This window comes from Talpa europaea (genome assembly GCF_964194135.1).
Source record: "Talpa europaea genome assembly, chromosome: 3".
NCBI classification, from domain to species: Eukaryota; Metazoa; Chordata; class Mammalia; order Eulipotyphla; family Talpidae; genus Talpa; species Talpa europaea.
The window spans coordinates 103,114,038-103,256,151 of NC_140069.1; the positions used below are offsets into that span (position 1 = coordinate 103,114,038).

Sequence of the window (142,114 nt, forward strand, 5' to 3'; positions counted from 1 at the left end):
AATCAGAGAGAGTCTGGCAGAGAGTGACCCCACAGGCTGAGAGATGGCCCCAAGCCCGGGCTCTGGGCGGAATGTTGGAAGTTATGCTTCATTCCAACTTCCAGGCCACCCTCAACTATCTGCCCAACTCATCTCCCTCCCAGTTCTGGCTTCCTGTTCCTGCCCGCTCCTCTCCCCAGAGGGAGCCATTCTGGCGGGAGGGGGCCTGGATATCAGGGTGCTTCCCAGTCATCCTTGAACCTGCAGAGCATCACCCCAGGGTGACTTCTCTGAGCCCTACAGCCAGAATCTTCATCAGATCAGGGCCTGGGCTCCTGTTCTTGGCCTAGGAGGATGGTAGTTATGCTCTTGGCTGAAAGATACTGGGCTAATTATTTGGCCTTCCCAGACTCCGTTTTCTAATCATGAAATGGGAAATAAAGACAGTGGTCACCACACAGGGGGTTTCTGAGGCATATAACGGACACGAATGCCTAGACAACATTGAGCATGGTGCCTGGCATAACGGAAGCATCAGTCCAGGATCATGGTTGTGATTGGTCTTGCTTCCCCTGAGGGTAGGACCTGGATATTTGTCTCAGGCCTCAGTTCTCTCACTGGTTCCCTGAGAATCTCAGTGAGCTCTCTCCCTCCTTCAGGCGGCCTCCGTGGAGACACGCTGATCGACATCGGCTCAGGCCCTACCATCTACCAGTTGCTCGCCGCCTGTGAGGTGTTCAAAGACATCACTATGTCTGACTTCACTGACCGCAACCGGGAGGAGCTAAACAAGTGGCTGAAGAAAGATCCAGGGGCTTATGACTGGACCCCAGCTGTGAAATACGCCTGTGAGCTGGAAGGGAACAGGTAGGGCTCAGGGCCTGGGGACAGGGCTGGATGTCAACCTCCTTCTCAAAGGACTCTCTGTCTCTCATTGGCCTTGACATTTTTAGCATAATAGACCCCTCAAGGATGGGATAAGATGTTTTGGAACTATAGATGGGCCCCAAGTTTCATGATTACAGCAATTTGGGGGGAGAGTGTCTGATCACAGGTCTGCAATGAGACGTGAAATAGTCAGATAGCCCCACTAAGGTTCAGGTGGTAGGGCCTTCTCCCTCCTTCCCTCCTTCTGTCCTTCCATTTTCCCTTCCTCCCTCTATAATCAAAACCAGTCCTGGGCCTTCCCAGTGGCGCTGGGGAGGTTGAGCGCTGGGTTGTGAAGCTGTCCGCAGCCTCTGCAGCGCCGGTTCGATCCCCGGCCACTGGGTGAGGGTCCCACATGGCGCGCAGACCCCTCCTGCCGCCCGCTGCTCCCCTCAGCAGTGTACTTCGTCAGTCTGTCTGTTCTGTTCTCCGCTCTGACTCTGGTAAATTCTCTCAACCTCCCGTGCTTCTGACTGTACCCAGTGCTTGTATAAATAAATAAATAAATCTTTAAAAAAAAAAAAAACCAAAACAAATATTTAAAAAAAACAAAAAACCAGTCCTGCGCCTGCACAGCAGGCTGTGTGACAGCGTGAACCCACCCCCCAGCCAGAGTGCTCAGATAGGGTAGACTTACATATCTGAGTGTTTCTCCCCTGTTTATGCCACCTGTGCTCATTTACTTGAATTGTATACTTATTCTCTTGCTTTTAAAAATTATTTTACTCTATATTTATGATATCTTAACAGCCTATTGTTTAGTTTTAGTCACCTACCTCTATGTTATTTTCTAAGATTTGCTTTTCATCACTCAGCGTTATATTTTAAGACAGCTACATCTGTAGCTAATTTTCCAGTGCACCTGTGCTGATGGAATGTCTAACCCATGCTCCTTATTTCTCTGAGGGGTCAAGGGAAGGGGACTCACATGGAATCAGAGAGAGCATGTCAACCTGATCCACTTCCTCTATCCACCTTCCTGCTGGGGAGGGAAACTGAAGCCAGGACTGGAGCAGAGCCTGCCATTGGCCACACAGGGACTCCCGGACAGAGATCCTGTTCTGTGCTGAGAGATCACCACTCTCTGGTTGACTCGGGCTGAGCGGTGCCTTTGGGGCCTTCGAGCTCCTTCCATAATTCTTGCCTTTCTCTGCAGTGAGCGCTGGAAGGAGAAGGAGGAGAAGCTGCGTGCCGTGGTGAAGCGGGTGCTTAAGTGTGATGCCAACCTGGGCAACCCGCTGACCCCGGTGGAGCTGCCTCCCGCCGACTGCGTGCTCACGCTGCTGGCCATGGAGTGCGCCTGCTGCAGCCTGGATGCCTACCGAGCCGCGCTGCGCAACCTGGCCTCGCTGCTCAAGCCCGGCGGCCACCTGGTGACCACAATCACCCTGCGCCTGTCGTCCTACATGGTGGGGAAGCGCGAGTTCTCCTGCGTGTCCCTGGAGAAGGAGGAGGTGGAGCAGGCGGTCCTGGATGCCGGCTTTGACATCAAGCAGTTCCTGCATAGCCCCAAGAGCTACTCGGCCTCCAGCGCTCCCAACACAGGGGTCTGCTACATTGTGGCACGCAAGAAGCCTGGACCCTGAGATAGGAATCCCCCAAGGCCTGGCCGGGCTCGCCCATCTGTCTGCTAGGGAGGGCTTAGCAATGAGTAGTGCCTCGCTGCCCTGCTTTCAAACTAACAGTCCATCTTCAGAAATTCTGAGACTGTAATATCCTTGTTTTAGAATTCTAAGTTTCCAACATACTTAGAATATTCCATTTTCTATTTTACTAAGCCTGACAGCTACTCTCAGATGTAATTCCACCCCCAGGGACATGCTCTCAGAGTTTTTACCCATAGTGTTACAGACAAGGAAGCCTCTAGAGAGTGGGGTGCTGGTGTTTCAGAACCGGTTCTAAAAGAAAAACAAAACAAGAAAGTGGATGGGTGCATGGTTTGTGGCAATTCCCAATTTCCAAGGTGTAATTACTCCTACCGCCATTGATTTTGAGCTCCCACTGATTTAACAACTGGCTCACAGAATTCTTAAAAATTTAACAATTGGCTTTCAAGAGCTGACACGGGTCAGTCTGAGCACTCCCTCCAGTCAGTTGGCTGATTTCACAACTTCATATACAGGATGCCCAGTTCATTGAACTTCAGATAAACAAGAATAAGTATGTTCTCAAAATAGCACAAGACATACTTATCCTAAAGAAGTATTTATTACTTATTTGAAATTCCAATTTCACTGGGTGCATTTTTATGTGGCAACCTTGCTCCAGACCTGGTCATGCAGCCCGGAGGCAGATGAGGCACAGGCCAGGAGTCAGGACTGGTGCTAAGACATAAGGTGCCTCTGTGCAAATCAGGAAATGCTTACAGATGGACAAACTGCAGGAAGGTGCCCTCTGGGCTGATTAATTGAAAAAAGGTGTCCTCTCTCCCTCTGGAAGGACTATGAGGACAAGCTGCCCTTTTGGGGCAGACCAAATAGAGAAAGGTGCCCTTTCCTTAAGGATGACTTGGTTCCATTCCTTACCCCCCCAAATCTGCACCTTTGTGCACACCCTGCAGAGCTGGAAGTAGCAGCCCTGGTAAGAGTCAGGGGACGTCAAATCTAGTCTCAGCCCTGCTACTAAATGACTGGGTGATCTTGGGTGAGTCTTTTCCCTTCTTTGGGTCTCGTACTTCCTTTCTGTGAGGCAGGGGAAATAGGACCTAATCTAACAATCTATAAGAAATTTTCAGGAGCAGAAAATCATTGATATAAAATATTTTGAAAAGTAAAAGATTTTGCACAAGTTGAGTATTGATTTTATTTCCCTAAAGGGGAGCTGAAAAAGCTCTTGAAAGTTACTGAGTTCAGTCCCTTTGCTGTTTAGTCAGAGAAGCTGCGGTCCCTGAGGAGACTGTGAGAGATTTGCCAGAGACACACAGTAAACTGGTGTCAGAGCTGGAATGAGAACCATGTTGCCTGACCTGTGTCCCCTCCTGTGTACCTGCCTTTCTACTAGGCATCCCCACAGGCTTGGGAGGACCCAACAATCCCCCTTCCCTTGGGGTTCTCTTAGCAAAGACTTGGCCAGTAATAGCAATCCTGTCAGGACGCTTCATTTCTTGGGTCACACTTTACTACAGGGAACATAGAGCTCTCAGCTCTTCCCCAAATGGGTCTATGTGACTAGACTCCTCTTTGGACTTGTCTGGAGAGGCACCTAATGGGAATAGGTTGTAGAAATGCTCACGGTGGAATGTCAGCTGGAAGAGGGAGGTGGGTGACCCAGCAAACACAGAGACCCCGAGAATGTGTGCCTGGGAACAGGGACCAAAATGAGGTCTAGTAGAGGAAATGGACCTTAGGGATGAGGGTGTATTGAGCATTTGAAGTTTCTGAGGGATATGGTTTCTATAAAACAAAGATAATGTGTGTGAGGGAAGGAGAGGTTGAGGAGGGAGAGGTTGCTGAGGGAAAAAAGCTACAAATGTGTCCTTCCTGAAGTGTCAGGGCCTCTGCAGAGGACTCACTCCTGGGGCGGCTCAGCTGAAGAGCTCTAGCTGCTTGGGAAGAGGTTGGGCAAGGTGAGGGCAATTGGGGGGACTTGTGAGGCTGCCTTGCTTGTTGGGCTGGGACAAGCAGGGCTGAGTGACATGCTGTGTACCCGCCATATAGCTGCCTGAAAATAACATGTATTCACTATGTGCTTAATAAAACATTTCGTTTCACTCTAACCTGTGTGTCAAACTTATGATGTGATATTGATACTATGGGGAAAGAGGTCTTCGGAGAAAAAAGCCCAGGGTGACTGTAGAAAGGAAGCATCTGTGCGGGGCCTGGGATGTGGACTTGTGGGGCCACCCCTCATCTTGTGTGGTGAGTCACTGAATTGCTGCCTAGCTAGGGCAATGTGGTAGGTCTCCTATTATCTCCACTGGCAAACACTAAAAACCCAAGCACCATTTTAAAAACTTCCCACATAGCCTTGCACTATATTGTTCACTGACTCAATGGTAATAGAGATAGTCTGTGGAAAGTTCGTTGATTAACTTTGTTTTTCCTCATGATCTCAAATGGCTTTCAGAGTTCCAGGCATCAGTCCTAGGTTCCAAGCTGGGAAATGGAAGGAAAGTGGACTTCATCAGTGACCTCTGTCCTTCTTATAAGGAGAGCAAAAGCCGCAGCTGAAGCTCCTAACAGACTTCAGTTGTGTCGAGTGGCACATCCCAGCTGCCCGGTAGCCAGGGAAAAGAAGCATGTCACTTTCTTAGCCTCTATAGTGGAGGTGGCTAGCACAAAGTAGGTAGGCAGGAGGTGGGTGAGCTAGCAACCAGCCTCTGCCACATACTTTTTTTTTTTTAAATAGAGGCATGTTTTATTTATTTATTTGTTTGTTTGTTTGTTTGTTTGTTTTTGTTTATACAAGCACTGGGTACAGTCAGAAGCGTGGGAGGGTGAGAGAATTCACCAGAGCCAGAGCGGGGAGCAGAGCATGCCACATACTTTTTGAGTTGAGCATATCCAGGCCCAGCCTTTGTTCCTTTACTCTAAACCTGCAGAGGGGGCTTTTGCCTCTTCCATCCTGTTCTTGTGACAGCTTTAGGAGAGCTGTGGGCATGGCAGGAACAAGAGACACTGGGTTACACGTGGGCCATCTGGTGGGTAAGTGATGAGCTCCCCTGGTTTGGAGGCAGCGGTCTCATTTCTACACAGAGCACATACCCCAACTGAGTATGGCTTAATGGTGCCCCCCTCTGGGACGCAACTGGATATAAGAGGGATCCTGATGCCTCAGGCCTCCCTCATGGGTTCCTGGTGGGATCTGCTGGGAGCTGGGTGGGAGCCTGTTCTTAAAAGACTGTGATGTCTAAGTTTTCCCACCTTCATTTCCAGTGTGCTCTGTCCCCTGTGTCACAGCTGCTTCTCAGACGCCAGAATGGAAGACTGGGAGGGGGTGTGTGTGTCCAGCATTATGGTGCAGGAGTTCTCTCCCCATATCCTGAGGAGTAAGGGGCTCCCTCACCCTCCTTGAGTCCTCCCAGTGCTCTGAACCCTCTGACTGGTGCTATGCATCCTCACCAGGCTCACCTGGATGAGTTTTATCCCTTGCCAGCTCTCCTTGGGGGTAGTTCCAGCTTGGGATCTTTCCTGCCTGGTCCTCTCCCTCCTGCCCCATGACTCCATCTACCCTTGAGATGCAGGCCTTGGCTCTGCACACTTGGCCCAACCCCTTGGGGCGTGCTCCCTTGGGGTACTCACTGTACTGGGGCTGAATTCCATCAGTGCCTGCTCTGGAGGAGAGGGAGCGATAACACATACATAAACCACATGTCCACCTAACTCCTCATAGTGCTTATTAAGTGCCAGTCACTTTTAAAAACTACTGATTTTTCAAATTGTGGTAAAATACACGTAACATCAGATTTACCATCTTAGCTTAAGTTTTAAATGTGCAGTTTGGCGACAGTGAGTACATTCACATTGCTGTGTGACCGTCTTTACCCACCTCCAGAACGCTTTGCATCTCTCCCAGCTGAAATTCTGTCCCTGCTGCCCTGGCCTGTGCCACCTGCATTCTCCTTTCGTCTCTATGAGTTGGAGGGGCCGAGGTATCTCAGGCAGTATTTGCCTCTCAGTGACTAGTTTATTTCACTCAGTACAATGTTTGTAAGGTCCATCTAGCAGGTTCAGAATTTCCTTCCTTTTAAATCTGAATAAGAGTCCATTGTAGGGCCTCCCCGGTGGCGCAGCGGTTGAGCGCTGGGTTGCGAAGCTGCCCGCAGCCTCTGCAGTGCCGGTTCGATCCCTGGCTGCTCCCCGGCCACCAGAGGAGGGTCCCACATGGCGCGCAGACCTCTCCTGCCGCCCGCTGCTCCCCTCAGCAGTGTACTTCGGTCCTTCTGCCTGCTCTGCTCCCCGCTCTGGCTCTGGTGAATTCTCTCACCCTCCCGCACTTCTGACTGTACCCAGTGCTTGTATAAACAAAACAAACAAACAAATAAATAAATAAAACATGCCTCTATTAAAAAAAAAAGTTTAAAAAAAAAAAGAGTCCATTGTATGCATTTGCCACATTTATTTATCCACTCATTTGTCGGTGGACACTTGGCTCTCTTCCACATTTTAGCTATTGTGAAGAAAGCTGCTATGAGGTCAGCTGCTTTAAAGAACATGTAAAACTATTTAGTTCTCACTACAGCCCCATGTGGAAGATATTATTTTGAAACCTCATTTAAAAAATTATTATTATTATTATTTTATTTTTTACATCATTGTTCATTTTAAAGCAATATTTGCTTCCCCACCCCCTCAGGTGTAGTCTGCATAGAGTTTCCTTCACCAATGCACCCGTGCACCATCACCTCAGTCCCCTGTGCTTAAACCTCATTTTTTTAGGTAGGGAAACCAAGGCACAGAGATTAAAAGATTTGCTCAAAGTCACACAGCTACAAAGCTGCTGAACCAGGCTTCTGAACCAAGGAAAGTACCCTGTAGCTCACATCATCCTCTCACAGGGTACCAGGGGAAGACTGAACTGGGCTTAGGGAATTCCAGGAGGGCTTCATGGAGGGTACCTCTGAGCTGGGGTTTTAAGAGTGAGTAGTTCGATCATGTCTAATGGAGAGAAAAAGGGTTAGATTTCCTGGCAGAGGAAAATCCTTATAAGCTATAGCTAATTGTACAAGGACCCATCCCACATCACAGGCTCTGTGGTAAGAAAAAAGATACACACTGTCAGTTCCAGAATCTCAGATTTCATTATCCTCATTCATCCACCTCTACCACATGGGAATCAAGAAATATCATAAACTAAGCTGGGCTGGAGACAGGTTTCCCACAAAGAGTTTATAGTCTTCGAAATTATATTAAATTCCTAATCTCCTCATCCCAAGGTTGTAACACCCCCACATCCTGTGCCGGTGGAGCTGGAGGGGATGGGTGGGTGGGGGAGAGCAGGAAGCAGGAGAGCAGGGCGGTGCCATCTCGGTGTGTTCTTGGCTCTGGCAATCCTCAGGTCCACCTGAAACACTGAGAATTATCGCACATTTGCTACCGTGTGCTAATTTCCAAAACCCCAGTCTACTCTTTTCCCTAGAGTTCTGGAAAAGCCACAGTCAGGAGAAATGTTGTTTACTAGAGGCTTTTTAACTCACTTATCTAGAAAACAGAGGAAAAGAACAAAGATTGGCTGTTCTGGTCAGCTCAGCTTAAATCAGCTGAAATGTCAACACAGAGGCCAGGGGCAGTTCCTGTGGCAGCTGTCTCTCCTAATAGGACAGGATCCAAACCTTCAAGCTGTGTCCAGCCATGGCCATGGTGTCAGCCTGGAGGTGTTTGGGGATGGAGGTATGAGGGATATGTGCTCTGAGCTTTGTGCCCATCTGGGCCCACATGTGGGCTTGTGTTTGTAGCAAGTGTATGGGGTGGAGAGGGAGCCCTGAATTGAGTTCCTTATAAAAAGAGCTGGAGGTATATAAACAAGCTATTTTGAAACAGAAGAGATGGCTACTTGTCCTCCCATGTCCATTGTACCCATCAGATCCATCATGTAAGAGAATATTTTAGCTGGGCACATGGTTTCACTAAACAAAGGCTGTATTTCTAACCTCCTTTGCAGCTAGGTGTGACCACATTGGTGGTTCTGACCAAAGGGGTATAAGCAGAATGTCCTGGGCCAGGCTCTGGAAACCTTCTCTAAGATATGGTGCGTGGGGAATCTTTGCTTTTTTTCCTTATCCTTTTGCTCTTTATCCTTTTGTTCCTTCCTGCTGCCTGGAACATGGCTGCCAGCTGCCTTCTCCCCGCCCCCTCTCACCCTACCTCCGCCCAGGATACCCCAGCCTAGGAGGTCACGGCCATGCAAACAAGATAGAAGGAAATTGGAAATCTAAAAATGCCCAGCATTGCATGAACCCGGGTCTTTTGTGTGGAGACAAACTTCAATCTTGTTTACATCACTGTGTTCTTATTTTGGCATCAATACCACAGAAGTGGTGCTGTGTAGCTCTCAATGCACAGGGAGGAACTGGATGTTGATTTGTTTTATGCTGGTAACTCTAATCACTTAGTTAATGTTGGGCCAGCCCAAACATGGTCACCCTAAGTGACCATTTTTCCCTTTGTAATTCAGATATGTCTCAGAGAGAACTACTTTGGGACTATATGGATATCCTATTCCTCGTTAAACTTTTACCCACCGGTTTTAGCATCCTGAATGAGTTTTTATGCTGATTGCTAACTTGTTAATCCCATCATTTTTCTAAATTTGTTAGTTGACATTCAAAGGTGAGGAGAATCTTCTGTCTTTCCTTCCGTTCTTCCTTTCTTCTTCTTTTTCTCTCTTCATTTTTTTCATCCTTCTCTATATATGAGCTCATGGATTCTTACTTTACGAAGTGGGTTGTAAACTATATCACTGTCTTTAGGGAGGTGGAAGTGAAAAGGAAAATCCCTATGACTATCAACTCAGGGGCATGGGGTTGGAACAATCAGACAGCCAACCTGGAGAAAGGTGCCTACATCCAGCCTTCAGAGCAAATAGCCCAGGCGGTGGACTAAGAGTTCAGAGAACAAGGGGAGTAGAGAGTAAAAAGCTGAGGATGGAAAGTTGCGAACAGTGGGGGGCTGTCCAGAGCAGTTTTTAGGTTGGGACACATGTCGAAAATGATCACTTTGTGCTGCCTGTTGGGATAAGTGGAGAGGCTGCTTATGGCTATAACAAACTGTGGTCTCTACCCAGGCTTCATCTAGCTGCCCTGAGACCCAAGAAAGTTGGTTGGGGTCTCAGCACATGTAACCAATTTGCAACATATCAGCATGGATGCTTCCATGGGGAAGCTCTGGTCTAGCAAATCCTGCTGGGATGCACTACTACTCACATTTGGGCTTTGTTCATTCTTAGGGGGCTATATAAGAAATAAACAAAGCAAGCCCCAGATCAGATGGACAATTATTCTCTCACTTGTAACCATTTGAATTCCAGGTTATCTAGTGACTCTGTTCCATGTAGTCATTCATGGAACCAGGTTCCTTCCATCTATTTTCTGCCATCTCTTAGAGTATTCAAACTGGTGTGCGTCAGCATTCGAGGAAGGTCTGGTGAAGTGCAGGTGCAGATTTTTGATCCCACCCTCAGATTTCTGATTTAGTAGATCTGATACAGGATTTGAGAATTTGTATTTCTAGCAAGTTCTCAGGTGAATGCTAATGCTGATGTTTGGAGGAGGCCACACTTTGAGAATCACTGCCCTGGGGGATTATGGCCTCTGTATTTATGGTCAGGTTTTGCAGCACACAACCATAGATGCTGTTGTACTCTGGCTTACCAGAGAGCTGAGTATAGAAAAGGTGGGGACTGGCCTTAAGGTGCTAGCCCTCTCATTTCATTGGCGACAATGTAGTTCCAAAGCCATATCCAAATGCAAAAGAAGGTGGGAAACATAGGGTGGCTGGGAACCACTGCCCATCTCTAAATGTATTATTATAAATGATGGAAAGAATGATGGATCCTATTGGGCAATCAGTTGATTTCACCACAGAGCTTTGGGGCAATTTCCATTCATTTACTTGGATCAGAATTTTCATGTGGAATGCTTTCTTAGGGGATGTTATGTTATGATTTCCAAAGGGTGACATCATATTGTTTCAATCAGGAATAACTCAAAGGAGGCACTGACAGCTGTGTCTGAAGGTCTGGGGTCTGCATTCAATGAAGAAAACATAGGGTGCGGAGTAACTGCCAAAGGCTGCAATTTGTCCTAGAGAAGTTATTTTTTTCCCTAGATAGTATCTAAGGAGCTTTGCTCAAGAATTTCCTTGGCCATTCCAGGGTGAGCATACAGGAAGTAGGTTGAGTTGCATTTGTTATGGTTCTCCAGAAAAATAGAACCAATAGTCTCTCTATCTATCTATCTATCTATCTATCTATCTATCTATCTATCTATCTATCTATCTATCTATCTATCTATCTATCAATTAATCAAGAGAGGGAGGAAAGAGGAGAGAGGGAGGGAGAGAGAAAGAGGAAGAGATGGAGGTAGGGAGAGGTGTGAGGAAAGGCTGGCATTCTGGAGACTGCTTTAGGGAAGGGCTGATATTGCAGCTTAAATCCAAAGGCAGGCAGAATGGACACAGAATTGGGATCCTCCATCTTTTCTCTTTTAAGGTATTCAGCTGATTAAACGAGGCCCACCTATTCCATTATGTAGAATAATCTACTCAAAGTCCACTGATTTAAATGGCAAGCACACTTAAAAAATACCTCCACAGTGAAATCTGGATTGATGTTGAACAAACAGACCAAGACAAATGAACACTTAAAATTAACCATCACAGAGGTGGAGAATTATAGAGCTCTTGGTTAAAGTAGACACATTCTCAAAATCCTATCTGCCTGGCATAGGCCTGCCTGGACAACCCTGCTGCATGGACCTGCATGGACTCTGGACACCAATGCTCCTGAAAGTGAAGAGGTCTGGAATGTTTTGGGCTGAGTGAATGGTGGAGAGCCTGGCCAGGGTTCAGCTGTCTCACTTCATCCTGCTGGAGCAGGCCAGGCCTGGGTCTTTCCTTCATCTCCACTCTCATTTGGTGGCCATGTGGAGCGCAGATTGGGAGGTACCCAGGCCAGAGTCTTGTGGAGAATGTGTGGCTGAGCTGTTCCTTCAAGTTGCCAAAAACATTGGCCTTGGCGAGACCTCTTGTTCTGACCTCTGGGAGTGGAGACCAGACAGCTGGGAAGTCCGAGAGTCACTTCATTATAGGAACTTCCACAGTATCCATCCCAAATAGCTGGGCCAGACATGTGGCACCTGGTCAGATCCATGTTCCCGCTTGCTGACCCTGGGAAAACACACATACACATGTTTGTACTTCTGTTCTCTAGAATCCCCTGACCCAGGTAAATAGTAGATTTGCCCTGCCCTTAATAAGCCTTAGTTTGGAGGGGGATCCTCCCTGGAGTATCCTGGTGGGGCACCAGCTGAGCTGACACTCTCACAGTACAGCAACCTCATCTCCCTGTTCCAAGGCCCTTCCACCGGCTGCACTCTGTTACTGAGCCATAGACTCCTGTGTCTGGACACACTTATGCAGGTGCTCAGAAGCTCATAGGTAGATAGAGCCGCTGCTATATAGCAGTGTGTGGTTTTATACATATGCATGCGTGTACACAAACACACATGCATATACACAATTCCTTTCTCCACTGTGTGAAAGCTGTGTCGTGAGGCAAGGCTCCCTCGATTGTCACTTCAATGTAAAAGGCCATTCAGGGCCCTCCCCGGTGGCGCAGCGGTTGAGCACTGGGTTGTGAAGCTGCCCACAGCCTCTGCAGCACCAGTTCGATCCCCGGCTGCTCCCCGGCCACCGGAGGAGGATCCCACATGGCGCGCAGACCTCTCCTGCCGCCCGCTGCTCCCCTCAGCAGTGTACTTCGGTCCTTCTGCCTGCTCTGCTCCCCCCTCTGGCTCTGGCTCTGGTGAGTTCTCTCACCCTCCCGCACTTCTGACTGTACCCAGTGCTTGTATAAATAAATTAAATAATAAAAAAAAAAGGCCATTCAGATTCCTTCTTCATTCTTCCCTTACTTCCTCCTGAACCGAGCTGTGTTGGTTGATATATTCTCTCGTCATTGGTCCCTGCAAAGCCATTTTTCATAACTAATGAATCGCCAGGAATGACATAACAAATGCTTATGGAGGAAATGCCTACTGACCCCAGAACCTGCATAATTATATTTTTCCCTATGATCCTCCCCTGCATTGTCCTCCTGCCTCCTGCTCCTGAGGACTGTTCTCCTGAATCATGTAAACTTTAGTCCCTTGCTTTTATTTTTATAAAACTTTACTGAAGTTATATTTTCCCACAATTGGGCGTTACAGTTGTCTTTAAATTTATACAAGGATATTATACTGTATGTAATCTTTTGAGAGCGAGCTTTTCTGCTCACGCCATTGCTCGACTGGGAGAGTGGTCCACTGAATTCTTTTTTTTTTTTTAAAGATTTATTTTTATTTATTTTATACAAGAACTGGGGTACAGGCCAGATGTGCGGGAGGGTGAGAGGATTCACCAGAGACAGAGCAGGGAGCAAAGCAGGCAGACTGATGAACTACACTGCTGAGGGGAGCAGGGGGAGAGACAGGAGAGGTCTGCCGCACCATGTGGGACGCTCGCAGGCCAGCCAGGATCGAACCGGTGCTGCAGAAGCTGCGGACAGCTTCACAGCACTGCGCTCAACTGCTGCGCCACCAGGGGAGGCCCGAGTGGTCCCCACTGAATTCTGAGAAGGCAAATGAAATGACCATGAGGCGCTAGTGAGGCCCATGCTCATCGTGGCCAGCGCTGGCTTCTGTAGGCCAGTGTGTGGCACAGAGAATTTGCGTTTGCCAGGTACTGCACTATAGTTCTTATGTAGTTAGTGGCTCCATGGGTTTATCCTTGTTTGTGTTTTTTTTTTTTAGATTTATTTATTATTTATACAAGCACTGGGCACAGTCAGAAGCGCGGGAGGGTGAGAGAATTCATCAGAGCCAGAGCGGGGAGCAGAAGAGGCAGAAGGACCAAAGCACACTGCTGAGGGGAGCAGCAGGCGGCAGGAGAGGTCTGTCTCGCCGTGTGGGACCCTCGCCCGGTGGCCTGGGATTGAACCGGCGCTGCAGAGGCTGGGGGGCAGCTTTGCAGCCCAGCGCTCAACCGCTGGGCCACCAGGGGAGGCCCTATCCTTGTTTTATGGAACTCAGAAAAGCATCTTTTTCTTTTAAAATGATTATAGAGCTTTATAAAGATTGGGTCCTTATTTTGAGGACATTGTTGTCACGTCTTTGACATGTGTAGTACGAGGAGCCATTCATCAGGACCCCGGCCACCTTTCCCATTCCCCAGTGGGAGAGCGGGCTCCCGCGCAGCTCCGAGGGATGCTGCAGCACAGGGAACTCACCCCTGTGCTGGGAAGTCAGGGTGCTGGCAGGGAACTGTGGTAAAGAATGGACATGTGATGCAATCTAGTCTCTCCCCCAGATTGCTGGCAGGACATCCTTTTCCCTTCCCATCCTGACCAGCTTGTCCCCTTTTATTTGACATCTTAAGGTTATCGTAAGGTTGTTGAGTCCCCAGGAGCTGGCTATGTGTCTGGAAAAAGAACACATTCCTGTGCTTCCCATGCTTAACCATTTCATTCCAATGTGGTAAAAAAGTCTCAAATTTGGGAAAGTGTCACACATGTACACATATTCATACACACACACACACACACACACCCACACTGATATGTACAACTTAGATTTACCCAGATTACTGTTGTTGATTATTTAATCATCTCCTAGCCAGTATCCGTTTCTATATTTGCTTCTCTACAATCTATTTCAACACACAAGCTGGAGGGATTCTATCAAAACTTAGATCAGATCTTGTCTTTCTTCTGCTCAAAACCCAATTCAGAATAAAAACCTGAGCTCTTTTGATGGCCGTCTTTATAGTTGTAGTTGGGCTCATGAGGCCTTCTTTTTCTCTCTACTCCCCTCAGGCATCCTTGTTTCATAAGCACTCAGGCTCCACATTGCCTCAGGACATTTGCACTTGATTTTTTTCTCTGCCTGGATTGCTCTTCCTCTGTGACCCACCCTCTCTTCAGGTATTTCCTGACACATTACTATCCAAGCAACTGTTATGGTCTGAATATGTTGAAATACTCATGTGAGAGTTAACATTTCCCTCCCCCTTTTATATGTTGAAATCCTAACTCCCAGTGTGAAGGTATTAGAGATGGGGACTTTGGAGAGGATTAGAGCCTTTCAAAAACAGACACTTGTCCTTTCTGCTAGGAGGCTGCATTGTAAAGACAGCCTCTATGAACCAGGAAAGCAGGCCTTCACCACACACTGAGTCTGCTGGGACCTTATTTTTGGACTTCCAATCTCCAGAATTTTGTTGTTTTTAAGTCATCAGGCTATGGTATTCTGTTATAACAGTCTGGATGCACTTAAGACAGTGATCTCTGGGGCCTCCCCTGGTGGCGCAGCGGTTGAGCGCTGGGTTATGAGGCTGCCTGCAGCCTCTGCAGGGCCAGTTTGATCCCAAGCCACCGGTGAGGGTCCCACCAATAAAAAAATAAAAATGGCTTCATTACTTAGGAGATTCTTTAAAAAAAAAAAAAAAAAGACAGTGATCTCTGCTCCCATCAAAAGCCCTCCTCTAATTTCTTTCTATGATTTTTAACCATGTATTATGTATGCTTGGTATGTTTTCTCAGTATTTCTCAGTATCAATTCGCTTTTTATGTCTCTCTCTATTCCCTGCTCCTTTTACATCCTTTATCCAAGAGGGCACTATGCTAAATCTATAGTGTACTGTGCATTGGTACATGTTGCAAACTCAGTAACTATGTAATAATGAATAAATGGATTGATGAATGAACGAATTTTAACTCCTTGCCATTATTTTACCTGGATCTTCCTCCTGCAGGGGAATCTCTCTTTCTTGACTCTGTAATACCTACTACCTGTGATATACAATCTCTTACCCAAGTACAAATCTCTCATGTGCTCTTAATATTACACATCCATTACTGTGTCTTTGCAGGGGACCTGCAACATGCGGTCCCCTGGAGCAAGAATCATATGATTTCCAGCAGCTCATGTCACACAGCTTCTCAGTGAACTATTGCCTGTTCAAGGTGAAAAATGCTTTGAGACAATAACATGGCTTGAATAGGAAGTGTTGCAGGTGTGATACAATTCCTTCCTAAGTGAGATTGTGTGCCATCCTAGGGCACAAGATAATTTTAGATATCTACATAACTTTCTTGTTATACATTTGTTTGAATGTGCATGAGAGATTTAACAAGCACATCCAGCCCAGGATTTTGTGGATATTACTGCTTGGAAATGTTTTTAAAAATAAATTTATAAACATGTATGTTGGTTAAAGAAAATATAGAAGTAACAGTATAGGTATTATTGGCTGGATTGTCCACCCAAAATCTGTATGTTAATGTCCTAACCCCCAGTAAGCCACAATGTAACTGTATTCTGAGCAGGGCTATTCAAAGGTAATGAAGTTAAAAGTCATAGTGGGGGCAGTGGGTGGGGGTGGGCTAAGGCAATATGACCAATGCCCTTAGTGTCTTTATCAGAAGAGAAGGCACAAACATACATAGAGGGAAGACCATGTGAGGACAGAGAAGAAGGTAGCACCTGCAAGTTAAGAAAAGAGGCCTCATAAGGCCCGAACTGTTGACACCTAGATCCACTTTCAGTCTCTTATTTAAGCCACCCGGTCTTGGTACTTTGTATAGGCTCACTTTGCATAGGTAATGTGCAGAAGGGGGAACAATTGTGAAGGTGTGCCCGAGTGACTGAGTTTGGGGATGCTGGGCTAGCTGGAATCCGACATTTGCTGGTTCTATCTGTGTGATCTTTAGCAAAATCTTAATCTTTCCGAAGCTCAATGTCTTCTTTTAAAGAATGGGCCAATAGCAGCAACCTTGCCTGGAAGTTGTAGGAACAGAGATGTGATCCTATGTGAGAAGTTCTTGGTGCTAACAACCCGCAGTCTCATTATGGGAAAGCAGGTGCCGAAGGACTTCTTTAATTTCGGCGTCAAACTGGCCAGAATCCTGGGTCACCTTACCCCACACAGTTCAGGCCAGCGAAGGGCTGTCCAGGCCAGTCATGGGCAGTTAACCTGGGTGAACCCAGAAAGCTGTGGCGCTGCAGGTGACTTCTGGGAAAAGGTGTAAGGGATTCTTTCCATTTCACATCTCGGGAAATGGAGATCCAGATTGGAGCGGTGACTGGTGTTGGCCACCCAGATGGACAGGGCCAGAGCCGAGACCCAAGGCCGGAGCCCACGGGTGCCCTGGGCTTCCACCTCGAGGGTGCTGCTCAAGTTCTCAGCAGCGAGTTTAAAGCACGCTCCTCCCCTTTCCTCCCGCCTCCCCAGCTCGCAGGCTCCCCGGGAAGGGGAGGAGTCTCGCCGGCTCCGAGGACTCCGTCGCCACGGCAACGCGGCCATACTGGCCCCAACGGATCCAGGGGCCCGGGACTGCGGCTGGCCGCGGTCTCGTGGGCAGAGCCGGCAGCATGGACAGCCTTTTCGTGGAGGAGGTGGCCGCCTCCCTGGTCAGGGAGTTCCTCAGCAGAAAGGTACGTCTTGCCTCCTCCCCAGCTCTGGGCAGGTCTCTAGTTTGGAGAAGAGGGAGGTGCGATCTGGGGGTTCCTCGGCAACCTCTGCACCTTCGGGGAGGGAGACTTTCCCCCCTGTCGGCTGCCCGCCCAAGAGATGACCGACCAAAGCGCCACTTTCGCGGGATGGGAAACTACATCTCCCAGGAGCCATTTCTGTGAGGGAGCACTTCCCGCGAAGAGCCGCAGGACCTGGGCCGCAGCCCTCGGGGGCTTCTGGGCTCCCGCTGCAGCTGGGGGGCTGCGGCAGGGGAGGGGGCTGGGCGGGTATGGCCCCCTCCCCAAGTTTTCTAAAGCACAGCTGAGTTCTTCCCAGCTTAGCAGCAGGCCTCAGTCCCGGCCTGGCTGGCCCTCTCCGTGACTAACCCATCCCAGGACTTCTATTCCACTAGGAATGAATCGGGCCCCCACCCCCACCCCCCGGAGGGGACCCAAAAGGCCGGAAAGAAAGTGCTTCGCAGTCAGATGCTTCAGTCAGGTTCCTCGGCAGTGGAAGTTCAGCCACTGCATTTGTTTTATGCAAGTTCTCTTGTCTTATCTCAGCAGAGTTTTCAAAGTACCCAAAAGTTGACAAAACTTAACTCTCATCTGCCCTGACAGTGGGGGACCCCGAGGATAGAGTGACAGAGGGGGTCCTTATGCGTGAGCATGTTGAGGGCATCCTTTGTTCCTCTTCCAGAGTGACTGGGGCCGGCTGGCCAGGTGCTGTGTGTTTTGTTTCCTTATGGTGTCATGTTGAGCAGGAGCTGTGGATTAAAACACAGAGAGAAACAAAATAAACAATTTTTTGAATGGGTGAATGGAAAGGGCTTTGGAATCAAATGGAGAGATTCCAATAGCTGCTACTAGCTGGCATTGTGAGCTTGGTATGTTACTTACCTCCTCAGTTTCCTTATCTATAAAACAGAATAATAGGACCAGTGTATGGGTGGCTCCCAAGCATTGCATCTGGCACATAGTAGGTGGTGCACACTGTCTCCTTCCCCATCTCTGTCCTTGCTTCTAAAGTACATCTTTGTTTGCTTTTTAACAATGGTTTTGTTTAAAATTTTTTTTAAAAAATGCATGTGGCTTCATTGTATCTGCTCAGTTTTTATGAGTAGTTGACCTTCTGTCACCAAGTCCTGGCTGCTTGTTGGATACAATGACACACCCTGTGAGGCTGACCACTGCCATCATTTCTTTTTACAGTCTCACTACCAAGGAAAACTCTCAGAGTTTCCTCCGCCTTTTCTTCCTTGAGTACAAATGATATCCAAAGTCCTCATGTGATCCAGGGGCCTGGGACTGCAGCTGGCAGCTCCTACAAATGACCCCAATATACCATCTAATCTCATTCCCAACTTCTCCCACTCGCGTTCCCCTGTCCCACCCATGGCCCACCCTGTCCCACTTTCTTCTAGGGGTCTTTCAGGGAACCCCAGTTGAAATGACCGACTCATCTTGTCTGTGACTGGTTCACTGATGCTCATGTTGTAGTTTATGTACCTACTTGCCTCACCTACTAGACAGGTCCACAGAGCTGAGACCTGCACTGGACAGACCTTGGCAATTGTCTGGTTCACTCGTCTCTTCTTCCTGCTTTTTTGTGGGCACATTAATGCCCTGAGAAGAGAAAGGAGTCGCCCATGGTCACTCAGAAAGTCAAGGAGTGCTGGGGCAGAGACCACATGCTTCCCACAGGCCTTGGTGCCAGACAGTAACCAGCAATCACAGCCAAGAAAGTTCTCATTTACAATGGGGGCACCTTTTGGTTGCCTGTTCATTTTCTCAAATACTCATAATAGCTCTGAAAGGCAAATATAATTAGTCTTTTCACATAAGACTCTCATGAGACTAGGAGGTGAAGAAACTTGCCCAGGGTGAGCAGGCCAGATCTTGTCATTCCCCTCCTCACAACCCTCTATTACAATTAGAATAAAATGCAAGGGAAGGCCTCACCAGGACCTGCCAGGTCTGGCTCCTGGCTCCCTTCCTCATCTTCCATGGTCCCCTCCTCTCTCTCCCCTATATCAAGCCCAGTTACATTGGCCTTCTTGAACACACCCCACATTATCTCCTCTCACAGAGAGTAAAGGCAGCCTCCTGGTGATGTCAGGGTCCACTGAGGTGACCCTGTGGTGCCCCAAGCCTCTAGGTTCATGGCCTTCTCCTGCTTGACCAGCCCCATCCTAACTGCAACACCCTTGCCCATGGTCATGTTCTAGGCTGGTCGGTATTGATAATGGAATTGTCAGGCCTAGTCTGTCAGCCAGGAACAGATCCCAGGCTGCAGGGCAGCGCTGAGCCCCAGCCACTAGACCCCCACGGGTTGTGTCTCACAAAGCCACAGCAGGAACTTCGCAGACGCTCAGGCAAGCAAGCGAGAAGAGGCAGGTTTGTTTAGAGAAAGAAAATGTTTATTGAGGAGAAAAAGAACAGAAAGTGGGACTCCCAGGGGCCTGGGAGGGGCAAGGAAGCCAAAGTGGAGTCGTGTCTCAGGGAATATATACCTTCTTTCCCTCATTATTCTAAAGCTCCACCAGTCTCTCTGTGATTGGTTAGTTCTCGGTTGTCTCACTTAATTTGCTACTGAGTGGGGGATCTTCACATTCCTTATCTAACAGCTTTCTCTTTCCCCATTTGTTGCATCTTTATCTTTATGGCCCAGTCCTCTGGATGGGCATCCCTGCATTGAAGTTAAACAGCTGCCCTTCTAAGTTGTCCATAAATTAAACCACTCTCCATTTCTCCAATCTCTGCCTCCCTTTACCACCTGAAGGAAACCAGGACCAGCTTTAACAATGTTGTCCTTGGTCCTGAGATGTTTGTTTTTCCTAGTGGAATGGGTTACATTCCCTTGGTTGTCCTTATCTCTGAAGCCTCCCTAAATTCTTCAGAGGTCCCCTCCTGCACTGTCCCTAAAACTGCATAATTCCTAGCTTGCCCTGTGTCTCAGTATCAGTATTGCAGCCTTTCCCTGATCTCAGGTCCAAGCACCCCACCCGTCCTCACTTCCATCTCACCCCACACAGGAGCCGCATATACACTGATTTCAGACTCACCTCTCCAGCCACTGTTCTTGACACCTTATCACAGTCCTGCCACCTGGCTGTGCCCTCTCTTCACTTCTTACCTCATAGTAATCATACCCTCAACACCATGTTCTGCTCCCTCACCCTTCTCACCCTTCACCATATGCCCTTTATTTTTAAGTCAACTCAGCCCATTCCATGCCTGCCCTGGAGAGCTAAGTGGGACCAGGGAAAATGTTGACCGCTCCGCTCCAAATTCATGGCCACTCACCCCTGTGACTCCCAGGGATGCCTGCTCAGCTGGCTGTTCGTTCTCACTTCAAACCCAAAGATCCTTTCCCAGGCCTCCCTGGTTGTGCAGGGGTTAAAGACAGCGCTATCAAGCTATCACCAGCCACTACAGTGTGAATTGTGAGTTAGATCCCCAGCTGGCCACGGAGCAACCAACATGGTGCAGCAGACCTCTCCTGTCTCTCCTGCCACTCCCCTCAGCAGTGTATTTCAGTGGATCTGCCTGTTCTGCTCCCCACTCTTTCTGGTGAATCATCTCACTCCCCCACTCTGGCTTATACCCCAGTTCTTGTATGCATAAATAAATAAATCTAAAAAAAAGGAATTAAACGAACAACAAAAACCAAAAATCCTTTCCCATCTAGTTTTACTGAGCAAATAGAAGCAGCCATGAGAAATCTCCTACAGGCTTCCCCCACCACACCCCCTAGCCTTACTGGGCCTTAGTCATTTACCTGCCCTCCTTTCTTATGGTGATTTCTTAATGTGCTTGAGTAAGACCCACCCTTCCTCTGGATGTCCCCTTCTGTGTGCACTATTGCAGTTACCATCATCTCTCTTGCACATAGGTTTGCCTTCTCTACTGGGTTATCTTACCAACATATACACATGTTCCTACAGAGTGCCAAACCCTGGACCTCCAAGCCCCTCCAGCTACTGGTCCATTTTTCCTCTCCTTTTTATTGCAAAGCCCCATGAAAGTGCCATGTGCTTCTAATTCTTTTCCCTCCTTTGTCAAATTCATCCTCGTTAGGCTTTTGTCCTCACCAATTCTTGGGAACAACTTGTCACATTCATCAAGGACCTCTGATTTTCAGTTCTTATATTCTCTGTTCTAACAATTATGTTTGACACAGTTAATTATGTCTTTCTTCATGGAAATTTATTCCCCTTGGCTTCTGGAGACTACCTCCTCCTGGGTTTTCTCTTTTACTTCTGTCACTACTGAGGTTCTTTGCTGCTCTGTTTATTCCCCTGAGCATTGCATGCTGGGGAACTCAAAGACTCAGTCTCAGTCTCTGACCCTCTTCTCGTCTCCATTCATTTTCCAGGTGCCTCTGCCAGTTTTGTGGATTCCAATACCTTCGATATGCTGATAATTCTCAAATGTCTGTCTCTAGCCAAGCCCTCTCCCTGAACTTTTTACATTCTTTCCAACTGCCTATTTTACATTTCCACTTGGATATCTAATAAGCATCTTAACATAACACATCCCTACTCAATTCCTGATTTCCTCTATCTCCTTTCCTGCAATTTTCCCCATTTCAATAAGTAGCATCACCATCTTCCTGCTTGCTTGGGCCAAAACCTTTGGAATCAGTCCTTATTTTCTTCCTTTTTTGAGCCCTACACCCAGCCCATTAGTTAATCTGTTGGCTTTATCATCAGAGCACATAGAGAATGTAGCCACTTCTTTTTTATTTATTTATTTTATAGAGGCATGTTTTATTTATTTATTTGTTTTGTTTATACAAGCACTGGGTACAGTCAGAAGTGAAGCGCGGGAGGGTGAGAGAATTTACCAGAGCCAGAGCGAGGAGCAGAGCAGGCAGAAGGACTGAAGTACACTGCTGTAGTGTAGCAGCGGGCGGCAGGAGAGGTCTCCGCGCCATGTGGGACCCTCCTCCGGTGGCCGGGGAGCAGCCGGGGATCGAACCGGTGCCGCAGAGGCCGCGGGCAGCTTCGCAACCCAACGCTCAACTGCTGCGCCACCGGGGAGGCCCATAGCCACTTCTTTCCAGTCTGCTCTAACCACCTTGGTCCAAGCCACCTTTCTCTTTCATGTGTGTTGTTCAATAGCCTCCTAACTGGTTTCTGGTTAATGCCCTACCTCCTATAATCTGTTCTCAACCTAACAGCCAAGTCATCCTTCATAAATATGTCAGTCCGGTATGTTCCTCTTTTCAAATTCTCCAGTAGCTCCTTTCATTTATTTCATAAAAAGTGACATTCCTGTCTCTTTCCCCTGGTCACATGACTCTAGTTGCACTGGTCTCCTTGCAACTTTGTACTTGCTGTGCCTTGCCTAGAACATTCTTCCTCAAGCGCCTGCATGACCTGCTCCCTTACTTTCCTCATGTCTGTGCTCTAATGTCACCTAATCATGAAGCATTTCCCGACCATCTTTTATAAAGTAGCAGCTCTTCCCCACAACTCCTCCTTGCCCTCTCTGTTTCCTACTCTGCTATGTATTTTTTTCACACAGCACATGATCTTCTAGAACATAAACTTCATGTGTACCAGAACTTTAATGTGTTTACTCCTCTGCCTATAGCAGCTGAACTAATGAATGAGTGGTTCATGGCTTTCATTTCATAGATGTGAAAACCAGAAGACAGGATGGAGCACATGGATGATAAGAACTAACTATCTAAAATAGTGTCCTTCATCTTTGTCTCCATTCTTCCTGTTTATTTATCTCCACAGTAGTGGCTATTAGCAGCTGCCATGCTGTCCATTTACTGCTTTATGTGTTGCTTCCCCAACAGAATGGCAGCTCCATGAAGGTGGAGCCTGCCCTCATTCCTTTTGTATCTCTTCCATCCAGAACAGCCTGGCTTATAGTAGATGCACAATAAATTTTTGTTGAGTGAATGAAGACCAAGTGGGTCACATGGGACCAGTGACTGGCTGATTCCTCATCCAATTCTGTAGTAATGTTCAAATGCAAGTGTGAACCATAATCCCAGAGAGTTTGTTAACTGGTCTGAACTGTTGGCAGAAATAGTTATCCATTAGAGAGGAATTCTCATTATAGAAGTTCCCACATTACTTTGATTGAAGGGAAGGCCATGGTGAAGCCTAGATGAAACATAGGTGCTCGCTCTTGAACTCTCTTCCAATCAATTCTCTAATGCACCCAGGCATGTCCTGTCTTTTCCCCAAGATATACGCCCATTTCTTTCTGTTCCTTTTCCTTAGATTTCATTTGTATTGTCTTTGGTTCAAGGTTGTGTTCAAGGCTCTTTTTTCACAAATTCTTCTTGCTTAAATTCGTGGCAGACAGCAGGTATTGTCTTGTTTTCCCAGCATTGAGAACCTGTAAGATTCTGAAAACAAAGTGTAGGAGAGAGGTTGAGACTCGTACAGCACTGGGGTCTGGGATCCATCAGGAGCACGGCTCTCCATCAGCACAGGGCTGAGCTGTTTGTGAGGCATCGCCTCATCCTCCGGCCACGCGGTGATCACCATAGTCCTGAGAGGTGGGCAGAGAGCAGCTGCTGTGGTTGTTTTTCAAATGAAGAAGTCAAGCTCTTAGGGGAACAGGACTTCCCATTGCCAGAGTGTGTCTTAGCTGGGCCTTCTGGGACTTCAGGCTGGATGATGGAAAGCAGCTTCGCTGGGAACTCTCAAATGTTTACCAAGTGCTTCCTATGGGCCCATGTCCCGACCTGCTGACCTCACAGTCTGAGAGGGTTAGAAATCTCATTCTGTAATTCCACAGTTACCTTGGACAAATCAGCCCAGGCTCCCCATTTGAGAAAAGGAGGGAATTAATAATGGCCTTTTGTTTATGTTTTTCCTTTTGTTTTTAAACCTTCACATTCTGTGGCCCCAGATTGGACTACTCATACTTAACACGTTGTCTGATGATGTAGTAAATAATCAGTATGTACTTTGGGGTTATATAGTTGGCTGAAGAATGAATGAATATGTGAATGAATGAAGCTACCACTCTGGCTTAATTGCTCTTAATTGTTAGGAAGACAGAATATTCTAATTCAGTTTAAGAATGGGCTCTGAGGCAGATGTTGCTTTGTAGTCCACTTTCCCTATCTAATAAAGTGGACCTATGGCTCCAGCCTTAGCATACCCCTCCAGGTTGTTGTAAGACTTAGAATAAAAACGTGAAGATGACGTCAAGTATAAAGGTTACGTAAAAGCAAATTCCTAGTTCAGGTTTTGGTTCACAATCACCTTGTGAGGAAGGCAAGATAAGGCTGATCATAATGAGCATCAATAGTCTTTTGTGTATACTTTGCGTCAGGCAACAGAAGGTTTTAATTTAAAAGAGTAAATAATGATTCAGATTTCTCCCCTCAGGGTTTAAAGAAGACGTGTGTGACCATGGACCAGGAGCGCCCACGCTCTGACCTCAGCATAAACAGCAGAAACGATCTCCGTAAGGTTTTGCATCTTGAGTTTCTCTACAAGGAGAACAAGGTAGAGGCTTTGAAGGTGTGCTGTGAAGTTCTGGAACAGAGTTTGGCCATGTCAGAGCCCGCTAGGGGCCCTGTCGGGCCTTTAGCAACTGGTGGCGGGAGGCTTGCCCTACCTGTGGTCAGGGAGAAGCAGACCTAGCCAAGCTTGGACAAATCCCAAGCGTGAGTCTGGTTTCCACCCTCTGCTGGCGCGGCCACCCCAAGCGCAGTGTCTGTGAGGCTCGTTTTGAACCCCAACCTGTTAACGGTTATTCCCTGGGCTCCCTCCTCCTCCACGAGGTTATTTTTAGTCAGACTGTACTTAAGAATATAGTATTCAGTTATACTAAAATTTTCCATTCCCTACTGTGTAAGATTTTCCTTCTTCAGTTCTGAGTAATACCTTATTCTTAAGTCTCCTGTGACATATAATTCAGGCAGAAGCCAGGCTTGGTTTCAGCCTACCCAGGTGTGCTGGGATTGAGCTAGCAAATGGAACCCAACTTCCTCAGACTTGATCCTCCCCACCTGCTGTTACAAGCTTTCCTGGCTCCCTGTAGTTTCCTTTGTTGGCTTATCATGCTTATGATAGATTATTTGTGTATTTGTTGAATTAGTGTCTGCCTCCTCTACAACCTTGAACGTAGCAAGAGGCCAGAGATTGCTTCTCTTTTGTTCACTGTTGTATCCTCATACTTAACACGTTGTCTGATGATGTAGTAAATAATCAGTATGTACTTTGGGGTTATATAGTTGGCTGAAGAATGAATGAATATGTGAATGAATGAAGCTACCACTCTGGCTTAATTGCTCTTAATTGTTAGGAAGACAGAATATTCTAATTCAGTTTAAGAATGGGCTCTGAGGCAGATGTTGCTTTGTGGAAGGGCGTAATGTCAGAGTTTGGAAGGACCTAGTGTTCATGAAGTTCAGTATTTATCACATTTAAAAAAAGCAATAAAATAATTATCTCATGTGGAAGTCCAGTGTGCGAAAAAGAAGTAAAGCTGGACTGTTCGAAGTGACATGAGGAGGTCCTCCCTCTTGACTTCTGGGGCAGCCCCTCAGGGGCTAGCTAAGCAGCTTTTACACTGCTGGTAGAATGGGGTCCCCAGTACAGGGACAGTAGCCAGGGAAAAGTGGCTTGTTTAAGGTTCCACAGTTACCAAACAAGGATGAGGCTAGAACCAAATCTTCCCAATCCTCTCCTAGCAATGGTAGTCATGCATATTTAAATCATAACATTATTCTCAGGTGAAATCTTAGCAGACTGGTGTATGGGGTGAGACGCTACCTAGCCCTCCAGGGCTAGGATGTTTCTGCAACTCCAGGAGGAACCTCAAAACAGCTTGAAAACCGCTTTTGTGTACATTATAGCTTAGGGAGGAATTTAGGCCAGATTTCTCTTAATAAAGTAAATGAAAGATAGAATTTCAGATAAGCTTATAAATCTCAGCCAACTGCATCAACCTACAGGAACACTCAAGTTGCCAGAAGTTTTTGTACTCCTCTTTGAGGAGAAAAGGGTAATGGCAGCCGGGTGAAGTTCAGTCAGAAGCTCAGTGAGGACGTCAAGTAGATCCTGTTGTCATCCTTTGGTCCTCGAGACACTTGCACCCCTCCATGTCTGCATGCACTCCGCTGAAGTCCTGTGGAAAGAAGACCATTGTCCCAGGCAGTTGATAGTCAGCACCCCACAATTTGCTGCATTTTAACACGAGAATGGACTGCACATCAGAGAGACAGTTAACCAGAAAACTTTAGTTAACCATTCTCGTATGGTAGGATTTTTATGTAAATGCAGCTTTATAGAATTGCACAGAAATATCTTTGCCATTCAAGTTATTTTTATTTCTTTACCATAAGATAGTTTCCCAAAGGTAACTATTATCTTAAAATATTTAAGATATTTTCATTAGATCTTGATAAATGCCCTGATTATTTGATTTATGCTGTTATATAATGAATTGGAGATTATATTTTATAAAAAGCATATTTATTAATCTATCAACTATATAATAATTTTGATTATCACTCATCATAAACCTCACATGATTCTGGAAAAACCCTGCAATTTCATGTTAATTCCAGTGACTTGTTTTTCCTCATTAAGTATACGATAGACAGAAATGCATATGTGTAAAACTGAGGTCTTGAAAAATTGTGTGTAGATTCACATAAAGCCTGGTCTATTATGAGCAAAGTGATATGAAAAGCCACAAGGTAATTCAGGTAATCCAGCAATCTGAATCTTTCTTATATTGAAATAAACACAATAACTGATATAAATTATATAACATCTTTCCCCCACATGTAGTTCTTCTAAGTTTAGACTTAGGCAAAGTATATTTTTGGGGTCCTATGCTAAAAAAAAAACAAAACAAACAAAAAACAACTCCATTATTTTAATTGCTGGATAAATCTGTTGAATTTGGTGCTAACACGTTTGGCTCTGTGTCTTGGGCCAAGTTTTGCTGCTTATATTAAGGAATAGGAAGGGGAAGGACTGGCATGCCCAGGGGTTCGCTCTGTGCCATGTTCTCTGTGAGGTGCCTTCGCAATCTGTTTGCAATCTCACCAAATGCCCCTGGTCTGACCTGGGTGTTCCTGTGCAAGTGGGGTGGGAACTGCCTCAGGACATGGCCTGATCTCTGAGGTAAGCTTGCTGTTTAAATCACTGTGTCTGCCCAACACAATGACTTAGGGGAATTTTAAAAAGAAATAAGGACTCTAATCCTTGTGATTCTGACTTTGTAAGAGTCAGTTGGCCGGGTCTCCTGTGTTTAAAAAAAAAGTCTCCAAAAGTAATATTTGGTGCAGTAAGGATGAGAAATACTAGTATAATTTTCGTCCAGAGTCTACTAACGAAGAATTTCATTTTATCTCTATCTTCTCAAAAAGCTTAGGGTAAACTGAGTCAACCCTGACTGCCACTCTATGCTCTTTGCAATAACTTTCTGCTATGCTGTCTCTGTAATCCCTAGTGTTCAATGTTAAATGTGGAGTAACAATCTCTAAAGGTTGAATTTTTTTAATGAAAAGGTACATATTTTATAAAGTTATTCCTAGGACAATAAGTCAAGAGGAAATTTGCTTGGGTAATTCTCTATTGCTATCACACTTTATTACAATTGTTCATTGAACTGACCGATGTGCTAATTCTTTTAGGGTAGAGATTTTAACTTCCTCTCTTTGTTGCTACCTAACAGGATCTGATGTATAATAGGCAGTTAATGAACATTTCCTGAAAGAATGTATGAATGAATGAGAAATTGATAAACTTTATCAAAGTTTGGAATAGCCATCTTTCTCATTTCCTCAAGCTGTACACACAATTAATGATTTTTTTTCCTCCCAATGATAGGCAAAGGAAAATCCTCTGAAAACAAACCTTGAACTTATTACCAGATATTTTCTGGATCACTTTGAAAATACTGCTAATAATTTCACTCAAGAAACAACAATCCCTGCACTATCAATTCCAAAGAAAAATAACAAATTGCCATTGAGGTGCTCAGAGACCACACTGGTAAATATATATGACCTTGCAAATGAAGATGCAGGATGGAGAGCATCATTGTCAGAAACAAGCAAATCCAGGTATCTCTTCTTATTTACACTGTGGATTAATTTCCTATTGCTGCTGTAATTAATTACTATAAACTTAGTAGCTATAACAGTCAAAATTTTCCAGGAAAACAAAATCAATGGGGGCCAATAGAAAATTTTATATGTATATGTATGTGTGTGTGTGTGTATGTACATATGTAAGTGTATATAAGTATATGTATACATATAAATATTTGTAATTTTAAGGAATTGGCTCATGCAATTGTTGGGGCTGGCAAGTCTGAATTCTGTAGGGAAGACAAGCATCCTGGAAGCTCGGGTAGAATTTCTATGTTAGTCTTGAGGCAGAAACTTCTCTGGGAAACCTTAGGTTTTGCTCTTTAGGCCTTCATTTGTTTGCAGGAGGCCCACTCATATTAACTAGGGTAATCGCCTTTATTTTTTACGGTCAGCTGATTTTAGATGTTAATCACATCCAGAAAATAGCTTGTGGCAACATCTACTCTGATGTTTTATCTGACAACTGGGACCACAGCCTAACCTAGCTGACAGATAAAAATTAACCATCATGGTGTCCTAAACAACACAAATTTGTTGTCTTACAGTTCTAGAGATCAGAAGTCCAATAGCAGTTTCACTGGGCTAATGAAAGGTGTCAGTAGAGCTGGTTCCTTTTAGAGACTTTGAGGGGAGAATCTGTTTTCTTTCTTTTTTTTACTTCTAGAATCTGCCTATATTACTTGGCTTGTGGCTGCTTTATCCATCTTCAGAGCATATCACTACAACATCTACTTCTGTGTCATATCTACTACTACCGACTCTGGTCTTCCTTCCTCTCTCACAAGGACCCTGTGATTCTGCTTCCCCCTCCCCACCCAGATAATAATCCAGGATAATCTCTTCATCTCAAAATCTTTAACTTAATCATATCTGTAAAAGTCCTATTTGCCATGTAAGTGTTTATAGGTTCAGGGATCAGGACTGGACATCTCTGGGGGCCATGATTCAACCTCCCAACTGTGCTTTCAAAACCTCTGGTGTGAGGCCCTGTGTTTTCCCCTAGAGGCCATGAGATGGAGGATAAATATGATTAAAAATGTTTATTTTATTTATTTTATTATTTATTTTTTTAAGGATTTATTTATTTATGCATACAAGAATGGGGTTTCAGGCCAGAGGTGTTTGGGGTGAGAGGATTCACCAGAGACAGAGTGGGGAACAGAACAGGTACACTGCTGAGGGGAGCAGCGGGCGAGCGAGGAGAGGTCTGCTGCGCCATGTGGGTATCTCCCTGGCTGGGGATCGAACTCGTGCTGCAGTGGCTGTGGTGAGCTCCATAGGTTGCATCTCAACCCCTTGCACCACCAGGGAGACCCTAAAAATGTTTATTTTAAAATCCCTGATTTGTAAGATTTAAGGGATTGCTTTGCTTGAGTGTTCTTAGAAAACAGCATTATATAATTCTAAAAGGCAGTGAAACACAGTAGAGATGGAAAAATGTGAAAAATAAGGTCTTTTAGAACTTGAAAAAGAAAATGGATAGGTATTCTTGATTGAACTTCTATTAGTTGGAAGACATTTATGTTAAATTAAAACCTTAATATGCTGCATGTAGTCACCAATAACGAACCTAACTTCCTGGGAATGGGTATTTTCTACCAGCATTTCCTTTCCTGAGGGCAGCCAAAGCTTAACGTCTGGGTGTCAAGTTGCCAAAAGATGGGGACCAGTAGAACATATTCACTCAAAACAAAAGCTATAAAAGATGAGGGTTAGGGCCTCCCCTGGTGGTGCAGGCAGTTGAGTGCAGCGCTGTGAAGCTGTCCCCAGCCTCTACAGCGCTGGTTTGATCGGGGCCTGGCAGGCAGACAGAACAGTCAGTTTGCCTGCTCTGTCTCTGGTGAATCTTCTCACTCTCCCACAAATCTGGCCAGTACTACCCCGGTTCTTGTGTAAATAAATAAATAAATCTTTTAAAAAAAAAAAAGATGTGGTTATATGAAAAAGGTGGTCCCTCCTTCAAAGACACTTATTGCCTGACAGGTAAATTAATATTCTGAAACAATAAAAGACACAGAACTGCTATAACTGAAACTTCTGCATCCTATCCAGTTGCTCTACAAACTTGGGTATTAACTTGGACTGCTTGTCTATCTTTTTTTCTTTCATGTTTGAGTGCTTAATGATGATAGATTCCCCATTTTCTCTGTCCCAGTGGCAATGGACTCAGGTCACCCTGTCTTTCCCTGGCTAACTCCCAGGGCCTCTTCTCTAGTCTTGAGGCCTCTAGTGATCCTTTCCTGGAACCCACCCTTGACCCAAGTTGTGTAGACTTTCTGCAAAACAATTCTGGCCATGTTGCTCCCTTGCTGAAAGGTCTTAAGACACTCCCTGGAGTTTTCAAAATTAAGTCCAAATTCCTTATGATAACTTGCAAAATGCGTTACTCACCTGGGCAGATCCTGCTTTTGCAGATCTGTGTGTTGGTGCCTGGGGCCTCCCCCTGGTCACCTCCTGCCTACCCTTTCTTTCAGGTGCAGCTGCTGCCTTCTCTAGAAGCCCTTCTAGGTTTCCCCAGGCTGATTCCAGGCCTTTCCTCTACTTGATATGCCTCCATCATAGCCCATGTAACCACTTCTCTCATGTGGGACCCAGTGTTTGGTAAGCAGCTTGGCACAGAGTAGGTGTCAATGCCAGAGGTCAATGATAGGAAGTAACCCCACCTGTGTCAGAGAGGTTATCTGAGTGATCACGGGTAAGATTCCGCTTTACCTGGGTCTCTTGCTCTGTCTCTGGTTTTTCCTTGTCTTGTTCTTTTTCATTCCTTTCTTGCTCTTTCTGTCTCTCACCCACTAGTGTTCTCTTTCTCTCTCTCTCTCTCTCTCTCTCTCTCTCTCTCTCACACACACACACACACACACACACACACACACACACACCCTATCTTTCTCTTACTCTTTTTCTTTTGTTTAGTGCCAAGCAATCCAAGAAGTGAAGCCACTGGCATGCCTCACTCTACTGAACCTTAGCAGTGGGGAATGCCAAGTTTACCTACTACTCTCTGCGGAGTGCAGAAAGGCTGAAATCCACACATCTCATGACTGTATTGAAGGCTACAGGTTTCCTTTATTACTTGGGTTTCAAAGAAGCAAGGTTGTTATTTCTATTGAGAAGTTGAAGGATCCTGTCATGGGTCCTCAACTTTGATTTTGTATCTTGTTCCCTGGTCTTGTTTTGGAGGCCAGACCTGCCCTGATGTGAAAATATTTTCTCTTCCTTGCTTTTAATTGTAAAGCACCGGGTAATTAGCTATTACTGTGGATTTTGAATGAGCTTGCCATGAGTGATTTTGACTGTGGAATTTAGTACCATTTTTAGTAACTTCATTTGAAGACTGTTGTAATGGAAATATCCTTCTTTGCAGACCTGACAATCATGATGGGGATGTACTTGGTAATTTCGTATCATCTAAAAGACCCCTCCAAAAAAGTAAGCCCATGCAGAGTGTCCTGGGTGAAAGTCCCCCCTTGGCCCCTGCATGGGAGAAGATGGACAAGCCTCAGTCATCCGAGCTCTCCTTAGACACGAAGAAGATGGGAGAGAAGATCAGGCCCAAGTCTGGCCTGATTGTCCGCGGCATGATGGCCGGGCCCATTGCCAGCTCCCCACAGGTGAGGTTATTGCTCTTGCTGTTTCTAATGAGTAGAAAAGGAGAAATTATAGTTTCATTTGTTTTTCTTTTAGAAAAGCATTCTAAAAATTTAATGTTGTTTAGTGTTCCTTAAGGAGGGATTGTGTTAGGGTCCCATTAGGTGGGGAGACTAAATCAAATGAGAGAATGAATGTAAAAGGAGTTTGTAAAATAACAACAAAAACAACCAGAAAAACAGAGGCAATTCAAACACAAAACTCAAAGTGTAGTATCCATCAAGTTCAGGAGCCTGAACAAACCAGACGCAGATCATCTGTGTCCATGCTCGGCCACCTCCACTCTCATGTGCTGCATGTTTAGCCATGGACTGGGCTGGAGACGCTAGCACTGCTCTCCCAATTGTTTTGGAATTGGGACAGAAGGAAGTGACCATCTCCCTATCTCTACCTACGTCTCCTGAGATTTTTCATCAAGGTCTTTTTCCCTTGGCTGTGATCTCATCTGTAAGACCAGGTGTCAAAAGCTCCTTTGAGGACTGGGGTGTCAGAGCTCTGAAGTGGTCACGCAGTCTTGGTGTCCGGATCAAGGGACATGAGGGTCTGCTCTCCTCTGGGTGGTTCAGGCCACTCCTTGACCTCTTGATTTATAAGCTGGACGATGCCCAGAAGAAAGGAACTGGGAAGGTGAAGAGTTTAGGGGAAAAGGAAAGGTAGGAGAATGTTTATGCCTGAGAAAAAGCTGTGGGAAGTGGGATAGAACGTAAAACATTTCTTCATATGTGGAGGTAGGAATAGGTTAGCCACAGGAGGGCATGTATGTGGCTTTTGGGCTAGTACCCCTGATGCCACCATGCCTGTGGCAGATACTGCGCATTGATCTCAGTGCTCTTTCTCCTGTCAAGCCCGGATGTGACGTCAGAACCTCCTGGTCATCCTAGGTAGTTTCTTCCAATGGATGGGTTGGAGTGGTGGGAGACATGAACCCTGCCTGCCATCCTGAGTGTGGGTCTAAGCTCCCAGAGAACAGGGACTCCTCCGTATGCATATAGAGCGGGGCGTGTGGCCCTGTGTTGGCCTGGTGCTAGAGACTTGCCTGGTGGTTCCGGAGGGCACGACTGGGATCACACTTTGAGAAATGGTACATGAATGCGAGGTTTCTGTCTGACCTTAGCATACTAATCAAGTGTGTGCAGCTGAGAGCCCCCTCATAAGTGAGGAGTGAGGAAGATGATGTGGATCTGCTGTACGGCCAAGAGACAGCTGAAAATTCTCCTTTCAGTAACTGTTTCAGGAGGTGTGGTTGTTTGAATCCTGTGATTCAAGATTCAGGACATTGAAGGATGGGTTGTTCTAGTATTTTCTCAAGTTTTCTGGAAGGTATTTAGTAGGTCTTTGAGTACATTGGTCATACTTATTGGTTGCTCAAGAGAAATGAGCAAGGTCTGCTAAGGATTTCATCATTTTTACTATTAGAGCAACTCTGCCCTTATGAGGGATGAATAAAAGGCAGGGTTTCCTGCCCTTGGCTGCAAGATTGAGTCTCTGGAAATGGTGACTAATGTTTTCCTCAGGGGATGCCCTGGGTGGCTGGCTTTTGCAGGAGGTTTATAGTACCTAGTAATTTCCACTAGGGGAGAACAACAGAATTAGCTGTTCATATTCTAGCATAGGTTTTACCATTTGGCTTTGGATTATTTTCTGGAAATACTGAAAGGTCCAGAAATTAAACCCAGGAGAAGTCCAGCGAGTCTATTTTTGTTTCCTCCCTCTCCACTGCCTGACCAGAGGTTGCTATCAACGTGAGTTTCCATTTAATCAGTTAATCATTGATACTAGGAGATGGCATTTCAGCTGACTCCTTTGGAATGCCTTCACTTCAAAACTAAGCAAATTTTGAGCTAAGGTCAGTGAGCTCTTAGCTCTGTGGACACCAGACATGAGTCAAGAAGGGCCTCTGGCATTCCAGGTCTGCCAGCAGGAGGCGTTAAGGCATCAGTTGGTAGGGACGGGGCAAATACACAGCAGTAGCTAACAGTTGACTGCTCTGATGGGCCGACACTTGTGTTAGTGCTTTGCACACATCTCTCATTAAATCCTTACCGTAATATTGGGAAGACAGGTAATGCATGTCCGTGGTTCCACATCCAAAATCTTTGGGCCAGATGTGTTTTGGAATTTAGAATTTCTTTTTTAATTTCAGAAAGGAAATGCATTGCATAAACCACATACCATGTGGGTTTTGGGGTAGCAACCCACACGCAAAAACATTAACATTTCTGCAATTAAACATATACATATTCACACTTAAAATGACCAAGCAATCTTGTAACAGTTAAAAAGAACTTGTCAAGGATTCCAAAAGAAACGTTCCTTTTGGGAGAGATTTAGAAATTACACACAGTGGATTGTGGACACATTATATGATGGGGAGGGAAGTGACGGACACAGAAGTTCAGTGACTTGCTCTCAGAGACCATCTGACAGGTGGTCATTCAGGGATTGGAACGCAGGTCTGGAGCTCCAGCTTCACCTACTCCTGGAACCTGCTGTCTGTAGAGGGGATAAGAGGAGGGCTGCTGCATGCTTTGGGGGTTTATGCATGTGGGTGGGTGCAATGGAAGCATTACTGAAGTGGTGGGCATTTCTGGGACAGGGAACATCATGGGCAAATGCTTGTAGTGGGCTTAAGTCTTTCCCTCCTTCCCATGTAGGGGCACCTCACTGTTCTTGTCCTTGCACCTTCCAGGATTCCCTCCGCAAGCGCTCTCTGAGGCGGTCCTCGGCCTTGAGCAACATCACCCAACCCCATGAAGAAGAGAGCCGGAAGGTGCCGGAGCTGTCTGCCTGCACTCAGGCCTGTCCTGCCCCCCAGGAAGGCCTGGCTTTGAGCAATGGCTCCACTCCCAGGAGCCCCCTGGGCCAGCACAGCGAGCTGTGTTCAGACAAGCAGAGAAGCACCCCTGGCAGCCCTCCTCACTTGCCAAGCAAAGGGCTGCCCCACAGGGAGAGGGGCTGGTGGAGAGATCTTTCAGAAGATAGCCCAGCAGTGGACGGCGCCCCAGAGGCCAACAGGACACCTTTGAATTTCTACTTGCCAGGTGGGAATGCCAGATCTACCCAGGAGAGGCTGGAAAGGGCCTTCAAGCGGCAGGGGAGCCAGCCCCCACCCCTCAGGTGAGCCACAGTGATGACCATTTCCAGGGAACTGTCCAGTCCCTGGTGGCTTTTGTGGGACCTTCAGTCTCTTTGGCTCTTGGACTAAGCCTGGGATGTAGGGAAGGAAGATTATGTTGGGGAGAAAACACCCTGGAAGCTGGGGGCAGATTCTTATATTTTACTTGGCCCTTCTCAGAGTTCACGAAGGCTTTAGTAGATGGTCCCCAAACAAACCTGCTGTCACGTGGTCAGGTAAATGTGATATAAGAGATGTTTTCTGTGGGAGGCCAGAGAAGTGGCAATGAGTCAGCACCCACAAGACTCCCTTGGGACTTTTTTTTCTTTTTTTTAACCTAATCCTTTCTCCTCCTCTTATTCTTTCACAATAATCTTGATTCCTACATTGACTGACTTTTGAATGTTACATTCCTGGAATACGTCTCAGTAGACTATGCTCTATTAGCTTTTTATATCTTATTGGATTCATTCAATTTATTAGTATTTTGTGTAGAAGTTTGTGGAAGATATTTGACTGGCAAATTTCCTTTTTTGCAATAGCCTTGTCAGATTATGGTATCTGGGATATGCTAGAAATGGGTCCTCTTTCTTTATACCTTCAAGGTTTAGTATAAGGTTGGAGTTATTTCTTTCTTAAATATTTGGGAGAAATTAATGTAGAAATGAGTGCTGAGCATCAAGTGGAAAGATTTTTAATTAATGTTTCACTTGAAACATTTTTGAAATTAGAATTTCATATTTATTCTTATTTGGCAAGTAATATTTTTCTAAATCATTTGACCATTTTATCTACATTTATATTTATTGATATATCATACAGTTATACTATTTTCTTGTTATCTCTTTAAGGTCTGTATGACCTGCAACAATGTCTGTGTTTTCATTCCGATACTAGTAATTTGTGTTTTCTCTATTTTTTAAAAAGATTTATTTATTTATGCATAAAAGAACTGGGGTTACAGGCCAGAGATGCAGGGGATGAGACAGAGTGGGGAGACAGAGTGGGGAGCAGAACAGGCAGATCTACTGAAATACACTGCTGAGGGGAGCAGCGAGACAGGAGAAGTCTGCTGTTCCATGTGGGTCACCTCCTTGGCCAGGAATCGAACTCATGCTGCAGTAGCTGCAGATTGTTTCATAGTGCTGGTGCTTAACCCCTTGCACCACCAGGGAGACCCTGTTTTCTCTATTTTTAACTAGCCTTTCTAGGGGTTTCTCACTGTATACTAGTGTATACTATTTTCAAAGAATCAATGTTTGGATTTTTTGTTTTTTATTTTGGTATCTGCTGTTCTTTTCATCATTCTAATTTCACTGAGTTTAACTTGCTATTGTTAAACTTATTGATATGGATTAAATAATTGATTCTCAGCCTTCTTTTTTGGTAAGACCTTTTAAATCTACAAATTTCTTCTAAGTAGTGCTTTGTATCCCACAAGTTAATTTTTCATATATTCATTTAGTTAATACAGTTTCTGATTTCCATTGTTAAATCCTTTTCTCTTTTCTTTTTTTGACCCCTGGGTTACTTAGACATGTACTTACTAATTCAAAACATCTGGAATATTTTTCTGGTTTTTTTTTTTTTTAAAAGATTTATTTATTTATACAAGCACTGGGTACAGTCAGAAGCGCGGGAGGGTGAGAGAATCCACCAGAGCCAGAGCGGGGAGCAGAGCAGACAGAAGGACCGAAGTACACTGCTGAGGGGAGCAGCGGGCAGCAGGAGAGGTCTGCGCACCATGCAGGACCCTCCTCCAGAGGCTGGGGAGCAGCCAGGGATTGAACCAGCACTGCAGAGGCTGCAGGCAGTTTTGCAACCCAGCGCTCAACCGCTGCGCCACTGGGAGGCCCCTGGTTATCTTTTTGATTTTGATTTTTAGCTTATTCCTGCCCTGGATATATGTACTCTTATGTGATTTCAATTTTTGTTATATATTGAGATTCTTTTATGGTCTAGGATATATTTAAAGCATGTCTCTTATAAGCAGTTTATATTTGTACTTCTTAATGCAGTCATAATTTTTTTATTGTAATAGTTATTTCATTCACATTTCCTTTTTCTTGAAGTATTTCCTTTATTATTTCTTTAGTATCTCCTTTATTATTTCTTGGGTTACAATGCATTTTTTCTTTTTTACTTTTAATTTGGAAATGTTTCCACTGTGTCTAGAGGTCTTTAAAAATATTCTTTTCTATCTCCATTTCTTTCTCTCTGTACTTCAATCTAGATATTTTGTCTTGATTGATTTCCCAGTCATGTCTCTTCTGCCATGTCTCATATTCTGTTAGACATACCTAGTAACTTAATTTCAGCTGTTTCATTTTTCAGTTTTAGAATTTATACTTCTTTTTAAGAATATCTTTGCCTTTGTGTGAAATTTTCCATCTTTCCCCTTGCTTTTTGGAGCATATTATACATAGTCATTTTAAAGTCCCTGTTAAGTGACTACCTTATCTGGATCACCTATGGGTCTGTTGCTATTGCCTATTTCTTTTTTCACGTTTGATTGTTTTGTCTTATTTCTTTGCATTTGTGATAATTTTGATTGACTTCCAGACAGGTGTATGAGTAATTATATAGGTTCTGGCTAATGTTACTTTCCTCTAAAGAGGATATAATTTTTTTGGTTGTTATTAATCTCTTGTTAGTTTTAGGGGTTGTAAAATATCCTCTATCATTCCGTGATTTGTCTAATAACTTTGTCCATTAAATCCATTGTTGGACAGAAATCCTAAATTTTAGCATAATCAATCATTTGTTTAGTGTATGGTTTGTATATTTTGAAGTTTTCTTTATTAAGTTCCTTCTTGCCTTTAGAATTCAATGATATGCCCCTATATTTTTTTCTGTTAACTTTATAGTTTTAACTTTCACATTTAGGCATTTAATCTTTTGTACTTGTTAACATGAAAATATTTTTTTTTTCAATCCTAAGACAGTTTTTTCAAGCCTCTCTACTCTGTAATCTGCTCTTAACCCCATTGATTTATGAAGTGTCCTTTAGTCTCTACTAAGTGCCAAAAGAGAGATGGGTCTGTGAGATGTATGACCTTTTCTCTCTCTCTCTCTCTTTTTTTTAAACCAAAACCACATGACCACAGCTTTTACTGCTGTGACTTTGTTGTTGTAACTTAGCATCTTGTTAGGGCCAACCCTCCTCTTCCTTTCCTTCAGAGTTGACATAGTTGTGTTAGCTCTTTATTTTTTACCCAAAATGTCTAGCTTATTCCTACATGAGGGAGAATAGACTTGTTCCCTTTCTGTCAAGTCCCTGCTCCTAAATCATCTCATGACTGTCTCCTCGTGTCAACCAGGTATTCTGTTCTCAAAGAGTAACTAACCGTACCTTCACCCCCTCATCGCTACTCTGTTTTATTGTCATTATGCCACCTGCCATTACCAGAAATAATTTTATTTATTTGCTTATCTATTATTTGCCTCCCCTTCTACAGAATATATGTTCCATAAGAGCAGATACCCTCATATTCCCTGCACCTGGAATAGTACCTGGTACACAGAAGGCACCCAGTGAAATTTGTCTAATACTATTACTACGAGCAGTAATGACAATAATAACAGTGGGAATAAACTTGGTATTGGCCTATTTTGTGCAGAACACTATTTAACACTGTTTTTTAACACTGTAAATTTTAAGTAAATTTACTTTATAATTCTCATAAAAGCTATGTGAGGGAAATGCCATATGATTCCATTTTCCAGATGAGGAACTGCTTTACTTTCTCCAGTTTATATACTTATAAGAGGCTGACCAGGAGTTGAAGCCCAGGAAGCTATCTCCAGAGTCTAGTGGATACATGAATGAGGGGTGTCACCTTCTCCCTGAGTAGAAATCCTTCCCACAGCCCTTACGTGGTGACTGCTTTCAGCTTGAATACCTCCGATGGTGGGGAGCTCACTGCTTCCCACACTACTTTTGCATGATTTTTGACTATTAGAAAATTTTTCTTCACTCTGAGTCAAAATCTGCTTGCCTATAGTTTGATGCAGAGGGCCTTGTTTTGCCTGCCAGAACAATTCTCACTGGAAAAGGGAACAATTCTCAAATCTAACACATGGGAACATTCTCGGGCTGCAGGGACTGGGAGAGATGAGGGCTGAGTAGAAGAGGAGCAGCGGGAGTGTCAGGAGGCGGCTTCTGGTCCTTGTTTTGGCTGAGTGGGGTTGGCCATTTTGCCTCTGCACCTTAATGTCCTCGACTATAAAATGAGAATACTGGGGAGATGATTTCCGAGCATCTGTCTAGCGCATGCATCTTGCTGGCTTATTATTATTTCCAGGGTTATTCTGGGCCCTCTGCTTCCAATCATCAGATCACTGAGATCCTGCTGTTTACAGGGCACTTAGGCGCTATGGCATGTGGGCTCTGGAGTCTGGTGACATGGACTGACACCCCACTCTGCCCTCTGTTAAACCCTTGTCAGATGGTATGGATTCCCTCTTATAAGAAGAGGGTAGCAGGTAAAAATGCTTCTACAGTCCCTTCTTCCAGTACCAGATGAAGTATAAGCAGGATTATTTAACATTCACTTAACAGTGTTAACCTTTGTACTGGTTGGTTGACAAATATCCAGCTCTTGTTTTTTACCTGCCACTTTTTGCCTTTGTTAAACACTTGTGTCTGTTAATCTCAGTTAATCTCATTTGTTGTTTACATTAATCCCTTGAGGCAGCACCATTGTTTTTTTTTTTTTTTTTTTCCTGAGTTGTCATTATATTAGCATTCTTTTCCTGAATTCTGAAAAAACTGACGAACAAAATAAAGGGTACAGGTAGATTAGGGTAAAACCACATCTTGTCCCTGATTGTTAAAGAGCACGGTAGAAGACGCAGCAAGTCATGAGGCTCGTGGGCCCACAGTTACGCAGACTTCCCTGTCTCACCTTGGGGCCCAGGAAGGTCACCTCACTTGTGAGAGCAGCCCCTGGATGAGTAGCTTGCTCCCAAAGGGGAAAGGGTACAACCGAGCCTGATGTTTGCTTTTTTTCCTTAATTAATCAAGCAGATAATACATTTCCTTTTTCGGGTGGAGTGAGTAAAGGTCTATGGGAGAGGTAGGCAAGTTGAGCATCCAGAGTTGAGAACAAGCATCCTCTCACCCTGACAATTATTATCCCCATTTCACAGATGAGGAAACTGAGGCACAGAAAATTTAAGGAAACTGTCCAACTTCCGAGTAGGTGCAGCTCCAAGGTCTTTCAGCTTGGTGAATGGACTACAGATTGGATTTTGGCTGTCCTTCATCCCCTCTGCTACGTAACTGTACCTAGTACATAAGATTTGAAATGAGGGCCAAAGTGATCTTAATTGTTAAACCTATCTGTCACCCTGCCCTTCTGAACCCCACTTTCTTCAGTGCCCTCTTCCACCTATTGTGTATCTCATTCAATTCAGTAAACATTGAATTTGCAATAGGTCTGAGCACTAGTGTATCAGATTCCATGAGCTCCTCCAAGGGGAGAGACATTTGCTTATGTAACTCTTTTCAAATATGACATGGTTCAGGGTGATGACAGCAGAGCTGGCGTGAATGCGGAGCATATGCGTCATTGCTCTGCCCTAATGAAGCTGGGGGAAAGGTGGCTGCTTGGAGCCCTCCTGCGCCTTGCGACTTCAGGCTCAGGGACAGTCACAGAAGCCACACTTAGAGTCAGGGGCAGGGGAGCAAGCGTGTGTCCTGAGTGATAGACGCAGGTGGAGGACACACCCTGCTGAGAAATGACGGGGCATGAGCATCTGTGCAGTCAGGTCCTTCAAACTGACTCTGGAGATCTGACTTAGTTACTGAGGGACTCTTTTCTTTCTCTCCAGTGACCTTTGATCTCAGAAAATGCTTAGAAAGTAGGACAACTAGGCTTCCATTGTGGAGGTTGTGGCTATTTGGGGCCATCTGTCACTTGTCACTGGCTCGTCAGAGCCCTAGCTGGGTTCCCTCCTGAGTGGTTCTCAGTCAGAACCTTGGCTGTGACCTGGGAGATCCCGTAACCCTGTGGCACTGTTGTCGTTGGCAGGGTCTTCCTCCCCCGCTTTATGGATCTTGCTATCACCTGGCCCTTGAGAAACCTTAGGTGCAGGACTAAGAGCATGAGGAAGGTGATTCCCCTGGCTTGTGTTTTATGCCTTGTGACTTCCCAAGAGATACTTTGTGAAGGCTGATGGTCTGGTGGTGACCTCCTTTGTGCTTGCAGCCCTCTCGGGACGTGCTGGCCTATCACTTGTCTGAGGTTCCCTCTGAATGAGTCTCTGACCCTTCTGATGGTCACCTGGACCCTGCTGTGGTTGAATTCTGCAGATTAGCTCAAAAAATGTCACGCTGGGCATCTGGTGATCGGAACTGACTATTTTCAGGTATGGGCATGGGCTGCAAAAGCTCCAGACACTTGTTTTGTCTAGTCTTACTGGAAACATGACTGTAACCATGGTGATGAAGGTAAAAAGAGTTGCTGGCCTCCCTGGGGAATTCACTCCATGGCAGTGGCCCCACGGCAGTAGGTGCCAGAGCCACAGCACACTGTGCCCCTCAGATGGAAAAAGCAAGGAAACAGGCCTGAGTGCCAGGATCTCTAAGATGGGAAGGGTCCCAGTACCAACACGGGGAGAGGCCCAGAGAGAGAGGCCTGGGCCTCTCCAGACTCACACAGGACCGTCATTAACACCAGATGGCTGTTCAGTGGGCAAATATGAGGGTGTATTAATTTTCTCTTGCTGTGTATATCAAGTTACCATGAATATGGTGGCCTGAAAACAACACAAATTTATTATCTTGTGGTTCTGGAGGCCAGAATGGGTCTCACTGGGTGACGATCACGGTGTCAGCAGGGCAGTGTTCCTTCTGGAGGTCCTGTTTCCTTGCTTTTTCCATCTTTCTCAGATTGTCCAAATTCCTTGCCCCGTGGCTCCCTCTTCAGCACCGGCAGTGTTGGCGGAGTCCTTCTCAGGCTGCGGTCTCTCGGACTCTCCCTCTTCTGCCTCCCTCCCTCCCTTTTAAGGATTCCTGTGATTATACAGGGCCCACCTGATAGTGCAGGCTCCTCACCCCAGCTCAAGGCCAGCCAATTAACAGCCTTAACCGCAGCCCAATTCTCCCCTGTCACCCGACATGCTGGGTCTGGGGTTAGGATGTGGAATCTTCAGAAGGGGAGACATTATTCTGCCCACTACAAAGCACAGCTGTTGTTTTTTCTTTCCTGTGGCATTTATAATCTGTTTGGGTCTCATTACAGTTTCTAAAGTTTTCATCCTCCAGCCTCTCAGCCTCTCTTTCCCAGAAGAGTTTTTTTTTTTTTTATTGTTTTCATCTTTCCAAGGCATTCTCCTGTCTGACCTCCTGTCAGTCTGTCTCTTTTTGACATAGTCTTGTGTGGGGAGGAAGCCAGAAAACTCCACAGCCAGGGCTCTGGAAGTGGCAGGATGGGGTGTAGAGGATGCCTGCCATGGGGCCTACTGTGGTGGATCCAGTGAATTGTGAAGCAAGGAGGGCTGTCATTAACTTCATGAACAGAAATGCCAGAGTGGATGTCTTTCCAGAATGCGTGATTAAAGAGTCTATGGAATTGAAGTTTAGTCCAGTTGAATTTCTTTTCTTTTCTTTTTTTTAAAGATTTATTTATTTATGCATACAAGAGCTGGGGTACAGGCCAGAGATGCGGGGGGTGAGAGGATTCACCAGAGACAGAGTGGGGAACAGAACAGGCAGACTGACTGAAATACACTGCTGAGGGGAGCAGTGGGCGAGTCAGGAGAGGTCTGCTGCGCCATGTGAGTAGCTCCCTGACCGGGGATTGAACTCGTGCTGCAGTGGCTACAGATAGCTTTGTAGGTTGCGTCTTAACCCCTTGCGCCACTAGGGAGGCCCCAGTTGAATTTCTTTTAAATGATATTTTAAATTGGGTATTTTAAAAAGTGGAGTGGAATAGGTGCTCCTTTAGGTCCTATTTAAACTCTTAACATCATAGAGTTCCAGGCCTAGGAAGAACCTTAGAATCCAAGTGCTTTGTTCTGCTGATGGGACCAGGATCCCTGGAAGCAGAGGGGAAGTGGTTCACCTGACCCCTACAGGTATTGGTAGAGTATTTCCTAAGTTTGCACTGCCTTGCTGATGTTCCGGGCTTTTGCTTTGACTATGTGTGGTCCTTCCTGTATGCACTAGAAGCCTCTAGCACAGTTGATGTCTGTTCCTCATGTACTAACTCCCTTGGTCTTGGAGAGACTTTGATTTCAGACCCTGAGTCACCTTCTCAAAAAATAATCTTTTCTATTCACAGACATAACCATTTATTCAACCACTCTTTAGTGAGTGCTGTAGTGTATGGGTTCACAGAGTTGATTGTTAGCTTCTCTTCCCATCTCAGCATCCAGCGGCATCAAGGTGGTAGCTTAAAATTGGTCACAATAGGGATATTTATACCATGGAAATGGGTAAATGCTGCAAATCAGCCACACGTACTTCCTCCCTGGGGAGCCAGTTGTTAACATCCACCAGTTCACTGACTGTGATGACCTATCATGTGCCAGATGTAGTTCCAGCCACTGGGATTTCCATGTGAACGAAACAGGCTGAGCCCCCGCCCTCTTAGAGCTTGTACTTCTGATGGGGAGAGGCAATCCTAAAGAACAACCAAACGAGTAAACATTAAGCACACCTGCTACTAGGAAAAATAAATGAAGAAAGTGTGATAGGGAGCTCCGAGGATGGGGCTGCTATCTTGTGAAGGTGACACTTGAGAGGAGGCCAGAGGAAGACAGGGAACCAACCCTTTGATCCTTGGGAATGAATGCAAAGAGAGAGCGCTCAAGCATAGGCCCTGCACTGGGAAGCAGAGGGCAAGTGAATGAGGGAGAGAGGGGGCAGAGTGAGAGGGAACAGGGCCTGGGGGCTGCTGAAGCAATGACTTTTACTCTAGGAGATCAGAGAGCCTTTGGATGTCGAGCAGAGGCATGGCATGATCACTGAGTTTACTGGGATCCTTCTGGCTACTTGGAATGGATTTGAGGAGGCAAGGGTGGCATCAGGGAGATGCCACCTAGCCCCGAGCACAGGCTTATGTCTCTGGGAGTGTGATGAACTATTGTTCCCAGTCACAGGTTTCTGAGCTGGGAAAGGCTGGGGTGGGTGCAACCTGGTCAGGGGCCCTATCTGGTCACGGGCATCTGGTGGGGTAGCGGTGACATCCACATCAGCTCTCATGGCCCCTTTTACACTTTCCTGGCTCCAGTGTTGTAGTAAAAGTAGATAAGTTCCCTGTTCCTGGACATCACCTTGGTGTGTAGTCTGTCCTGGGAGGAAGCTAAGCAGGGACCCTTTACTGGTGAGTCAGATCTCAGAGGGGAGACCGGAGGGAAGCCTGATGCCTGCCGGCACACACCACCCAGACTATGGCCCTTGTCCTCTCTGCAAGAACCCTGTTATCCTGCCCCTAGCCCCTGCCTGCGTGATGTCCTGTTGATCAATCGGGCAGGTGGTGCTCAGCTCTGGCCCCGCAGATGTGGGAGCATGGGCTGGCCCCCTGCCTCTGAAGCCCAGGGCCCGCCTTGAGGCTGTATGCAATTGGGTGCTAAGTTGTGGTCCTCACAGAAGAGTGAGAGAGGTGGGAGCTTTAGGGGGTGCTGGTGATAGGGCAGGAGGCCTTGGAGCTCAGAGAGACCTTGTTTAATAAGACTTCCCCGGGAACCAGTGAGTGGTGAGGAGTGACTGTAGTTACTCTACCTTGTTCTGTATGGTATCAGCAGCCTGGATACAGCCACGGTCCCAAAGCATCTGTGGCCCTTCCCCCGTGCCTCAGCCTGTAGTGAGTTCCAGCGATTTAGTTCCTTGGACACTGGGGGTGCCCCCTTCAGGTTCTCAGGTTTAGCAGGCGAGTGAACAGTAGGTGGCAGCAGATCTGCACCAGTCAACCTTCAGGACCCCAGAGACTTTGGCCTTAACGCTGCAGACACCAGGCTCTCCCCAAGACCATGTTGCATACCTGCCTGCTCTGGAGAGAGCTGAGTGGATCCCAGACCCTCCCTGGGCCCTGGACAGGAGTGAGGCCAACAGGCACACGGATGTCTGTCTGCACCCTCAGAGGGAATGAGCAAAGCCATCTGGGGCTCGGCAGAGGCTCGGCGGAAGATGAGGCATTTGCAGTTTATTGACCATTCTCCAGATCCCAGCATCCTGAGTCTGACAACATCTATGCCACATGGGACAAGTTATGGGTAGCATTTCCATTTCAGTTTGTCTCTGCACATTATTTGGCCTTTAAGGCAGTCTACAGGGATTTGAAATTAACTGACTCTTGAGATACACACACCCAGTTGCATTCCTGTGTCCCACGTGCCCTGCGTGAACAGGTGGCCTGCCTAGGGCTCCTGAGCTGGTCTGGACCGACCTTCATAAGTGACCTCAGGGACCTCCCCTTTCTGTGGGCACAGCCACCCTCCACACCCACCACTGGTGTCGTGTGCTCAGCTGTTTTTCATTCCCACCTCGTACCCACATTTACCCTGCTTGCATGTCCTGACCACAGCAGAATGCCAGCTCTTTCTCCCTCCAAGTGCTGTCCACTCTGGTACGCATGACAGGCCACTGGGAACCCTCCAGGAATGGGATCGATGCAGGAATGATAGCTCCTGGGAACCTTCAGTTCCAGGGTTTCTAAGTCTTAGACCTAGAGCATTTCCCAGGTGAAAGAGACACCTGCCATGACTTAGCTTTCTTCTGAGATGAAGAAAGTATGGTTAGAGAGGCAGGAGTGCCCACGTCTCTCCCGGGAAGGGTGAGTGATCTTACTTTGTCTATGGGTGGCATCAGGGTCGCAGCTCTGAGATCCTCCTCTGATCATGCCGGGGCCTTGCCAGCTCTGCCCCAGGCTCGAGTCCATGGCATGCGGGTTGGAAGATGTTCCATTTGGAGGAAGTTGCTGCTGCTAGATGGAAGAGGCTGTTGAGACACAGGGATAATTTTTGGGAGATGAATGTCAGAGAGTGGAGAGTACAGAGATCCTTCCTGGCTATTTTTCTCACTCTAAGCTATTTTCCTGCTAATTTGCCAGCCAATATCCAGCAGCCTCTGGCTACCAGAAACCCACAGAGAGGGCCCACACAGAGGTCAACTGCAGGGCCAGGATGAGGGTGAAGCAAGTGTGGTATCTGGGATGCAAATTTTAAGGAGGCATTCCATCTCAGGGTGGGTCAACTGCGGGGGAGATGTGGGCATGACTCTGAGAAGGAGTGCCTCCTTAAAGCTGGCACTCTAGATGCCTGGTCGGTCTCACCCTGATCCTGGATGGGGAAGCAATCTGGTCTCTCCTTTTTTATTCCTCTATTGCAGGGACAACCCTCAGTATAGTGTAGTGATTTTAAAAAATATTTATTTATTATGTATACAAGAACTGGGGTGCAGGCCAGAGATGAGGGGCTAGGGGGGTGAGAGGGTTCACCAGAGAGAGTGGGAGCAGAACAGGCAAATCTACTGAAATACATTGCTGAGGGGAGTAGCAGGCGAGACAGGAGAGGTCTGCTGTGCCATGTGGGTTGCTTCCTGGCCAGCCGGGGATTGAACTCGTGCTGCAATGGCTGGCAATGGCTTGATAGAAGTCTTTAACCCCTGCGCCACCAGGGAGGCCCCCTGTAATGATTTGAAAGCTCCTCTTGACTTCCATAAACTCCTTGAGGACTAGAGTGGGTCATTTCTCTCTCCCTCTTGTCTGCCACCCCAGATATACCTCTGGACCTGGCAAAAAATATTGAGCGAAAGAGAGAATAAGAGAATGGGCAGGAAAGTTGTGCTGATCTATTTGGGGTTGTGTCCTCAGACTGAAAGTGACATCTTTAATAGAATTGGAACAACTTTATCTTAAGTTTTCTCATTGGCATTCATTCATTCACTCACTCATCTTTTTTTGCATTCATACATTATCCATCCAGCAAACCAACCCAACCCACCAATCCACTCACCCACCCATCCCTGCACCAATCTGCCAACCTGCCCAAACACATTGCGGTCATGTTGAATGTTGCCCTCTTTAGGAAGCTCCTCTGGTCTCTTCCTGCTCCTTACCTGGACATGATCCCCTCTCATACTTCTCACATGTCACACTGGAGAGAGAAGACTTGCTTCCTGGTTAGCCCTGCTGGACAGTCATCTGCTTGAGTAGGGGGGTGAATTATCTGTGATCTTGGTGCCCTAAGGTTGATCAGAGCTGTTCTAAATGTATTGGATGGAGCTGAATCACTGGCTTCGCTGGTTAGGTGGAAGGATTGAAGTGAGGTCTTTCTCTCATTCAAGAAGCACACAAAATGCTAAGATCGGTGATTTAGCACACAGGAAAGATCGCCTGAAAATAGCAGACAGTATCTGCTCCGCGCCAGGTAGATGGTACTCACTGAGGTACCATAGGGTCTTGGGAGAGGGAAGTCCTGGACTAAGCCTTAAGCCTGGTGGAGCTGTGATAGCCCCCAGGGGGCCAGCCCAGGGCCTCACTGCTGTGCCGGGATGGCCTTAGCATTCTTTCCCACCTTTCTCCAAGTGGAGGTTTCTTGAGGGAGAGTTTGCTGGTTCCTGAGAGTCTCATTTCTAAAGACTAATGCAGCTTGCCTGCTCTTCCTGAGCCTTCCCCCCCCCCCGCCCCCCCCCCCGGCTCTTACATGGGGTTCTGCTCATGTGTAGACATTTTGGACAATGTGTGCTTATGGTGCTCATGGAGACTCTCAGCTCAGAGCGTTTCTGAAGGATTGGAAAGAGGCACTGATTTGAGAAAAAATGGGCTTCCTTGCTCCTCCCTGAATATAGTGCTGATGAACTGGCTACTTGGGGGCTGGAGCAGAGAGAACTAAAGTCTTTCCTCTCCAACTCCTGTTCCATCCTGCTGGAGTGGACCTTCTCTTGTGAGTCCTCAGCTGATTTCCCCAAATGTGGCCATGAGGTGGAATGTGACTCAGTGGGATTGGCGCCTCCACCTTGGAAAGATGGTCTTTGATGCTAAGTTCTGTCGGGGCATTTTGGGCAGAGTTCTTCAAATCACAAAGATGACCTGCCAGCGTGGTTTCCTGTATAGTTAGATTCCGTGTGTGTGCCTCATTCCAGAAAATTCTACTTTGTTTTCTCTGCTCATTCCACAAGAACTTACTAGAGCCATGGGATTCCTTCCATTTCCTGTTGAGGCCAATTTTGCAGCCATGGGTCCCTCAGAAGTGGAGTGTTTCCTGATAAAATAAACAGTTTTTGATCTCAGCCTAAATATGTGTTATTTAACTTTATTCAATTCAACAAGTATTTACAGAGTGCCTCTCATCATTCAAATAGAGCTGGGGCAAGAGATGCTGAAGATGAGGTTCTTACCCCGAGAGGTTGAGCTATCTATGCAAATAACTTCCACAGGATTAAAAAAAAAGACAAAAATGACAAGGGGACATGGGCAGAGCGCCATGAAGATAGAGTCTTGATTGTTTCAGGATAATTAAACTATTAATATTTATTGTACTAATTGACCAATCCTAAAGCAAGAGCTTTAGTTATATTACCTCATTGAAGTCTGACAACACCCTAGGAGGGTTTTTGGTGTCATTTTACAGGTGAGGAAACTGAGGCACAGAATGATCAAACAGTCTGAGTTCATGCAGGCAGTCTGGCTCAACGGGTGTCATCTTAACTACTGACCTTAGCCCCCTGCCTGGGAAAGGAGGAATGGTGGGGAGCTGATATTGGCAAGGAGTTAGAGGGTGGGCCGGGTGACTCAGGAAGTGCTTGCACCCTAAGCCGAGGAGACAGTGAGCAAAAGCAAGGGGGGCGGGGGAGTGGGAATGTGGTATGAGTGGAGACCTCGAGGAGAGGGGACTGGAGAGGAACAGGAAGGTGTCTTACATGTTTGGCTACATGGCTATTGTTGTCTTTAACCAGTGAGGCTGTGTCTCAGAGAGGTTAGTACAGGGACCTTGTAGGACTAAGTAAGGCCACTGGCAGCAGGAGCCCAGCCTAGAAGGTGGTTGGCCTCTGACCTGGTCGCAACAGAGGTGTGAGAGGTAGGGTGTCTGAGAGGAAGACCCCTACTACTTGGCATGCAAGGAGGTTGTAGGCCTGGAGGACCTGAGGCGGGGCTTGCAGTTAGCAGAGAAAGGGACCTGCAGGGGAGACACTGTCTGGATCAGAAAGAGGATAAGGAGCCTGTCCTTGGACATGCCCAGTTGAGCTTTGAGTCCGCAATCAGAAATGCAGATTCGGGGAGATGTTAGATGAGAATTTGGGAGAGTAGCATGTGGCAGGTGTTCGCGTGGGACTGAAAGCTCAAGTCCTCGGAGCGGCGGACATCACCAAGGTGTGCGAGGTGCCAGAGTCCACATCTTGCAGTGGGAGATCCGCTCTGGTGTGGTCAGAGCAGGAGGAGGACGGCGGGGGAGCTGGGGGGATGTGGGAGAGAGGGTCTCTAGGAAGCAGGAGCAGCTTTAGACCCTCAGAGGGTAAGGAAGGTCGCTGGGTCTGGTGGCAGGAGTGGCTTTGGAGAGAGCACTTTCACAGGGTACCAGGATAGAGGGGATAGTGGCCGGGTGAGGCATGGGTCGGGGTGAGGACATGCTCAGAGAATGCAGAGCTCTTTCTCAAGAAGTTTGAGGTGAAGGGAGCATGGAGGCAGAATGGCAGCTCAAGAGGCTGGAGGGTTAAGACACAGAATTTATTTTTCAGGACGAGAGAGATGTGAGCATGTTTGTAAGCCAAGGGCTGGATGCCAGCAGCAGAGAGAGGTTGATCATACAGAGACTCTGAGGAGCAGGAAGTATATTGGGTGGCTCCGGGAGGGGTCCGCGCGGACAGTGACCAGATTCATTTTTTGCCATGCTCCATAAGGATAATTGAGATCCATAATGACGGGCCTGGGGCATTACAAGTTCCCAAAGTACCTTTTAAATCCCCAGTGAAAGAGCCAATTCTGCTCGGCAAAGCTTTTGAGTTATTTGAAATTTATTCCAATTAAACAAAGCTTTCTTAAGTTGTCAGGACTGCTATTTGGGAAACATTGCATTTTATTGTATTCTGAGACTTTAAAACATTGTGCTCCATATTTAATGTAATTAACTCTTAGCCTGGTGAGGTTGAAAGGGCTGAGATTTAGAATGGGGCAGATTCGCCACCGACTACCAGGGTGACCTTGCACAGCATGTTTTTTTAATCGGTTGGTGGTTAAATTTCTTCATCTAAAATAGGGGATGGTAGGTCTATACTTCTGTGGTTGTTATGAAGAATAGATGAAATAATGTATACAAATACTTGGCCTACAATAGTTACTTTAGTAATAAATGCTTTCTTTCCTGTTATTTGTTTAGCCCAAACACTCCTTCCTGGATGATGTATCCTAAACAAATGGAAATTTTGTGAAAGAGGCATGGGAAGTAAGAATAGAGCCAGATTATGGAATATTATATGATCCAAGAGAAATATTCATATCCATTGTGTGGGTCATGGCCAGAGTGAAGAGGACAAGCTGGCTTGGGTTCCTGGGACTCCTGTGGCTGATCAGCACACAGTGGGGCCTCAGGGAGTCTTTATGGAATGAATTTGTCTTCCATGAGGCTTTTCCTCTCCTTTGCAGTGAGGGTCAAAGAAGTGGGGCCAGGTTCATTTGAAAGCCCTGGAGGCTGACAGAGCAGGGCACCCCCCACTCCACCCCCAGGTACAGGCCTGGCCTGGGCAGGGGCCTGGCCTCATGTGCTGCTCTCTTGGCCGTGTGCTTGTGGTCCTCCACCTTCTGGCTTCTGCACTGGCCCCAGGCATCATTAGATTCTGCGAAGGAGTCCTGAGAAACAGGAAAGATGTGAGAGGAGGATGGTGTTCCTGTAACTGACGCCGTGTTCCAGTCCCATGTCACTTTGGTCAGCCATTCCCACTTCAAATGAAACTTATTTTGATGAAAAAAAAAAAAAAAAAAGACAGGCAAGCATTATAAAAATGTTATGGACAGAAACCAAGACCAAGTGCCCTGCCACCTTCTGAGCCTGGAGGTTCTTTGCAAGGCTCAGAGCCACCTCCATTGTTTCACGTGCGGTATTCATGGTCCAGAAGCTACTATATAGAGGGCAAGTGTTCTAGAAGCTACTATGTACAGGACATATTGACAGGTGTGTGGGAGCCAACCCCAAAAGCTCACAAGGAAATCCAACCACACAGGGGGAGGGATCATCTACAACCCAGAGGCTGCCCCTCCCCTGCCCCTCTCAGCTTCTTTACAAATCTCATTTTCTTGCCTAAATGTTCACATTAGACATCCTTTAAGTCCAGCCTTAAAAGAAGAAAGTGAAGTTGGAGTGAATCCGTTTTAGATAAAAACCTTAAGTGAATCTGGCTGATTTAATATCTAATAATTAGAACTGATTTCTTCTTTTTAAAAGAAAAGAGCTTCAAAAGAGTATACTTACCAGATGCAGGGCTCTGGGCGAGCTTAGACAAGGATCCTGGTTTTAAACAGTGTTGTCATATTAGTAAGCCCCACATGGTGGGTGTTTGTAGGAGACTGTACTTGCTCCTGGGAGATTCAGGCTGAAGTATTTAGGGATGATGTGTTATGACACATGCAACTTGCTTTCATATGGTTCAGCAGAGAAATTGTGTGTGTGTGTGTGTGTGTGTGTGTGTGTCTGGAGACAGAGCACATTTGGCAAAATTTTAGCAATTTGTGTCACTCTAAGTGAAAGGCATATTGGTGTTCACAATAGAGCTCTTAATTTTCCTGTTGCTTTAACTTATTTTTTTTGTAAGATAAAAAGGGAAAGCACAAAACTCATGGAACAAATGAGGGTGGCAGGGAAGTGCAGCGGGTCATCGTGTGTCCCCGCATGCTGCAATCTGGGGAGGTGATGGTATAAAGTGAAAGCTCAGCCCCAGAAACACGGGTGAGGCCAGGTTGGGGATTCCTTGTATATGGGCCTCCCCAAGGCCTCGGACTTCAAGGAACGGGTGGCTGTTCCAGAAGCCATACCTATACACCCTGGATTAGCCTCTTAGTGTGGGCCTGGCCAGCTGCTCCTGAGATTCCTACACTCCCTCCACCAGAGCCTGCCTCCGCCACCCCCCGCTGGGACTGGAATCCATACCCCACGCCCACCACTCTGGCAATACTTGCTCTTTTCTCTCAGGACCCTCTGGATGTTTTCTCAAAACTCCCAATCATTTGATTACACCCACATTGTGAGGCTCAACATGACATTTCCAACAGGAGACTGCCCGACGTGGGTCCAGCTGCTTCATATGGTTTTTATATTTGTTCTGGAAAAAGCTCCAGATAACTTTGGTCAAAGAGCTTCCTGTTGGCTGCGCTGCTGCGACCATTTCTCGCCCACGCTACCCTTGAAGGGGCCGCGGTCTATAGGCCCCTGCACGGCTGCCCTCCGGGGACAGCCAAGGTGGCAGGGACTTGCAGCCCTGGGGTGAGGATTCAGAACCCCGGGGTTTGGTGGGCACGAGTGTGCAGTCTGGAGTCCGTGTTATGTAGATGTAGATCCCTAGAAACGGGAAGTCAGAGTCTTGGCAGAGGACTTCATTCCAAATCTGCAGGAGTTTCACTGTTAAGGAGAAAGTGCTGCTTTTGATTCTTCCCCCTTCTTCCCTGCCACAAACTCGCGCGAAAACTTCGTGAGGGCCTGGGAGGAAACACTTTCCCTGCCCTGTGCTAAATTCAAATCTCTGCATCCTGATTTCTGTGTGAGGTGGTTCTGTGCTCCCTGCGTGGGGACTCGTGGAAAGTTTCAGAACAGATCCCCCACTTATGAGTGACTGTCCTCAGCCACATTTCAGCACCGCACCGAATACCTCCTCTACTTGCTGGTCCCCCACTCTCGGGGATGAGACAGCCCGATGTGGGTCCAGCTGCTTCCTAAGTTTTTTGTATTTGTTTTGGAAAAAGCTCCAGAGGATTCCTGAAGAGTCAGAGGTGGAGAGCCCAGAGGGGTGGGAAGGAAGGGCACTCATCCTCTGGTTGGTACACCAGGACCCTCACACCCTATTTCAAGTGAAAACACTGCCGGGAGAGCACGGGAGGTTCCTGGCTCCCTCAGGAGACAGCTAATTTTATCCAGGGTGTGCTCCTCCTTAGTTGGGACTGGTTCACCATGGAGATTCCACAATTCTCTGGTTTTGTGTGTGCTAGTAGTGTAATGCTCCAAGTTTGCAAAGCTAGCTCGGGTTTAAAGCAACATGTTTCTCCCTTTTCTAAGAAATATCCAGAAAACAATCAGTTCTCTGTGCCTTTGGAGTAGGTCAAATTTCCTGGAGAGTACTTTATTTTGTAATGGGACAGTTGGTGGGGGGTAGAAGAAAGAGGAGCCCCAGGAGTCAGTCTTGACTTCGCCTGTCTCTCTACAAACTAGGGCAAGACAAATACAGGGCCCCTGGTTGGAGCAGACTTGGGGTCACCCATCTGGTGCAGTGGATTTCTGGGAATACACGGGCCAGCAAAACAACCACAAAAATAAGGACAAAAACAAAACACTGGGGGACCAAGTTCAGGTTCAGCTGCAGACATCATGGTGGCTTCTCTGAGAGAAAGACTATGACAATATCTCATTTCTGTAAACTTTACTAAAATCCAATACCGTGCTAACACATTGCTAGTTCTCTTGAAAGGGTGAGGACCGCTGAAGCTTAAGCTCTATTGACTGCACCATAAATCAGATGTGATGTGGGTGGTGGTTATTATTATTTAATTTCTGGCTTAAGGACATTAAAACAATTTCATAACATTTTCAAAAATTGGGATGATATGATTTTAAAATAAAAGTCCAACTGCTAAAATGGGCAAATTAAACCTTGTGAAAGACTAACTGTATTGTTGCTTATTTTCTTCATCTCAATTTAGACCTGTTGGCATGGGCTGTTTTGTGTTAAATGTTTTTCTGATTTTCTGAATCTCAATGTCCTCATTTGTAGAAGTGGGGCTAAAAGGTTCCTACGCCCCTGCTCACAGGGGACTTTAATAAGAATTATATTTAAAACTGCTTAGTAAGTGCTTGAGAAAAAAGAAGGTGCCACCCATATAAGCAATTATTATTGCTAAGAACAAAGCTATGGAGCTCTTAGAACCCTAAGAATGTTATGGACAGGAAAATGGGAGCCCAGGGAAGGTGATTATTCACCCCAGGCCACTTGGGGAGAAACGAGCTCCAAAAATAAGTGTTATTTAAGTGTAAGCCTCCTTACCTTTTCTAAAGTAAACAAACCTAAATTTCTTTGTTTTCAAATTGCTATGGAGTTAACCTTAGACCCAGACGGGTGTAGTTTCAAAAATACTGCCCATGGCACTGTTGTTAGTGCTTATAGAGGGGAATGTTGCGTTAATTTCAAAATGAAAATATTGCATCCTAGAAGGTGTTCTAAGTCATCCTTTGGAGTATTGAACCAAACACAAGGTAAGTGGATTTCCTGTTGAGTGGGACGAGAGAAAGTCGGCCTCCCTCATTAGGGCAGCTCACTTCCCTGGATATATTGGCCTTTATTAGGACAGTAAAGGGTAAGGTTGGTGCCAAAAACCAGCTTCTCCTAGCAGCTAAGTAAACACCTCCACACGGCTTTCCAAGCCACTATGGAAACCGGCGGCGACTCTTATGTAATGTCTTCCAGGCGGCACGTTGGATCCTCCCCTTTCATAACTGCCAGTGTGACTTTACACTCCCTGGGCAGGGGCCAAGGTTGGAGAGGCAATCCTTCCCGTCCTGGGCCCTCATACCAGCCCCGGGGAGGGCAGGACCCGGGGAATCTTCATCTCTGATGGAGCCAGACCTGTTGGGTCCTCCCTTCACTGCCGGATGCCCTAATCAGAGGCAGCCACGGTGACCCTGCCTGCTGGGTGTGTAGTCCGGGGCCCCCACATGTCTGAGGTATGACATGTGTTCTCTCCAGTTAGAGTCCCGGCTGGTGACTTTTCCAGGAGGATGCAGGGTCATCCATGACCCCTCCTCCCTCCAAGTCTGTCCTCACCCAAGATCACTGTTTTGTCCGATCTTTGTCGTCATGGGTCCGGATGAGAGGGACTTGGGTGTGCAGCCTAACTCCCAATTAAGGGGACCCTCAGGGCGTGGGTGAGACACCGTGACATGTCTTTAGCTCTGGCTCTGGTCATTAGCTCATCCGGCATCTCACAATGGTTGGACATGGTTGAGCCTGGTGGCCAGTTGCTCTTGGGCAGAGGTGGGAAGGCAAGACCACGAAGAAAGGCTATGATGGGCTCACAATTTTGTATTTGGTGAACTGCACAGCTCAGGTGACAGCATGGTTCCTCCCAGGGTTTGGCCGTGTTCCGCTGATGAACTACAGCCAGACCCACCATTTCACTGCCTGTTGAGCAATGCCTGTCTCTCGGCACCAGTCACCTTGTGGAACAGATTTCAGCCACACCCAGGAAACTGCAGCCTGGGAGAAAGGCAGGAGATATGAATTGGAGAGCTGCAGAGCCCTGCTTGGTGTGTGTCCCTGGAGAGAAGGGTGACCAACCTATGCTGACACACATGGGTTTAAAGAAAACACAGTCAGTGCCTCTCACATCTAGCATGGGATAGGTGAAAATGTACTGGATGAATGTCTGGAGCCTAAAATTCTATTTCTGCCTTTGCCCACAACCCAGGGGACCTTGGAAAATCTCCCTCTCTCACCTGAACCCCACCCCTGGCAGGATTAGAAATGACCTGGAATAACCTTTCTAGCCCTTCTAGGTGGACCAGCTGCATTGAGGTGAACTCTGAGTACTCCCCAGCTTCCACAGGGAGCATCCATTAAATACCATCTGTATGCTGAGGACTCATGCCAAACTGGGAGAATAATATGAAGGAAGATTATGTCTAATGCAGTTTTGTTTTGTAAACTGGACGCCCTTGAAGGAACTCTCCCAGTCTGATGACTTGGTGACCATGGTAAAATTCTTCTCTGTTCCTGGAATGTGCCAGAATCCACCCTGACTCAAGGAAAGAGAAATGTTGGACTTGATTTCGGATCCTGCTCTGGCTCTGCACACTTCTTGTCAAGGATGTGTGCCAAAGACTGTGGGGCGGGGCACATAGGGAAAGATAGTTAAGCTGAGAAATCATCACCCCCAAGAACAATGGGCTGGGGTACGACGTGTGTTCTCGCCAGCTAGAGAGCTGGGCCGATGGCTTTTCCAGGAGGATGCAGGGTCAGCAGAGACCCTCCTCCCCCCCCCCAGATCTGTCCTCACCCTCGATCACTATCTTGGTCCAACCTTCGTCATTGTGGATCCGGATGAGAGAGATTTGGATATGCAGCCTAACTCCCAATTAAGGTTTTTCACTAGTTTCAGGAAGATAATTTATTTGCGTTGAATTGTTAAGGCAGATTGTTTTCACAGTATTCCAAGCAGAGAGCTTTCTCACAGGAAATGTCAGACCAGGCAATTCTAGTCAGGTTTTCCACATCCTTAAGAGAAAAGAAAAGAGAGAAAAAAAGATCTTTTATATGTTGAAGGTCAACAGTCAGAGAACTGGCAACTGCAGGGTATAACAAACACTGAGATCTGTTAAAGTCGCTACACAGTGTGACAGGTAGTGCACATGGTGACTTCTCGGTGACCCACCCCAAATGAGACCTCATGTTCTCGATGGCTTAATTTTAAAAACGCCTGCCGATCGGGGTAGGGGTGTCAGGCTGCGCTGGGAGATGAAGGCAGCTGGGGAACTCCCCTCCTCTCTCCCGGGCTCAGTTTCCCCATCTGTGAAACCAATGGTTACACCAATTAAGTGCCTTCCAAGACCAACTCACTGGAATTCTGTACCTCAGGATTTATCTGGGGCAGCATAGCTGAGCCTCAAGAGGAAGCCAAGGAAGAGTGGAACGCAGGAAAGCGAAAAGAAAAAAATCTCTCCTGTGGAGAACTTCAATTTGAAAAAGTTCTTTGAAAGTCAGCTTGCCCCCTGGGATCTCCTCACTAAGGCTCACTGCTTCTCCAGCAGTTCAGTTTTTAATGAGCACCTTAGGAGCAAGGGCTGTGCGAAGGCACCCTTGGGAAAGAGAAGAGAAGGCAGGTTGCTCCTCAGAGGGCACCCCCCAGCTGCAGGCTATGTGTGCACCCACCAAGAAGCTTGTGCGGGTGGGGATAGAGCGAACCCCAGAGCTGAAGTCTGTCGGTGCAGCCTCTCAAAAGGCCCATCTGGCAAAAGGGTAGCTGAGACTCCAGGCCGTTAGTTCCTTGCCAAGTGTGCCACTCCTCTTTGGTGCGAGAGCTGGTCTTATCACTGGTCTGGTCTCTTCCTACATGTCCACGGACAGCTGGACAACTCTGCTAAATCGGGGTAGTAGCTTCCCTCCTCCTTTCTAGGAGTAGACGTGTCGATTTCCTTTTTATACTTAATGTTATTATCCACACCACTATGTGCTTGAGCATAGTTTTTCTTTCTATGACTGTGTTTCCTTTTAAAACTGCCCAGGCTTTACTTGTAGTGTCTTTTTCTTTTCCTATGATTTCCTTTCCTTTTGTAAAGTTGCTCTTGTATCTTGAATTACAGCCTTTTTTAGACTGTTGTTGCACCAGCTCAAGTTCTTGGGAGCCTCGGTGAACCTTGCTTATTGTGTCAACTTACTTACAGTGGTGCATCATTTTCTTATGTGTTTAGTAGTTTTCCCATTTGGAGCATATTTTCAGTGGGACTGGAAAACATCTCCACCCTGCCACGCCACCCTGGCATCTTGTGTGGTCTGTCTGTAGAAAGTGCCCCTCCAGATAATTTTATATCACTTTGGTTAGATGTGCTGGGATATCACTGACTTTGAACAGTCAGAAATTAACAGTCAGTGTTAATTTCTTATATTCTGGAATCTTGTGCTGCATGGGTGGGGTCCTGTTGGACTCCATGCACATTGGGCTCTGATTTTTCCTCTAATATGTAGTAAGTGATCTACATGTTTATTCTCATGGGACACCTTTCATTTGGAATCCAATACTAATTTAGGCCAACATTCAGTACCAAACCCTGAGGAATGACCATGCCCTCTTCTCTGTATGTTAAGAGCTGGTGGAATTTTCTGGGTGTTGGGATGTACAATCACTAAAATTTCAAGAATAATGTGGTTTGGCCTCTCCGGTCCTCTCAGAGTCCCTGCCCCTGGTCTTGCCCCACAGCCAGCAGGCATTTGCTGGCATCCCCATGGTTCAGAGGAGGAACCTGATGCCCACAGAGGTGAATGACTTGCCCAAGGACATGCAGAATGGTGAAAAGCAGAGACAAGAACCCAGGCTCCTGAGTAACTCTTTCCAAGTTCCAGCTACCCAGAAACTGAGTCTTGACTCCATACACTCCCAGACACCTGCAGTGCCCTAGCCATTGCTTCTTCCTCAGGGACACACAAAATGATGATTAGGTGAGAAGTGGAGACCCCAGATATAACAGATAGCCGGGGTGCCTGCAGCCTGGCGAGCGTGGACTTACTAGATGCACACTTTGACACATATCTCTGGGGTATCTGCACAATCACATTTTGAAAAAGTATTTTGAATTCCTTGATTTATCTTCTTGTTGTTTTTCATAATAGTTTTCACTCAAAGGCAAGAACATGCTTTTAAACTGACCTTTTAAACTTTGTAATGCTTACGCCACAAAGGGACACATGAAAGGAACAATAAGTGCATTCCCTAAGTGTGAGCATAATTGAAGTCTCCTCTGGTGATGAGATCTATGGGAAACCGGCACAAAGCCTCTGAGCTGGGTCTTGCAGCTGATGGATGGCACTCTGGGTGGAAGTCTCATGACTGGGTCAGGGATGGGGACGGGGCGGCCCCGCTGTACCCGAAGCAGGGGGAACATCTCAACCCTCTCACCACTACTTGGGGCCACCCACATACCTCGTGGCTCTGCCCTCAGGATCCAGGGGGGCCACTTGGAAGGTTTGGACTTTGTTCCGTGGTCCACCGGAAGCCGAGGAGGATTGGGGGCCGGGAAGGAAGCATAAAGTAGAGGAAAGAGCAAAACAGAGCCAGCAGCCGGGGGGCGAGTCTTGGCTCTAGCATTTCTACGTTGTGTGACCTTGTGTGAGTCACTGAGATTCTGTGAGGGTCACTCTGGTATCGACACCCAGTCATGGAGCATTGAGTAGATGCTGGGCAGTGAGATATGACAAGAGGCGACCAAGAGAACCCACAGTCCTTTGTTCTTCCTTATCTGTCTCACCACTGGTATTAGTTTCCCATGGCTGCTGCCACTGATACTACAAGTTCAGTGACTTAAACAATATGAATTTATCATCTCACTTCTCTGGAGGACCAAATTCTGAGATCAGTTCCACTGAGCTAAAGTTGTAAAGTGAAGGTGTTGGCAGGCGCTCAGGGAAAACCTGTTTCCTTGCCTTTCTCGGCTACCAGTGGCCACCCACATCCTTGGCACCTGGCCCCGTCCTCCGTCTTCAAAATGTACCACTCCCAGCCTCTGCTTCCATCATCACGTCACCTCTCCTGTTCTGCATCCAGTCTCCTTCTTATAATTACATTGGTCTCACTGGGATAATCCAGGATACCCTCTTCCATCTCAAAATCCTTAAATTAATCCCATTCGCAAAGTCCTTTTTGCCACATAAGGGACCATTTTCCTGTTCCAGGGATTACGAAATGGATATTTTTGAGGGCCATTATCCAGCCTACCACACCATGTCATATTGCGAATTATACCTATTCATTTTACATGGCCGGGTCTCACTAGGGCCGGGAGATAAGCCTGCCAGATAAATGTCACATGTTTGCTAGTGAGTGAGTGAAGAAATGAAATGAATGCCTACTTTGGGGTTGAGAAATTGGTAACCTTCCAGTTGGACTTCGGAGGAATAGTATGAGTTTGCCAAGGGATATTCTAGATGAAGCATACAGCTTATGAAAATGTATAGAAGCACAGGCTGAGAAGTTCAGCATGGGGGAAATGCAAGTGGAGAGTGAGGGTGCAAAGGCTAGAGGCTGAGGGGTGGGCAGCCAGATCATAGGTACCCCTGAGGGTACCCTGGTGGGCCTTGATTTTATTTTATAAGGAAGCAGTACGTGGTGGTCACTGCCATTGTCTCTCTGCCATTATCTTGGGAGTCATTGCCCGTGTTCATATTCCTGTGCTGCCACTTGCTTGCTGAGTAATCCTAGGAAAATTATGGGACCTGGTACTGAGAAGCCAATGATTTTTGATGCTTGAAAAGCACTCAGCACTGCCTGAAACAGTCCACAGTCACAGTATTTGCTCTTATATTACTGTCATTATTTATAATTGTGATTTTTATCATTATTGGTGATGGTGATGGGAAAGCATTTGAAAGCATTTGAAGCATTTCAGCTAGACAGTGGTGTGGTCTGATTTGTTCTTTAGAAAGATGCCTTAGATAGCCAGGTTAAGATGTAGGGGGCCGATGTGGGAGTGGGGCTTCACACTGGGGGTCAGGAACCTGCTAGCAGGCCATTGTAGTGATTTGGGGGAGATGATGAGGCAGAGTTGGAGACAGAGAGAGGTTATTGCTGCTGGAATGTTCCAGAGATGCCTTTGCTTCTGCCACCCCTGTTTGAAATGGTTCATGGCAGGCTTTAGAGGCCACCTAGGGCCCGAGCCTCCAAGTTTACTTTTCAGTGTCCCTACTCTGAGGCACAACGAGGGCAAGTCACCCTGCCTTGCCAAAGTCTCCAGATGAAACAGTGACAGGAGGGAGAGATAGAGGGGGTGCTCAGGTCTCAGCCTTTCGAGTGGAGCTATGGGGGTGGGAGCAGTTTGGCGGGAGAGGCTTCTGTGAAAGTGAGTCCCCATTGCTGGGGGCTTGGGACCTATGACAGCCTTGTGTTAACACCCTCTTTCACATCCTTCTCCTGCCCTAGCTCCTGTTTCCAGTGCATTCTTTCACCCTTCCCCACAGGAACGCTTGCATAACCCTGGTAGTGTAGGGACAAAGGAATTTTGTGGTTTTGAATGAAAGGGAATGGTCTTGATTGAGTGGAGAGGACTAGGGGAGGATGGGGATTGGCAGGGTGGGAGGGGGAAGGAGAGCTTGTTCCAGCACAGAGAAAGAAGCCGGAGTCCAAAGCAGTACGTGCTCGGGCATTCGGTACTGTGTGTCCTCCGTGGTCTTCCACGCACGCCCCTCCATACATCTTCAGGAGGAAGCCAATTCAATAGAATGTACCATAGCGAGATTGCAATTGTTACTTCAATCCTATCAGACCCCTGCAAGGATGTTGGAGGAAAATATATTTCAATGCTACGTTCAAAAGAGCTGTCATTTTTAACATAGTAAACGGGTTTTTGAGAGAGTGATGTAATGTTGTTATTTTTAGCACATTCTTTCAAAAAAGTGATCTTACTTCAGATTGATGCATACTGGAGGGGGAAGAAACAACTAAAGAGAGCTAAAATACAGGTAGGCCATTTTAAGAATGCTCTGCTTGGACTTGGCCTGAATTTACAAATCAGAATCACAGGACACGTTTTCAGATAACAAGATACAGGGCAGGTTCTTTGGTACATCTCAGATTTGCTTATAAATGGCTGCTGATAGCTTTATAAGAAAGCTGGGAGAAGAAAGGAAACCAAAAAAAGAGAGAGGGATATTAAAAAAAAAAACTCGTACAGTGATGACAGGAACTATGTGTGTGTGTGTGTGTGTGTGTGTGTGTGTGTGTGTGTGTGAACACAATTGAAGGACCAATTGGTTTGTAAAACCAATTGATTTGGTTTTATCCGATATGGAACCAGTGTCAAAAAGGGAGTGTGACCAGTGCAAGGTGCACACAGTGTTGGGCCAGGACCCAAGAGAACCTGGAATTTACCCCCTGGACCCCCTCCAGTACTCTCTCCAATTTCCCCTGCAGTTTATATTTCTCTGTCATTTGCTTTTAGCCACTGATGTTTTCTTTTTTTTCCCAGGAAAAACCAGTTGCCAGTGTCCAGCAAGGCCGACGGTGAGCTGGGTGCCCTACAGCTTGGTAGGTGTGGCTGGTGCTTCTCCACTGTGCCCTTCAGGGCCAGGGTCTCGTTTGCGCTGTCTGGGGGCATGGATGGTGGGCTCTCCACTGGCTGGGTGGGGAGCCACTGTCCTCCTACTGACCTTGCAAAGAAGAACTTGGCCCAGAGCGTGAGTGAGTAGAGCAGGCTTCTCTCTTTTTAGTTGATGTTGTCTTCCACTGCCTGCCTCTGTCCTGGAGAAATCCATCTAAGAAGTCTAATTATTTTGAGATCCACTCTGGGGGAGAGGCAAAGCAGCAGGGGAGCCCTTTCAGCATTTGAAGATTGTTTTAGGGTCACTCAGAACCTATAGAAGTCTTCAGAAGCTGGTTCTCCGTCAAAATATCAATTTAGCTCTGTAGGGGGAAGTTCACCTTTTAAAAGATTTAGGAATAGATAATCAAGGTGTAAAGTATAAGCAAAGAAGTGCATCAAGTGCAAAGTGCTCAGACCTATAACTACAACTCAGATCAAGAGAGGGAACATGTCCATTCACTCTTTAGTTTTTTTTTTTTTTTTTTAAAGGAGGCATGTTTTTGTTTATTATTTGTTTGTTTGTTTATACATGCACTGGGTACAGTCAGAAGCGCGGGAGGGTGAGAGAATTCACCAGAGCCAGAGCAGGGAGCAGAACAGGCAGAAGGACAGAAGTACACTGCTGAGGGGAGCAGCGGGCAGCAGGAGAGGTCTGCGCGCCATGTGGGACCCTCCTCTGGTGGCCGGGGAGCAGCCGGGGATCGAACCGGCGCCGCAGAGACCGCGGGCAGCTTCGCAACCCAGCGCTCAACTGCTGCACCACCGGGGAGGCCCCACTCTTTAGTTTTGAAGCCATCTTTTTTCTTTTCTCTTTCTGCAATCCTCTACTCTCCAAGGATGTATATGTATGTGTTTTCAGGACATGGCAAAAGCAGCCCAGAATGGATGGTGATAGACCAATAGTGGACATGAAGAGATAAGGCTTGCGTTCCGTAGACACTTACTCTTTCTCTACAAGCCATGAATATACCTGCTGGGCCATTTTGGCATATAAGAGCCGTCCATGTACTTTTCCTATTGCTTTTTAATACTCCCTTTTCAACTGAGGAAAGCAGTGTGCTTTTTTAGAAGTTACTTGTGAGATGGGCAGTTGGCTTTGATGAAGTTGAAAGGCAGGGGCAGCCTCTGAATGGAGGCAGGGGTTTGTTTATTCTGAGGTGACAATTCCTCAGAGTTGTGATCATCAGAAGTGACTGGGAGGACTGTCTGGCCTGCCCAGGAAGGGGTGGGTCTCTGCTCAGGGCTGTGCAGAATGAAATGGGGATCCAGGAAACCTGGCATCTAAAGCCTTTCTGTAAGGCACTGTACTTTAAGATTTTCCAATGAAAGCCACTCCTGTTTGGTCATAAAGTGAAGCAGTTCCTGGCCTTCAGAACCCAGAGGGCTTCTAGTGGAAGGAGGGCTTTTAGTAGTTCTCTCAGAAGCCAGCTGTTTGAAGTGTGTGTGCGTTTCCAGAGGGAGGTAGGGCCCCTCTTTGCTAGTAGCTTAGCTGTCAGTTTAGGAAAGGAAATGGAGATGAAAGATAAGCAATCATGGAACCCACTCACCAGGAGAGTTTATGGAAGAGAGAAAAGGAGAGAGGTGTAGGGGACTGGGGGGCAGCAGCAAGGGATATCATTTGACTAGAGGAATGGCATTTCCTTCCCCACCACTATTTGTCTTACTTTGGTTTAGTTCAGTAAAGTTTTGTTAGAAATTCTGTGCCAGAGCTCGACAGAACTCTGTTGAAAGCAGTTAGAAGTGCCTTCTTGGAGGACAGTGTTGGGTAGGACAAGGGAAGAGAAGTTGACAGCAATGCATATAACAGAGGATCAGAGGTTCATCTCTGCTCTAACCGAGTTCTGTGGTGGTTTCCAAAAGTTTCCATAGCAAGGTGATATTCAGACTGGCCTTTGAAGGCTGCATGAGGTCTTGCCAAGAGGAGATGTGGCATGAACTACACAGGCAAAGGCCTGGAGTGTGAGAGAGGGATTTCTTGAGGTGACTGACTATAGGGAAGGCATGGGGTCAGCGGGAGACGGTGCTGGGAACGCAGGTTGTGTGGCAAGGCAAGGATGACCTCGAGCGCTGCACTGAAGAGACTGACTATAAATTCACAGCCAGTAAGGGACCTTGAGGATCCTGTGCTAGTGAGTAACATAGCCAGGGCTATGGCTCCAGATGGGTGTTAAAGATGAATTTCAGGGGCAAGTGCCTGGACCTTGGAAAACTAGTGAGGAGCTTTTGAAATAGTCCAGAAAAGGGGTGATTGGGTCCTTTATCTATTTGGGGGAAATCCTATGGGTATTTTAAGACCTCTTCAAACATCTACCTGATATTTGAATATTCCTCTGGGAAGCTACTCTGACTCTTCAGAAACCTGTATACTTTTCAGCACAATTATTTATCTGTTTTAGCACAATTACAATATTATTTGTTTGGGACTCTGTCTCCCTTCTAGACAGTGAGCACCTTGAATGTGGGAGTGCTGTTTTAACCACCTCTGGACCTTCTCTGTCCCATGTAACCCCTGGCACATCCTGGGTACTCAGTAAAGAGCTTTTAACAGTGGAGGAAAGGAAGGACGTGAGGCAGGAGAGATTTTAGAGACAGAATAATTCAGAGGCTGGAGAGTGGGAGAAAGTTGAGGTTTCAGCCTACATCCTTGGTGGGGGGGTTGAGAGGTGGAGTCTGTTATCAAAAGCCAGGAGGAGTACTGGCCTGCAGGACCCACCTGGGGCATCTTCCAGGAGAGATCTTGCAGTCAATGAGAAACACCAAGCCTGAGTAGGGCACCTGGGAAAAGAGATGTAGGGGCCTCTCTTATATATTATAATGTATACATTTCCTCCTCCCAAGGTCAAATAAAATGGTATGGGGGAAAAAAAGAAACAAACAAAAAAAAAAACCTTGCTTCTTTTCAACCAGACTGTTATACCAGGGTCTTAAAAATAGCATTCTCAAACCACCGGTATTTGCAAATGGTTTTGTCTGCTTGGCCAACATGTCATTCCAGAGTGCTTTGTTTTTCCCTTGTACGGCGGTCCCGCCAATCTGGGCCCAAGGACTGCTATGTGGTCCTGAACCAACTCTGCATCAGGGCCAACTTCCTCCCCGCAAAGCCAGAAGAGACTGCCTCCTCCTGGAGTCTCATGCAAGGCTGGGCTCCACTGGACCCACCAGCCTCCAGCTCCAGACTTCATGGGGCCCTGAGCAGAGCACATTTCAGCCCCGACTTCCTCCGTGGACAACCTCAGACTAAACAGAAGCCTCTAAATAGGCTTAAATATTGCCCTGCTGTACCTCCAGAATCAGTCTGGCCCAAGGCCCTGCAAGGAGTGCTTCAGGTCCTGGTGCAATCACTCAGGTTACTTTCCCCTTGTTTGGGCCTCAGGTCCCTGGGGTTGAATTAATCACATGTCTATTCCTCCAGCATTCCTTAGTCTGCAACCCCCCATGGACCTCTCTCACTCTTATCTTTCCTTCCTTATTCCTCTTTAGCCCCCCCCCCCCCCCCGCCACTCCCATGACCCTCCGTCCATTAGCAGTCTTTCTTATGGATTTAGCTGACATCTCTTTTGCTTGTATATGTTCTTGCAACATGCGGAGTGTTGTTTTGGGTGCTTATGCTTATAAAGGATGTGAATTGTATTGTTATATATCTCATTTGGTTTCTTACTTTCTCTACCTACCGCCATGTTCTTAAGACCCAGACATGTTGCTGATTGAATATCTAGTGTTGATGTCAGGTTATTTTTGTAAGACCATGGTCACAGGATGACTTCTTCAGAGACACAAAGAAGGGTTCTGATTTAAGTTCAGGTTCTCATTTAAATTTCAGACTTATTCCTCATACTGCTTGTTCCTCCCCCAAGGGAGCAAAGGAAGCTCTAGAATAAGATATAAAATGTGTCCTGGGATGTTGGTCTTGTATATATCCTGGCACCCCATCCGGCAGGCCCACTCTGGTGAAAGCCTTTGCTATGCTGGGGACTGCCTTGCTTAGCTTTGCATTCAGAATTGCCATGGGTGGTTTTCATGTGGGCCTTTCATCTGAGTGTTCTGGTAAATGCTGCAGCAATGAGGTGCAATGGTGAGAGGGAACCTCCACTGGCTGTGAGGACACAGGCTTTTGCTGCCATCTTAAGTGGGAACCACTCTGGGCCTTGGTTACCCCAATTGTAAGAAGACTACATCGGGAGTGTGGCTTAGTATCCTTCTGGCTGGAGGTCTTGTTGGCAGGATGGCAGAGTGATTAGGAGTTGGCCCAAGTTTATAGCAACCCTTCACTGCTTTCTAGTTACTTTGGGCCAGTTACTTAATTTCTCTAAGCCTCCATTTTCTCATCTGTAAAAGGGAGTAATAATAGTTACTTCTCATGGGGCTTTTATATGGGGCTTATCTGATATAAAACAAAACACACACTCAAACATACTACTAATAAAATTAAGCCACTTGTGGCTTTCATTTATATATAGTATATATATCTAATACATATATGTGTATATATGTATGTATATTGATAAATCAGTAATGGAGGCATTTTCTTTTTCCTAATGCTATCCTCTTCATGTTTGTCTTCAGGGGACAGATATGTGTGTCATGCCCACTTTTTGTAAGAAATGTGTCTGAGCTAGGGTTTTGTGGGCCTGACTCAATGGCTTAGGCCCAGACAGTTGTTTCACAGCACATCCACAGCAGAAATTTCCAGTTGACCAATAGCCAGGTCCCACCCCCCAGCAACCTTGTGGTGCAGACCACCGTGGGGTTGTGACAGGAAGTCTGCTTTCTGCTGATAAAGAAGTGAGAACCCTGAAGGGCAGAGAGGAGGGGTGTGGAGGAACCCTCCTTTCATTCATATCTTGTCCAAACTTATCAGTGTCCATGGTGTTAAGCAATTGCACCTTTTCTTCTGCTGGTATCATAACAAGATTCACACCATCACGGTTTTCTTTCAGAGGATGTGGAGGATGAGTTGATAAGGGAAGAAGTCATCCTCCTGTCTCCAGCCCCATCAATGCTCAAGCTGCAGATAGTGTCAACGCCAATTGACTTCTCAGTGGCAAAGGTAGGTGTCAGCTTAAAAGAGGGTATGTCTTGATTTGAATTGGCGTGAATTGTGTGTTAAAATGGAAATTTGGGTATGATGGAGAAGAAAAACTAAACTGAGGGTCAGGAGAATGGCATCCTGGCCCTGGCAACTCCCTCACCCGCTCAGAGTGAAAAGGTGAGAAATCAACCTCCTTCCGTTTAAATGTTCCAGGATGTGGTTCTTCGGGCCCAGAGCTCCCTCACCATCTCTGGAGAGTTGTCATGGGAACTGGCTCTGCTGCACTCCCTCCTCCACAGAGCCCTGGCTGGGTTGCAGTGAGGGAAGGACAGGAAGGTACTAATGACTCTTCAGCAATATCCAGGTTCCACACCCATGGCCTCCTGGAGGGACCTGTGGTCACAGGACCTTGGGAACAGTTCCTGGCCTTAGCAGCCTCCTTTGCAGGGATGTCCCGGATTCCTCTCCGTCCTTAGCTGCCAGCTGGCTTTGGTCCTTCCCTCGGCCTGTGATTTCTGCAGCATGGGGTGCTGCGCCTTCGGCCCTCCATGGGCTCTTCAGTCAAGCTCCAGGAGGAAACATAAAACTCCCGGGGACACAGCTGGCCTCTTCCTCTTCTTTCATACAAATAATTTACGCAGCACACTGTTGAAAATGTAAAAGGATTTTTCTAGAGGCTTTTTCCCTCTTTCCCTTACTTCTTTTGAAGTCACAGAGTGTCAGGCCCATCTCAGTGGTCCCGAGTTCGGAGAAGTGCGCTGGTTATCTGTAGCCGCAGGGCTGGGTGCTTTGCAGTGGGTACTCTTGTTTTGGGCAACCTCTTTAGGGGAACCTAAAAACCACCTAAAGATGACCCAGTAGTAGCATCTCTAAAATCCGCTGGAAATACTGAAGCCCACACAGAGAGAAGATTCCAGGACCTGGTATCCATAGCAAGTAGAACCGGTTTCCAGGCACAGAACCTGCCATCGAGTGGCCACGCCGTGCCTGGCTAGGAGCTGGCATTTTGTGGTGAAGAGAATGACCTTGGGCTTCAGCCAGAAAACTCAAGTTCCTAGCTTGTAGTCTCTTGGGAAACTCAGTTCAAATACATGGATAATTGTAGTTATAGTGCAAGAGGGGAACTGAGGTCCCCACAGGTGAATTCACCCGCACTCTCTTGTGTGCACGAGTCACTTGGTGACACATAGACAAGTGCTTCTGTTGCAGAGTTTCTTGTACTTCATGAAAAGAGAAAAAAAGGATCTGATTCTAGGAGGGAATACTCTAAGTCAGGAAAGATCTGACCCAGGGAGGGCCCTAGGGAGGTGGTGACAGATTCTACCTGGTGATCCTTCAGAAATTCTGCAAGGTAAAATCAAGGCAGAGCAAGAGGAGGTGGCTGGCATGGCTAGGGGGCTTCAGGGAAAGGCTCTGCCTTCCCACCCAAGGACCTGTCAGTGGGGACAGGTTGATGTGTTCTAGGGTTCTGAGGGGTGGGTGTGGATTGATGGAGATGAACAGTGGGCTCAATCACAGCTGGAAGTTAGAGAGGACAGAGCTAGGCAGAAATGGTGGGGCTGTCTCAGGAGGTAGAGGGACCCTCTTTCCTCTACTGATTGGGGTATTCATGCTGAGTTTGAGGGGGACCTCTTGTGGGTGATGTTATAAAGGAGAGTTTTACGTGTAATATAAAGCGTTGTACTAGATAGAGCAGGGGATAGCAAACTTTTCCTGTAAAAGGCCAGATAATAAATTTTTTTGACTCTCTGTTGCCATTCAACTCTGTCATATTGTAGTATAAAGGCAAACATGGGCAATATGTAAACAAATGGGTTTGCTGTGGTCTAATAAAACTTTATTTGCAAAATAGGTGGGGGACGAGACTTGGCCTATGGCTTATAGTTTGCTAAATCTGTCCTAGAGCAATGATTCCCAAAGCTGGCTGCGCACTGGAGTTGCCTAGGAGAGCTTTGAAAGTTCTGACTGATACTGCAGTCTCAGCACCCAGGGGTTCTGATTTAGTGGGCTCTGCATCAGGATTGTTAAGAGGCTCCCTGAGGGATCCTAAGGTGCTGTCAAGAAACTCCAAATTCTCTTGTAAAGCTAAAAGCTGGTGATTCAAGTTTTCTCTGAGGAACTTTGAAGGATTTGGGCCTGGGCCAGCACAGGCCAATCTGGTTTGTAGATGTCCCAGAGGTGAGAGCCTCAGAGTCTATTTTCTCTTTGCTCAAACATGAGAAGAATGAGTTTTCAAAATAAAAAACAAAATAGATAACCCTTCTAGAAAACGGACTGACCTGCTAGAGTTCAAGACCAACTACTGTGGGAGTATGTACACCAAGCAGTGTATTGTTTGCTTTCAAAACAACTTCTACAACTCTCTCTTCTTTTGACAGGACATAAAGAACCTTCTGTTTGGTTCCAGCTTTTGCTGTTTCAATGAAGAATGGAAACTTCAGAGTTTTTCCTTTAATGACAAAGCCTCGTTAAAATATGGCATTGTGCAGAACAAGGCAGGTTGCTTTTCAGTTTTCCAAGGGACCTTTCTGCAGGCCCATCATGGGTTGGGATGGAGCTCCCTCCAGTTTGGTAAATCCTGTCCAATCCCCTGGATTATCCATTGGCAGCCAGTCCCACATTCGTCACTCAGTCAGAGTGTCATGTGTGACTGGTGGAGCCAGGGCTGGGGAGTGCCACCCTTACCTTAGGAGCGCATGATGCTGGAATCCATTTTGAGATGGAGCAGAAGGAGGCCCTGCAGCTGGTGGGGATGTGAGACCAGGGCCTTCAGCTGAGCACTGAGAAATGTACAGGCTTCTTGTGGCCAGAGCTAGAAGAAGGGCGCTCTCGGCAAGGGGGTGGCATGAACAAAGGAGAGACTGTGTGGAGGTCCAGGGGCTGCAGGAAATGGCAGGAGTATCAAGTCATGGCACAGAGTGGTTTGAGGAGAAGGTACAATAGAAGGCAAGTACATCTGGGTGGACTCAGAGGACTCAAGCATGGCTTATATATATTTTCTAAGATACGCTCTTGAAGGGCCAGAAGCCACTCGAAGTTTGGCATCAAAAATGGTCAGAGGGAGCAAGGCGACTTAATCAGGCTCCATTTCTCAAGTCTCTGCCCTACACTACCTGAGACAGAGCCCTAGGACCACCAGCTTCTGCCCCTGCTATGGCGAACTCAACACATCTTCTTGCACTCCCATTTCAGGGAAACCCAAGGCCTGATGCTCTGCCAGTCCTTGTATTTGTTGGTGTCTATAGGGATGAGCTTCTCAAGGATCTTCTTAGATTCCACATGGGAAGGGACACCTAATTACTAATTACTCACCTAATGCGTAGCAAGGCAGACGACAAACAACCCACAAAGAGCACTCACCTGAGAGGATACTGCTGAGAGGGCTCACAGGGGGTGCTGCTGAGTTGTTTAGGGAAGTCTTCCTGGAGGAGGAGGCCTTTAGGATAGACCTTGAAGGCAGCTTAGATACTTGACATCCTCACTCTGTGGACATGAAAATATTTCTCTGCATGACTAGAAACCAAAAGTGTCATCCTAGCCTCACACCTGACAGGCCGTGAAGAATCTTTCCTCCCTTCAGACAGTGCAGGCTTGCTCCTTCCTCTAGTCATGGGTGCCCGGATCTTTGTCACCCGCTCTTGGTGAGTCAGGGTCAGTGCTTCCTAGAAGTAAGCACCACCTTTTCACCTTGTTTCGGAGGTAGCTGCTCGAAAGGGGGTAGGAAGAGCCCATGTAACCTGTGCACGGAATTTAACTTTGGGGGAACAGATGACCCTGGGCCACGTTTCACTGGCAGTAACACCTTCCCTTCTTTGAAGGGCGGTCCTTGTGGGGTCCTGGCAGCCGTCCAAGGCTGTGTCCTACAGAAGCTCCTGTTTGAAGGAGATGGCAGCGCTGACTGCGTTCGGTAAGTCAGGACTCATTGCGGCAATATCTTCTCTCCCCAAGCCTTCTCCCCTGTGCCCAGAAAAAAGAAGCAAGGAAACGAGTGTGTTCCCTGATATTTCCCCTCTTCTTGAAAGGGAAATGGTGATTGGCTAACAGAGCCTGCACCAACCAGCTGAAATGACTTGTGTGCATTTGTTTCTGAAAGCCTCGAGGGCGGGTAAGTCCTGTTCTACATGGTAAGTAGCCGTTGGAAGGGGCGCAGCAGCCAACTGACTCCTGTTCGCACCCACGCCAGCTGCTGACTTTTTGACTGAAACCAGGTCTTCCTCCCTTCCCACATAACCTCACCTCTGCCAACAGCCATCACCACACATTCCTGCCAGCCCCACAGTACATTGCTTCACTCCCTCCGGCCATTTGTTTTCCACCTCGCACATTAAGTGTTTGCACATGGGTATCTCATTCTTGCTCACGCAATAGAGATTTCTGGAACATCCTCTCTCTGCAGGCACAAGTGATAACAGAGAGGCATAAATGCATTCTCTGTCTTCCATAAATGCTCTGTGAGATCTGGGGGCAGACAGAAAACCCCAGTCCTGCACTGTAGTTGGTGTTAAGATAGGAGTGGCAGGTGCTGGCCAGCCCCAGGCCAGCACCCCTGAGCTGACCTTCTTACCCTTTCCACCTCTCCTGCCTAGTTACTGGCTTGAAAGGAGTCACCCTCACAGCTACAGAACTCCTAGCAAAGTGCTTTTTTTTGGGTTGTTGTTGAAATATAACATTCATAAGAGAAGTGTACAACGTGTATGTGATCTGCTCAGTGAATTATAACAAAATCACACACCCATGAACACATCACCCACACCAAACCAGAAAACATGTCCAGTTCTCCAGAAGAATCCCCCTGCCCAGTAGATACCTTCATTCTCCTTTTCCAAATTGTAATTACGTGGATTCTCAAACCACAGCTGCACAGTTTTGCCAGTTCCAGAATTTTTTGATGAAAGGTACTTATTCTTTGACATGGGCATGTCAGTGCCATTCCCCTGCCTCCTACTTCAGTGTTACAAAGACAACAAGACCCATTCCTCATTTATTCATATTCAGATTCCTGGGGGAGACACCAGTTCCCCACACATCTAGAGGAGCTTGGTGCAAAGGAAGCACATTTGACCAGCTTAGCTGATTTTGTCTTAGATAGGGTTTGAGTGAAGGTAATTTTTCATGCTTGGCATTTTGTAAGTTGTCTAACAGTATAATTTGTGTAGTGACTTTACAAAGTGATAAGGCATTTTCTTTCATATCTGACCACAGGACAGATAACTATAACCAACAACCAGAAGTGCGGTGACCTGACATTTCCACAGCGACAGCGCACCTTGCCCTATTCTTGTCCTTGCTCCCTAAGTGGGGGATCTCTGGCTATCCTCAGGGGCTCAGGACCCTTTCTGGGCACATATGCACCCACCTGCCTACTTTCTCTCCTTGCCCTGAAAAGAGGTAGGCAGGAAGTACCTGGCAGATGTTTAGGGGAAATACTGGGCTCAACAAGATAGCCATGGCCTTGACCTCAGGGTTGATTGAGGTCTGCCACTGGGCATGAGAGGAGGACAAATAGACAGGTGGTTACAGGGACCTGCAGGATGCTAAGCGTCAGCCCAGTCATGAAGAGGGCCAGGGAAGCCTTCCTGGAAGAGAGACGTTGTAATTTTCCAAATCTGAAGGATAGACAGGACTCCTGATTCCCCTTCACATACATCCTTGCACATGCTTGTTGCTGCTTTCAGTTTTTTACCTCCTAGAAAAATCCCCGCAAACCCCTTCTTGGGGCCCCTAAGCGCTGTGAACTTGCACAGAGGCTGTGATTTGGGGGCGGTCTCCCCTGCTGTCTTCGGTCAGACCCCACCACCAAATGGTGTCCTTATTCATCGCTGTCGGTATTTGTCCCTTGTCTGTCCTCCCCTCCTCTTCCTCTCCCCAACGCAAACCCCACGAGAACCGGTGCCCCCCGGGCTGCATGCTTCGCAGTCCATCTCTGGCATCCGCCCAGCACCTAGTCAACAGAAGAGGCCCTCAGAATTCTTGTTGAATGAACACATGGACAAATGCTCGAGTGATCCAGGCTAACAGGGAGGGAGAGGAATGGTATTCCAGGAAGGAGAACAGCATGTGCAAGGGCACACGGGCCGAGAGCGCAGGCCTGATGAGGTGCTGAGAGTTGCCCAGGATGGCCAGGGAGTTGGGAGGGCCCTCGTGGGAGGCGTCTCATAACTCATTTCAGCTCAGTGCCCCTCAGAGCTGCTCCTGAACTGGAACTCTGGACTCCTCAGGGGAAGCTGTGGGTTATTCCCTAACCATCAGGGTAGAGGGAATGTTTAAGTTAGTTCCAGGAAAGGCCTTCTCTGCCCAGGGCACAAGGCAGACTTGGTTCCTTACCACCCACCCCACACCCCACTAAAAGTATGTAAGAACTTTAGGATCCCCCAGGCATATCTTCAGGGGCCGATTAGGGGGACAGGGCTGGAGGGGAGAGAACCATCAGTTGGGCTCCAAGATGGGCTTTGAGTGGAGAGAAAACAGCAACTGTGTGAAGTGAGGTTTTCCTCTACCCCCACTGCTGGCCAGTCAGCTACCGGCCAGGCACAAACTTGACCCAATTTATATTGACAGATAGCTATTTAAGCACCAACCAGGTGAGGGTTTTGCCCCATGGAAGCGCCGCTAGGGAGGAAACGCAGGAGGCAATTTAGCCTTGGTCTCTGAGGGCTGTCTGTCTGCTGGATCCTGAGAGAGGAGTTGGGCCAGCTTGGACGGAAGGGCCTCAGAGACTGGGCTGGGGGTGGCAAGCTGGGTTTTGGGGAAATAGAGGGTGGGCAGAGAGAGAGGAGAGAAAGAGGAACTGCTGCCACTTACGGGCTCTGTGTGTGGGTGCTGGTGGGAAGGAGCTTCTGGGGAAACAGAGGGGCTGGACCCGGGGAGGTCGGCCAACCAGGCGAGGGTGTCCGCTGGTTAGGGCTGCTTTGTTCAGGAAGTGTGGAGGGGTTCATGATGCTGAAGTGACCTTGCCTTTTCTTGGACCCCCATAACTATGGGTGCTCCTCTTGTTGCCCCTCCCCGTGGCTGCCCCAGACCCTGCACACAGATCTGCTTTCCATGCAGGCTGAGCCTAGTGGGCCTGCTCCCTGCTCTCTCATCTAGCCAGGACTGCTGAAAATGCCTAAGGGCACTGAGGGGCACAAGCTGGGGGAGGTCCTGTGGTGGTAGGCGGTGGTGGGCTGTGGACGAGAGACACCAGATACCTCCACATTCCTCCTATCCCATATCTTCCCCTCCCTCTTTCCCTGTCCTGGATTTGGCTTTAAAGAGCCTCCTCCTCCGGGGGCTGGAGGGTGATTGGAGGTGGGAGGGGTGAGTCCTCCCAGGCTTAGGCTAGGACTTGGGTCAAGCAAAGACACAGGATGTGAGGGGCCAGTGTCCCAGGCTGCCAGCAGAGGAGGGAGGCATGAACTAGGAGAGCAGAGGTGGGGCCGTGGCTTTACTGAAGTGAGGCCCTGCAGATCAAAGGCCACAGAAAGTCATCATACCAGGTAGGCATTTGTATAGCCTGCAGGTGCCCATGCTGAGACTTAGAGGGGAATGGCTAGCTCTGTGCTCTTTTTTTCTCTCCCTGACTGGGAGTGCTGAAAGCACTGAACTGGGTCAGAGACCTGGATTATGCTCCCTGGGAGCAGGGTTTTACTTCTTCCACTTGTGAATCTTTGACCTGGCTGTCTGATTCAGTAAGGAAATGCAAAGGAAATTCTCTGTAAATCGTCAAGGACTGTGCAAGTGAGTGGGACCACAGAAGTAGCCCGCTGTGATACGTATGGGGACACTGAGACCAGAGGGGGCAGACTGCTTACTCCAGTCACACCTGGCATCTGTGGCAGAGCCAAACCAGGCTTGTGACGTGCTATCTGTCACACCATACTGCTGTGTCCTTGAAGAGACTGAGCAATGGGAAAGCCAGAGAGACCAGGAGGGGACTGAGGGTGGTTCGATGGGGTGAGGGTGTAGGGGTTCCCAGGGGGGCTGAGTCTCCATGAGTTTAAAACACCAGAGTGCTGGATGTCTGGACAGACTCTCAGTGAGCGAGGGTCAAGTCTGTATTTCATGAAAGGTTTCTTGGCAGGACCTCTCCCTTTCCCCCAGTTTACATAAAGCCAGTCCAGGAGAGTCAAGAGTCATGTTGTGAGCCCTTGGGGACACACTGCCTCATGTGAGCAAGAGGTGACCCTTGGCATCGTGGCGGGAACCTCTCAGTCCCTAGCTCCTCCCAGCTCAGCTGTTATCTGTACAATTTTAATATTGGTTCATTGGGTCATTGATGTTCCTGCATAGGCTCCGTGTACTGGTTTCAGTGCTCCTTTTTGACTCTGAAATACCAGGATTTTGGAAATAATCAGCTTAAAATAAAAGTGGGCGAGCACCTCTGTTCTCTGCAGGGACACTGCGGTGGCCTGAACTCCGCACAGCGGCAGCACCTGCAGCTGCGGACTCTGGGCCCTACGTGGGTGGGGAGCGCAGGGGCAGGACCCGAGCGCTGTCCTGTGCTGGGTCTCCAGGCCTCCTCCAGAACCAGCAGGGAAAGGGTTCTATGCAAGTAGCACAGAGGATGTGAGACTGCGTCCTCCAGGGAAGTCACGCTGAAATAAAGGCTTCTTGGCAGGGGTGGTGCTCGCTCTGCAGCGCTGTCTGGCTTCATTAGCACACGTTCTATCAGGCCGGCAGCCCGCCTGTCCTCAGTCGGGGAACATAGAGCCTGGTGGCAGGAATCAGTGTTTTTCCACTTGGGGAGGGGTTGTTTAGGGCTGAGCTCCTGGGAAGAGATGATGAGCCCTCATTCTCCTGCCTGCAGAACCCCCGGGACAAGGAAGTTGCCCACTCATCTCCATGTCCGTCTGAAATTTGACAAGCCGAGGCCCAGAGAAAGAGAACACTTGTTCAAGACCTGCCAGTCATGGGAGCAGTCGGGCTTGCCCCCAGGGCCAAGGCCCTGCTTTCTTCCCACCGACTCCAGTGGCTTCTGAACCTGAGAGGGAGCAGAAGGCCTCCCATTATTTGCCGGCTTTCCTCTCGATTTTCTGTAGATTCAGACTAATGGGTACATCAGAGTGGACAGGTCAGGTCGTTTCAGGTAATTTGGGGGAACGTGTGTTTGAGCTGTGCCTAGGCAAGCACAGAATGAACTATTCCTTTAAGCCTGCCACCACACCCAGTTGACTGTCTTTATCCTGCACTTGTGAGTTATTAGACTCAAAGTAACTTTTATTGGCTTAAGAGCCTGGCCAAGTGCTAGATCCATGGTAGGCGTTTGACCGTAGAAGGTGATGCAGCACCGTCCTGTCACCAAGGGTTCTCTGGAGAAGAGAGACACTGAGTTCTCTAGTAAAGAGAGAGCCCGAAGCAGCCCTGGGGTGGGTTACCAGCCTCTGATCTGGGGAGCCTGCTCTCCTCTATTTTGCTGATCCAGAGACCCCAGAGAACAGCCTTAGTAATCAGCCACACTGCCAATTTGTGCCATTCTCCACACCTCTTTTCTCTGGATTGTCACACATACACTTGCCCATGTACACACACATGCATGGATCCCTCCACCTTGGGGCAGGTAAAATGGCAGAGTGCTAAGACTGGAGTGATGGTTAGGCCACCAGGCCAGTGAGGGCAGGGGCCTTCCCCAAGGCCTGTGAGCTGGAAACCCCATTCTGACCATGGCATGTTCCCCAGCTCCACTGAGCTTTCAGGAAAGTTGTGCCTCAAAAAGAGCAAGCTGGAGAAGGCCCAGGGAAGGTGGCAGCACTGGGAGAGTTACTAAATGGAAGCTGGTGGAAAGAAAGATGACTTTTGTTAGACACATGGAGGCTCAGGGAGTCGGTAATCAGAGCCCAGGAGATGGGGAGCCAGCCTGTGGCCAGGAACCAGTGCCCCGATAGGACACAGTGCTGAAGCGCGGCCTTGAAGGCAAAGCTGTGCGTGTTCCCTACACCAGGGGTTCAGGACATTTGGTCCCACTTTCCCTTTTTCTTGGTCTATTCCTTTTTCTTGGTCTATTTCTTCTCCTGGTCTGTTCCTCCCTCAATGCTGTTTAAAATTTTCAGAACATTTTTCGCTAATTGAGTGACCTTGGGTGAATCATTTAGTCTCTGTGCTGCAATTGCCTCATGTTTAAAAGGGGATAATATCTTCTTTATAGGGTTGTTTCAACAATGAACGAAATAATACAAGTGAAGTGCTTCTAACAGTGCCTGGCACACTATAAGCTTTTCCTTGACTTCCAATGGGGTTGCATCCTAATAAACTCATTGTAAGTTGAAAATATCTTAAGTCAAAAGTGCACCTGGCCTACCAAACATCATAACTTAGCCGCGCCACCTTAAATGTGTCTAGAACACTCATGTTAGCCTAGAGTTGGGTAAAATTACCTAATATAAAGCAACAGAGTGTTGAGTAGCTCATGTAATTTATTGACTACCATACTGAAAGTGAAATATCGTTAGTTGGGGACCGTCTGTACTCAATATAGGTTGGCTTCTCCAGTCTTGATTGTGGCTACGCTGAGAAACTTTCAATCATGCATTACCTGTTTCAGTAAGTTAGTGCAGAGCGATGACTGTCTGAAAGGCAACCCTTGTCCCGTGTCTGGAGGTTTTCCAACCTACATGTCCTAGGCAGAGTGTACAATCCAGGCATAACTTTGCATAGTTCCTACCCGTGTGGAGTCAAGTGGGAAAAAGTGCCCTGGTCACAGCTGTGTTTAGAAGAGCAGTGTGATAGGAGAGAGGAGAGATGCCAGAAATGCTGGTCGGGCATGGGTTGTAACGGCTCAGTGGAGGAGCCGGACACCCAGACAGGGATGGGACGGCCGTGGGTGAGGACACTCTGGAGGCACAGTGGATAGCACATGACTGACCATCCTGTGGATGGAGGCAGGGCAGGAAGAGCTATGACAGAATCCACATTTGTGGGTTCTGAATTCAGAGCTAAATATCCAATCCTTTCCCCTTTGTCTGTGAAACCCTGTGCGTTTCTTAGTCTTTGACCTCTCCTGAAACCCAGTGTTTCCGCAATGGGTGGGCAATACCATGGTAATCATTTCCTCGAGGAGCATGGCGGGCTTTTTGAGGCAGCCACTTGACCAGACAAGGTGCTATTCACTTTTCAATTGCTTGGTGCTTGTTGTTGGCCTCATTGAGTCAGAAGGATTTCCAGGTGCCAGGAGCTCACTGTCACTTTCACATCAGATATTCCACGCAGCCCAAAGGGGGACTAGGTGTTTCCACAGACAACAGGGAAAAGCTATCCCTTATGGACTGTTCGCCGTGTGCCAGGCACTGGAAATATGACATTGAGAGAGGCACCCATCTTTGTTGACTCTTTTCCCACTCATTGACTTCATGCACAGGGACCCTCTCCTCCTCATCTTCATTACAAGGGTCTCGGCCCTTACTGACACTGCTGACTACCTTCTTGGAGCCCTTTAGCTCCTTGGACTGTTGCATGCCCCCTTCCTGCTTCCTGACCTCCCATCTGCTGGAGCTCCAGGGATTCCATCCTTGGCCACTGCCTCTGCCCTTCCTCACCTCTCTGTGGAAATCTTAGTCACTCCTATGACAAGGCCTCCTCCTGTGCTGGTGGTCCTTAAGCCTCTACCTGACCCCAACCGGCTGGGCCTTCGACGTGTCTGACAACTTCACCTGGGGGTTCCCTGTGCACCTCGAGCTCAGTGAGTGCAAGGTGCAGTTCATCATCCTCCTTCAACTGCCCTCAGCCCCCTCCCCCACCTTGCTCCCCTCAGTCCCACCATGTTCTCCATTTCAATTGGAGGCAACACCATGTGCCCATCAGAAACCTAGAGGTCATCTTGAGTCCTTTCCACATCCCCATCCCTGATGTCTAAGTACCCAGAAGTCAGGCTTCTGCACCTCTGGCCTCGACGCTCATGGGTAGGTGGGAGTGAAGAGCGCTTGCTTGCAGGACTGTAGGGGCAGGGATGTGGGCGCTGGTCTGGCAGGCAGGGCAGTGCCATGTATGTGCTAGGATGGCTTTCTTTCCTTGGGATGACAGCAGTCCCAAGCAGATCTGGTTTAGCCTCCTGGACTCTGTCAGACTCCACAGCCCTTTCTTACACACACCTTAGGCCCTGCCAATTCTTGAGTCACCTTTGCTTGTGTGGTGCTTTCCCTGGTCTATTCCTCCTCTAGCCCAGGGCCCCTCCTTCAGCGTTTCCCCTTGGCTCTGGCTTCGTCCTTCCAGGCTCTGCGGGAGTGCCTGGGCTGCTGGGGCCGCTCTGGATGGCAGAGGCAAAAACACCCCCCCCACCCCCCCACAGGGCTGCACCATCCCTGGTTACATCCCCAGAGGCATAAATGCATTCCCTTTGTCATCCTCAGGCAGCTGCAACCTTCAAACGCCCACAGGAGCCACTGCCTCGCCCTGGCCATTGCAGACATTGTGTGGCGAGCTGGCGGTCACGAGAGAGCCGTGGTCACACTGTAAGTGCCTCCTAGGGTATGCTGCTACCACTTAACCTGGAAGGGTCCAGCTGTGGGTGAGCTGGCCGTGTGCTTCCTTCACTCTGGGAAAATCTTCTCACACTGACCATCTGGCCACAAGGACCGTGTCTGCGTGTCCTCCAAGCCTAGCCCTGTGTCCCAAGCGGGACAAGCCCAGTCAGCCGGCCTGAGAGGCTGGGCAGCTGGCCCTCCATGTAGTTCTGTTCTTGTTTTGGTATGGGGTCAGATCTGCCCTGCCTCCCTCCCTGAGGAGCTCTGGGGTGGGTTACCAGCCTCTGGCCCAGGCAGCCAGGGCTCCTCTATTCCTCTGATCCAGAGACCTCAGAAAACAGCCTTAGTAATCAGTCACCCTGCCAATTTGTGTCATTCTTCCCAAAGCAGGCTCCCTTTGCTGAGAAGGAGGCTTGGCAGTGGAGCCAGAATTGTCTTTCCCTGCTGCTCCTGTCCTCCCCCAGGTGGAGGACCCACCTTTGTAGGCCACCTGGGTGGTTTGCTGGCTTTTCAACCTCAGTCTTTGGAGTGGAAGCATCACTTCATCCCAGGGCAATGGCTGAGGTTTAGTAAAGGGGGTACCTTTTGGGACCAAGGGCCACACTTGGGTGGAGCCCGGTGGTCACTACAGCACAGTGCTGAACAGAAGGAACCCCAGAGGCTGTTGCTTATTGGCTGAGTTATCTTGGGCAATTGACTCAACCTCTCTGTGCCTCATCTGTTTACTCGACTGGATAAAGGGAATGATAATGATTGTTTAGTAGGGTGATTGTGAGAATTAAATGTGTTGATGCAAATAAATGATATAATAAATAATGTTAATAATGATAATAATGACAATAAATAATGTTACCTGTCTGTTTAAATCCTTTAAATGATGAATAATAATGAATGCAAAGTGCTTAAGACAATGTCTGACACATACTAAGTACCTCGTGAGTGTCAGGTACCAATATCGTTGTGATTATTCCTATTGTCTATGGTAACCGTGTTCTAGTTAACTTATTAACCTCAGGCCTTAAGATCTGCCTGGCAGCCCTGACTGCAGAGGAGCAAAAATTCAATTTCACTCTGTTACAAATATTGGAAAACAGAAGACTGGTGAGAAGGAATGACTGGTCCAAGACCACCAGCAGGTCCACTGGCACAGTAATCCTCAAACCCAAGCCCTGCTTCTCGCCTCGGCCTTGTCGGGCTGCACACGCAGGCGGCTGTGTAATAGATGCTGGCAAGGGCAGGTGGGGAGCCTCAGAGAGGACAGAGGCTAGAATTCACCACCTCTCTGAAAAGGAAGGGCAGGCCAGTATTTCTTAGTCTGGAAATACTGTTGTCAGTTGTGGCGAGAGGCACTTCCTACTGCCAGGACTTGGGTTTGGTCATCCCAGGCTCTCCTGCTGCTGCCTCTTTCCCTGTTACTTTTTTTCTCCCTGCTAGTGAGTTCTCTGGACTCAAGTCTGTCGGGTGAGTTCAAGCAGGGAAAAAACGAGAAACCCTTGGCTCCTTTCTTTCTTCTGGAGCCATCTTTTTATTTGTCCTCATTTAGCGGCACATGTGGTTTGCGCTGGCGCAGGGGCATGTCTTCTGTCCACGCGGAGGACTCATGCCTCTCCTTTTCCTTTTTAGGGCTTCGGGAACACAGCAGTTCAGTCCAACAGGGAAATACAAAGCAGATGGAGTCTTAGAAACAGTACGGCTTTCTGGAAAATTATCACGCAACCTTTGGCTTTGTTTGGGGACGGTCTCCTTTCATATAAGTAAATCCTTCCTCAGCTGGGGCTGTGCTGGCCCTCCCTGCAGCCCGGGCCTGCAGAGGCCCGTGCCTGGGATGGGGGTGGGGCAGAGGTGGAGGGCTTTGGGGGTGGGCTCTCGCTAGACTAGCTTTAAGACCCGAGGTTGATGGATGCCCCATGATGATGGCTCTGGCTGACCACAGCCTTCTCTGTGTCCGCCTTTGGGTGTCTAGCATCCTCTCCGGGATTGTTAGGAGAGGGGAGTAGGGGGCAGAAGGTGGACAGGGAGAGGAAATTAGAAGGTAGAAAAGAGCTGTGTCAGGGTGGAGATCCAGTTATAAACCAGACTTAAGTAAGACAACGTAATTTAGTGTCTTACTTTGCTGATGATGTTTTCTCTAAAACATATTTTTTCCTGATCTGCCTGTGAAAGTAAAGAAGACTCATAACCCCTGTTTGCCAGTTTTAAATCCAGCAGGCAGTGTTCTGAGTTCAGTGGTGTCCCATCCAGATCGCTTGCCTGCCCCCCACCCCAGCTGCTCACTCAGATATCCATGACTAGCCTGTGGCCCTGCCTGCTGGCCTCTTGCCAGGCTCCTTTGCCTGAGGCCTATGATGTCTCTAAATGGGACCTCTCTAGAGGGAGGCCCAGTGCCTCTGCAGGGCATACTTCATCCTGCAGCCCCAGCTCAGCCCTTCTGCCCAGTACATTGCACACAGGTGTGGGAGTGCCTCCCCTTCCCTGCTCCAAGAACCCCTTCCTGACTGCAGCGCCATACCCAAGTGCTGTCCAGGAGAGAGCAGTGTCCACGGGGCTTGGGTAGTTCACCCTGTGTATTTATGTCTTCTCAGCTCATACTCCACAATTTGACCTGCTATGAGGAGCTGGTGACTTTTCTTCAACAAAATATCCATCAGGTATGGCCAATGGTTTACTTCTTGGGATGCGATTTGTTAAGCTTCTGCTTTCTTTGCTCAAGTGATGCTGGTGAGCTGGAACTGGCCTGCCCTCATCCTCACCCTGAGATGGGAAGGTCCTGGAGCTGGCTCTGGTGTGTGGCTGAGGGCAGGGGGATGATTTAGGCTGGAGAAGCATGGACTTGGAGGTAGGTGATCCAATTGCTGCCGCCACACCCTTGAGGACTGGCCATCGATCACAATACAGAGAACTGCCACAGCAGAGGCTGCAGGACACAGAGCTGGGGTAGAACAGGGTCAGAGTGAAGGGTGAAAACAACTAGACTGTGCTTTCTCTCTGTCAGCAGGGAAGCCGCCATCCTGGAAGAAAGAAGCCTTTGTCAGTGAACGGGGCCTGGCGCCTCCTGGGGAGGTGCCAAGAACGAGGGTTGAAGGTCTGAGCACCACTGTAGAGACCCTTCTCAGGACAGGGGCTTGCTTGACATCTCAGGAGACAGGACTAGGCCAGGCAGGGGCCCTGAGGCAGAAAACGGTACTCCCACTCCTGGCTGAGGGGTGGGGTGGAGTACAGCCAGAGTGTGAGAGAAGCACGGTCAAGGGCATTCAGAGTAGGACTCTGGCTTTGCAGAGGAGTGCTGAACGCTCCAGGGGTACAGAACACACTCTCCGGAACCCTAGGCTTGGGCCTGCTTCTAGGTTACATCCCTTAGTAGCTCTGTGCTCTTGGGCAACTTGCTTAACCTCTCTGTGCTGCTCAGTCTTCTCACCTGTGAACTGGATGGTGTTAGCAGTGACTTTCTCAGAGCACTGTGTGGTGCCTAGAGTCCAGAGCCCTGCTTCATGTCCCCAGCGAGCTTAGCTTTCCTTGTGGCTCTTCTGATCCCCATTGTCATGATTATGTAAGGCAACCTTCAGAAGAGTTAGTTGTAGACATGTAGAAATAAAAGGGAGGAGTCAGCATGGGTCAAGCCCAGGAGACGTGGCCTTTGAGATCCCCAACTAGAAGGCCTCACGATGCCATGGTGCACACTTGTGTGTGTCAGGACTGAAGGAGAGCAGGACACTGAGCCATTCTTTCCTGGGGTGCAGGCAAACTTCCTGTGCCTCTTCTTTGCCCTTCCTTCAGCCTTCTGGGCTAGGCTCCAGAAGGATGCTGGGGGCAGTGAGCCTGGAGAGCAGGAGAACTCAGCAAACACCGCTACTGGCAGAGTCCCCTCCCCAGCACAACTCCCCGAAGATGCTGAGAGTCTGGGCACAGCCTGGAAATGTCCTGGCCCTGATAGCACACATGCCCCTTGGGTAGATAAACAGGGCCTGCCCTGAGATTTCAGGGAGAAAAATGTGTGATGAACCCCTTAAATTCTCTCCCCCAGAACCGTGGCCTCAGGAACAACTCAGTCCAGTGCCAGGCAGCTTGCCTAGCCTAGAAAGCTCTTTTTGCACTGGCTTTTGGGGAGCTGTGTGGGAGGGGTACTGGGGTGTCCTTGGCTGGCTGTCATTTGCTCACTGTCCCTGTCTGTCTCTGGTTCTTTCTGGGGATAGTCCAGTGTTGTCTGCCCACAGGGAACTCACCACCTGGCCCCATGCCACCACCAAGGTCCTGGAGTAGAGGTTCAGGGACTGCTTCTGGATTATTTCTTGGTGGCCTCAAGAAAGCTATTGGGCCGCAGCTGCCTCATCTGGAAAATAGGAGATGGTGTAGTTAGCAGATAATGTGCAACTTTGTAGTCCAACTGTAACTCTTCAAGAAGAGACTTAAATGCATGGGAAAGACTCTTGTCCACATAAAGTCCCAGGCTATCTCTAGACAAGCAGAGAGGAAGCCTACTATTAAATATACCCAACTCATTGTGAGGGTACAGCAGTGTATCTGATTGCCGAGCTCAGCCTGAGCTGGGCATGGTTTGACAAGGGAGGCCGGGACCGAGGGCTCTGGTGTCAACATTCTCTGGTAAAGCAGGGTCAGAAGAGGGAATTGCTTCTAGGGGGCAAAGGAGGACCCTGAAGTGATTGACCAAACAACCCAAGGTTCTGAGGCCCTGGCTGTTCACCCTCTGCCCATTGATGGCCCCATAAGTCACCTCAGCACCAAGGTCTTCACTTCCTTGTCTATAAGATGGGGCTTCCCTTCTCCTTTGGCCTGTACCCCCAGGACTTCAGTGAAACCTCAGCAAGACAGTGATTGTGAAAGAGGTTCAGAGAGTGGGGACTGCAAGAGGGGAGGGAGCTGCCGCCTTTCTACCATGTTCTTGGCCTCCAGTAAGCCCTCTCCTGGCCCGGCTTCATCCCTGGGTACAAGCAGTCGATATTTGGCCCACCTCAGTCTGGAAGGCAGTGTTTCCCCTTGTCGTTCAATTTATGTTTTTGCTGGAAGCTGTTGAGCTGCCTCAGCACTGCCCTTACCAAATTCATTTTTCATGGCCTGGGCCTAAGAGGGGTTCTTCGTGCCAGACCTGGAAATGAATGCTTAATCATCCCTGCCCAAAATAAATAGCCTTCTCACTGTGTTTTCATTACTGTTCACCCGCTGGGGCGAAGTGTCTGGCCCACCACTTACCCCCCTCTTCCCCAAGCGAGGGGATGCCTCCGCCCCTGCCTCTGATTGGAGCTCCTGGGTGGGCTCAGGTCTCTCCAGGGCCTGAGCAGCACAGGAGAAAGGACCCTTCTTCCCAAATGGTCCCTGACATTTCTCTGGCCCCTCAGGGTGCCTTCTGACACATTGCCCTGCCTGAGCACGCCTCTCAATGCAGGCCCCTTGCTTGTGACCGACCGTCCAGATCCTGGCTGCTTGAATTTGATGAAATAATTTTAATAACTTTTTTTCTTTCAAACAAAACAGAATATTGATGCTCTTCAGTTGTGTTCCTGCAAGGGCAAAAACAAAACAAAACAAAAAACCAGGTGGGGGCTCTTTCCCATCCCCAGCAGTCTCTCTTAGCCAGCCCACAGAGACGGCCATATCCAGACCCCGAGAGGTCCCCTTGAGGGTTTTCCAAGGACTGTGGAACATGCTGGTCTGAGCAGGACTAGCAATTCTCCACATTCACATGGAGAGTTGGGATTTACAATGGCTTCTGTGTTCCTTACCTCGCCGCAGCGCTGTGAGCGCGCAGGCCAGGCAGGCATATGTGCTCCATGGCTTCCCCGAGACGGAGTGCAAGTCCAGGGCAGAAGTGGTAGTTCTCCAGAGGGGAAACAGAACGACGGACATGTTGTGACTTCCGTAAGGTGACGTCCAAGTCTGTAGCAGAGCTGGGACAAGGCGCTGCTGATCTCCATCCTGAGTCCCCCGCGCGGAGGTGATCAGCCTTACTCTTTGCTATTGTCAGAGCAATCTCACAGGCTTGACCTCCTAGGATATTTGCTGTAAGACGAGGAAATATGCAAGATGTTCATTATCCTCCTTTTACAAATGGGAAAATTGAATACAACAGGAGTGAAGTGACTGACCCGAGATCACAGAACTAAGAAGAGATTGATTTAAGATTGTTGTTGACACATTCATTCCACTTTTACCACAAAAAAAGATTTGAAATTACTTATAAAAAACGATTCCTTAACCCTTCTGTGCCTCAGTTTCCTTATCTCTAAAATCTCCTTGGAGATTTTTTGTGTTCCAGCCACGGTGAACCTGCCGTCTCTTGCCCCTGAGTCTTTGTGTGCTTTTCCTCTGGCTGAGAACAGCACTGTCCCTTGGGTTCAGACACCACTTCCTCCAAAAGCCTTCCTTGACCTTCCCTCCTTCCCTAAATCCTACGTTGTTTTGAAGGCCCTTCCTGGGTGTTTCCAGAGGACCTGGTATTTCCTCTCAGGGCAGATCTCCCCCCCACCCTATTCGGGTTTCTTATTATTCTTCCTTCCCTGTTACTTCCATGAGGACAGATCCATGTCCGTCTTGTTCTTGTTCACAAGTACAGTTAGGAACAACCTCTTGGCACGGAAATTTAACTCCCTATTTTTTTTTTAATGACCGGCTAATTGAATTACTGACTGAAAACAAAGGCTATATCTTGAGGAAAAGATACTTTTATCAGAATCTTGAGCTGAAATAGTTGCCACAGTTGAGCACCATATTTGGCTCTGAAGCTTCCTGGCAGCCAAGGCAAAAAATGGAGATATGAGAAATTATGTAATTTTCATTGTTCTAAGAAAACAAGCTTCCCCCTGCCTTAAGAAATGGATTACATGCAAGGAACACTGGCTATTGTAGTAGGCAGTATCTTCAACAGAACAGCTCCCATGAAATGGTATCTCCCCCAAAGTATGATAAGTTCTGTAAGTTCTTCACGCTGATTTTCGATTGGGGCAGGGGATGGAGGATCCTGGAGGAGAGGATGGGATGTGGCTTTCTGGGTCACACGGCAATGTAGAACCAGCATTGTACTAGTTAACACAGGTGCTGAGCCCCGTTCTAAGTGCTTTATAGGGATTATCTCAATCTTCATTACTACCTGAAAAGGGTAGGTCCTATTCTTATTATCACCCTTATTTCATAGGTGTGAAGACTGAGGACAGAAAAGTTAAGAAGTATCCTTGCTATCATGTACTTTGGAGTGGCAGAGCCAGGCTCCAGGCAGCCAGGTTCCAGGATTTGGGCTCCGAACCTGTCTAGGGACTAGGGAAAGACCAGTAAGGCATTCACCTTGGGCACAACATTCAAAGGGTGCCAAAAACTCAGTAGTTAGCATAACTAATATTGTAATGCGATACTGAAAAAAATTAAAATTAATCCGAAAAGTCCCTGGTGAAGAAAATATAAAAATTTTTTTTTTCAAAGATTGAATTTACCTAGCACTTGCGCTGCTCACCTCATTCTCCATTCTGACCCTAATTCTGCTTCAAGGCAGCTCTCTGCTGCTCTCTGTGCAGCTCTCTACACAGTCCTTTAGAGTAAGTAAACTAGAATCAGATGGTGAGGCTGCTCCTGGGGTGTGGTCCTGAGATGAGGGGGAGGAGGTGCTCATTTCCTTTCTCCTCTCCCCAGTTTGAAGCGGGCCCCTATGGTTGTGTCCTGCTCACTCTGTCTGCCATCCTGTCCAGGTCCACGGAACTGTGAGTATCTTTCTCCCTCTACTCCTGAGCCATACTTGCGTGTCTTGTCCACTGCTGCTCCCCAGAACCTCGGACAGGGGGCACTGGGCACATCATTGGTACTTAGTGAGTGTGCTTGGGATGCATGAGGGGACAGTTGGCTGGTAGAGGAGAGAACAGTTACATTCTGCATACACATGTGTTCAGTGCTGCCTTCTTCTGGTCTCCCCATGTGTGCTGGGGAGTTTGGGAAAGATCTGATACACCCCCCTCAAAGAGTTTGCTGTCCCGCTGGGGTCCCACAGGAGTGTGCACATACGTACGCACTCAGGTGGGCTCCCCTGGACAAGTGTGGGACTGACAATTGAGTCTGAGAACTGGATCTCCCACAAGACCAGGGATCCCCACAAGCTCAGAGAAGGGAAATCTCATCATAGGCCAAAGCAATTGAGAAGGCTGCAAGGCTTATGTCGAGGGCTAGCTCCGAGACAGGGAGTGGACATGTGTCTGGGGACCTTAGAGGGTGTGTGTATGTGCGGGGAGGGCCTGGGTCCCTGATCCTGCATTCTTATCAACTTGGCCTCTGGGCTGCCTGAGAGCTGGAGTTCTTTCATCATACTCATTCCTTAGGCGCCTTCTAGGCCTCTTATCCATATTTGTCACCTAGACCTTATGTCACCAGTGAAGGTAGCAGATTAGTAGCACATTCATAATTTTGTCAAGTATAATTGATTGCTCCATTCACTTCCAAGCAGAGAGCAGACCCTGGGACATGGAGACCTGGGGACAATCAACTTTCACTTTGGAGGGTGCTTGGTGTGAGGGAAGATTTGAGAACAACTCTAAGCAGAGGGGGGAGGAGATGCCTATAAGCGGGGACTGAAAAGAATAGGCCTGTGGTGCTCAGGCTGGGAGGCCCTGACTGACGGAGGCTCTGCTCCCCTGTCAGTGGGCTCTGGTACCAGAAGGAGGATGGCAGGGACCTGAGACCTAGTGCTGCTGGCCTCCCTGCTGCTTGCTGCTGCTGACCTTGCTGCACGCGTGTGTGTACAGCATTTTCTTCTAATCCTGCCATAATGATATGATTCATTCCTGGCCAGGTTCACCCAGGTAGAGACTACAAGCCACGCCGCCTTCTCCCCAGGGTTGGGTGTATTAATCCCTGGGTTGACAGGGTTGGGTGAGCAACCCCAGATGTATGGATGAGACCCTTCAGCTCACTTAGGAGAAGCTGAGCTCCCAGAAGGGCCAGGCCTGGTGATATCTGGCAGTGTGATCCTCCCAGCCTCAGTTTCCCTGTCTGTATAAGGGTCCCTCTAGTGTTCTGTGTATAGGGTGTCTCTGCTCTGCTCTGGACCACGGCTGCAGGCGCCACTGGGAGCCAGGGAGCGAGTTACCCTCTTTAGATGTGTGTCCAGCTAGGGTGGTTTGGCAGCCCTGGGCCTCAGGCCCCAAGTCCAGGCCACTCTTCTTGTTGTCCAGAGCTGAAGGACTGGGACTGCGTCTGCCCTCCAACCCCCACCCCATTCAAATGAGCCAGGCAAGCGTCAGTCCCTGTCTAGGCCGCGGCACCTGTCGGCCACCTGTGTGAGGAAGACTGCACTGCTGGACCTGCGAGCCTCATGCTGGGGGTCTGATGTCACAGTCCTGCCAACCCCGCCTCCCACCAGGGACAGAGACACGCCCAGACACACAGGTAGATACATACAGGGACAGGGGTGTGTCATCTAATGGGAGTCGCCTCCTCCCCCTTGTTCCCAGGCAGGGGAGAGGGTAAATGATAATTGTCCTCCCCTCAGGGTCCCTAAGAAGGTTGATGATATCAAGGTCTCCGTGGGCAGGCTCGACAGCCTGGTCCCCTCCTTTCAGAAGGGCCAGTACAGAGACCTGTGCTGGCCTTGGACCCAGCAGGGCGTTGGCTGGGTTTGTTTTACTCAGGTGGCCTTCCCGACTTCCTAGAGCCGGGTCCTTTGCTTTCCCATCCACACACAGTGCTTGTTTAGCCCCACGCAGCCCTGTTAGGCAGCACACTGACTTCTCTCTCCATCTCTGTGCTTCTGAGGAGGAAGCAAGGCTTTGAGAAGTCAGTGACTTGCCCCAGGTTTCTACAGCATGACTCAGGCCCCCTGGTCTGAGCGGGGCTCATAGGATTTGCTGTTTAAGGACCTGAGCTTGGAAGTATAGCAGACTTGGTGTCAGGCCTGACTATAATCCTCTGAGCCTGAGTTTCTTGCTCTTTGAAATGGGATGAGAATTCCTGCCTCATAAAATGAAGGAAGAAACGTGTGCGCTTGGCTGGCCTCCTGGTGGGGAGCAAGCCTTGACGAACGGCTGCTGCCTTTTCCATCCTGTTCCAGCAACGCTCAGGTGCTTCTTGTGTCCTCTTCTGTCTGCACCGTCTGTTTTGGCTTGGCAGCTTGTGGTGGTGGCCATGTTTCCCCCTCGGTAGACATGGCCACGGGCATGTCAGTGTGTGGAGCTAGGGGCAACCTCAGAGCTGTGTGTGGTTGCTTGGGGAGGGGGGCAGGAGAGGGGATGGGAGTGAGCCACCCAGAGGTGTACTGGAAAAGACTCTTAACTCCCTCTTTCTTGTTCAAGTTCAAGAATACTTTCAGTTCCCTGTCTGGTCTGAGGGTTTCAGGTGGGGAATAGGGCATGGCCTGCGCCACCTGCTCCCAGTCCGACCAGTCTCAGGATGGTTGCCTGCCTGAGACTTGAAATCAGAGTGGAGCCCACCTATGCTCTCCTGGCTCTGGTCGGGGAGGCTTCCAGAAGTGGGGTGGCAGCTGAAAGGAGGACAGACAAGACTGACAGCAGGATGGGAAGAGCCTGTCATGATGCTACCCAGATCCTGTGAGAGTCACGCTGAAATCATTTAAAATAACACGTTAACATTCCTGGCATTTCCGAGGGCTCCTCTGAAAAAGTTTTTCTCTCGCCTGCGCCCTCGGAATGGGTGCTCCTGGAACGTCCACTCCCCCTCACATGCCTGTCACGTTGCACTCCGGCGGCGCTCCCCTCTGCTCCAGCGCTTCCAATCTCCCTTCTCGGGAGAGACGCCAGGCCTGGCTCCAGGTTTGCTGTGATTCATCTGGTGGTGATAACAGGGCTGTGAAAACCCACCTCGTTCCTCCTGTGCCGGGGTTAGCAACTTGCAAAGGCCTTTCCTTATGAACACTTGGACTTGGGGGGCAGAAATCACTGCACAGGCGCCATCTGTCAGACTGAGTAGAGAGGGGTTTGTCCAGGGCAGCCAGTGAGGACAAATCACGGGGGAGCATCCTGCTGACTGGCTGCAGTATGCAGTGTAGCTTCAGGATACTGGGTTCTCCAACAGGCGGTGTGGCTGAGCCAACCTGTGCCTTAGCTCCTTTATCTCTCTTTTTATAACGAAACAAAATCTGAGCTTTACCCAAATAAACTGTACCCCAAATATCCTTATTAAAGCAGATGCAGCAGAACTACTTTGACCAGAGTTTTGGGGGTTTCAGGAGACCCCCCAAATGAAGACCCCAGACTGCCCCACCCATCTCCCAACCCCTTTTGGAGAAGCCCCAGGTCTGCAAACATAGCTTAAAAACCATAGGACAAGATGACTTGTGAGGGCCTTACTATTCGGGTTCAGATTCAGCTTTCCTGAACCTGTTGATGCTGTTTTGGGGTGATATGTTTCTATTATGGGCAGTTGAAACATATCTTGGTAGCCCAAAGAGATAGCAGAGTGTCTCAAATCACACACTAGGGAGAAGTGGAGTAGGGGACTGGGACACACTTCAGTTCTTCTCATATATATATATATATATATATATATATATATATATATATATATATGGAGAGAGAGAGAGAGAGTGTGTGTGTGTGTGTGAGAGAGAGAGAGAGAGAGAGAAAGAAAGAGAGAGATGCAGAGCTAGGGTGAGGCCACCATGGGCAGATGCAAATTTGGTGGAGTGCAGCCTCATGGCTGCCTGGCCACTTCGCTCTCCGAGGTTGAAAGAACAGTAGCGATACTGGCCTTGGAGGTTTTCTTTACCCCAGACTGAGTGCAAAGCCTTGTGAAGGTTTTATTTTTTTCCACTTGATTTCAAGCCATCTATTTTCTTTCCTCAGATCTCGGGTTGCTTACAGTAAATCTCATACTGGCTTTCACGCTCTCCTAGTTCCATGGCTTTCCAAACCACAGAGCCAGAACTCTCCCTCCAGCTCTCACAAGCCCCAAGGCTGCTTAGGGTCCTGTGCTCAGGACCAGCTCCAAGTCAGGTCCATGCAGCACAGCATGCGGTGCTCCAGCCCCTTAGGGAGTCAGCATGGAGGGCCTGGCCCCGGGGAGGGCCCAGATGATGCCTGCTGGAGGGTGTAGGCCTGGACTCGGTGGTGAGGTAACTTGTGAAGAAAGTCTTTTCATGCGGTAGATCCTTGGCATTTAGTACAGTGGCAACTTCAGCTGCTAAAGGCAATCTTAGTTCCAAAATAGGTGGTACTTTGTCATTTGCTGAAGTAATTTTTGAACAGCACAAGCCAGGCACTGAGGACAAAGGTATGGCTGAGGGGCAACACCCACATGTGGTGACCTTGTTGCTTTCACTAATGCTCCAAGAACAACAACAACATGACTTTTTTCTGTGTGAAAATGCCCTGAAATGAAAGTTCATAAGGTAACACAAAGGTAAGTGACAGAAGCTTAATTCTTATCATAAGCAGAAAGCAAAGCTATTCATTCACAGCAAAAGTCCTGGGTGCAGGAGTGGCTGGGTCTGGGAACCCAGGCATGAGCTTGGGCCTTGGTGTCTCTCCTGGTGCCTCTTGACTCTTCATTCCTCTGTCTCAGTGGTGTTCTCAGAAGACCCTAGGTGGGAAGGGAGTCCTTTCTCCAGTACTCCTCATCCCCCCAGGTACCTGGTCCCTTTCCCGATGCCACCTGTGGTCAAGCCTGTGCCACACCCACCAAGAGGTCTGTGAATGGGCCACCCCTGAAGGCAGACAGCACCCAAAGGGGTCTACCACACCAACAGGGAAAGGCTCTGTCTAGAGTCAAAGGGCAGGAGGGCAGATGTTGGTCTGTCTGCTGGGTCGGATCTGGGCATTGATGGAGGCCCCACAGCTTGTTCTAAGAAATGAAGAAAAACAATGCCAAACCTTCCATTTCTAGGAGAACTCACTGAACGGAGACTGGCAGGGTCACCGGTGGGCCGTGGCATATGGATTTGAGTAGGAAGCTGTTCATGTTGCCAGTCCAGGGTTTCTGGGTCCCAGATATCCCTCCTGAGGAATAGGATTTGAGTCAGCTTTGTCCTCCACCCTCCAGTGTGCTCTCTAAACTCTTCCAGTCCAGGATAACGGATGAAGCAGTTGGTCTCTCCCTTGGCTCTCTCACATACAGCATGAGAGATGGAGCAGCATAGGAAAGGGCCCTTCCTGCCTGACATGCCGAGAACTTTTTACTGTACCTGACAACAGCAGGAATTTCCTCAGTGAACTTCAGGTCAACTTTCACCTCAATTTGCTTTTAGGTGGAGGCCAAGCTAATGGGTACTTGAAGCAAACATCTAAAGAGACCAGGGTGAGGGGTGTGAGACAGACCGGAAGTGCTCGCCAGTCCCGGTGCCACCAGAAATAGCAAATGCCCTTCAGACCTCTCTTCCCTTGAGGGGCCATCCTTCTTCAGGTCCTGTCGCTGGGATCCTGTGGCTCCTGTGTACCTGCTGCGTGACCAGAGCTCTGTCCTGCAGCTCAGTTTGGCTGCCCCTGGAGGTCCCATGAAGCCCACTCACTCTGTGTGAGGCCCAGCAGGAGGGGTCCTCACTGCTCTCTGGGCTTGGGGGGCTTTCAGCAACTTGAGAGGCAGGCCCACAGACCTGGGGCCAGTACCCCACTTTGCAGATGGAAGGGCGAAGGCTCTGAGAAGTTAAGGGCAGGTTGATGGAACAGCCGACACACCGCGTCTCCTGTCTCTAAGTCTGAGACTCTGCCCACACTGGCCTTCCTGGGCTGGGGGAGGGGTTGTGGTGTGTGGCTATGTTCTGCCAATGTAAATGGAGAAGTAAAAATCAAGACCCCCAAGTAGACCCACACTAAAGTGGATGCCTCTCTGCCCACTTCACTCTCTATTTAACTTCAGTTGGCACGGTCTGGCCCCAGACCCATGGTCTGGCTGCTGAGGGGGCACATCACGGCCAGTGAGTGCCAGTGGGCTGTGGCTGAGGGACACGGAACCTGAGGGATGGATGGGGACCTGCAGAGGAGGGAGGCCAAGCTCAGGTCACACTGGGGTGAGTGGCAGAACTGGGAGGGTCTGCTTCCCCTCAGTGCCCCGGGCACCCCCTCAGCCTCTAGGCCCACAAATGACTCTGGAGCCCAGATAAAGAGGACAGGGGTTGGTTGGAGGGAGAGGCAATTAGCCTCTTAGAAGAATCTTATGTTCCAGGATGGCCTCAGCTGCTTGGGTAGGCTACTTGCTTCTTCCTGCTCCCTCACACCTCTGCCTGCCTTCTCACACCTCTGCCTGCCCCCTCACACTTTTGGGTCCAATTTCTGGGGGCTGTTCCATGAGTGCCTTCTTGCAGCTTCGCTCAGCATGGGATGGGCAAGCGTGTCAATTTAAGCCCATTTGATGTGTCCCTGTGGGGTTCAGAGCCCCGTTCTGGGCAGCTGGGGGCCACATGGATACAACATAACCCAAGGCATCCAAGTCCTGTGCCTGGAGGGGCAAGAAAGACACGTGGAGAACAGATGTGGGATATCCTGGAAGGGTGGGGCACAGCTTACCTAGAACAAGGGAGGTGTATTTTGTGGAGGAGGGAACATTTATGTGGGGATGGTTTTAGCAGGCAGCAAGAACTAATAGGCAAAGGCCAGTGGTGGGGATTTGCAGGGAACAGTTGTACAAGGTCTGGTTGGGAAGGAGACAGAAGGCAGCTTGGGAAGGCTCCTTCCTCCAGGCTGTTCCCTCTCTCCCATCTACATACCTTACCCTGCCTCCTGGAATTGCTTCTGGAACCTTCCTCTCCAGTTGTCTGCCTGGAGAATGGAAATAACAGCCCTGTCTGCCAACCTGTTTGCAGCTACAAGCCTTCTTTATGGCCTCTGCTTTATTGCAACAGCTCTTTGAGGTGGCTACCAGATATTGCCAGTGGGGGATGACACACCCAAAGCTCAGAGACAGAAGCCAGTTGCCGAAGGTCACATAGTGCAGGTGGCATAAGAGCCCTGACAACCATGTGTTTTGACTCATTGTCCACTCCTTGTCAGCCTTCCTGGGAAAACAGACAATATCTGCTGAGTTCAAATCCTTTTCAAATATTCATGGTTACATTTCGACCTCTCAGAGGCCACCGTTTATTCTGGGTTCTTGGCCGTGATACGAATGGTTGAGGTTGCAGGAATCGTGACCTCTCAGTCATTGTTTTTTTAAATTTTATTATTGTTGTTATCGTAGGAAAAAGGAAGTGACATTTACCGCATGCCAAATGCTTTATATAGTTCATCTCATTCAGTTCTCACAGCAATCTGTAATAGAAAGAGGCATCATCATACCCATATTGCAAGTGGGGAAACTGAGGCTCAGAAAGGGCGCACTAAGGAAGCAGCAGCAGCTGGATTTGAATCCAGGCAGGACTCCCCGACTTCTGAGCCCCAGTTCTCTTGGTTGTGTCACAACTGCGCTTGTCACTATTGATGTTGTCCTCAAAAGTCATTAAAAATCCCTCCAAACAAAGGGTTGTCTCTGGAGGTGGCTGCAAGTGGTTGGGATGCACGGGAAGGCCTGGCCTGTGATGCAGGGGTGGCAGGAGGGACAGAGAGAAGCTGGCCCAGCGGCACATGGTGGCGCCTCTGGCTGGTGCCCTTAAGGTCAGGTGGAAGGGAGGTGGCTGGCGAGTCCTCCCAGGTTAATTCCTGCCTGTTTTAGGCTTGATGTTTTAACTATCAGAGTCATGGACCAGGCATACTCGTGCACATTCCAGAAGCTCCCCAGAGACCCCTTGCTCCAGTTCTCTGGATTTATATGAGGGCACTGGCTGAGAGAAAGGCAGGGACTTGCCTGAAGCGAAAGGCTGTGACCGAAGCTGGAACCCTGACTCTAGGCTACTCGGACATATTTTTATTCTCATTCAGAAACTTCTGTACAAAATGCCCAGATTCACATGTTTAGACACATGGTGGGGAGACTTTAGGGTCAAGAGACAAGCTGTGTCCCAGCCACAGGGTGGGGACCAGGAGTGGGACTTAAGGGCTCCTGGACCTACCTGGAATTGGCCACCCAGGCTGCCGTCATGTGTTTCAGGCCATCGCCGACATTGTGACATAGGTGCTGGGGTCTAAGTGATGACCTGCTGGCTGTGGGACCCCAAGACTACCCGTCCCTTCTCCTTTCTGGGCCTCAGTTTCCCTATTGATGAACCAGTGGTTCTTGCCCCCCTGCATTTATGAGGCTATGGAGAGGAACTGTGCCTTGAGGTGTGTGACGAAGGGCGGACTGGAGGGAGGCAGCCAAACTTCCACCCAGCTTTGGGCTCTGAAGCTGGCTGACGTCTCCACTAGCCTGTGGCCAGTCGTGTTCTTTCTCTAGGCATTTCCCAATCAGCAATATGCTGAACCCTTAGGGCTCTGTGAGGCTGCTGCCCGCTTTGTCCTGTTTCTTGGTCCTCAGAGTCTCTGGGAGCTTCTGATGGGGCCAGAGCTGGGTAGCAGTCCTTGCTGACATCAGGGCCAGAGCTCTCTGATTCCCCCCACCACCCCATCAATGGATGCGCTGGATACCCCCAAGCCTGTGCCATCACTTAGAAACTACTGGTCCAGGTTCTGGCCCTACGTTCCCAGAATGCTCAGCAGAGGGGCAGCGGCTTAGTCAGGGCCAAGCCCTTCCTCCTCATAACTTTCCATGTCCCAGTCAAGTCCATCAGGCTCCTCCACTCTGTGCTTCTTGGAATCTGAAATCTAGGTGAGCCCCTGCTTCCTAGAGGGGTTCCTAGTGCAGGAGGCCTTCTGGGGACATGCTTAGTCATGCAGGCCTGGACGCCTAACACCCAGCCTGGGGATGCTTCCTCAGACAGCGTGAAATTCTCTTGGGACCCAGGGTTGTCCAGCTTCCAGGAAGACTGTGGAAGGGGCCTCTTCGCCCGTAGGCTGGAATGGTCTTTAGTCCCAGGGAAGAGCCTGTCACAGCCTGCAGCTCCAGCCCAGGATGTGCCAGGACCTCAGAGCTCAGGCAGATTCTTCTGCTCTTGGCTGCATGACTTTGGAGACCTAGCTGTTCTGGATATTCGATCCCAGCTGAAGAGAAGGCTCTGAATCCTAGAAAGATGTTGAGGGCCACTTGTCCTACATTACAAAGACCGCTGTAACAAAGTACCATAGTCCAGTGGTTTATACTATACAACTCTATCGTCTCATGGTTCTGGAGGCTGGAAATCCAAGGTGTTGGCAGCATTTGTTTGTTCCAGGCCTCTCTCCTTGGCTTGCAGACGGCAGCCTTCTCACTGTGTCCTCATGCAGTCTGTCCTCTGTGTGTATGCATCACTGGTGTTCCTCTGTCCCCCAATTTCCTCTTCTTAAAAGGACAACAGTCAGATTGGATTAGGGTCCACCCCAAAGGCTGCCTTGTTTAGCTTAATCATCCCTTGAAAGACTATTTCCAAATGTAGACACATTCTAAGGCAGTAAGATTTAGGGCTTCAACATATGAATTGGGGGGGGGCACTGTTTTGCCCATAGCAACATTCATGCATGCAGGTCCTTCATGTTGTAAAAAGGGGAGATTGAGGCCCAAAGAGGAGAGGTTTGCACTCACTCATCAAACCCAGGCCCAAAGTAGGGCCTGGTGACGGCCCTGCTGTGAGCTGCCTTTTCTCTGGGCAGAGCAGAGACTGTTGTTCCTTTGCTCAAAGGCTTCTGACACTCAGCTCTCTGGGGAATTCCCCTAGAGGGAGGTCTGGGCATCTAGATTTGCCAAAGTTGTAAATCTCTTAAGCCATAAGCTGCTCCTTGGCGTCTCCCGAATGGCCTAATGTGAAATACAGATGTTCCTCCCTTTTAAGATTCGAGCTCACTTCTGAATTTCCCATCGTGTTTGCACCTAAGGATGCAATTACCATTTCCTCCCATTGTCCTTTCTGCCTGTCCCTCTGCTCTCAGCTGACGCAGGCTCTCAAACCCGCTGGGTGAACACGAGGCTGTGAGTTTATGAAGATCAGACTGCTTCTGAAAGCTTCGGACTGGCTCCGGGCCAGCGATGCTTATCAGTCCACCCAGGGCTCCTTTGAGGTTATTTTCTTCTCTTCAGAAGATGCCTGTATATGCTGCAGAGAGTGTTTCCATCAATTCTTCTGCCTGAGCTGGTGCCAGCCCAGTGCTGCCCTCGGCCATTCGTCCCCCTAGCCGGCTCCTTCCCAGGCATGCTGGGCTGTGTGGGGCAGGCCAGCCCCTAAAGCCCTTCCTGAAGACCCCAGGTCTGTGACTCTCGGCTGCACCCCTGCATCACGCCAGCCCCAGCACCTGCCTTCTCATGTGGGCTGCAAACCATCCTGTTTGACCACGGCTGTTAAAAACCACAAGAAAGCTTTGTTCCTGCAGAGGTCACGGAGCTTGAGTTTCTGAGTATCCTTTGGGAAGGGCACAGGGACCAGGGTTACCCGTGTGTTAGGTTTGTGGATTCACGGCACATCTTAGATGTAAAGCATAAAATTGAGACCAGGTTTCTATTTTCTTCCACTAAGAGGAAAAACAAAAGGTCATGATTGCTAAGTCCTTCCTACCTCTGGGCTGCTGCTTGGTGCTGTCTTTGGGATGAAGCAGACAGACCACGCTTGAGCACAGGCTGGGTGGGCTGCATGCCCTGGGCCATGTGCTGGAGGGCTGGGGCAGCTCCCTACCCTGTCATTGCACCCCTGGTGTCGCATCTTTCCATATCTATAGAGTCGAGGGGCTGAGGGGCCCGGAGTGGGGGTGGGGGGCTTCTCCAGGGGCTGAGGTCCTGGGGGGCTGGGGGCTGAAATCGCCACCCTCTGAATGTGTCCCTCGATGGCAGCTCCTTTCCTGTACACTTCTTCACGACTGTTTACAAGTCCTGAGGGAGTTTTTTTAGGAGAGAGAAGGGGAATCATGTGCTAATGGACTTCCTAGGTGGTAGGAGGGTCTCGAGATTCAGGGTTGGTTGGTTTGTTTTCCTCTTGGTGCTGACCCCACATGGACAGGGTTACCAGGATGCTCTGAATTGTTCTGGTCCCCAACAGCATAGTCCTAGAAATCCATTTCTTTTGTTTTGAGGGATTTCTTTTGGCTCAGGGGCTTTTTACACTGTGGCTTTTTGAGAACCCCATTCCAAGGGTGGAGCCACACTGATAAACTAGCATAGGGGAGCACGCAGGCCTCTGAGGCTGGCCGCCGGTTCCCCCTTCTACCCTATTGCTCATGAAGGCCCGCCTGCCGGGCAAGCCAGTCCTCTGAGCCTTGGTTTTCTCTCGGGCTAAGAAGAGTGCGTGTTCTGTGTTTAGGTGGTGCCTATTATTTTAGGGTTCGAGGTGCTATCAGAGACCGTTCTTCTCATTTAACAGACTGACAAACTGAGACGTGGAGATGGCAGGGAGTGGGCGAAGGAGGTGAACCAATCCCCAGCATTAGTTAGCGAGGGTTGGGATAGGGATGCAGGATGTTGGAATCTAAGCCCAGGACCTTCTGCTGTGTCACCCTCCCTTCGCCATTGCCTGGGTGTCAGCAGAGGACCTCATGAAGCCGGAGTGGAGTCTGTTGCCCGGGATAGTGAGCAGGACTCAAGGAGCCCTGGGCTGTAGCCCAAGCCCTTCTGGATAGGAACCCCTTCCATGAAAGGCACAGAACTAAGGTTCCCACCAAATCTGGAATTCTTAGCCTCAGCCTGCACACCAGGGGAGTCCCTGGTCACCCAGCAACGTTTGCCTTAAAAGCCCCAGTCAGGCAGAGCTGTGCTAACTCTGCTGCTTCTGTGTTTTCCAGTGTCCGCCAGGACTTCGATGAGCCCACCAACCACCTGATTGGAGCACATGGATACTGCACACAGGTCAGGGGGTGCAGTGGGCCCTTTTGTTCCCTCTTTCATTCTCTCTTGGGCCCTGCCAGCATTCTCTAGGCATCTTTCGGTGCCGCTTCTGTTGGGTTTCACCATTGTGGAGACCTACAAAGAGAATTCAGTTTAGCTGTTTCTGGAGAATTTACCGTGCCCAATCTGTGTGTGCTTGGTGCTGCAGAGATGGAATAGATGCTGACAGCCAACCCAGGTGTTGCCCGGCCCAGAGCCCTGGGCACGAGGGGTGGGAGGGTGGGTCCAGCTGGGTGCACCACTTATGTTTGCACAGGACTTTATCTTTATAACCCTTCCCTCTGCCTCTTCACAAATGGGTCCTCAAAGAGCCTCACAGGGCAGGGTTCACGCCTAGTACAATAGCTTTTCATTGATCCTCTAGTAACCCAGTGATATCACTGGGGTAAATGTCAAGACTGGGAGTCAAATCCTGCGTCTGGTTTCTGCCTTTCTCCACAAAGCAAGGCCTCCTGGAGTGGCCACTGGGTCATAGTTTAATCTGACCCTCAGCACAGCCCGGGGCAGCCTTGTAGCACAGTCAGACCGGACAGAGCTGCTCAGTCTCCTGGACCCAGCTGAGGACCCACTTGTCCTTGGGGTCCTGGCTCACTTATGCCAACCCTGAAAGCATACCAGGCCATTATGCAGGGAGCAGCTCAGGGCTTGTAGTTTGTACGGGGCACCCGAGGGACTGTGGTGCTAGCTCTCTCTCGAGGAAGGCCTCATGATGAACAGCTGCCTGGGGCGGTTCAGCTCTGCTCTAGAAGGCTGTTTTTGTTTGTTTGTTTGTCAGCTCTGCTCTAGAAGACTGTTTTTGTTTGCTTGCTTGTTTTGTGTGAGTCTGTGGGCAGATGGAGAATGATGCAACCGAGGGGTGGGCTGTTAAACCGGGTGCAGAGGGTGCTAGATGGAGTCTGGAACTAGATTCAGAGCTGTATTTGCCACTTTGTTTGGAAATGAGCTAAGGTCATTTTCTTCTCCCCCAAACCTCAGTTTCCCCATTTGTACTAGACTGGTGCTTCTTAGACACTGGTATGCACAGGTGTCCCCCAGGGCTCTTTTTAAGAGCAGACTCAGATACAGTGGGCTGGGCCCAAGTTATTCAGAATTGCTAACAGGCTCCCCAGGAGGACAATGCCACTGGCCCACAGACCATTCCTTGGGTGACAAGGGACTGGATGGCCACTAAACTTTGCCAGTGTCATTTATGCTTAGGGGCAAGAAGCAGCCTGTTGCCTCATACCCCCCCCCCCCCATTTATCAAAGGCTTCCTGCTTTGAGGAAGGTTAAGACACATCCCAGATGGGGAGCAATGCCTTCGCCCCTCCCCCCCTTAAAAACCTGGAACCTATCTAGAAAAGGCCAAGCCTGCTCTCGTAGCCACTGCCCCTGTGGTTCAGTATCTCATAGCAGTCATTTCCTCCAAATTCTATTCTCATTTCCTCTGCAAGGACACAATGAGTCGATATCTCCCTCCAATGGGGGGTCCCTCTGTGGCCATCAGAGGAGGCCTCTTTTACTGTCACTGGGGCAGGGGTGTTGGTGTTGACGGAGGGCTGTATTGACACTGGGCATGGCTCTCACATCTTGGGGGGGAAACTCTTCGATGAACTCTGCCCTCCAGAGGAAGGGCTGAGGAAAGGACTACTATGGTCATTCTACGTGCCTGGAGGCAGATTGCTGCCTGCTGACCTCACTCACAGCCCGGCAGAAGGTGGCCTAGAGAGAAGGTCCTGCCTGCCTAAGCCCTAACGTTAGGCTTGCTTGAATCCCTCCTTAGTGGTAGTCTTCAACTTGATAGAAAAAGATTCAAGACTGAATCTTTGTCCAGGTGGTACCCCTGGATGGTACCCCTGGATGGGGAGCCAGAGAATGTGGGGGAAGTGTAGCTCTGTGGATGGGGAAAGTCCATTTCCATCTGTGAGCCTCAGTTTCCTCATTCCTAAGAGAAAGTTGTTCCCCTGATGCCCTGAATAAGGAAGGTCCCTGCCTGCCTCCCTGATGTAGGAAGCTCCAGCTGAAGGAGAACTCCTGAGAAGCAAGCGCCATGTGTCCCGGCTCAGGGACTGGCAGGCTTGACCTGCCCTCCGGGTGGCACAAGCCACACATCCAGTGAAGGCAGAGATAGCTAGAACCCAGACATAATCTCCTCTGCCTCTATGTCACTACTCTGCTGTCTTCTGCCCTCCCTTCCCACTTGATGTCCCACCACCATCAGTGAAATCTGAATCAGGCCTGGAGTTGAGTTATTGGTCTTGCACCACTGTCAGCTTCCTGGTGTTGATAATGTGCCCTGGATCTAAGATGTTATCATTGGGGGAAGCTGGGTGAAGGGTACACAGGAACTCTCTGTACTATTTATACAATTTCTTTTGAGTCTAAAGTTATTTCAAAATAGAAGTTTATTTTAAAAATTACCCTCCTTTAAGACCCACCCAAAGGTCACTGCTTCACAAAGCGGCTCTGCTCTGACTCAGTCCTGTGGGCCCATGTCTGTCTGGACCTGAAGTGCTTGGTGCACATTTTTCTAACCCCAGTCACATCCTACATTGTGCTTTGCCTGACCCCACTCTGACCTCAATGCCTGAGGTCAGGAGCCTTTTTTTTCCCATCCAAAGGACCCCCCCTCTCCCCACCCACCAGGGCCCAGGGATGGGCCTGTGCACAGCGGGAGGCCCGTCAGTGCTGGGGAATAAGACTGGTGAGTGTGATTGGAAATGCTGGCAGCTTTCCCCCGATGGCTTGTGGGAACACTGAAGTCACAATCCTCTCTGATTTTGGTCTCTCTCCTTGCTTTCCTTCCTTTGTTTCTTGTTCCCAATCTCCCTTCCACCCCTTCAGTAGCTCATTCAGAGGCTCGACAAGCCTTTCCCCTTTCTCTCATCAACAGGAACTTGTCAATCTGCTCCTTACCGGGAGAGCCGTGTCCAATGTTTTCAACGACGTGCTTGAGCTGGATTCTGGGAACGGGAGCATCACACTCCTCAAAGGCATCGCAGCGCGCAGCGACATCGGCTTCTTGTCTCTCTTTGAGCACTACAACGTGTGCCAGGTACCCAGAGCGCAGGTCTGCCAAGTCAGGAGCCCCGCTCCTGGGATCAGCCCTCACACAGGCAGGGGAGGAAAGCTCATTCCAGTGCCCAGAGCTGGTGGGAATTCGGTTCAGTCTCAATCAAAGGGGATCTTGGGAAGAAGTTCAACTTCACCTTCATCAGGTGGGGGCACATAATTCACATCCAAGATCGGCTGATACTGTGTTCTGGGAAAGATGATTTAAAAGGGACTTCTAGGGACTTGTGAGGTGATTTGGTGTGAGCGTGGCTACCACTGTGGAGTGTGCGTGCGTGTGTATGTGTGTGTGTGTGTGTGTGTGTGTGTGTGCGTGTTGGAGGTGGGTAGGTTTCTCCAGGGACAGTGGCCTTGAAGCCTTAGGCTTTGTTTTGGATTTTTAGGACTGCCACAACAAAGCACCACAAACAGGGTGGTATAAAACAATAGAAATGTACCGTCTCATAGTTCTGAAGCAGAAGTTCTCATGACAGCAAAGTCAAGGTGTCAGTGAGAATGTGCACCCTCTGAAACCTGTTGGGAGAATCCTTACTTGTCTTCTGTAGCTTTTGGTGTTTTCTGGAAATCTTTCACATTGCTTGGCTTGTAGCTCCATCACTCCAATCTCTGCTTCTGTCTTCGTGTGGCCATCTTGTCCCTGTGTGCCTTGTCCTTTTCCTAGAAGGACATCAGTCAGCTTGGATTAAGAGCCCACCTTCTCCACTAACCTCATTTTAACTAACTGTATCTGCAACAATCCTGCTTCCAGATAACATCATATTCTGAGGTACTGGGAGCCAGGCCTTCAATGTAGCTTTTGGGAGTACATTATTCAACCTTAACAGGCTTCCCTCAGTCTGTTTGTCAATGCATCTGTCCCTTTACCTTCTCTCTCCCTGCAGCCAAGGTCTCAAGAAGGCCTGGAACTCCAGGTGACGTGGGGCACATGGGTGACTGTCTCTGGGCAGCACTTGTCTCAACCTGCTGCTGAATTTCCACTGGGCTTCAGTTTCTATGTCTTCAGGGCAGACATTGTTTCATGGTTTTTATATGAAACAGGTGTCCCGAGGGGTAGTAAGAGTTGTTTATATGGTGGCCATGCCTGTGAAGGTTTTTAGAGGGTATGGATGAGGCCTCACTTACAGTGTAGCCCCAGAACGAGGGATGCAGAGATTGACCCAGGGGATGCTCAGAGAGTACTGGGCCAATGGATTTACAGGGCAGGTGGAGAATGGCATTTTAAAGCAGGACTCCGCTTCCCCACAGCCTTTCTGACCACATGTTCAGTATGTCGTCCTGGTGCTAGTGGGCTATGTGGCTTGGACCCATCCCCAGGCCTCCTCTCTGAGTGACCCCCTTCCCAGACTTGAAGGTTTCAAAGACTTGGAGAGAAAAGCACAGAAGTGACTCCTTCCCAGTTGTGCTGGTGGTAGGAGGAAGCCTGGGAATATGCCCCATGACCTGTGAAAGAACCAGGGCCCCAGAATGTCAGACCCTCGGTGGGCTCTGAAAGCAGTCAGCCTGGACTTCCACTGGCTGACTCCTGGCTGTGCTCATGGAGTCCGCAGGCTTACCATGTGTCTTGGTTTCATTCTTGTGTCACGGGCGTTGGTCACAAAGTAAACTATTTTACTCTGGTGTGTTGAGTGAGGGTAATTTATGGGAATAGCAGTTGGGGGTCATCCTTCCCTTGGAATAAAGTGATGATTGGAGAAATTCTGGCCCCTGTGTTGATCTGAATCCTTGACTCTTCCACCTGCTCTGCTTTTCCCTCCACGCTTTGGATTAAATTTTACTTTCAAAGTGGAAGCCCTTTCCTGACCTCATCATTGGGGCTCTAAACATTGGGGCCCTAAATATTGGGGCTCCCTCCAGTTGCCCCTTACCTACCTTGTCATTCTCCAACACAGAATCTTCATTCTTGGTTTCAAGTATCACATTTCATTGCTTTTGTGATGCAGACTTACACCATATTTAAACATTTCTGAAATCTGGATGCATTATTGCAGTCTGCATGTCAGTCTTACAATACCAGTTATTTATTTATTTTTTTTTTTTTGCAGTGATACAAAAAATCGCCAATCTGATGGTATCCTAGATTGAGTGACGTGCAGTGCAAATGCATCTGTATGATTACTTGGTTCTCTCTGTCTTGCCCTTTTATCTCGTAAGCCCGGTGAGGACGAGACTGCTCATGTATCCTTCCCTGGTAGAGCCACACTAACTTGCCTGGTGCCTGGGACCAAAGCGTAACTTATGTGGAGTGGACATTATGCTTAGTAAGGACAGATTGTAACTCTGCTTGTAATCAGATGCTGATCCTTTTAAATTAGACATCCTCATCTGGCTGTCCAGGGCCCAGTTTGGGGCATTCACCCCTGCCCAGAAGATATAAGAATCTCCATTTATAAGTGCTCTCTAATTGTGCTGCACGATTGCCCACCAGGAAAAACTCAGAATGTGCAGGAGGAAATGTGCCCCCCGCCCTCCCTCCATGCCCCAGGCCTTTGGACAGCTACCCAAAAATCCAAAGGAAGCAAATTTTATTTGGAAAATGTACCCCACTTAGAAGGGGCTCTTGAATGACAAAACTCATTTATAAACTCTCTGGGCAGCATTTTTACCCGTAATCTTTTGACTGTTGTATAAATGACAAGCTGCCCTTTTGTCCCTCTGCTGGAAAATTCAGGGTGACTGATTATGCAGATGCCTGCTGCGGGCTCTTTTTCCTGTGGTGAATGAGCACTGGATCCCCAGTCTTTCAGGCTGCCTGTTCAAGGCGATGCCCTTACCAGAAAAGCCTCTTTTGAGCCTGGAACGGAAGCCAAGTTTGCATTGGGGTTTAGTCCAGCCACGTGCTATGTAATTCTCCTACATCCCACCGAGTAGCGAGCTCTGCAGTCAAGTTTTAATGTCACCTGGGGGCCGGGTGAGGCCCCAACTAGCCTGGTGGGGGCAGAGGCAAGGCGCTTGGACAATGAGAAAATGATGAAGACGTTGTGAACATCACCCTCCTACCCTCTGTTCCAGTCTTCACCACAAATGTGCTTCAGGCCTGGCTGAACACAGCCCCTCCATCTGTGCTGCCCCTTTTCCATAGTCAGCTCCCAGTCAGCTCTGAGGGGCCTGAGGAAGGTGGCCCAGCCACTCTTGTGTGACTGGCCCTTCTCCCCACTGGAAAAATAATTCCCATTCTTTGCTTAATCTACATGCTGTGCTGTAAATACCTGAGCATGCAAACATCTCCCTGGGGCTGATGAGGATTAGCCTGGAGCCAGTCTGGCCTGTGACACAGAAAGAGCCAAAAAAAGCCAGGCCCAGGTGGGGAGAGGTTGCTGCCCAAGTGAGTCACAGGTGGCAGGGAGAGAAGGGATTGAGGACTGGCCAGTGGAGGGGCAGAGACCCCAGGTGCCCGAGTTGGCTTCAGAGGCCCTGTCACGCCTCTCCCCTGTGCAGGCAGAACCACAGCAGCACCGGTCTTCCCCGAACACCCCCCATCCACTGACTGTCCTCTGCTGGGAATTGTCCAAGAAAGTCCCTCATTAGAAGGAAGTCCCAACTCTTTGCCTTCTTCCTTGTTCTTTTTTTCGAATTTTCCTGCTATTCCCTGAATGTCCCTGGACATTTGTTCCTGGTATCTCCCTCTCTTCTCTTGATAACTTCAAGTTCCACTTGATTTCAAGGTAAAGTCTTACTTCAAGTTCAGGGTCCACAAGTCTGTTCACAAGGACCTTCATCTGTCAAGTGTTTGCTTCTATTAGACTCCTGGCTCTAGGTGCTCCGCTATAGTCCAGCACGTAAGCAGCAGAGTGAGGCACCCTGGTGGCAGTGGGGGGGGGGGTTACCTAGTACCTAGACACAGTCCCCTCCCCCCAGAGCTAGAAGGAGGAAGTGGCTCATGCTCTCTGGTTGGGTGACTTGGGGGAGGAGAGGCGCGAGCACGCTAGGTGGTGGACAGCGCAGGCACAGCGAGCAGACTTGCTGTGCGGATTAGTTTGAAGGCAGCTTGGAGGTTCTGTGGGACTGAAGGGAGAGCAGAGTCTGGGAAGAGCCTGTTAGGGGATTGTCTCAGGAGGAGACGCTGGTGTGAGGGGACGTTCAAGGCAGGGTGGGCAGCCCTGTGTGCCACTGGATGTGGGAGAAGGGGAGGCGTGATGCCGGGGTTTCAGGCATCTCTATGGTTGTCTGTGTGAGAAAGGCTCTGGAGTCAGGCCTGTGTCTGTGAGAAGCTTGAGAGGCCCCCAGTTTCACACACAGGCTGTGATCCCCAACAGAGCCTTTCTGGGTCTGCCCAGCCCTGGGGAACGCATGCAGCATCAGGCATCTCTGTCCTCTCCACATTCCTCACCCAGGTCGGCTGCTTCCTGAAGACGCCGAGGTTCCCCATCTGGGTGGTGTGCAGCGAGAGCCACTTCAGTGTCCTCTTCAGCCTGCAGCCGGAGCTCCTGCGAGACTGGCGGACCGAGAGGCTCTTCGACCTGTACTATTATGATGGCCTGGCCAACCAGCAGGAACAGATTCGGCTGACTGTGGGTGCGCTGCCTCCCCACCCATCCCATGTATCCTCCAGGCACCTCTAGGCTGCCTGGGGAAACGCCTTGGCAAGCCCCCTAGGGCAGTCAGGGGACAAAGCAGACTCCAGCATCTGGAGGGGGACTCAGGGCAAGTGTGAGCAGGTCCTCCTGCAGGAGGGGCTGGAGTGAAGGCCTCAGAAAGGGGGGGTGTTAAGGTGTAAGGTGGAGTTGAGAACACACAGTGGAGAGCCCCCCAATACTGCACTGACAAGTTTGGGTTTTATTTCCCGGGTAGTGGGAAGCCATGGAAGCTCCCTTATGGGCTAGAGGAGTGATAGGATCAGATAGGATTTTAGAAAGAATATTCTGATAGCTGAAGGGGGCAAGAAGGTGGGTAGAGACTGGAGGTAGGAGGCCACTGAGGCAGGTGCTGTGGTGTCCAGGTGAGAATCTGCACAGAGCAGGAAGGGTGTCCATTCCAGATGAGAAGAGGGGTCAGGTGGCAAAAGAATCGGGTACTGGGGCTGGGTTATGAGTGGGGGCCCTGGGCTGACAAACATGTGCCTCTCTCTCCCACCTCCCCAGACACCACCCAGACAGTCCCTGAGGACAGCGACAATGACCTCGTTCCACCCCTGGAACTCTGCATCAGGACTAAGTAAGTCAGGCCTGTCTCCAGCTCTTGAACCTGTCCTGAGTTGCTGGGAGGTGTGGTGTTGGGGAAGAGAGGTTTCAGGCCTGCAGGAGGACAGGTTCCTGGGTCATGCCAACTCAGAGCAGGGTGATGAGGTTGAGACCTGCACAGGTGGAAAGACACAGTGCGAAGGGCTTGTGCACATGTAGCATCTTGTGGCCACTCTGGCCCAGGTGGAGAAGTGTGTGATTTATGGTGAGATGTGTTTTCACTTTCTGAGCTTGTCCTGTGATGGTGGTGGTCGGGGGCGTCTCTGGAGGCCCCTCCTCACACAAGGCGGCAGCACACATGCATGGTGGGTGCAGTTCGGCCCAATGAAGGAAAGACAAGTCCATTTACCTGGCGGGGGCAGAGTGGAGGCTTGAGCAGGATTGGAAAGAGGGAAGGCCTCGCCCAGCTGGGGGTGTTGAAGGGAGCCACAGAAAGAAAGAGGACTCTAGGAACATAGTAGAAACTCCAAGGAGGACAAGTTGAGACATCCTCATTTTGCCCCGTCCTTACATCCATCTGTCCGTGTGTCCGTCTTTCTGCCCATGGGACCAGGGACAATACATTATTGTGGGGTCATGTACCGGCCTTTCTTTTGTCGGGAGGCTTAAAGGCACATGCAGGTCGCTTTCCTTTCATGTACAAAGGGCCACTCATTCAAAGTGATGAGAGAAGGGCAGCGGTGGAGAAAGGAGGTGACACCGGCCTTGGCACCTTCTGCAGAACAGGGTGGGAGGTCACTGGACATCCTTCCTGCAGGCGGGCCTGCCAAGCAGGTTCTGGACTGCACCTTGGGCACAGATCCACCCACCTCTGGACCCCTCGCCGAAGGCGTCCACCTGTCTCTGTACTCCTCCCAGGGTCAGCTCACCACCCAGACCTCTCCAGCTGCCCCATCTGGGCTAACTCCTCTTTCCCCAAGGACTGTCCCATGGTAGGCCTCAGGGATTGGACTGCTTGGGCTCAGCCCTAATTGGCAATTGTTTGAGAATGGCTTTGGGCTCTGATGTGTTCCCAGTGCAGCCCCTTGCCTAGAGCCGATGTGATAGTAAGCTCAATGCAAAGACATCTGAGTGTGAATATAGGCCCAAAGCTCCTCTTCCACTTCTGTCAGCTGTCCCCTTCTCCCAGGCCTGGCTCCCCTCCCCAGCCATGTGCCAACAGGTGACAGTGAAATGATGGAGAAGCTGGATAGGCTGCCAGCATCACGAGTAAGCCCTTGGCTGGGGCAGATGGTCCAGGCTGCGTCCCCTGCACTGGTCCCTGCTCACTGTCACAGGAGGAGCATGGAGAAATTGAGCCCAGCTTTCCCTCCCACAGGCTTCTTCAGTCCTCGTCACACAGAAAAGTCATTCTATTTATGCAGCATACGGGGTTGGGAACAACAGCGGCCAGCTTTGCTTTGGCTGTGCACCTGTCCACGCTCTGCTCTTGGGAAGATTTTCTCTAGAACATGGTCTTCGGCTTTAGTGGCATTATCTGGTGGGCATGGTAACAGCTCACTGTATCCACCCCCAAGGATTCTGATTCAGCAGGGCTGCGGTGGAGCCTGAAAACTGGCACTGCTGAATAGTTCCCAGGTGATGCTGGTGCTGCTGTCCAGAGATCAGTCTTGAGAACCCGGCGAGGGCAGTGCCTGTTCCTCCTTCATCCCTGGCAGTCTTGTGAGAGCAGGCGTTGAAGCGCTGCCCCTCCTGTCTGGTCCTGCTCCCGTAACATACCAGACGGGCCACTATCTTCCTGGTTCCACCGCTGCTCCCCTTCCTCCGCCCACCCCCCAGGTATTGTTATAGAGCCACCCCGATATTAAACGGGTTCCTGGCTGTGGGTCCTCACCCCGCGCGCTTTAAAGGGACTTATGAATACTCTACTACAGACACACACAAAAGGGTTAATAAAAGGTTTATTTACAAGAGAAAAAGAAATAAGGAAAATGTACAACTCAGGGAGAAAATAGGGAAATAAAGTCTTTAATGCGTCCTACCCGATCCGACGACCTGGAAACCCAAAGTCACTCTCAGAGCTGGCCGGACGCTGCGAGCTGGCCGAGAGCCCAAAAATGGAGCGCCCCCAAAGTCCACGTGTCTGCCTTTTGTATCCACCTGGCTGCTTAACCCCACCCTCAGGTCCCAGCCACCTTCCCTTTGGTGGTGATGGGATTTGGAGTTCCCAGTGTCTTTGGCTTTGACCTGGGGTGGGAGTGGAGTCCACAAAGCCTATATGGAATTTGCTTTGGGACATCCTTTTCCCCCTAACAGTATGAATGCTCCTTTTTGGCTGGGACATCCCTGCATCCAGCCACCTGCCTCTTCCACTAGTCCACATGGTCGGTCCACCTGGGCAGCTGACATGATGAGACTTGCCTAGCGTTATTCCCAGAAAGGCCGAGTGGGTGAATGAATTGTGGGAATGCTGGGCTTTCCCCCGTGCTCCCATCAGATAGCACACTGCTGTAATGGGAAACAGCAGCCCAGCCTTCTGGAATCCTGTTCCAAGGGGTTGGATTACAAAGGCTTTGCATTTTGTTTTCATCCCAGATTCTCAAACAGCTCAAAGGGAGAAACTTGGGAAAGTGGCCTGCAAGGTCAGTGGGGACCCACTGGAGATGGGCCCTGCCTCTTGGGGGCTATGTCCTGCTCGCCAGGGTGGTCCCCACATTGACAGGAAGGGGGTGCCCATGGTGCCACAGCCTGAGTTCAGGTCATTTCTAAGACCAGTCAGATTCTAAGCATCTGTGGAGATGCAGCTGAGTGCTCAGGGCAGGACAGACCAACCTGGAGAGCAGGCGGGGGCCCCTCTCATCATTTCAACCTCACAGAACCACTGGGTTGGGTTTCTCCATGGGAAAAACAGCTGGATAAAACTTGGTTCTTGCTCTCAGGGAATTTGCAATTAAATAGAGCTCAAGTTTAGGAGCAACTATGTTCTAACCCAAGGCGAAATGCACCGCTTACCCTCAAACCCTATCTGTAAATCGCCCTGACCCAACACCGAGGATGTCGCACACCTGGCCGCCTGACAACTTGCTTGGGTCCACAGAATGGCCTGTGGACACCACCCTAGATGACACTTCCTTCCATGGATGAGGGTCTCTGGGGTGGAGGTCTGTGCCCCAGGTCACACTTTGAGTCATGGCCTGGAGCTTAGGCCTGTATTGTCCCAGTCAGTGGAAGGTCATGGAGAGGGCAATGTGACTTCCCGCCACCTGGCTTTGTTGCCACGGCGACATTGCACAAAGACAGACTGCCAGTTTTGCCTTCAGAAAAGAGCATCCTAATTTGAACCATCCCCAGGTCCTGTGCCGTCTCTGCTCTCTGCTGTGACGCATGTTTCTGCCTCACAGAGTCTCCTGTTACCTTCACTTGTATCAGGAATGTGGGGTCTGTCCCCCACCCTCCTCCCCCTGCTGGTCTCTAGCCATCTCAACAAAAACAGACTCATTTATGGTCATTTCCAAACAAGACACACACAGTGACCTCTCTCAAGCTTCCAGCCTAGCCATGGTGGGAGAAATTGAAACAGTTGTCAACAGTCCAGAAAAAAGAGGAAAGAACTCATAACCGGGGCCTGGGGCTGGGCCACAGATGTTTCTGTTTGGGAGCTCAGATCAGAAATTGAAAATGTACTCTCAGCTGGGCACAATGTCTCGGGTGTGGGGCTAGAACCCCATCCCCTGCCTGTCTTTGAGGCCTGTTCCAGCTTTCACACCTCTGCTAACACCCTTCTTGCTTTGTGTTCACAATGCTCTCACTCCCTGAAGGAGGGTCCCACAGCCCCAACCCAGCTCTGCTGATGCCCCAGCCTGCAGCCCGTACACACCTGCGCGGTGTTCCTTGCCCTGCGTGGGTTCATGGAACACTCAACACCATGATGCAGGCAGGTGCAGAGAACAGCAGTCTGGAGTCCTCAGTGGAGTCCTGGCTCTGCCACTGTCCCTTCTGTTGCATGACCTACGGAAGGTCTGGTTCTGCTGTAGCTTCCCCATCTGTTAGTTGGGTAGAATGATTCCTTCTCCGAGCAGGTCTGAGGTTGAGAGAGTACAGAAGCATCTCCTTTTCTTTGGAGACACTAAAGGGCTCACACATGTGAGCAGAGGCAGAGAGGGGGCAAGAGCAGTGGGCCTGGCATGGAGGTTCATTCAGCAGCACCCCTGGAGCCCAAACTTCAGACACTGAGCCAGAAGTCATGGAGGGGATGGAGGCAGCTCTGCCCTTGAGGGGCTCACGGTCTAGAGGGGAGGGAAACCCCATGACAGTATGACCAGAGAGCCTGGCAAGGGTGCTGAGGAAGGACCCCCAGGCAGCCTGGGATCAGAGGACTCTTGGTGCAATGGTGAAGGATGGAGGACGGAAATCCAGGTGGGGGGCAAGCCTAGGCCAGGGACCATGGGTGAAAGACAGCCCAGAGGCTCACTCCAGAGCCACTCTGACCCCAGTGGCTGGGACACAGGAAGGGAAACTTGCACACGGGCCTACTTGCCTGGAAATCCAAAGTGTGCAGAGGACTTCTGGGCTGAATATCTACCATCAGCTCTGGGGGCTTTAAAGCCAGGCCTGTCCTCTTCTTGCTGGTAAACTCTCTCAGGCATCTTTCCCCCATGAAGTACTCCAGTTCCATCAATGCTGAAAATCTGTTGAGTCAGGTAATACCTGTGCTGTGTGCTGATGGCCTCTAGGGGAGGGGAAGAAATCTCCTCATTCGTGCCTGTGAGATGGGACCTCTCCATGCAACTGAGCCCCTTGGAGCTTCAAGATCCTGCATCTTCATTGAGCTTGAAGCCAGTGGTCCTCAGCTGGGAACAATTTTGAGTCCCAGGTGCGATTTGGCAATATCTGGGGACCCTTTTAATGGTCACAGCTTGGGGTGGGGGTAAGGGAAGCTGCTAAACATCCTATAATGAAGGCACAAGAAAGCACAAAAGAATTATCCAGCCTCAAATGTCAGCAGTCGCAGGTAGAGGAGCCCTGCTGTAAACTCGCACTCTCAGCCTCTCCCTGAATTAACGCTGGATGAGAGAGGGAGCTTGATGCTGCGCTGCTGCTTTACTCCCTCCCCCTTTCTCTGCCCGTCCCTACTGACATGGGCAGAGCTCTCCTTATAATGGACTCAGATTTTCAGAACAGTTTCTACCAAGGAAACTTTTCTATGGGGGAGCCCTTTCTACCTGGGAACCATTTATCCCCCGTGTAGCCCCTGTGTCCCAGCCCTTTCCATTTTTAAGATGGCTGTGCTTTGATTTTCTTTCGAAATTAGGAACAGCTTCTGTCTGGTGTTTCCAGCATTCTCCAGTTGGCCAGAATGGGTGGGTTCATTATCTCTGTAAAATACCTCAAAATTCAGCATAAACCCCACAGCCTGAGTGATTTTTGGTGTGACTTGGATGTCTAGCTCTGACTCACTTCTGCACTGAAGCCAAATCCCTTTTTACCAGGATTCGAGACATTTGCAGATGAGGGGATCTTAGGAGGTGCTTTCCTCTGCCCATCTGGGAGGGGAGGCTGAAGCCTGGGAGGGAAGAAGTGGGGTGGAGAAGGGCCTGGGGGGCCAGGCTGAGGGTGGGTCTTAGAGGGACACAGGAAGTCTGATCTAGTTCTCACTCCTCCCTCATTCTCTCTATCAAAGGGAGTAAGAAACCACCCAGGTCCGGGCCATCGTTTCCCCTCTGTAATCTGGCTCCCGAGGCCTGGTGGAGCCAGGCTGTGGGTGGGAATGTCACTCTCCCCCCTCCTGCTACTGCCCTTGGGAGTCCGGATTCAGGACGTGCCCCTAGTGTCCAAGATCTTGGTAAGAAACAGACAGGGTAATGTTTACTAATGTAAACACACAGTCTAATCTTAATAGAACAGTAAAAGCTTTTTAATAGCAAGCTTCAAAAGTGTAAAGATGATGAACAGAGAAAGAAAATTGAAATTCTCAAGTTGCATGGAAGCATCGATTAAGCCATCAGTTGTGTTGCTGCAGATCACTAAAGCACTGTTAACCAGTAGGTGCAGTAGATGAACCTAATTCCTTGGAACTTGTGATCACTACACGGCCTCCCCAGCCCGTCTGACTCCTGCAAGTCAGAACTACGTGTGACTTCCCTGCTGACTAGACCTGTTAGCTTGGCTGGGACATCAGGCTCCGATACCAACAGTGCAGCTGATGGACACTCACCACTTCGGAGCAGCCTAATATCTCCCAGCCACGTCAAGTTGTCTCCAAAAGCAGTCCCAGGGTCTCTTTGAGCAGTGACAATTAATGCTGATGCTGCTGAATCCATCAAAATGGCTCAACCCCAAAGTACCTAATAGATCCTCTGCATCTGCCTCTACCCTGGCACCCAGTAGTCACAAAATAGTCAGAAGTGCTCAGATACCACAGACTCCACTTAATTCAGATACCACTTAATTCTCCCACATCCAGTGGAACAAGTGATGCTGACTATTTCATATGAATATATGCCTAGGCAGATGGTGGGAGGCCGGGTCTGTGACTGAACACAGGGATGTGGTCACACATATCTCGTGCCAGGTGGGGCTTGGAATGGATCTCACTGAGATAGTTCTTCCAATAATTGCTCTTGAGAAAAGACCTTTTCTAGAAATGTGTATAAGCTCTTTTGCAAATCTAGTCCTGCCTCTGAGCTTACAATCAGAAAGATCCCAAGAATAAAATGGTTCAAGTGGTGAAATGGTACCTTGCAGCCTTTCACACAGAAAAAAAAAAAGAAGGATTGGTTGCCAAAAGACCATACAAGCCCATTTGGAGTGAGATCTTGCAGCAGCTTGTAACATTGCCAAATTATACCAAAGACAAGGCACAGCTAGTTTTGGAAGGACCAGTCTCCTAAAACAGTGTAACATTCCTGGCTGAACAGGTTTCCATCATCCACCCACCTCAGTCTTTTATGCCCACTGTTTTAACAAGAAGATACAATTCAGTGTTCATGCATGAACCAGATAAAGATTTCCTGGGATGTCAGTCAGCACGCACAACATAGGGCAGGGCAGTGTCTTGTGTCTAGGCTTTGATGAGCATTCCAGCCGTTAGAGAAGATCTATTCTGACTGTGTCCTTGCTGGAGCTAGGAGGAAAATGCAACTGTAAATTGTTCCAAAATGAGCTAAATGCAAATGTCATCTCCTGCACTAAAACTTTGTATGGTAGCAAGAAGTACAGAATTACTGCTAAGACTTTCCCACCAAATGGCAAGACATCTTTTTGCTCATTTGAAGGGAGGTGGAATGGTGCAAAAAGTGCAAAGTATTCAACAAGGGAAATCTGGTCTGTCAGATACCAAGACATTGCCTGTAATCAAGAGGAGTGTAAGGTATAAGAGCAGAATGAATATGAAAGCCACTGCCCCTGGAAGGCTGTCCCTCTCATCCTAAAGGTCGGAGACTTTGCTGTGGCAAGTCCAGTAAGGCACAGATGTGAAGAAAGCAATGAACAGACGCCTGAGGAAGGAAGGAGAAAGAAATGCAGTGCGAGTTGATGTTATTCATGAAATTGGAGGATGCTGGGTTTATGCGAAGCTTCTTGATGTTTCCAGGCATTCAATGGGGAAGTGCTGCCATCTTCCCCTGGGAGAACCTGATCCCTCGCTCCTTGTTGCAGTTCAAATCTCAGGGATATTGGACTTTCTAATGCACATGTACAATTAAGTGAGAAAAACTTTCCTTCTTTCCTCCTCTGACAGTTAGGATTTTAATTTCAGTCCTGAAGAAAAACTTCAGGTTTTGAAATTGTCTGCTCCCTCTCCAAAAGCCACACGATGCAAAGCCCTGCTAAACCCCAGTCTCAAACTCCACATTCTAGTGCTGCCTTAGGGTGTACGCTACACCTAGGTCTAGCCTTGCAGAAATATACCATTTGCTTTAAAGGTGATTCCTTTGAGTTTTTTAGAAACTAAGTGTCATGTGTTAACATTAAGTGTTGGAAAATTTTGTCATCTTACCTGTAATAGCTTTTATTTTGGAATTGAGCTATTATTACATTTCTCTAACTCGGAACTGCCATCTAATTATAATCAGTGCTTCTTAAGGCTTTATAAAGTAATTTGAAAGAAAACGCAAATTTCTGTTTTATGGAGCTGCTCACAGCTCTTTACTAGCTTCCTGTGACTCTCAGAGCAAAGTTCAGAGTCCTTAAAAGACCCCCCTACCCCATGCTACCCCTGACTCCCTCCCCATCTGGGCTCCAGAAAGGACCTCCTCTGTACCTTGAAAATGCCAGGATTTTAAAGGCAGGTGCCAGCAGGTGCCTTTAAAGTGCCACCATCAGGCTCCATTGGAAAGTGCATGGATTCAGGTGTGTGGCCATCACTCACATCAGCGGCAGTTCCCTCTGTACCAGACACTAAGGAGGTGTTCAGTAAACACTGTGGCATGAGTAGATGAGTGAAGGAGTGACCCGCCCTTTAGTCCCCTCCCTTGCTCTCCTGGGCCCCGGGTGTATGTGTGTTTTGCCAGGGCTTCGTGTGTGGGTTTGTGTGTGTGTGGAGGGGAGGGTGGAACCTGAACTCCTCACTGATGTGTGGGCCCCTACAGTTCTAACTCTTCCCTCTCTTTCTGTTATCACCCCCTTTAGGTGGAAGGGGGCATCAGTGAACTGGAACGGCTCAGACCCCATCCTGTGACCCTTCCTGTGGGTAAGCCCTGTGGCTCCACCACTCGTCATGGGGGTGACAGCTGAGCCCCAGGCCTCAGGGACAAATCTCCGGGAAGAGCGTCACCCTGACCTGGGCCAGCACTGTTGCAGAAGTATCCAGAACCTCCCTGCCCCTTCTATGAAGGGTCCACCCAGGACTATGATGAGGACACTGGGTACTACCGAGTCACTCACTCCTGGTGGAGCTGTGACTGCCAAGGACTGGAGGAAGACCTCTGGGCCTCTGCCTCCTTTGGTCTGGATCCCTCCCTTGCTCCTCAAAGGGCCATACCCTTGCCAAACCTCTGATATGATTGGCCCAGGGACCCTGGGGATGGCCAGGGTGACTCTGATATGGTTGGCCGGGAAATTCTTATTTCTGGTAGTTGGATTCCTATAAAGCAGGATTCAAACCCATACCAAGGGCCAAGACTCATTTATTCTGTTGGTGTGAAGGAAGCAGGAAGTCTGGGCTGGGAATGATGATAGTGGAGGGTCCCAGAGTATAGAAGGCCTGCCTTTATCTGGGAAGTCACCTAACAGGGGTCTCTGCAGGCACACAACTCCTTCCTTCCTGGTCTGGTGGTGTCCCAGGCTGGACTTCTGCTGCGCAGCCCAGGTAGCAGGCCCTATGAGCTGTGCCATCTAACACAGCCCTCAGGAAGCCCAGCTCAGGGCACTCTTAGGACTCTGCAAGACCCTGTAAGGTTGGTCAGGTGGACCTGGAGGGTAGGCTGGACCTGGCCAGGTGGATATGTGGAAAAGAACCTTCTAAAGAGGAACCTTTCACCCACAGAAGGCAGTAATATGGGATAAGCAGAGGCACTGGGTGTTCCCCATGTGGCTACCACAGGGCATGTGGGGAGAGCCTGTGGAGAACCTTGCATTGCAGAGTAAGGATGGGAGAGGCTGGAATGGGAAAAAGTCCATGGTGACTCAGGAAGGAAAATTGTACAGTTGGAGCGTCCTTCAGCCCATTAATTTATATCTTACTGGTTTCAAAAAGGAATATGAGGAAGTGTAGAAATGCAGGGGGAGGCTGGTAAAGGAGAGTCAGAGTTGGGTCAAAAACAAAGTTAAGGACGGCCCTGCAGAGGCTGCTTACAACACGACTGAGCGGGGGTGCCCAGAAGCAGAGCACCCACCTGGAGGAGCCTCCGTCACGAGGCTGCCACGTGAAAAGCTATGAGAGACATAGGACAGAGTCCTCAGGAGCCCCGTCCAGTGCCCGCCCCTGCAGAGTCCTGCTGGTGCCTGGGCGGACGCTCTGCGTGGGGCCCGCAGAGGTGGGTGTTTATGCACCGCCCCTCCCTTGTCTGTCCTGACCCGGACCGCAGGCTGGCCCAGCCTCCGCGTGTCTCTCGGCTCGGGAAACAAGCAGCCGGGGCTGTGATCTTTCTACAGTTCTGGCTAACAGGAGACTCTGTCTCTTTAGGTGCCAGGCAAGCCGAGTCAAAACTGGCATTTGATGGTGATAACTAAGAGCCTGTTTTGTGCACTTGTGGGCTGGGCACGCGGAGTAGTAGTCCTGAGAGGCAGGGAGGAGCCGCGGGGGGAAGTGAGAGGTTTTGTCCTGGCTGTGCGGAGGCCCCGCGGGATTTGCTATGTAAACTCCAGTGGCCATTCACAGCAGGCGCCCCGCAGAAATGCTTCCTATATGTCCCTGCTATGTTTATGCATTTGTTTTCCTTGGCTAGAGACAGGCCCCTGAAGCCGAGTGCCTGGGCAGAGGAAGTCGGTTTCCCTGCGGTAGCCTTGTTTATCAGCCCAGGGAGGAAAAGTGTGTCTTTTCAATGAAACTCACTTAACCTCCTGACCAGTGTCCCATTGGCAGAGCTGCAGAAATCAAAATATTCTCAGCTTTGCTTGAGCAGAACAGTTCCAACAGATTAGAAAGTACTTTTCTAGAAGACAAGTCATAGGTACATGTGCAGTCTGACGCCCCTTACGTGGGGCTTCCTGGAATGGAAGAGGAGCAACGCCCTGCTCCACTCTCTCCGAGACCCAGAAGCAAGAATGAAACCATGGCCCACCGCCAAGCCCGCAAGAATGAGGTACAGCTGACGCCCCTTTGCATGGGTGGTGGTCTCCGACCCGGAGCAGATTCACTAGGGAGCCTGTGAGTAGGCTTCAGAAGGTCCGTAGCCCCCCAAATTATATTGAAATCTTTGTGAGCATGTTCATGTGTGTAATTTTCTGGGAAGAGGGTCTATATCCTTCCCTGTGGCCTCAAACTTAGGAAAGCGCCCCGCCTGCTTTCCCCCAGAAAGGTTAAGAACCATGTCCTAAAGTTGAATGACCTCCCCAGGGCTGACCCTGGACTTGGCCGCTCCATCCAGGGGTGCCGGTTTATTGAGCAAGCACCATTCAATAAGGTGCGAGCAGAAAGTAGCTTTATACTGTCTTGTTATTTCCCAGTGAATTCTGTCTTTCTCTTAACTGTTTCTTAGTCTCTGGATGAAAGAGAACAATTTCACTCCTCTTTCACAGTGTGAGTGGCAAGACTAGTCTAACATAAGCCTTGACTCCCCACACTCATCAATGGGGAGTCCCCCTCACCTGCTCTTATGTGATGTCACCTGAGTCAGGTGACAAGGTCCCTGCTGGGCTGGCCTCTGACCCTTGCCTGCCCCTGTGTCTGGCAGAGGCAATTTCCCCCTCCCTTTCCCTTTTTATAAGTCTTCTTTTGCAGGATCCACATTTGAACCATGGAACACACCTTTGCCGCCCGCCCCCCCTACTGCCCCCATTATGGAGTTCTTTCCCACCTCAGCCTGTCTGCTTAGCAGCCCGTCCAAAGCAGCGACATCTCGGCATTCCCAGGCCAAGTCAGGGCGATTCCTGCAAGTGAGTCCTGAACATGGACCCACACGGTGTGCTTTCAAGTCATTTTCTCGAAGCCTTCCTTAAGAGGAGAGGAGAGGAGAGGCAACTCCCTTTCACCCTGTGGGGTAAGGAAGGGGGTCTCGGCACACTGATGCTTCTCTCCAAAGAAGTCCACAGGAGCTATTGGTGTGTCCACTGTAGGCCCAGAGCTTTTCGCGCCTCCTCCCATGAGTGACGATGGGCCAACGTTAGCAGAATCATCTGTTCCACTCTCTGTAAGTTCTAATGGGACTGCACAGGTCAGGAAAGCAGTTTCTAGAAGAACTGCAAGAATTCCCTAGGGGCAACACCGAGCCAGGGCTTGGAGGGATGTTTGGGGATATTGTAAGGAGGGTGCGTCTAGGCTGTCCTGACTGCTTCCAGTGTCTCTGTATCTCATTTGGAAGGGAAGTCAGGAGCAGGCCAGGGCCCAGCCTATCTGGAGCACCAGAGGTCAAAGTGGGCAGCTGTGACCCCAGCTCCTGAAGGGTGGGAGCAGTGAAGGGCCAGGCTTAGAACGGCTCTCACAGGCCATAGATCTGCTGAGCCTCCAGGACAACAGGAGGACTTTCCTTTCCTAACCCAAACCCTAAACCCCTACCCAGCATGCGTGCTTAGATCTGTAGCATTGGTCACACCTGAGAGCATCTTAGAAATGCAGACTCTCAGGCCCCACCCCAGTCCTGCTGAATCAGGATCTGCATTTTAACAAAACCCTCAGGTGAACCAGATTGAGGTTGAGAAGCTCTGCAGCTTGCTGTTTCGTAGGGAGGCTGTGGAGAGGCAGAAGCCGTGCCCAGGACAAAGCAGCCCTGAGGAACGCTGCAGGAGGTGTCGGTGTCTGCGCTGAGGGAGGAGCCGCCTCAGGACCAGAGGGCCCTAGTGTAGTCCTGACTGCTCTGCTTCTTGCCTGCGTGAGCTCCTGGGGCCTCAGTTTCCTCAACTGTAAAATGGCCACCTGCCAGGGCCGGGATGAGGATTAGGTGAGACAATATGTTGTAAAGTGTGTACAAGAGGGCCAGCAGGGCTAGCAGAGGCTCCGTGGAGGCTGTGGCATCTCACCTGGGCCTTGAAGGACAGGCTGGGTTTTTACAAGTAGAGAACTGGACAGAAGTCATTTCAGCGAGAGCTGAGAGGCCATGAAAGCCCATGAGGTGTCTAGGTCCCCTGGGGGACGACTGAGCATGGATTAGGCTCCACAGTGGTGACGGTTTTCGCTGGTTGGCCTGGGACAAGGGCTGCTCAGAGCTCAGAGCTCTGCCTCAGACTCTCCAAGACAGGGAAATGTGTGGGGGTCAGTGGCAGGAGCACAGGAGACGCTACGCGATGCTCCCTAAAAAGACAGAGTGGAGAGGTGAAGAGAGGCTGGAGGTGACAGACTTGATGGCCTTTGCCTCAGAGGCTCCATGGGTGATCCTCGCTGGCCACTGAGTCCTTCCCAGATCCTGAAACCTGCAGGAGGCAACCAGGCTTCCAGATCTATTTGCAGGTGTTTCTCTCCATCCACCAGAGTCCTCCCTACTCTCTAAGCATGCCTTAATCCTCACAGGGTTGTGGGAGCTGTAATTACCAGGCCAAAATGCCAGGCATTTGCGATAATGGAAATTGCTTAATGCAGGACAAGGGGTGGGCTGGCAGGTGGGTGGGCCAGTGGGCTGGCAGGCTGCTCCTGGGTCAAGGTGGCACACTGCCAGGGCCTGCACATTGCTCAGGGTCTACTCCAGCTCCACACAAGAGAGGGATCAGAGCCCCCGTTTGGGGGCATGGTGGCAAGGGAAGCCAGGGTTGGCTTTTCCCACCCCACCTCTGGTACCATTTCCAGATCATGGGGCATCATCCCACTTTCCTGCCCGGGAAGTCACTGAAGACCTCTTTATAGATGGGGAAACTGAGGCTCAGATAGTGAATCTTAGTTAAGATTCCTCCTGGGACACATCTCCTCCATGGGGTCTTTTGGAGACCAGGCCACCAGATGATTCTGGGGAATAAGGGAATGCATCTTAGTGGGGGCCAAGGAGGGTGATTCCAAACCCTGCTTGTTCTGCCTCCCCTCCCGCTCCCTTCTCCAGCTCCACATTCAACCCACCCTAGGCCACAGCAGCTACTTCCCCAATGAAACTCTTGCTGTCTGAAGCCTTCCCTAGTGCTCTCTGCTGTACTTGGGCCCCTGTCCTCTGACTTTCTTTGTCCATTAGCTAAATCTTACCCATTCTTCAAGCCCCACACCAAGACCCCTCCTCTAGGAAGCCCTCCTGGATTACCCAGCTGGAAGCAAAGGCTCTATCTTCTGAAGTCCTTGGGTCTTGATCAGCTCCTATCTCACAAGCCCAGGTTCTATTCCAGTGAGTGGTTATTGGTCCCCCAATCACAGGCTTCCCTATTACAACATGTGTAACACACATGCACACACACACACACACACACACGCACCCCTCTAGACTGCACACTTTTTCCATGTTCCTGGGCTCGGGGCTCTTTGTCTTCCCTTCCACACCCCATGAACCTGTCCATCCAGGGGATGAAGCCCAAGGTTCAGTCTCTCTTTGATGAAGCTTCGCCCCAGCCACACCTGTGCCTCACACCCTACCCCATCTCCTGGCATAAAGCCCTGCCACTGGGTGTTGGGGTGGGGACGTGCTGCCTGAGGTCTCTAAACCGTTGATTCTGGGTGTGGTTTTGAGATTAAAACTGGCGCCTTTCCTGTACCCTCTGATAAAGCCATCCTGAGTGCTTATCTGGAATTTTCTGTCTTAAGACCTGTTGACATCTGCGGGGTTCAGCAAAGTCCTGCTTCCCTGCAGAGGTGCCCTGAGTGATAAGCACCCACCTCTCTGTGCCCTGCTGGGTGTCTAGCCTGGCACTCCCAGGCTGTCAGTACCTCCCTGAGCCCTGGCCCCCCCTGCCTTGCTTGCCCTTCCCCTGCCCCAGCGCAGGGACTGAAGTTGAGAGTGCTATTAATAAAGATTCAGCACAGGTCATTAGTCTGTATACACAGACTCAGGAAATCTATGGAAGGGTTGTTCTCCTATCAGTTGATCTGCTTTCACCCTATACTCCAAACTCCTGGGCTCGGATCCCTCTTAGGTTTTATTGGGGACGTAAAGCTCCGAGGAGGGGAGCTGTATGGGCCGGAGCGATCATGGGGAGGAGGAGAGCTGGAGTCTACAGGAGGGGAGGAGGCGAGGAGGGCAGAGGCTTTGCAGGTGAGATACGCAGGGGCAGAGGTGTTGGGGAGGAGGGGAATGGGAATCTGGCATGAGAAGGTTGAGGATATTTGGGCTGGATCCTGAAGGCCTTTGAATGCTAGGTGAAGGGGTTTGCGTTTCCTCCTGTAAGGGCAAGGGGGCCATGGTGGAGGGGGTGGATTAGAGCAGGGCAGGGGTGGATCCGAGCTGTTTTAGAAGGCTCGCTCTGCAACAGCATAGAGGGTGTGGGTCAGAGGGAAGATGCCAACTTCTGATCAGGGCTGTGAGGGGAGGTGCTCGGGTGGGAGGTACCTTGCATTTCAGTGATTCAACCTGGGAAACTTGGGGGGCGGGGCCTGGACCTGGAGTCAAGGCAGCTCTGTCCCCTGCTTCCTGGCAGGCAGATCTCAACCTTGAGCTGCCAGCCTTTCTGTTCCTTCTGTCTGCTCCCCTGTTGGCACCGGCTCCCAGCTCTCCTGGGAACAGTCTGCAAAACATCCCTACCTCCTGATGAAGGCTTCCTCCATCCCCTGCCTTGGCAGATCATGAAGGAGGGGGCCTCAATGTGAGGAAGTGCCCAGACCTTTGTTCTGGCCCCAGCCACGGCTGGACACACTGCCCATTGTTTTTGAAGAGATTGGTGACCTTGGGCCAGTTGGATAGGACCGGCGGGCTGCCCTGGACCTAGCTACCTCCAAGTGCAGAGAGGGAGAGAGAGAGGCTGGCAGGATGGCTCTCAGTCCCTCAGTGACCTCGGGCAGAGCTGTGTTCATGGGGGCCAGGGAAAGTGGCCCCAGTGTCCCGTCAGTGTTTTCAGAGTTTGTGAACCTCAGCTCTGCCATTTGGTGTGTCACTGGGCATCATGGAAGCCACTCCTCTCCTGAGGGAAGGCAGGCAGGCAAATGGCAGCCAGCCCCTGCTCCGGAGCCCACCTAACTAAGGAGGCCCCAGGTGTATCCATCTGCTGTTGTCTCTGGGTTTTGGAGATCCTCGGGGCATGCTTGACTGAGTGACCTCTAGCTTATACCTGGAGTGAGATGACCCAGGTTTAGTTTACCTCCAACATCTCAGCTGTGCCACTTTAGTGAAGTTACAAATAAAACAAAAGAAAACCCTCTCTGAGCCTCAGTTTCCCTCTTTAAGATGGGAACAATCATATCTGGTACCTCTTAATGTTGGTGTGAGGTGTAAGCATACAGTGCTTGGAAATGGACTGGCACCCGACCTGTGCCCAGTCGATATTGGCTCTTTTACAGGGATGGATGGGAGAGAGCAGGAATTAGGGGTGATATCACTTGCCGAGAGTCAAGAAGTATGAATGTGGAATGCTGAGACTCAGTGAGGTCAACAGAACCTTACAGTGTAGACTGACCCCTGGAGGTCAGGTCCTCGCCCCCTGCCTTTCCACCCCCCTCCCACACATAAATTGGCAATCCCTCTTCTTTCCTGGGCTCTTAGCAGGCCCAAGAGCTGCTTAGGCTACTTGGATAAATGACTTTGTCTTTGATTGCTCCCCACTAAGACCTTCCCTCTCCACTCCCATTTATTAAGTGGGGTAACTGAACAAGATGGTCCTATGCAACTGGACCCACATTCTCCTTAGTGACCACTCCCAGGTAGCAGGCACTGGTGCAGCCGCCAAGGGGTCTCACTCAAATCCCTGCATTTCCAGATAAGAGAACCGAGTCTCAGAGAGCCAAGGCCCTCACCACTCAGCAGCTCATAGATGCCAAGTTCTTCCTACTTTCTCCCCTGCTGCCAGAAAGGTCCCCAAGCAGAGGTGGGGGTGGGGCTTCCTGGAACCCCTCCTCTCCTATCTTCCTTAACTTCCTCCTTGGTTGCCAGCCCAGGCCTGAGACTTCGGGGGTGCTGGAAACATCTGCAAGTGTCCTGGTTTCTATACCCGCAAGCTATTGTGTAGGAGCCCAGCCTTTCCTTCAATTCAGACCTCTCCCCTAGAACTGCCCGGAAAGAAGGATGGGTCAGAGCCCCTGCCTAGCCCTGGTGAGCCAAGGCGGGAGCAGCCATCCAGCCCCAGCATCTCCTGTAAGCCCCACTTCCTATCACCCCCCCCCCACAACCCCTAGTCTCCAATGGCCTTGGCAATCATAGAAAAAGGCAAGTGCTTTTGTTCCTTCTTCCCTGCAAATGCAGGCACACCTCAGGTTTATTTGTCTAAGGATTTTCCATTTCCTTTTCTGGAAAGTCATCAGGGTCCTGCATGTCCCTTTCATCACAAAAGAGGCTGGGAAAGAGAGGGTGTGTTCTAGGTCACCCCAAAAGGAGTGAGTGAGGAAGGCAGAGAACCCAGTGCCCATGTGATCTGGCTGTGCTCTCACTGACCCTCCTTGGACTGAGGTGAAACTCAAGGCCACTCAAGTTGACCCTTCATGCCAACGTACCTTTTTTTTTTTTACCAGTGAAGAGTCTTCCACTGGGGCAGTCACTTCCTGGGGGCCATGGGCCTCTCCTCTTCCGTATCCCGTGCGTGGCTACATTCGCAGTCATGTTCGGAGGCTGAATTGTTGGACTTCTCACCTAGTCCCAGTCTGGGTGTGGGACTCCCTGAGGACAGAGCCTCTGTATGCACAGCTTGGGTGCTCCCCGAGGCAGGAAGAGCACCGCTGCCTCCTCTGCACCACGCCGGGAGTGGGAAGCAGAGATTCAGTCTGTGAAGAGAAGATAGACTCACACGGGACATCCTAGGTGTGGGGGTGGCCACCTCACCTCCACCAGCCCCTCGCTGAGGGCTTGAGCCAGCAATGAGGAGAGGGGTGGAGAGGGAGCTTCCCTCGACCCTTGCTGGGACTGGAAGCCCATCCTCATCTACCCCTCCTTCTGTTTGGACCTTCCTCTCCCCAAACCACCTCCCTTCCTTTACATAAACAAATCTGTCTGCCATGTCTTCTCCTCCAGGAAGCCTTTCCTGATTACTGGGAAGAGGTGGGGCTCTTCCGTTGCCCACAGATCCACCTCACCCCTTCCTGTGGTTCCAGCAGGGGCCTCAGCTGCCCTCCTCTGAGCACCCAGGGCTGCATGGTGGGGCATCAGAGCGCCAGGTCTCCCTCTATCGTCAGGGGCACTTGAGCCAACTGGCATCTGAGTGAGTATGTGGTGGAAGGATGGTCTTCTATGGTTCTGACCATGGTCTCCATGGTTTCGACCCAGGCCAGACTCCAGGAGCACTGTGTTACCTAAGCTGTGACTTTGCATCCCTGTTGAACCCTATAGTGGTAACCAGGCTCTGTTCTTCTCACCGAAAGGCCGACAGTACCCCTAAAATACAACCTGCTTTTCAAATATCCTGATAGTAAGATCTGTTTCATCAATTCTTTGGGCAGATAGAATCAAGAAGAACTTTCTTTCCATGACAAGCAACTATCTCTGTTATCGTAGAAGAAGAGTTGGTAACACTTCTTTCCTTTCTTGACATGGCTTCAGGGGAAACTTACTCCAGGGAAGTGATACTCAATTGCAATCTCACTTTGGGCTCATAAGAAGCCTCTTCCCTCTCTATACTTTTGTTTTAACTAGACTGTGAGCAGAAGTTTTTCTTGTAGTTCAGTTCCTTGCTGCTCAAAATGGTGCTGAAACCAGCAGTTTGGCATCACCTGGGAGCTTGTTAGAAATTCAGGATGTTAGGCCTTTCCTAGATCTACTAGAAGTTGCATTTTAACAAGATCCCCAGGGGATTAGTTTTCACATTAAAGTCTGAGAAGCACTGATGGAATCCTCAAAGGCTTTTGGAACAGACATATAAACCTCATGAAATAAGCGTCTCCCCTTCCCTCCCCTGATTTCCTTACCAAAGGTGGCCCCCACCCCTACCCTGGCCAGACCTGATTTCAACCTATCAAAATCAGTCCTGTCTTCGATTTTGCCCCTCAATTCTTCCCCCTGCTGGGGTCAGGTCACTGAGGGGTGTGGGGTGGGATCCCTCACCTCTGTTGTCTGAAAGGTATGAAGCAAGTGGGGGCGTGTATCCCAAGACAGGGTCTCTATGAGCAGACTACTCCCTCATGGACTGAGGTCATTCTTCTGTGGTGCTGGGTTCTCTGCAGTAGCTGCTCCTGGTGACTCCTGGGGCAACGGGACTGCCGTGATGTGATGGTGCCCAGCCCAGGCCCCATGCTGCAGCAAGGATGAGACAGGAACACAGAGGGCCTGAGAGAGCTGGTGACAACCCTCCCGAGAAATGGCAACCCCAGGTAAATGGATCCTTGCATCCTTGTTTCTGCTCCGAAGAGCTGTTACTGGGTGGGCCCTGAAAGGAGGTGCTGGGAAAGGTGGTAGCATTGCTGGGAAGTGACATGTGAGGAGCAACTGTCTTATCGATGAACTGTCCCATGATGAAAAAACGCAAAGTCCCAGTGGGATAAGTACCCATGGAGAGGATCAGAGCTTCTGGCAGTGAAGATATCAAAGAGCTTCCTGATTGTGATGACATGCAGTTTCAGGCAGTCTATGATACCTTCAGATCCTGAGAGCCTGTGATTCAAAGGCTGCTTCCTCCAGGAAGGCTTCTATGACTTCTCCTGCCCTTACCGATCATTCACTTCCCTCCAGTTTCCCAACCACCCTGGGAGCCCAGGGCCTGGATCTCCTCCTCTGCCTGCCCACTTATCCTCAGATTGGCAGAATGGGGATAAGGTAGACTGGCATCTGATGCAGGCCTGGAGGGTCCCACTGTCCCACCTGGTTCTAAAAATGGTCCAGAACTTCTGGCTAACAAACATGGAAGGCGTGGGGGAGGATTCTAACCTGCTCCTAGCTGCTTCCAACTGTAGTTCCTTCTTTCTGGCCTGGGCCTGGCCTGGTAAAGGCAGGATTGATGTGAGGGGACTTGGCCTTCCTAAGTTGCAGATACTGCAGTCCAACTCTTCCAGCGCTGGCTCTCCAATGGATGCTGTGATGTCAGCTAGAGTGGGGGGGGGTATGCAGGGAGGAAGTGGGGTTGGGGCCCGAGCCTGCCTTCATCATGCAGCAAGTCCTTCCTGGACCTGGTGTGCCCTGCTGAATGTGTTCTGATGGTTCACACTGTACATCGGGGCAGCCTCTTCAGCCCATGGCTTCTGTTTACCTTTGTGCAATAGGATCTGAATGACTGAAGGCCCCTGTCCTAATGGCCTGATACCCTGGGAGTTCAGGGGTGCTCAACCCTGGTGACTGGGTGGCCCCAGTGGGGGTGACACAGTGTCCCTGTGAGCTGATGTCCCAGCACTGGCAGGCATGGCTGTAGAACAACAGCACAAAGCAGGAGGTATGTCTGGGCTCCTTACCTGGTGCTGGGGGCTGGGGCCCAGGGCAGGGGACCATGTCATCATTTTCTCATTAGGCAAGACAGCGATCTGCCTGTGCGAGATGATCTTGCTGGCCCTGTGGGCTCCAGGAATGTTGGCTTCACATGAATAGAATCTCCAGACCGGACCACAGAGGGAGGGGTCTCTGGTGAATGGAGGCAAGGGCGGGCCCTGCCCACCCTTCCTCCCACCCTGCTAGACTCTCCTCCGCCAACACCAGCTGACAGCATCATGACATCTTAGGAAGTCAATAGGTGAAAAAGGTGTCCTCACGTTGGCCCTGCTTGTCATGACTGTGTGTGGGCCCAGCACATCCTCCTGACACTGGCTGGGACGGGGGGTGGGGGGGGTGGGCTGGCAGGTGCTCCTAAACTGCCCTGCACACTGAGCCTGCACCCACCTGGCTGTGGGCAGAGACCTGGATCAGATCCATCCCCCTCCATACCTGTAGGGGTATCGTCTAGACAGAAACAGAAACTAGGATTCACATAGCAATGGAGGGCCTATGAAGCCATGAGGTTAGAGAAAGGCTCACCATTCTTCTCAGCCACGGCTCCCCACTCAACCACTTCAATTCACCTCCACGATAAAGAGACAAGATGAGGGAGGCTCCCGGATTATGAGCAGCACAGGTGGCCACTGCCCTGAGCAGTCGAAGAGGCACACAGGTACCCCTCTGTGTGCAAGTATGTACCAGGTGCACAGGTATGTGTGCAAGCCCATGCTCTGTGAGGGGAGGAGGAAGGTTCAATTAAGTATATTTTGTGGCCGCCTGGCCAGGTATGACTTAGCCAGGCAGCCAAGAGAGATGGAAGACTCAGGATGAAGAGGAAACTCCTTACTTGTTAGAAGGGTGAGTGTGAGCACAGTTGGAGGGTGCCCAGCTCTAGCCTGCTCTGTGCCCTGTACCGGGCACAGTGTTGGTTACCAAGATGGTGCGCCCTGGATCTATGCTTTCTGGAGTCCCTTCTTCCATAAAAAGGATACTATGATTGTGCTGGTAAGATGACTGTTTCAGTCTTGTTCGTGAGCGCTGCGAACAGTTATGTACACGATGAAGGAGGAATCCCTAGAAGTCTGGTACCACGTGCATCTGAGCGCTCCTGTCCGAGGGCCTGGAGGGAGCGTGAGGTTGCACCTGGAGGGCACCAACTCCACTGCTGGATCCCACCCAGGCTTTTTTGCTCTTAGGAAATAATTAAAGAAGCCAGCAAGCCTTCAGCACCGTAAAGCACCCAGCTTGTACCAGCAGCTGGGCCCAGAGGAGGCAAGGACACCCAGCATGTGTGAGAGGCCAAGGAGCGGCCAGAGAAGGGTGCAGGGACCCACAGGAGGGCTGTAAAGCCAGGCGGCCAGGTGATGGGGTGAGCAAGGGAGGGACTGGCATGGGAAGGGAGGAAGCAGAGAGCCCAGAGTCCCTGCCTGTGAGCACCCGGATGCCCCTCTGGACACTGTTGCCACAAGTGACTTGGCGGGGGGCAGGGGTCAAGGGGTCATGAAAAAGCTCTGAAGGTGAGCAGGACAGCAAAAGCCAGGAGTGGAGATGCCTCAGGGTCGCAATGGTAGTGGGGGTTCAAGTGGCTTTATCCTGGCTGGATCTTGCTCCGAGACACAAAATGTCAGGTCCTCACGGGGTGGAGGGTGTGGGTAACAGGGTAGATAGCTTCTGCCTGCCAGGTTCTTCCTCTGTGGCATCAAGTGAGGGCTGTTGCTTAGGAGTTGATGGTAAAATATCAAAATAGAAAATGTGCTTTCCAGGGAAGACACATTTGATTCCTTGCTGGAGTCCCCAGTGGCTTCTAGTCCTACACAGATGGGAAGTGGAAGAGGTTGGTTGTAGCTGGCGGGAACCAGGAGACCCAAGCATTAGTCCTGGATCCACCTTGACCACCAGAGGATACCCCTCTCCCCTCAATTCAGGCATGCCAACTTGTCTCTCTGAGCTTCAGTTTCTCCATGTACAAAAATCAGATCCAATGCTGCTAACTCCCTTCTCTCAGTCTTAATGCCTCATCATCTAACAACGCAAAAATAGGAGATTATTGAGGGTGCAGGGAAGGAGGGGCTAGGGGTTTGGGGAGCAGAGTGAGCAGGAAGCTTCAGTGACAGCTAGGCCCAGGGGACAAGGGAAATGCTGTGTGTGCTGGGGCAAGGAAATACGAGGAAGCCGCTTACCCACATGACAAGTTTCCTTTTAGGGACCTACCACATGGAGGCCGCTCCGCTGTCTGCTCCCCCGCCAAGGGTGTGGCTGACAGCCCTACACAAATGCCACCACCAACATATTCTGGAAGTGAGGGATGCCGCCCGCCCTCCGTGGCCAGCTGGGCTTCCTCGCCTGCAGGGCAGGGCTGGGAAAACGTGACTTCACTCCCTGCTCCAGTCCAAGTGGTGTTCTGGAGTCCAGGGCGGAATGGAGGGGAGGCTGGGTGGAAGCTGGTAGCCCTCTCTCAGGCCTGAGAGTCCAGCCCCACTCTTGAATCTATGTCCCCCACCCTGGACACAGCGGTCAAATTCCCATAGACCCCAGTTCAACTGGGTGAACTTCACCATTCTGTCTCCCTGGCTCCTCTGTGGTATCAGGTCAGGGGTGGGGGTGGGTGCTGGTTAAATATCAAAATAGAAGTTTCTGGAATTCCCCCTGCCCCCCACCAGCCCGGACTATAAGCCACAATTTGCTTGGGGTAAGCCAGGATGGGGGTGAGGGCAGAAAGAAGTGAAAGGGGGCAGTAGCTCAGAAAATGACTAAATTGTTCCTCCTCTGGTGAATCACTGGCGACCAGCTAAATCCGGTTTTGATTTAAGGGGGATCATGTGACACCTAAATGGCCAAGAATTATCTATCAGACAGGGAGGAATTCACATGCTTTGAGAGGTGGGTGTCCTGTCTCAGGGGAGTCGGATGATGAGAGAGCAGAAGCTCCTTGTCCTCCCAGCCCATCCAGCGCCATGCCCAGCTCTGCTGCCGAGGCTGAGGTGGACAGGGAAGGGGGAAAAAGACCCTGGAGTTACCCCGCAGGGCAATGAGGAAACAGCCCAGGCTGGAGTGAGCTCTGGACCCTCACTAGAGATGCTGCCATGGAAAGGGGGGTGAGGGGAGGCTGGGGGCAACTAGCTTGGAAGGAGGAAGAAGAAAGGATACAAATAGGACGGTGAGTTGGGCAGTAGAGGAGCTAGGGCCCTTGTCTCAGCTGGGCAGGGTGGTGGCCAGGGCCATAAGGGTGGTGAGTGGAGAACCAAGACATTTGACATCCTGTTTCCTCTGGTCCCTGTGTTCTGGGCCTGGGTCCCTACTTTACACCCTCAGGCCCCAAGAGGCCCCGGGCCTCACTCGAAGGATTAGTCCCACTAGTTGCAGACTCTCTGGAGACAGTTCCATCTGGGCAGCCAAAAGCCAGACTTCAGGTCCTCGATCAAGGTCAGGGGAGGGTGGAGAGGCAGGGCTGGGAGCTATCCCCTCCCTGGGAGAGGGGATCTCTGATTTTCAGCATTTATCTCCAGGACCCTCAGGGACTTTGTCCTGTCTTCCCTCCCTCTATCAGTGCTCTCTGCCTCAATTCAGGCAAGCGTGAGCAGTTCTGGAAAATGCATCCAAGTTGCTGGAGAGCTGAGGGTAACTGGATGGTCATGGCAAGTCAGCTGTCTCAATCCCCTCCCAACCCAAACTCCATCTTCCCGGCGGGCCGCCTCAGGGAGTGAAGTCGTTGTTTTCTATAACATGGCCTATGGGAGGAAAATCCCTACCCAGACTAGGAGGAGGGTTCATTCCCCTCAGTCCTTCTGTTCTGCGCCCCACAGAAACTTCTGGCTAAGAGAGCGACTGTGTGGCCACACCCACGGTCATCCTCTCCCCACACAGTCTGAGGTCTGGATCCTTTGTCAGCATCTGAGGCTCTGTGTGTCCACCTCTGGACAAAGCCTGAGGTCTCCCACTGGATCCCAGTGGGGAAAAGCCCAGATTATTCTGGGAACAGCCAACACAGGCTGGCACGCAGGCCTCGCGGGCATAGCAGGAAGAAGGCACATGTGGAAAAGCATTTGCTGAGATGGTTGCTCCAGGGCTCAGAAGCTGGAGGTGGGGGTGGATGGGGTGGGTGGAGGAGACAGCCCCCCTTATTTAGCCTGGCTCAGGCCTGGGAGCACTGGCGTCTGGGCCCTTGCCAGGAGAGATCGAAGCCCGCCAAGTCAGGTCACACTGGAGGAGGAGCGGGGTAGAGGCGGGCCCTTCCTCAGAGCCCAGGAACCCCAGCTAGTAGGGCCACAGGGGTTGTTCTGGCTGCTTCCAGCTTTATGTGTGCCCATGCTCAGCCTGATCATTCTTTCCCCATGTACCCTATTATGCAGGAAAGTTGGAGGGGGTCCCCTCCTTCCCACCCCTCGCCCACCCCTGGGCCCTTGCTCCCTAAGCCCTTGTATTTGTACCTAGGCCAGCAGAATTAGGATTTCCACCTGGTCATCAGGTGTTTTAGGGGTCCATTCTGACAGGCAGGCAGAAAATCAGACTTGAGGTCTAGGAACTAGGGGGTCGTGGCTCTAGCCCCACCTCTGTGGTTCCTTGGCAAATCACTTACCATCTGAGCTTCCCAGGATTGTGGTAAAAATGGGTTCACAACCAGAGACTGTTTCCTTCCTTCCTTCCCTGATTGGCCTGAATTTGTGGCAGACCAGAGAAAAGGAGGTGGAGGAGTTTGGGGCCCTCCTGGGTTTGGGGCTCCAGTGATAGACCTTCCCTCTTTCCCATTGAAATGATCAGGTTGTGGTCACAGAGCCCACTTTGCATTCTGGGAGAGGACAAGGTCAGCCTTATTTTGTCTGCATCCTGATGGCACCTCCTATATGTCTGGCTATTTCCAAACAATAGGGCCAGGACGGTGGTGGTTAAGGCAGGGGCCATGCGAGCATGGAGTAGGGGGCTGGAGCTGGTGTTGCCAGTAGAGGGTGGGAAGTATTGCCCTGAGGGCCCGCATATCACCCTGAGACCAGTGGGTGCCTAAGTTGCCTGGAAATCCAAGGAGGAAGGGGGCTGCTGAGTGTTTGCCTCAGTGGAAACACATGTGTCTTCCACACTCATATGCTCCCATATGCAGAGCACCAACAAGGGGCCTACAGGCTCACGTGCTAGATGGAAAGCTTCAGGAGCTTGACAAGGAGCTAAGCTGTGTGGTTCACCGCTGTCTCCCCAGCCCTTGAATGGCATTTGGCACATAACATGTGCTAAGTAAATATTTGCTGGATAAATGAGGTCCCTAGTCCTTTCTCTGTGATGCTCTAAGCACATACCATTGAGTCCAGGGACCCCTGCTGGCCTGGGGTCAGTCCCTGGCTGCCTTTCTTAAGCCCTCCTGAGGCTGGTCCCAGTACTGCCAGTGTCAGCACTTGTACCTGCACTAGGCAGAGGCCAAGGACAGATATGGGTCTGACTGGGGTCTAGAAGCCCAGGAGGAAGGAAACTGGTGAGTGTTTCCCTCAGTGGACCTCTGCCCACAGGAAATGGCCCTGTGCCAGAAAACCCTGGCCTGAGGGGACTCCACTCCTGCTTCATGTCCTGGTCTGAGGGAGCACAGTGCTGCCCTCTGAATTCTGGGAGAGAGGAAGCTCCAGTCCTGCAATAGTAGTGGGAGGCCCCAGAACTGACCAGAAAACCCCTTACTCTGGGTCATTATCACCACCAGGCCATGGGGTCCTGGTCCAGGGTGTGAGGGAGCCTCCTGGGGCTTGGAGAACTGAGTCAGGGTTGTTTAAGGGAAGGGATGTAGAAGAGATTTTGGGGAGTGGCCCAATGGGGCCGGCTCCCTTTCCCGAACGGTTAATAAGGCACCAATTACCTCCGGCTGTTCAGGCAGTCTGGCGGGCACAATCACCCTACTACCATGCTGCCTCCCAGCCTCATGCCCGCTCCCTCCTTTACTCATAGGCGTTTAGTGCAGTTTGGTGGACACAGCTCCCCACACCTCCACTCCTGGTCAACCCCCTGTTCCCAGTAAATGCCAGGATGATCCCCCCTGCGTCATTCATGGCCAGGGCCAGGCAGCTATGGTGGGTGCTGCGGTCAGGCAGCAGTGGGGCACTGGTGTCATCTACCCATGACCCCTATATAGGAGACACATTCTCATTCCTGCCCTGTTCCCTGTACCTGCATTACTGAGAGAAGTCCTTCCCCTCGCTGTGCCTCAGTTTCTCATCTATAAAATTGGGAGTTGCCAGTGCTCATGTGTAGGACTGGCAGGTCTGGCAGGAGGTAGGAGGAGATGGCCAAAGAGGGCCTCTACTTCCTGGAGCCTACCTCACCCAGGGCCCCACAGGGCTCCTGTGGCCACATGCTTAGGCTAATATGCAGTGACCAGCAGCCCGGGCTTCCTCAACAGCCTCCTGGCCTGGAGTCCAGTTTCTGGATCAGTTTGTCGGCTGCCTTTGCACCTCTGGCTAGGGATGTGCAGGACCAGGTTGACTATGGAGAGGGGGAGCTCTAAAGAACAGCCTTATGCCCTCCCCTTCTCGGAGGCTTGTCTGTACCCCACCTCCCCTTTCTTCATCCATCTCCCCCTTTTCACTTCGTGTGTCTATATCAGTCCTGTCTCCTGCTTCCAGATCATCTGTTCCCTCTGTGCTCTGTCTCGCTGTCTCTCTGTCCCGCATGCCTGTCTCTCTGTCCCGCATGCCTCGCTGTCTCTCTGTCCCGCATGCCTCACTGTCTCTCTGTCCCTCATGCCTCACTGTCTCTGTCCCGCATGCCTCGCTGTCTCTCTGTCCTTCATGCCTCACTATCTCTCTGTCCCGCATGCCTCGCTGTCTCTCTGTCCCGCATGCCTCACTGTCTCTCTGTCCCTCATGCCTCGCTGTCTCTGTCCCGCATGCCTCGCTGTCTCTCTGTCCTTCATGCCTCACTATCTCTCTGTCCTGCATGCCTCGCTGTCTCTGCCTGGGAATCCACTTTTGCACTAATTGGACTCCTCTCTTACTCTGTCCTTCTTTCTGTCTGTCTGTCTGTCTCCCCTCCCCTTCCCTTCTCAGTCTGCCTCTCCCTCCCTTCTGGGCTTCCAGTCCCCGGGTTAGGCTGCCACTTGGTCTACTTCCCAGCTTGCTTACATCTGAGAGAAAAATCCTAAACTCCCCTCATCTTTCCCCACCTGCACTGCAACCCTCTGGTTCAGTTTGTTCTAGAAGCATAAAGACCTCTGGAATCCGGACTTTCCAACATCCTTGCCTGTCTCAAGCCTGTCTTTAACCACAGACAAACTTCTGTTGTCTCTGTGCCCCTTCAAATGAGCCCTGGCCCATAGGACTGGGGGCTCTGGGACATCCCTAAAGTGAAAGCCAGGCCTGGGCTGGGGGGCCAGGAGGCCCAGTCTGCCTGAGTGAACCCCTGGACCTGTGGACTCCAGACTAGCACTGCTAAGGGGTGGGATGGGGATGACAGCCAGCAGGATCCTGGTGCCTGACTCCAGGGAGGGCAACGTCCACCCGTCGAGTCCAGTCCCCTCACCCCGCCCCATCTGGAGTGCCTGGCTCTGCCCTCAGACACCCCCTGAGCTTTGCACACAGGGCGGGGACACCTGGATTTCTCTGGCCCCCTGAGTGGGGTCAACGTGGAGGAATTTCCCAAAGCCTATTAGAGCAGTGGTTGCCTCCTGCCTGCCTCCTCGGGCTGGGCAGGGCTGAGGGCGGAGGGAGGGAGGGGGGAGAGGAGGAAGGGAAAAAAGTTGGCAGGCGGACAGCAGAGCTGTGTCTGCATCCATCGCTGAGAGGAGGCCCGTGCGTGTGGGGCGGGCCAGGAGCAAGGAGAGGCCTTCCTCCCTTTGTGCTCCCCCCTCCTCTCTTCCCCCCAGGGCCCTATAAATAGGCCCAGCCCGGACTGTGGCTCAGCTCTTGGAGGGAGTCAGGCACCAGGCAGCGGTCTCAAGCCAAGCCCCCTGCCAGCATGGCCAGCGAGTTCAAGAAGAAGATCTTCTGGAGGGCCGTGGTGGCCGAGTTCCTGGCCATGATCCTCTTCGTCTTCATCAGCATCGGTTCTGCCCTGGGCTTCCAGTACCCAGTGAAGAACAACCAGACGGCAGGTGCGTCCCAGGATAATGTCAAGGTGTCACTGGCCTTTGGGCTGAGCATCGCCACACTGGCCCAGAGTGTGGGCCACATCAGTGGTGCCCACCTCAACCCTGCTGTCACGCTGGGGCTGCTGCTCAGCTGTCAGATCAGCATCCTCCGGGCCGTCCTGTACATCGTCGCCCAGTGCGTAGGGGCCATCGTGGGCACTGCCATCCTCTCGGGCATCACCTCCGCCCTGCCTGAAAACTCACTCGGCCGCAACGAGGTGAGTGCATTGGTCCAGGCTTGGGGGACTGCGGACGGTGCTCAGTCACCTGTCTCATCCTCCACCCATTGTGCAGATGGGGATACCGAGGAACCGAGGGAACCCAGAGGTTGCTGGAGGTCGTGAGGAGCTGGGCTTGGAGCTCAGCTATGCCTGCAGCCCAGAGCCTGCTTTTTGCCAGGCACTGTGGGAAGCTGAGACCTGGAGAATAATAGAATTGCCAGTGTCCCCCGTGGGCATCTGTTGTGGGGAATAACCTCTGGGGGCCGCAGACACTTGACTAGCAGTTGTTCACCTCTTGCTGTAGTTTCTCGGCTTTCCCCACCCCTCAGCTCTGCCTGTGCAGCCAGCTCCCTCCTCCTGTAGCTTGGACCCTGGGGAAACTCTGCCCAGTATCCCCAGGCAGCCTGTGTGCAGCTGGTTCTGGAGGGTGTGAACAGGACTGCCATAAGGGGAGTCCACCCAGGGTTCCAGGAAACCCCCATACTCATGCAGGTCCCCGAGCAAATTGCCTTCAAGGAAAAAGCCCCTGCAACTCCTCTGCCTCCAGGGACAAGACAAAGATAGGGGTACAACACTGGGCTTTTGCAGGTGGCTTTCCTGGATCACAGTGTGTGTGGGGAGGGAGTGGGGGGAGAGGCTGACAGCTCTCCTGCTGCCGGACTCCACTCCTCATCACCAGCACTGAGAGGTGTGGCAATGTGTTTGGGTGTGTGAAGGGGTGTGAGCGTGTGGATACGGGCATGGGTCTCTGAGGCTGTGCAAGCAGTGCGCTCCTGTGTGTCTGCTTCTGAAAGTGTGTCTGGGGGCACATGTGCAGCCGTGTGAGCGTGTGGGAGAGGCGAATGTGTACCTGCATATGCCCACTGTTCCGCCTAAGTGGGGTCTGGGCTGGGGGCACTATGTCGGTGACTGGGTGGCAGCTACTGAAAAGAATTCCTCCCGGCCGCTCAGCACAGCTAATTGGCTGTTGGCGGTAGTTGCCTGCTGTCACAGACCTGGGCTTTTCCAGCCCCTCAGCCAAGTGCAAACTTAGACCTGGCTTGGCCCACAGCAGGAGGGGAATTTGGCCTGAGAACCCGTCTCAAGCTTGGCATGCAGGAGGGGTGCCCTTGCAGTGGAGAGAGACCAAGGAGCAGGGGAGGGATCAAATGTGGAGTCATGAAGCAGGCAGGATCCTGGGCAGGGCAGGCTGGCATGGGGACAGTGAGGGAGCCAGCTGAGGGCTCCTCAGAGAGGGCAGTGGGTGATGATAGCAACTGGGCCCTTGTTTCCCAGCCAGAGTTCAGGTTGTGATGATGCTTAGGGGAAGCTTGTAAGGTCTGGTCAGAGGGCAGAGGGCACAACCCTGCCACAGGAGGATTAGCACTTCTTGTGTCACAGTGATGCCTCGCCCAGCCTCCTGGTAGAGCCAACCACATGGGGCCCAAGATTGAAGATTAGCCCTGCAGCCTGGAGTTTAGACTTTAGTCAGGAAGACGTGGAGACCATGGTTGTAAGGGACATGCTCTAGCAGGCCAGGTCCTTCCAAGTCTCAGTGTTTCCAGAGGGAAGGTCTAGAGCCAGGTGACCTCAACGAGTGCCCTCTGCGTAGGGGCAAGGGTACCCTGGAGCTTGACTGGGTGTCACAGGGGAGGGTGAGCAGGTAGAAGCTCCAGGCCTCCTGGCCCCCTCTCCACTCTCCTGCACAAGGTGGATACTGAGCTCTAACTCCGCACCGCTGCCCCTTTGGTGCTATGTTGATCTGCACACCGTGCTCAGCTGCCCTTCCCCTTCTCTGACTTCCATATTCCAGCATCACCCTGATAGTTGGGCTGGGCAGACTACAAATGAGAAAAGGTGGGCAGCCTAGTGCAGGGCCCAGCCCCAGTCTGGGAGGCAGACACGCTAGGTTCAAGTGCTGTTGTCTACTAACTTGAGTTTCCTTGGCACTGAGCACCCTGAGGTTCAAGAGGGGGCACAGGTCTCTTGATATCTCTTGGCCACGCCCAAACCACCAGGACTTTGTTGACTTGAGTTTATCACCCTTCCCAGGAGGGTTAGCTAAGAGGAACCCACGGGCCATGCTGAACATAAGGCACTATGTGTTGTGTGTGTGTGGCGGGGTTGGGGGGGGGGCGGGCATTGCCCTGCACACACGATGCATGTTTGAGGTCCAGAAGCACAAGTTCTGGGCCAAGAAATGGAGAAGTTGTCCTTGCCAAGAGCCCCTGTCAGACGCTGCACCTGGGATCTGAAGTGGCTTCAAGAGGGGCAGGGACGTGTATACACCGCAGGTGACACACTTTTTCCTCCAGGCCCTGGGGGAGGCTTCCACAGTCCCTTGGCCCCCAAGCCCCACCCTGCCCCAAGCTGGGGTGGAGTAAGTCGTTGTCGTGGAGACGTCCAAAGGAAAAAAAATAGGGAAAGAAATGGCAGGAAGTGGTTGGGGTGACTCAGGGGGTGTCCCCCAAGGACAACTTTCTCCTCGCTGAATCAGGGGCCGGGATACGCCCTGGATTGGACACGGGGCTCCTCCGGCCTGTTGGATCTCAGCTAGTTCTAAGAGTCAAACTCAATTTTGACCAAGGGTGAGACGTGTAGTTGGTCCCTGCCTCAGGTTGGGGCCCTACTGCAGCCAGCAACATACCCCGTGTGTCATCACGCAGGGAGCTTTCCCGAGTGGCCCTAGGTTGCATCCTGGAACAGGGTGTGGCTGGGTATGGGAAGTCGAAGATGCTCATGAACCTGGCATCCTGGCCATTGCTGGCTTTTGCTGCACGTGCAGCAAACAGGACAGAGACTGTTTCAGACTGAGTCAGCCAGCTCCCTGCCCTGGGTAGCCCACAGTCCCGGGCAAGATAAGACCAGGCGCTGGCACAGCTGCCCATGATACGGGGCAGGAGGAAGGTATGATAAGAGGTGTCGGAGAACAACCCTGACCTTGAGGGTTAGGGAGGGGCAGGGAGGTTTCATGGGGAAGGTGGCACGTGAGCCTGAATGTGGACACTCTGCCAGGAAGGGGCTTCCAGGCAGAGCAAGTGAGCAAGGCAAGGGGGCAATGGGAGATTGTGGTCTGGGAATCATGGGGTGTGGGGTGTCTTGTTGAAAAGAGGGGCTCTGGAAGGTGGGAGGGCTCAGGATTCAGTGTCTGACTGTTGTAGTGGGCACTGGGTGGGACCTGAGCCCTCAAGGGCTCCCTCTTTGGGGGTCTTATCTTAGCCTTGCTTATCTTAGCACAGGCTAAGGGGCCTGTGCTCTTGCTCAGGACCTGAGCACCTGGGAGTGATTCATCTGCTGCATCAGGGTCCTGACCTCAGGCCTAAACTCTCCCCCTTTCTCTGGTTCCCCAAGCCTCTGGTACCTCAGTGCTTCCAGGTTTGAGGGCCCCTCCTGCCTCCTCCAGTGTTTGGGGTAGGCTGGGGAAAGGGAAGCCAGGGTTTTCCAAAGGCCCTGCCCAGCCCAGCTGGCAGGGAGGAGTGGGGGCTGGGTGGTGGTGCCACAGCTGGGACATATAATTACTGTTTCCAGCCAGAACCAGATAGGGGGGGTGAGGGCACAGAGCGGCAGGAGCTTTGTGGTGGAGACTTCCCACACCGTGGAAAGTTCTGAGGCTGTTTCTCCTGTTATAGCAGCCCCGCCAGTCCCGTGTTGCCCACCTGGACACCTGGTCGTAACCAGGACTCACCTAGGAAAACTCCTCTGGAATGGCGATGCTCTGATAAGGGTCAGGGCCTGCTGGGGTGCTTCAGTCTGCAGGGACTTGCCCTGTGCTGGCCCCTGCCCCCTCCTGGGTATAGTCCCCTCACATCTTGAGCCATTAGCTCATTGCAGGCCAATGCCATGCCCACTGCAGGCCAATGCCAATGCCTCCCTGACTTAGGAGGACAGATAGTGCTCCCCACTTTTGCTAGGTCCCCACCCAGCAGGGGTTCCTTCAGCATTAGCCCAAGGCTTTCCCCGTCATGTGTACTTCTATCCCCATGACATAAGGGGCCTATGCTCTTGCTGCAGAGCCTCCCAGGCCCTGGTCCCTGTTCCCTCAGAGCACTAATGGTCTGGAATCTCCCGAATGGTGGGGGGCTAAGCCCACACACCTGTAGGTATGGCCAGGTCCCCTCGGGCAGGGCCTCACCCCCAGAGACCAGAGCGGTCTCTTGACCATGTGGCCTCCAGAGGGCTAAGTGAGAACTGCCTTCTCACACTCAAGGAACTGTAATCCAGTGGGGTGCGCACACCCTGTGGCTGAAAACCCCAACTTAAAAGATGGCAGCAAAGACTGGAAGTGTCCTATTCCCATTAGCTGTTCTTTCAGTGTCTCAAATCCACCATGAGGAAATCTGGAGAGGCAGATGTCTGTTCTGTGTAAAGAGGATTTTTTTCAATTGGGAAGTGGCTGCTGTGAGTCAGTGAGCGTCCTGTCCTAGGGCCAGCCAGCTGAGGCAGCAGGCAGACGGCGCCGCAGGCATCTGACTGGGAACAGCAGGGCGGGTTGAGGGCCTGTACTGGTTTTGTGCCATGTGGCGAACCGGAGGTTCAGAAGCCCTCGTGGGAGGGAATCCTGTATTCAGGGTCCTGGCCAGGAGGGTGACCATGGACCTTGTGTAGAGGAGCAGGACTCTCTCAGGCAGGAAGGAACTCTAGAGATATCTGGAGCTAGAATCGGGCCAAGGCTTCCATTTTGGTGATGAGGAAACTGAGGCCCAAAGAGGTGTGGACACTTTTTGAGGTTGCATAGTGGATCATGGCACAGCCAGACCACACCCTAGCCTCTGGCCTCTCAGCCCTTGAGATTTCTGCTGCTCCAGCATGCTCCTGCTGCACCAACATACACATATACTCACACACATGCATGGCTGACTCATGACATATGGGGACCCATTCTTTAGCCTGGGTCTACTCGGGCCCTGGGATCTCAGGAGGGTGGGATGGGCGCTTCTCAGGGGAGCCACTTCCCTCCCCTGGGAGGAAATTGGGGGCTGCCCTGAAGTAAAGAAAAGAAGGAGGGAGAAAAGGAGGAAGCTGTGGCTTTGTGTATTGTTTCTTGTCAGGAAGATGAAATGGTTTATGGGAGTAAATAAAGGGCCCTTTGAGAACTGCTGTTCCTTCTGTTGCTCAAGGGGGGCTCCTTCCCTTCACCTTCACCTTACCCCCACCCCCTGCTGGCAACGGCACCTGTGAGTGGGTACGCAATACACAGGGACACGGTGACACACCTGGAAATGCCACCACACACAGAGAGTCTGGCTGCCCAGGGCCACAAACCACTCAGAGCCCCCCTTGGTGAGAAACCCCCTGCGAGACCCGTCCTCAGAGATGGCCGAGATGCATCTGGCCAGGGCATGGCCAGTTCATCCGAATGTCCACATGGGCTGAACGGGAGTAAGTGGTCTCAGATTTCAGGATGTGGAGTTTTTTGTATTTTCCTTTCATCAAGCTCGTCATTTGTGTGCTAGGAGTATTTTTTGATGGCCTCATTTCACCAGTTTCTAAGAAAGGGTTGTTAAAATCTTTCATTCTGGTAGTGGATTGATCAGCTTCTCCTTGTAATTCTGTCAATTTTTTTGAGATTTATTTATTTTTAGGCTGTATTGTTTGGCGCAGACGGTTTGAGACTTTTCATTTAATTATTCTATGACAAACCTCTTATTGGCTAATGGAAAAGAACAGCAGGGAATCAGGCTTGGACAGATGTGACTACCCATATACACTGCAGACAACCATCCACAAAGACACACAGACGTGCACAAGGTCAGAGGCACACGTGACTGGCCAAGTCAGGGAGACATGGGGGAGCCCACTGAGGTGTCCCCACTGCAAGTGCTGTGTCTTGAAAGCGGCTGGTGGGTGGGACAGGCTTTGACATCTTCCATCACCTGTTCTTCGAGAGCAGAGTTTCAGAGCCACAGCCACATTTGGCTCTGCAGCCTGCTGGTCCCCGAGGGTGGGGCACCAGCATGTCCTGGCCAAGTTGAGAGTGCTGGGCCTTGAAAGTTACCTGGCCAGCCTGGCAGAGGAAGTAGGGAGGATTTGAGGCTCATTCCCTGAGACGCCAACCTGCACCCTCCTGGCACCTGGGACATGCTGGCAGCTAGAAAGCCATCTTCTGCCAGCTCTCCAGTTCAGGTTAGGAACAGCCAGGTCCCTTGGCTGGGCTTGTGAGTACCAGTGTCTTGGCCTGTGACCCTGAGGCAAGGATGCTGGCTTTACGGTCTCTCCCCTGGACCTCTGCCTCCTCATCCATCACTGCACAGCCCCCTTCACAGACTTCTCTGGAAAACTCACAGAGACTAATGCGGTCTGTGGCCTCCCAGCTGCAAAGCAAATAAGCCAGCTTTGGATCCAGAGAGCTTCCCTGGAGGCAGGTTGCCTCTAGAAAGTGTGAGAGTTCTAGAAAATTAGCATCCTCCACCAATTCTGTCACCACAAAGCAAGTGTCCCTTACAACATTTGGGCAGGATGATGGGAAGGACTCATGTTCCCAGGCCAGGGGTGCCTGAGCCCCCAGAGAGGAGGCAGGAG

At 49.9% G+C, this 142,114-nt stretch overlaps 3 protein-coding genes across 3 annotated transcripts in view; all 3 read left to right on the forward strand.

The window, feature by feature from the left end:
- LOC311168581 (indolethylamine N-methyltransferase) overlaps positions 1-2,492 on the forward strand; it is a gene marked incomplete at both ends in the record, with an annotated part of 3,366 nt that extends 874 nt beyond the window's left edge. Inside the window, 2 exons of the mRNA XM_084230171.1 lie at positions 639-846; positions 2,063-2,492. Of these exons, the coding sequence (XP_084086297.1) occupies positions 639-846; positions 2,063-2,492 (638 nt within the window). The remainder of the gene's footprint in view (positions 1-638; positions 847-2,062) is intronic.
- A 14,391-nt stretch (positions 2,493-16,883) lies between these two features.
- Positions 16,884-115,944, forward strand: MINDY4 (MINDY lysine 48 deubiquitinase 4; the record flags this gene model as incomplete). The annotated part of the gene is made up of 18 exons (XM_084229899.1): positions 16,884-17,032; positions 24,421-24,540; positions 27,883-28,118; positions 31,513-31,759; positions 34,486-34,913; positions 61,780-61,838; positions 66,831-66,940; positions 69,301-69,417; positions 70,741-70,829; positions 79,240-79,341; positions 80,977-81,040; positions 81,936-82,001; positions 86,986-87,053; positions 98,997-99,060; positions 101,972-102,133; positions 106,482-106,662; positions 107,229-107,301; positions 115,896-115,944. Exons 1-18 carry the CDS (start codon positions 16,970-16,972, stop codon positions 115,942-115,944), a joined length of 2,298 nt encoding a protein of 765 aa, XP_084086025.1. The 5' UTR covers positions 16,884-16,969.
- A 19,279-nt stretch (positions 115,945-135,223) lies between these two features.
- The window catches only part of AQP1 (aquaporin 1 (Colton blood group)), a gene marked incomplete at both ends in the record, with an annotated part of 11,435 nt that continues 4,544 nt past the window's right edge, over positions 135,224-142,114 (forward strand). Inside the window, one exon of the mRNA XM_084229317.1 lies at positions 135,224-135,613. Within this exon, the coding sequence (XP_084085443.1) occupies positions 135,224-135,613 (390 nt within the window). The remainder of the gene's footprint in view (positions 135,614-142,114) is intronic.